We start from the raw sequence: 144,179 nt of genomic DNA, 5'->3' as shown, positions 1-144,179 counted from the left end.
TGAGTGCCCTCCTAAGGGAGAAGTGTGCAATTCCATAAGAATCTTTTGTTTTAGCTGGGAATTCTTACAGAGGTATAAGCGATCTTTGTACCATAACGAATCATTTTGCCAGCTAAATGTATCAGAAGTACTGGAATCTTGTTGTAGCTTTCGAATAAGTGCCCACACTTCTTCGTCATTCTTCCATTCCTCCCTTGCTTCGTTTATCCAATCTGGTTGGATAATAGAAATGGCACACAACAATGCTTCCACATCCTCATCCTTTCTTGAGAGTGCATCTGCCACCACATTTTGCTTCCCTTTTTTGTAGATGATTTCAAAGTCATAACCCAACATCTTTGTGACCCACTTTTGTTGCTCTTCAGAGGATAATCTTTGTTCTAAAAAGTATTTAAGGCTATCATGATCGTTTTTACCTTGAAGTGTCTTCCCATTAGGTAGGGTCGCCATTTCTTAAGTGCATGGAGTATTGCCAACATTTCCTTCTCATAAATAGCTTTGCTTAAAAACTTTCCCTTGATTGGACGACTTTCAAAAGCAATGGGTCTTTCATCTTGCATTAGAACAGCACCAATTCCATTTCCTGAAGCATCACATTCCACAATAAAGGTTTTTGTGAAGTCCGGTGTAGCTAAGACCGGTGCTTGGCACATTGCCTCTTTAAGATGTTCAAAGGCCTTTGTTGCTTCCGGAGTCCATGAAAATGAATCTTTCTTCAATAATGTTGTTAGAGGTGCTGCTATTCTCCCATAATTCTTAACAAACTTGCGATAATACCCTGTCAACCCAAGAAATCCTCGCAGATGCTTTATGGATGTGGGGATTTTCCATTCCTTAATGGCTTTAATTTTGCTAGGGTCTACCTTAACTCCTTCATGAGATACAATATGACCCAAATATTCCACCTCCTGGACTCCAAAGAAACATTTGGATCTTTTTGCATATAATTGTTTCTCCTCCAATAGTTGTAGCACCCTGTCAACATGTTCAACATGATCCTTCCAAGACTTGCTGTAGATTAGTATATCATCAAAAAATACTAACACAAATTTTCTAAGGAATGGTTTGAAAATTGAATTCATCAAACCTTGAAATGTTGAAGGTGCATTGGTAAGGCCAAAAGGCATGACCAAAAATTCATAATGACCCTCATGAGTTCTAAATGTCGTTTTCGGAATGTCTTCAATCTTCATTCTGATTTGATGATATCCCGAACGAAGATCCAACTTGGTGAAGTAAATTGATCCATGCAATTCATCCAGTAATTCATCAATGACAGGAATGGGGAACTTATCTTTAATAGTGAGCTTGTTGAGCTCCCTATAATCTGGACACATGCGCCATGATCCATCCTTCTTGTGCACCAATACTACTGGAGCTGAGAAAGAACTTTGACTCGGTTGAATTATACCAGCCTCTAGCATTTCTGCAACCATACGTTCAATTTCACTTTTTTGGACATAGGGATATCTGTACGGCCTGATGTTTGGAGGAACACTTCCTGGAATCAGATGAATAGCATGATCATGATCACGCATAGGTGGGAGACCCTTGGGAGTCTCAAATACCTTGGAATGATTGTCCAAGACTTTTTGGAGATCTGGAGAAATAGATGATTCCAATGTGGAAACATCTAGCGAACATAATTGTGCAATTACACCTCTTTGCTCCTTTTTTAGAAGCTTTGTCATACCATTAGAGCTGATTATCTTTCCTGGTTTCCCTGCAATACCCCTTAATTCAACTTCCTTTCCTTCCGTAGAAAATTTGATGAAAAGTTCTTGAAAATTAAAAGCTATTGTACCCAAGGATTGTAGCCATTGGACTCCTAGTACAACATCAGCACCTCCCATTGGAATGGAAAGCATTGGGCTAGTCAATACATATTCTCCCATGGATAGCTTGATATTATGGCACTTTCCAGAGCAATTTATTGTTCCTCCATTTGCAATCATCACTTGACACTCTGGTGCTGGATATAGGAAGCAATTCAATTCTTTTGCTACCCTACAATGAATAAAATTGTGGGTGCTTCCTGAATCAATCAACACTATTACCTTTTTCTTCTTGATTTGTCCTTCTATCTTGATGGTTTGAGGAGTGGTAATTCCCGCCAATGCATTACAAGATATGGTCGGATTTATTTGTTCTTCATCTAGGCTTTGTTCCTGGAGTATATCTTCTTCTTTTGACCTTTCTTGCTCCTTTTCTTCTTCCTCTTCACAATCTATGTAGAATAATTTCTTCTCAGCACACTTATGACCTTTAGTGTATTTGCTATCACAACTGTAACAAAGCCCTTTTGCTCTTTTTTCTTCCAATTGTTGTGGTGTCAACCTTATAGGTTGTGGAAGACTAGGGGCAACAACACTTCCGTCTTTATAGTTGTGAGTGGTATGCTTCCTGGTTGCCATAATTTTGCTTTCCATTTTTCTTGCTAACCTGAATGCCTTCTCTAATGAATCAGGTTCCCAAAGGCGAACATCATGTTGGATATTATCCTTTAAAGACCCTATGAACACATCAATCCTATGCTCCTCTGGAATATCTTTTACCCTTATGTTCAATTTTTGGAACTCCTCAATGTGCTCCATTATTGAACCCTTTTGTTTGAGACTTATCAATTGGCTAAAAAAAGTGTTGCTTTTTGTATCTTCATAATGTGCTATCAATTCTTCCGTAAAAATTGCCCAAGTGATAAATTGTTTACGAGAGCAAAGCCATTGATACCATACAAACTGATTTGGTTCCAAATATACAGTTGCCATACGTACCTTTTGTGTGTTTTGCACATTATTGAGATCGAAGAATTGCTCCATCTGTAATATCCATGTGGCGGGATCCTTGCCATCAAACTTCCTCATATCGATTTTTGGAATATGGTGATTCTTCGATCCAACATTAGCGTCTATGGAATCATGATTAACATTTCTTTTGTTCTCATCATGAGTTTCCTTTACTACCTTTTCACCATTAGTGACCCTTTCTTGTAGCAACTTCTTCAATTCTTCCATATATGTCTTCAAATCTATCTTCAAATCTGCCATGTCTCTCTTCAAATCTGTCTTCGAATCATCCATCTTAGCTTTCATGCCCTTTATCTTAGATTCCACGCCACTTATCTTAGCTTCTGTTAGCTTTTGTGAGCGTGACATTTGTTGCACTTGTTCTTGTAATTTTGATATATCATGTAGCATTTCTTCTTCTTCTTCATGAGTCATGCTAGAGCTTTCAGGTTCCTTACTAGGTGTTTGCATTTTCTTTCCTCGGGGCATCAGTTACCGATAATAATGCTTTACTATGCCCTTTGAATTCCGTTAAACCAAGCTTACACAAAAATTTAAAAAAAACTACACACCTTTTTTCACTTTATAGAAGCCTGATATTGAATCTGATGTATCTCTGTAATTTCAGATCATCCAGTTCTGAAATTGCTACCTGTAGTAGCCTTCTGCGTCCTCTTTCCAATGCCACAAGTCTGAGCCAAATTGGATTCTCCAAGGAAGAGTTATGTGAAATCTCCCACAGTGACTTGCTTTTAGACTGGTTCAGTAGAGCGAACTTGTACGACGTGCCACGAGTCACTGTTTCAACCTTTGAATCTGAAACATACATACAAGAAACTACAGTCCGTCCTCTTTCTGTACCTTTTTACGAAATTTCAATCCGATCCTCAGAGAGAAAGTTATGACGATTTTCCCCAGGTCACCTGTTTTGAATGTAATTCAGGAGTCTGCAAAAAGACCAACTTCCTCAGATCATATCTCCGAAAATATCACGCGAAAATCTCTGAAATTCAGACCCAAGGTTCAGCGCCAATTCTTCTCAAATGGGTTTTTTTTGCGACTTCTGAAACGTCACAGAAAAAAGTTATAGCGAAAATGCCACGATGACCTGTTTGGAGCAGCGAAACCCTAGAATCCAAAGCTCTGATACCAAATGTTATGAAACCAGCTCAAGAAAAGATAGAAAAGATAGATCAACGCCTTAGAATTCAGCCTCTTCGAGGGGGAAACCTCCTTTACATTACATAAATGAACAATTCTTGGATGATACAAATGACAAACCTCCTTTCTATATATAGGAGTCTAAGGAGTCACAATATAATCCAGCCGACCTAACAATAATAATATAAAGCCACAAAAATAACAATAGAGGGATTCTATGGGGCACAAAAATAACAATATGGGGGTAATAGGGGCACAACAATATAAATAAGGGGTATAACTACAATAGTAATGGGGTAATCACTAGTATTATAGGGACCCAACATCGCTCTACTGAACTATTATATAATCACGTCACTATGGGACATTTGGCATAAATCTTCCTTGGAAAATCCATTCTTGATCAGACTTGCAAGGTTGGAAAGAGGACTCAAAGGGCTACCTCAAGACGAGAATTCAGATATTCAAGATCCATAGTTACAGAGATAACACTGATTCAATATCGATCTCTTACAAAGTGAAAAGAAGGTGTGTAGGTTTTTTTGAATTTTACATAAGATTGGTTTGAAAGATTAGTTTGAAGGAATTCAAAGGGAATGGTGAAGAATTATTATCATTAATTAATGCCCCAAAGAGAGAAATTGGAAACACCTAGTAAGCAACCTGAAAGCTCTAGCATGACTCATGAAGAAGAGGAAAAAATGCAACATGATATATCAAAATTACAAGGCCAAGTACAACAAATTTCACTCTCACTAAAGGTAAATGAAGCCAAGATGAATGTCGTGGAAACTAAGATGGATGCTTTAAAGAAAGGCATAGAATATAAGATGAATGGCATGGATGATAAGATGGAAGAATTGAAGATAAATTTGAATAAGTTGCTACAAGAAATGGTCACTAATGGTGAAACGGTAGTAAAGAAACTCATGATGAGAAAAAACGAAATGTTAATCATGATTCCATAGACTCTAATCTTGGATTAAAGATCCACCATGTTCCAAAAATCGATATGAGGAGGTTTGATGGCAAGGATCTCGGAACATGGATACTACAGATGGAGCAATTTTTCAATCTCCATAATATGAAAAACTCACAAAAGGTACGTATTGCAACTTCATATTTGGAACCAAATCAGTTTGTATGGTGTCAATGGCTTTGAACCCGTAAACGAATTGTGACTTGGGAAATTTTTATGGAAGAAATGATAGCACATTATGAGGATACAGAAAGCAACACCTTTTTTAGCCAATTGATAAATCTCAAACAAAAGGGTTTAATGATGGAGCACATTGAGGACTTCCAAAAATTGAACATAAGGGTAAAAGATATTCTAGAGGAGCATAGGATTGATGTGTTCATAGGGACTTTGAAGGATAATATCCAACATGAGGGTCACCTTTGGTAACCTGATTCATTGGAGAAGGCATTCAAGTTAGCAAGAAAAATGGAAAGCAAAATCATGGCAACAAGGAAGCCTACCACTCACAACTATAAAGATGGACGTGTTGTTTTCCCTAGCTTTCCACAACCTACAAGGTTGACACCACAATAATTGGAAGAAAAAGAGAAAAATGGATTTGTTACAGTTGTGATAGAAAATAAACTAGAGGTCATATGTGTGCTAAGAAGAAATTATTCTACATAGATTGTGAAGAGGAGGAAGAAAAGGAATAAGAAATTTCAAAAGAAGAGGATATACTCTAGAAACAAACCCTAGTTAAATAAGAAATGAATCTGACCATATATTGTAACGCATTGGCTGCAATTACCACTCGTCAAACTATCAAGATAGAAGGACATATCAAGAAGAAAAAGGTAATAGTGTTGATTGATTCGTGAAGTACCCATAATTTTATTCCTTGTAAGACAGTAAAGGAATTGAATTGCTTCCTACATCCAGCACCAGAGTGTCAAGTGATGGTTGCAAGTGGAAGAACAATAAATTTCTCTAGAAAGTGCCATAATATCAAGCTATCCTTGGGAGAATATGTATTGAATAACCCAATGCTTTCCATTCCAATGGGTGGTGCTGATGTTATACTAGGAGTCCAATGGCTGCAATCCTTGGGTACAATAGCTTTTAATTTTCAAGAACTTTTCATGAAACTTTGTGCGAAAGGAAAGGAAGTTGAATTAAGGGGTATTTCAGGGAAACTAGGAAAGATAATCAGCTCTAATGGTATGAAAAATCTTCTAAAGAAGGAACAACGAGGTGTAATTGCATAATTATGTTAACTAGAGGTTCCCACATCAAAATCATCTATTTCTCCATATATCGAAAAAGTCTTGGACAATCATTCCAAGGTATTTGAGACTCCCAAAGGTCTCCCACCTATTCGTGATCATGATCATGCTATTCATTTGATTCCAGGAAGTGTTCCTCCAAACATCAGGCCGTATAGATATCCCTATGCCCAAAAGAGTGAAATTGAATGTATTGTTGCAGAAATGACAGAGGTTAGTATAATTCAACCTAGTCAAAGTTCTTTCTCTACTCCAATAGTATTGGTGCATAATAAGGATGAATCATGGTGCATGTGTCCAGATTATAGGGAGCTCAACAAGCTCACTATTAAAGATAAATTTTCCATTCATGTCAATGATGAATTATTAGACGAATTGCATGGATTAATTTAATTCACCGAGTTAGATCTTCATTTAGGATATCATCAAATTAGAATGAAGAGTGAAGACATTTCGAAAACAAAATTTAGAACTCACGAGGGTCATTATGAATTTTTAGTCATGCCTTTTGGCCTTACCAATGCACCTTCTACATTTCAAGATTTGATGAATTCCATTTTCAAACCCTTCCTTAGAAAATATGTGTTAGTATTTTTTGATGATATACTAATCTACAGCAAGTCTTGGAAGGATCATGTTGAACATGTTGACAAGGTTCTCAAACTATTGAAGGAGAAACTATTATATGCAAAAGGATCCAAATTTTTCTTTGGAGTACAAGAGGTGGAATATCTGGGGCATATTGTATCTCATGAAGGTGTTAAGGTAGACCTTAGAAAAATTAAATCCATTAAGGAATGAAAAATCGCCACATCCATAAAGCATTTGTGAGGATTTCTTAGGTTGACATGGTATTATTGCAAGTTTGTTAAGAATTATGGGAGAATAGCAACACCTCTAACAACATTATTGAAGAAAGATGCATTTTCATGGACTCCAAAAGCAAAAAAGGCCTTCGAACATTTTAAAGAGGCAATGTGCCAAGCACTTGTCTTAGCTACACCGTACTTCACAAAAACCTTTATTATGGAATGTGATGCTTCAAGAAATGGAATTGGTGATGTATTAATGTAAGATGAAAGGCCCATTTCTTTCAAAAGTTATCCAATCATGGGAAAGTATTTACACAAAGCTATTTATGAGAAGGAAATGTTGGCAATACTACATGCACTTAAGAAATGGCGACCCTACCTAATGGGAAGAAACTTCAAGGTAAAAATTGATCATGATAGTCTTAAATACTTTTTAGAACAAAGATTATCCTCTGAAGAGAAAGAAAAATGGGTCACAAAGATGTTGGGTTATGACTTTGAAATCATCTACAAAAAAGGGAAGCAAAATGTTGTGGCAGATGCACTCTCAAGAAAGGATGAGGACGTGGAAGCATTGATATGCAATATTTCTATTATCCAACCAAATTGGATAAATGAAGAAAGGGAGGAATTGAAGAATGACAAAGAAGTGTGGGCACTCATTTGAAAATTACAACAAGATCCCAGTACATCTGATACATTTAGCTAGAAAAGTGTTTCGTTATGGTACAAAGATTGCTTATACCTATGTAAGAATTCCCAACGCAAAAAAAATATTCTTATGGAATTTCAAGGTTCTGCCCGAGGCGAGTACTCAAGATTTTTAAAAACTTAGCATAGGGTTAAGAAGGAATTTTTTTGGGATGGTTTCAAATTAGATATTCAAAATTTTGTGGCAGAATGTTTGGTTTACCAACAAAATAAAGTTGAAACAATTAAGACCTCAGGTTTATTACAACCATTATCCATTCCAAGCTAATGTTGGGAGGAGGTTTCAATGGATTTTATCATAGCTTTACTCAAGTCTGAAGGAAATAATGTCATCATGGTGGTAGTTGACAGAATTACCGAGTATGCACAGTTTTGTGCATTATCATATCCATTTAAAGCAAGTATAGTTTCTACTGCATTTATGGAAGCAATTCAAAATCTATATGGAAACCCAACGATCATTGTAAGAGACAGAGATCCCATTTTCACTAGAAATTTTTGGACATAATTATTTTCTTGTCTCAGTACTTAGTTAGCTCATAGCTCATCTTATCATCCTCAATCTGATGGGAAAACTGAGATACTAAACAAATGTTTGGAAGGATATCTTCATTTCTTTGTATCTAATAAATAGACGCAATGGGTCAAATGGTTGCCTCTTGCTGAGTAGTGGTATAACACTTCCTTCCATACTGCAGCAAAAATGACCCCATTTATGGCACTTTATGGATATCATCCACCATCCATCACATCATATTTAAGATAAAATTCTATGGTTCAAGTAGTGGACCTTCACATCAAGCATCAACAAGTTCTGCAACTCTTAAAGGATAACCTCACGTTGGCACAGAATAGAATGAAACAACAGGTAGATCAACATCACGGAGAAAGAAGTTTTGATGTAGGTGACTGGGTATTCCTATGGCTACAACCATATAAAAAAATGTCCCTCAAGCAAGCTAGGAAGGATAATAAATTATCACCAAAGTATTATGGTCCGTACAAGGTGATGCAAAAGATTGGTACAATGGCATACAAATTGGAGCTTCCTGCAGCTTCCCAAGTGCACCCAATTTTCCATGTTTCATGTTTAAAGAAGGTTATAGGTCAAAATCTCCTAGTTCAAAGACTATTTCTAGAACTTGACAATGAAGGAAAAATCATATTGGAATCGGAAGTAGTCACAAAAACAGGAACTCGATAGCTACAAAATTGATCAATTTCGGAGTATCTCATTAAGTGGAAAAACTACAGAAGCATCTAGAACTACTCAAGTGTTGAATACAATTCTTTTCGGAAGGAGAGGGGCATGTTACGCCCCTATAATACTAGAGATTCCCCCATTACTATTGTCATTGTATACCTTATTGTTATTATTGTGCCCCTATTGTCCCCATATTATTATTAGTATGCCCCATAGAAACCCACAATTGTTATTTTTGTGCCCTTATGTTATTACTGTTATGTCAGTTTGATTACTTTGTGACCCCTTAGAGTCCTATATATAGAAGGGAGGCTTAGTAATTTGTATCATCCATGAATTGTTCATTTGTGTAATGTAAAGGAGGTTGCCCCCTCGAAGAGGCTAAATTTGAAGGCGTTGATCTATCTTTTCTATCTTTTTGTGAGCTGGTTTCCTAACAAATGAAGAAGAAGAAGAAGCTTTGCCAGTAAGTACTAGAAGCAAGGGGCCTGTTGATACTACTTCATCAAGTAAAAATCAAAAGTCTCCAATTCCTTCTTCTAAAGAGAAAGGTACCATCAAAAAGACTTCTACTCTGTCTTCTAATTCTTCTCCAACTACTTCTAAGTCTCATTCTCCATCTCCTTCATCATATAAAACTTTGATAGTTTTAGATAGCATTGAATATAATATTGTAGAGGACATGAAAAATATTAAAGCTAACATTTCCTTATATGAGGTCAATAAATTAAAGCAAAAGTTGTTACTCAATGAATTGAATGTTGTCCCTACATCTCCACTACCTTATACTGTTATTACTTCAAAATCCTCAAAAGAAAAACATAAATCCCCAAATGACCCTATTGACAAGATCGATCTTTCTGATACTATTTTGAATGGAGATAGATCAAATTCTCACACTCCTCCTTTTCTTTTGACTTTTGAAATCTTCAACAAGAATGTCCACAATTGTTTAGTGGATTCAGGTGCATCTTCCAATATCATGCCTTATTTAGTTTGTCTTGAATTGAATGTTACACCTAAGAAATTTGTTGTTCAAATTGTCTAATTAGACAAAACTGTCGAGCCATAAAAAGAGTCTTTTTCACCTCTAATTACCTCACATTAACTTTTCAATCCAGGAACAATTTGTTATCTCAAAGAGTGTACTCAGTTTGAGGCTGTCATTTTTCAGGGTAATTCTAGTAGTATAGTGCTCAGGAAAATACAAGAGTAAATGGATGCTTGAAAGGAAATCTACTTACAGCAAAATACTTTGAAACCTAAATCATGCACTTGGAAAACTAAGCAATGTATCAGTCAAGGGTTCAATAACAATAACTCATCCCTTTGGAAACTAATGTAACCAAAAGTAATCAAGGAACAGATCGTCAATCTGGGGACTAGACAACAAATGCCAATGTCCACTACAGTTTCAGATCGTTCTGCACACCAAAGCAATCAATAACTCAAATAACAGGAAATGGAATAGCAATTAAGAAATGGAACAGCAACTAGAAGATGTAACAGCAACTAAGTCTGATGAACAGCAACACCTTGATCTACAGAAACAAGTACAACAATCTCACCCTACAGAAACCAAATGTCAATCTTTACTCAAAGGGTAAACCGGACAGCAAATGGAAATGGAACGACAACCAATTACCAACAAAACATAGAACAACACTTAGAGCCTATGGTGCTGAAATAAATAATACACATAGCGCACAAAAATATTAAGAAAATAGTAATCTAAGTCTGATACCACAAGTATTAATCCCGGTTAGAAAGGGTAACGATAGCAATTCATAATGGAACAACAATGTCAATTGAACAGCAATCGTATGAAGTATAAACCATAGATGAATACAGTAATACCAATTTAAGAAGGTTACAGCTTGATTACTCTGCAATTAAACAACAACAACATTCTGTAAAGAACAACAATATTACATTAATGACTTTAAAGGAACAACAATACGTTATAAGATCAGAATGCACGATACGACTTTCCTGTTGCAGAGAACGATATATAAAATATATCAAATTTGCGATATAAGATAACAAAACACACCAGATTACCAATTAAAGATGATAATACAAATATTGCAATTGCGAATATTGTTCCATGAAGAACAAGGCATAATTCTTGGTAGGGGCTCTACATGCTAGGACGTCAGTGTACAAAGAGCATAAGGTATCCATGTGTCTAATAACTACATCTAATCTATGAGTTACCTTTCCAACTTTTTCTTGTTCTTTTCACCATGCTTCAAAGGCTTGGCTTTTGGATAAATTGACATTCCTCAACTGTTGTTGTAATTCTTCATACTTTTCTCGAGAAACCGTTTGTTTCGTGAGTTTTTCAACTTCTTGCTACGCTTGCGTCAACTCCTCTCATAGGGTTACTATCCTTGGATCGCTATCCCACGCAGTAGTGGCTAGTGGAAGATTTACTTGAATCTTCCTATTGCGTCGCCTTGTGTTTATAGTCTGTATCCTTTCAGAAGACTGTGCCTCTGTCTGAACTTCCTTGTCACAGGCCAATATATCGTCCGTTTGTACTTCAACATGAGCAACAGTGGGATGCTGTTCCTTTTGCTTTTGAATGGCAGTCTACGCTTTAACAAGAGTTTGAACAGCAGATTGTTTTTCAATGGCGGTTTGAACAACAGACTGTGTTTCGACAACAATTTGAACAATAGACTATTCTTCTACGACAATTTGAACAGCAGACTATTCTTCGATAGGGTTTTGAACAGCAAGCTGAACAGGGGTCTTTTGAATCTTTTTCTTAGGTGGTCTCACCGGAGTAGCTACATGTCTTTCCCCTGAAGCTCTTTTTTCTCTCTTTCTCATTCTTAAAACCCTGATTTGCTGCCAAAGTCGAGCTATCACATTTAATAACCTTTGTTGTTCTTTTCGTAATCGTTTGATTTCTTCTACTTCCTTAGAAGGAACAACTGTCTGTTTACTCGGGCCTGGACTGTTATCTTGTCCAATTCCCTGGTTTTCCTCCTGGGGTGCTTCTTCAGTGTTTTGTTCAGCCTGCTCAGGAGTAGAAACCCTAACTGGCTCTGTTACTTCCTGGGTAACTTCCTTGTCCACCCCTTCTTCTTCATGCAACTCTTCTGGTGTAGTCTGGCTGGGGGCGGATTGTTCCCCTTCTATGTCTTCATCATTTCCTCCTCCTGTCATGCTTTCATCATGAACAGAATGATTCTCTTCATTTTCTTCCTCGTCGTGCAATTCCTCGGGTGCATTTTTATCCTGAGCAGAATGCTCTTTCGGTTCTTCCTCAGTCTGGAGGCCTGGCGGGCTGAGAGGCTGGCCATATTCGCCCATATTGGCCAGAATTTTGGCCAATTCGTCCTCTTGCAATGGATTTTGTAGTGGACTCTCTTCACGTTGTTCCGCCTCTCCCTCCACCTGCTCAGGTTGCTTGGTCTCTTCCTCTGTCTCTCCTTCCTCATTTCCTTCTGCTTCTTTCTCATTCTCTTCTCCTTCCACGTGAGGGGGTTGCTCATCCCCTGAGTCATCTATCTCCATAGGCTAGCTGGTACCCCCTTGGGGATTTTCCAATCTTCCTCTAATCCATGCCAATCTAACTGATTTTCTCCATTTTGATGGTTTATCTGGTGTACTGGCAGTGTGTTTGCATTTTGGGGTTGGCGGAGTCGGTGCTCCATCTATTATAGAAATTAGTTCTTCCCAACTGCTCTATTGCTGAGCCAAACTATGGCTAACTATCAGTTGTATCAGCCCATGGTGACTCACCACCGATTCCACATGTTGTGACTTTTTCATGCTTCGGGCAACATCATGCAGTAATGAATTTAAAAATGCAGGTAGGTTCACAGAGCATTTTTCTTTTAATACAGCTAAGAGTTTAAGGTGTCGTGGTCTTACCACGTCTTTCCTACCTTCACAGGTGATGTAGCTCTGGATGATCCTCACCAATTCTACCCATGGCTCTCCTAATGCTGCTGGTAGGACTACCTTTCCTCTGACTGTCAGGTTCTGGCCTTCATCTTGGAAGATCTCAAGATCTTTTGCAGTCTCTCCTTCTTTGGAGTCCACATAGGTCTAGTGGCTAGTAGTCCTGAGACCTCTGCAATCATGTCATCGGTGACTGCTATATGGTTTCCCCTTACTGTGGAGTGATTTTCTTGTAAATTTTGTAAGAATTATATTGCCACGGTCTCGTTGGATTCCTGAATGCGATTAAGATAGACTAACCATCCTACCCTTGCCAGGATTTCCTGTGTAGCATCGGAAACTGTCAATACCTGTGGTTCTCTTCGAATTGAACTTCCCTCCATGCTTTAGCTCACTATAAAAACATAGAAACGGAAATGGAACATCAAGCTATTCGAACTGTTAGAAACACAGAAGAAAAATAGTAAAATCGAAAAGCTTATTCAAATCTTCCTAGTTATTGCAGATGGAAATATCTTAGGAACAACATGCAAATTGAAAAACGAGATATCATTAAGCCTTGCTATTCCCAAGTAAGAATTTGACGAGTGATATCCTAACATGTATGTCAACAAATTATGAAGTCAGCCCCACCCCCCGCAATGTGATAGGCCATCCTCGGTCGTCAAATGAAGAAGCGGCGGGCCGGTCTGTTCTGGTACAGGGTCATAAAGGAATAGCATATGCAACGATGCCATGTTTACAAAAGTAGCAGATTACCAAAATCGAGGTGTATAATTGGATCGATTCATAAATAAGAAAATGCGGTTACATGATGTGAGGTTGGGAGGATAGGACAGCTAACGTGCATAACAAGTGTAATGCAGTCATTGTCTACTTTTTCCGTCATGATTAGTTATAATGAATTTTCATGCATTTAATGGTTTGGGGAAGGGAAATGCACAAGCCTATTTGACAGATTACAAAGGTATAAGACCAAGAAGGGTATTAATGATGACTATTGGCGTATAAGAAATGTGACTTCAATACCATCAACAGAGCTCTGCTGCTGACAGGTGTCCATAACCTTGGCAGAGTTGTTTGTTTCACCCATGGAACCATGATCCTTTGTGTATGCGTAGGAAGTCCTATTCAGTGTCAAAATGGAGGTCACTATGCTGGCTTGGTAACCAATTAAATCATAATGCTATTCACTAGGAAGGAGTGAAAGGTGGACAGGCCGACTTGTGATGAGACCTCTTGTTCCAAGGACTCGTTATTTTTTCTGATGTGCCTCTTGGACCATATCCCTGGTGTGGTGGCCATAGTGGGAATGCCACTTCACTTTCTTCCTTATGATCATGGTAGGCTGGCTCTTGATGAGACCCCCTATCTTGCATTTGACAATTCAAAGCATTCATCTTTTTTTATGTTTATAACATGGTTTCCCATTTATACACAAAGGGTGGTTCAACCCTCCTTAAGAGTAGGAATGGTGGAAGAAGTCTTAACATCCCAATAGAAAAATATAAACCCTTTGTTCTTATTCTTTAATAATTATCAAAGAAGATTATGGGAAAAAAGAACCAGCATGCAGGGAAAATTTTAAGAACCCCCCCTAAATTTATAAATATAATAAATGGGCGAATCTCCATGGTATATAGGAAAAATGGAAGGCGATTTTATCAATAATATAATATGTATATATAATTTTTTGGCGAATCTCTCACCAAGCATGGCGAATATTTTACTCAATTATAAAATCTTGTAAGATGTTGGCGAGTCTTTCACTAAATAATAAAACTTTGTAAAGTCCTAGTGAATCTTAGCATAGGCTACATGCTGGTTTAATTCCCCCATTTAAATAGGCTACATTCCAGGCGAATACCATGTGTAAATACCATGTGCCATTTTGGTGAATACCATGTGCCATTTTGGTGAATACCATGTGCCATTTTTATTGTTATTAGAATATTTTACTCAATTATAAAATCTTGTAAGATCTTGGCAAGTCTTTCACTAAATAATAAAACTTTGTAAAGTCCTAGTGAATCTTAGCATAGGCTACATGCTGGTTTAATTCCCCCATTTAAATAGGCTACATTCAAGGTGAATACCATGGGTCAATACCATGTGCCATTTTGGTGAATACCATGGGTCAATACCATGTGCCATTTTTATTTTTATTGATTCTAATATTAGGGTTAATAATGGTTTTTTGCATGGTATTAATAACAATCTAGTCCATGGTATTTGTCCCATAGTATTTTGGCCATAGGTTTCACCTAAATATAACCCATTTTTTGAGTGTTCGTAAATATAAGGTGACTTACGGAGTAAATATAAAAAAAAAATGTTTTATTTGTTTACCATACCTCTAGTTTATTTACATTTTTATTAATTTACCATACCTCTTTTACAAATATGGTATTTGGCCCATAGGATTCACTTAAATAAAACCTCTTTCTTGAGCCTTCATAAATAGAACGAGGGTTATGGACTAAATATAAAAATAGGTTTTATTTATTTACGATACGTCTAGTTTATTTATATTTTTATTTATTTACCATACCTTTTGAGTAAGTATAAAAATACTTTTTATTTATTTACCATACCTCCACTTTACTTATATTTTTATTTGTTTACACCCTTACATGTATATAAGGTGACTTATGGAGTAAATATAAAAAATGTTTTATTTATTTACCATACCTCTCATTTATTTATATTTTTATTAATTTACCATACCTCTTTTATAAATATGGTATTTGGCCCATAGGATTCACTTAAATAAAACCTATTCTTGAAAATGGGCGAATGGAAGGTTGTAAGTCCTAATTTCAAGGGCTAAATTTACCTTTTTTACCCTCTCCCTTAAAATAAGGTGGGCTATTTGAGGTGATTTGTAAAAATGTACTATGATACTAAATATTCACCCGCTAAAAATTTAAAACCCCTTAATTTCGCCAAAGGGCGAACATTCGCCCCTAAAATTATCCTTGCCAGCATGATAAAGATGACCAATCATGTCAGTATTAGTAGGGTAGTGACAACAAAAGTAATGAATAATTGTGTCCTTCCTTCGTTCCTCATTATCAATTCACAACAATTTCTTGTAAAAATAGCAGTTTATATAATTCTCTAATTTCAGTATGCTCTAGCTTTGTATCCATTGCATGAGTGTATGGTTGTGCTCCAAAAGACCTGAAACAAGAGGAACAACAGGGATCTTTAGGCATAAGTAGAAGGAGTACAAGAATGTTGTTGTTTGAAAAAGGAAGGGCAAAGGAATACAAGTGTTGTTCCTTTGAAAAAGGGATAGCAAAAATCACAAGTGCCATTCCTTTGAAAAAGGAACAGCAAAAACCGAACATGTCATTCCTTTAGAAAAGGAACAACAGAAATCCAAAAGTGTCGTTCCTTTGAAAAAGGAACAACATAAATGCAAATGTCGTTCCTTTGGAAAAGGAACAGAAAAAATCAAAAAGTGTCATTCCTTTGGAAAAGGAACAACAAAAAACCCAAATGTCGTTCCTTTGGTAGAGGAACAACAAAAATCAAAGGTGCTTTGGAAAAGGAACAATAGAAATCAAACGTGTTGTTCCTTTGGAAAAGGAACAACAAAAACACTCAAATGTTGTTCTTTTGAAAAAGGAACAGCGGACCATGCGAATACCGTTCCTTTGGAAAAGGAACAACAAAAAATCGAAAGTGTTGTATAAAAAGTGTTGTTCCTTTGGAAAAGGAATAGCAGAACACTCTAATGTTGTTCCTTTGGAAAAGGAATAGCAAAATGAATGAAAAAAATAAAAAGAAACGGTTGAAACAAAGGTGCTATTCTTTTGAAAAAGGAACAACAAACAAAAATGTTGTCTTTTTAGAAAAGGAACAACAAAAATCGAAAGTGTTGTTGCTTCTGAAAAAGGAACAGTAGGAAAAACAATGGAAATACAAAAATATATACAGAACAAGGAAATTATGTACAAAGTATAAAAAGGTGAATTACTTAATGAATTACAGGTGAGGAAGATTGCTCTTCCCCCTGTAGAATTTGCATATCCGAGTCCTCGCATAGTTGCTGACAGAAGGATTCCTGAGTAAGCAGTTCACGGTATAATCGAACTCGGTGGCCATTTACTTTAAAGGTATGTCCAGATCCATCAATAGTAACTAGAGTTAAGGTGCCATTATCATGTACCTTCTGGATTTCATATGGCCCTAGCCAGCGAGTCTGAAGTTTCCCGGGAAAATCTTGAAACCTAGAATCGTATAAGAGCGCCCAGTCTAAGACTTTATTTTTAATGAGAGCGTCATGCCATTTAGCTCGCTGCTGTTGGATTAATGCAGTATGTTGAAGGGCAGAGAGCCTGATTTCATCTAGCTCATTGATCTGTTGTAATCTATTTTTCTGTGCCTCGTTTAGATCTAGGCCAACCTCTTGGTCTATTCTCAGTGTTTGGATTTCGAATTCTATGGGGAAAATGGGTTGCTTTCCCAGCACCAATTGGTATGGTGAATAGCTAGTAGTGCTTCTCCACATTGTTCTGTAGGCCCACAAGGCTTCTGGTAGTCTTGTAGCCCAATCGCGTCTATGTGATGCAATGGTTTTTGTCAGAATTGCTTCTATTATTTTGTTGTTGCTTTCTACTTGGCCTTTTGCTTGTTGGTGGTATGGAGTAGTAATTTTATGCTAGATATGATAGTTTTTAAGTGTTGCAGCAATCTTATTACCAGAAAACTGTGGTCCACCATCTGTAACTATGTCTCTTGGAAGCCCATATCGCACAAATATATGAAACAGGAATTGTATAACAGAATCCTCTGTAGCTCTCGGTAATGCTTTTGCTTCAACCCACTTGGTGACATATTCTGTTGCCACCAGAATATATGTTTTCTGATTCGAGGATGGGTTAATTGGACCAAAAAAATCAAGTGCCCATCACTCAAATGGTTCAATAACCAGTTGTGGGTTCAGGGGCATTTCATCAGCCTGACCAGGGTGCCCTACTCTTTGACAACTGTCACAAGCTTGAACAAACTTCTTTGCATCTTTGAATATCGTAGGCCAGTAATATCTTGTTTGTAGCACCTTATGTCCAATTCTCTTATCAGCAAAGTGTCCACCACATGGTCCGTCGTGACAAGCTTTCAAAATATCAAAAATTTCATCCTCTTGGACACATATCCTAATGTGCATATCTACTCCTGCATGGAATAGGTAGCCCCCAATCCAGGAAGATCAAATAGTTCACTGGACAAACTTCTTTCACTCATTGGGGGTCAAATGTTTTGGCAATTTAGCTACTGCTAAGTAATTTGCAACATCAGCATACCAGGGTGTTTTAACAGCGACAGCAAACAAATGCTCATCTGGGAATCGATCTTCAACTGCTGCTGCTGCATCCACTGGTTTTGGTATTCGCGAGAGAAAGTCAGCTACAGGATTTTCTTTTCCGGGTCTATCCTTGATTGTAATATCAAATTCCTACAATAAAATTAGCCATCTAGTTACTCTACCAGTTGTGATTGGTTTACTTGTTAAATATTTTGTTGCAGAATGATCTATATATAAAATAACAGGATATCCCATAATGTAATGCTTGAACTTATTGATGGCATGTATTACAGCTAGAAATTCCTTTTCAGTAATAGTATAATTCAATTCCGCAGGGGATAAATTCTTGCTAATATAATAAATTGAATATGGTTTTTTATCTTCTTCCCGCCCAAGGACTGCTCTAATAGCTGTATCTGAGGCATCTGACGAAATCTGGAATGGTAGGTTCCAATCTAGTCCATGAAGGACTCGAGCTGTGGAGACAAGATTCTTCAGATCTTGAAAAGCACAATCACATTTTTATGTCCAAAGAAAGTCAACATTATCTGTCAGTGCATATAGAGGTGCAACAATATGTGAATAATGTTCTATAAATATTCTATAATAACCAGAAAATCCAAGAAAACTGCGTACCTCTGTTGGAGTGGTAGGGGTGGGAATTAGAAAAATTGTTTGGATTCTGGCTGGGTCTACTTGTATGCTAGCTACTGAGATATAATGGCCTAGAATAAGTCCTTCAATCATCATCATATAGCATTTTTCATGGCTTAAGCAAAGCCTGGTGGCAATGCAGCGCTGGAGGACTTTTTCCAGTGTATCCAATGCTGGATCAAAATCATCTCCGTATGATGTAAAATCATCCATATTGACTTCGAGCCCCTCATTTATTAGGTCTGAAAAAATACTAAGGATAACTCTTTGAAATGTGGCAAGAGCATTGCATAAGCCAAAAGGTAAAACTCTGTAGGCAAATGTTCCCCAAGGACAAGTAAAAGTAGTTTTGTCTTGGTCTTCAGGGGCAATCTGAATCTGATTGTATCCACTGAAGCCATCTAAGAAAGAAAAGAATTTCTTTCCTGCTAAAGTGTCTAATACTTGATCAATGAATGGAAGGGGAAAGTTGTATTTTTGTGTTGCTTTTTTTAGTTCTCTATAATCTACACAAATCCTCCACTTTCCATTCTTCTTCAGTACCACAACAAGTGGAGAGACCCATTTACTATCGATGATAGGGTAGATGAAATTAAAATCTAAAAGTTTTTGGAGTTCAGCTTTTACAATGTCTTTTAGATGAGGATTAAGTCTCCTTTGCGGTTGGCGAACATGTCTCGCATCATTTTCTATATAAATGTGGTGTGTACATAACTGGGGATCAATTCCTTTCATATCAGGGTAGTCCCATGAAAATGCCTCTTTATGCTTCCTCAATAACTGGATGAGTTTCTTTTTTTGTTCTAAAGTTAGGTTAGCATTAATGTTTAAAGTCTTTCCTGGCTCAATTTCCACAATTTTTCTATTCGAGACAGAGGTAGTAGGTATTGGTTGATCATGCATATCTTTAAGAAGGTCCTCTTCCAATTCATTATCAAATGTCGCTTCTATCATGTGACATTGTATGTGGGATTTGAGTTCAGCATGGCTAATGAAATTATTAATGGCATCATCTTTTGTTTGGCCTTTGAAATCGAGGGTCTCTTGTATGGTTAATGGAGATCTAATATTTTCTGTGAGGTATGATACAGGGTGCTTGTTAGTTTTTATTATGGTGACACTTGGCTGTGCTGGGGGATATAAAGCTAGATTTTTAATATTTGTCCCCATAGTAATGGTTATATTACCTTGTCGGAAACCAATATAAGCATCGGCAGTTGTGAGCCAAGGTCTGTCTAAAATCAACGGATGTCCATCAAGTTGGATTTTGGGGTTTATTATCAGAAAATCAGCCGGATATTCCCAGGAATCAACAGATACCATAACATCCTGTAGTGTGCCCTTTGGCCGAACTATAGATCAATGAGCCAGTTCTAATAAAGTGGAAGTCAGTTCGACCGATGTAATGCCCAGTTTTTGGCAAGTAGTGGTTGTTAAGATGTTAATTGTAGCTCCTAGATCAACTAAGGCATTTGAGAAGTTTTGACCATAGATTTGTACGGTTACTATTGGATTTTGTAGAAATTTTGAATAATATGACACATATTCACAGAGATTATCCTGATTATACACTTATAAGCAGAACATGCATAATACATAACCTCCTCTACGTTTCATCATCAATTTACAGAAGCAGAAACATTCACAGGCATACATAGAAGCATCAATCGCACATATCAACACAGTATTTTCCCGGGGAAAGCATCTCGCTAAAAACCCCAACTATCTGTATATTATATTGATTGAATCATGTAACATTACAAAGTACAATGCTTATCACAAGCAATCCAGTACCAGATCCACCTGTTACACAAAATACAGCTCAGATCTGATCTCCAAATCTATTCCACTGCTTGCTTGCCTCCACTGCTCAATACCTGCTCAAGAACTGATGAGAATAGCTTCCCAAACTCGTTTTTCACCTGCAAAATAGTCACTCACTCTTTGTGGATGTGAGCAAAGGCTAAAATGTGGGCCAAATACGTGAGCAAACTCATTGGCATACTCAATCCCTTGATTGTGCAAGATCTGATGCACAACTATAGTCACAACTGATAGCAATCTGATTCTCTACCACCTGTCCCTGTTGAACTGAACATGCACTGAAATGCAACTGAGTTAACTGATGTATTCATTAGTTGTATTATGAGTTAATAATTAGTTTAATAACTCATCATTAGTCTATCTGCAGTTAGACTAAATACAACCAGTTTAACAAAGCTAAACTGAACACAACTCCATCAACTGTACCTCTAGTCCACTAAACTCAACTCACTTGAGTTCTAACTGAAGTCATGCATGCAACAACTCAACTGACTCATAAGAAAAGCGTATTTCCATATGACAGCTGCATGTGCCACCTCTGTAGCTCAAACTGAAGTGCTCCAAGAGAATAAGATTAAGTTTATAGTCCAAATATTATTGTGAGATAATAATATTTGACTTTTCTATTTTTGACAGCCAGTCTAAAAATAGACTTTGATCACTCACACTGTGATCACTCACACTTTCATCAAAAATAGAAGTCCATCTATTTTTCCCAACTTGATCAATCATCCATAAACAGCAACCTGCAATCCATAGACATGATCCATATGTCTAAAAATAGACATAGTCTAAAAATAGACTTGCGCCAAAAATAGCCTGCGGGCCCACTTAGTGAAGGCGACTCTTTTCACTAAGCTCCATCATCTTGTTGTATTCTCAACAAGCATTTCTTGTTGCACACTTTTCAACACTCCCTCTCAACAAGAAAGGCTTCCTCTCAAACCCGATCCTGTAACTCTGGAATGTTCTCCATGCAACACATATGGCTGGTCCACTTGCTCTGTCATCAAAGTCTCTGACTGCTATTGCCTCTGTCGACTGAAACTCTACATATCTGTGCTCTTCAATATCTGACTACTCTAGCCTCTGTCACTTTGATCTCTGACTGCATCTGTGCTGCTGCTGGTTCTATCTCCCAGCATTTCATCCGCACTGCACCTCCCAACTGACCTCCCTGTTGGGATAGAAACACCCTCTGATGCTGAAGCTCTACCTGCTGTTGACAAGTGCTCCCTCTCTGACATATGCGCTACTGCAACATCTCCATGCATCTCGCACCATTGCACACCTCTCTGTGCCACCTAGCACTGTGCAAAACACTGGTGCCTCTCGCATTGCTACAACTTGCTAGCTATGTGTTGTCCTGGGATTCCCTGCACTGTCGCTCTCTCTGCCGCTCCATCCGCATCTGTCTCTACCCAATCAGTCAGTTCCTGCTACTACACATCGGGGCTCCCGTAGCAAGGTCTCATCCAAGAGGTTGGGTACCTCAAGGATCCTGCCCCTCCTCCTTGGGACAATCAATCCACATCACCCCACCTCCTACCTGGAGGTATGGCTGCATGCGATCCCTCAGCCCACCTGGCTTGAATTTTCCCCCTACTGGAGGTCTCTGGATGAGTAGATGTCTCTACTCGATCTCCTCTTAACTTCCCTTGTTGTGGCTCCTCCACAACCTCCTGAAGCTGCTGTACCAATCGTGGCTCCTCCACAATCGTCTGAGACTTCTTCTGGCTCTGCATGTTAAGAGGTAATATACGCTCCCTCTCAACCACCAAGTCTCCATCAATTGCCTCGCTACTCAAGGCTTTGCATGCATCTTGAACCTCAAGAGCATACAGGTTCTTGACCCGTGAACCCTCCTCATGACAACGAAAGCATCGCACTTTCGATTTGTCAACCTTCTTCCCACCACTGGAAGAATTGGATTCAGAAAGAGAAACCTTCCCCTTCCCCTTCTTCGCCTTACTCGCTAAGGCACAGTTCTCCTCATCCTGCATGGATGAAGAACCGTCTCTGGTGCTCCGTCTAATCTCCTCTTGCACAAGATCTGACCACAGTCTTTCCCATCCTGGCAATTTATCCCGACCATTCACCGAGTCTTGGTAGCTATGCCAACTCTTAGTAAGGTCAAGGAGTATTAGACTCACCATCCTCATCATCGACAGTAACCCCCACACTTCCCAGCTCATCTCGACACTGAGTGAACCTCGTGAGATACTGGGGCATACTATCTCCATTCTCACACTGAATGTTTCTGAGTTTATCTCTTGCTTTGGAATTAAATCTGAATTCCGCCAGCTCAAAACTCAACTGCTTCCAATCTAGAATTCATGAGAACAAAGTATTTCTTGTACAGAGATCGACTGTATGGGCATTCACAGGATATCTCACCTTCCAAAAGAAGGATGAATCCAGAGGCTACCTGGCCCGATTACAGACTCTGCCTGAAGAAATAAAATGTAAACACCTTCTGAATAATAGATCTGATGATCAACAGCTCTGATACCATGTAGAAATTTTGAATAATATGACACATATTCACAGAGATTATCCTGATTATACACTTATAAGAGGAACATGCATAATACATAACCTCCTCTACGTTTGATCATCAATTTACAGAAGAAGAAACATTCACATGCATACATAGAAGCATCAATCGCACATATCAACACAGTATTTTCCCGGGGAAAGCATCTCGCTAAAAACCCCAACTATCTGTATATTATATTGATTGAATCATGTAACATTACAAAGTACAATGATTATCACAAGCAATCCAGTACCAGATCCACCTGTTACACAAAATATAGCTCAGATCTGATCTCCAAATCTATTCCACTGCTTGCCTGCCTCCACTGCTCAATACCTGCTCAAGAACTGATGAGAATAGCTTCCCAAAATCGTTTTTCACCTGCAAAATAGTCACTCACTCTTTGTGGACGTGAGCAAAGGCTAAAATGTGGGCCAAATACGTGAGCAAACTCATTGGCATACTCAATCCCTTGATTGTGCAAGATCTGATGCACAACTATAGTCACAACTGATAGCAATCTGATTCTCTACCACCTGTCCCTGTTGAACTGAACATGCACTGACATGCAACTGAGTTAACTGATGTATTCATTAGTTTTATTATGAGTTAATAATTAGTTTAACAACTCATCATTAGTCTATCTGCAGTTAGACTAAATACAACCAGTTTAACAAAGCTAAACTGAACACAACTCCATCAACTGTACCTCCAGTCCACTAAACTCAACTCACTTGAGTTCTAACTGAAGTCATGCATGCAACAACTCAACTGACTCATAAGAAAAGCGTATTTCCCTCTGACAGCTACATGTGCCACCTCTGTAGCTCAAACTGAAGTGCTCCAAGATAATAATATTAAGTTTATAGTCCAAATATTATTGTGAGATAATAATATTTGACTTTTCTATTTTTGACAGCCAGTCTAAAAATAGACTTTGATCACTCACACTGTGATCACTCACACTTTCATCAAAAATAGAAGTCCATCTATTTTTCCCAACTTGATCAATCATCCATAAACAGCAACCTGCAATCCATAGACATGATCCATATGTCTAAAAATAGACATAGTCTAAAAATAGACTTGCGCCAAAAATAGCCTGCGGGCCCACTTAGTGAAGGCGACTCTTTTCACTAAGCTCCATCATCTTGTTGTATTCTCAACAAGCATTTCTTGTTGCACACTTTTCAATAGATTTCCTGGGTCTTCATATTTAACTGGTGTTTCTTTTCCTGAAAATAAGTTAGATAAAGTGCCAACTACTTGGAATTTTGGGTTATTTTTTATTGTCCTCCTTGGTTTCTTTATACATAGTTCTTAATAGTCTTTGCATATATTGGGATGTCTTGAATCGCTTGGAGGAACGAGATTTTTATATACAGGTTTCGTAATTCTCCTAGAATGTCAAAATCAGGATATTGTATAGGTCGAGGTAGAATTAAGCATTCTGGGAATGGAGGAGAAGATGTGGTTGCTGGATCCTAAATTTGTTGTCTGGCCATGTCCTCTTCCTGCAACGATTGTTCTATAGGTAACTGATTTTCAACTTGCACTGTTTTATCTCCCTCTGTTTCAATGATACGCCCAGATCTCAATCGAAGGTCATCACACTCCTTTAGATTGGTTCCTATCTCTGGTGTTTCTATTATTTGAATGGTCTAGACTGGTTTGTTATTTGGATTGGGGTTGGGTTGGGATGGGAGTTGTGGCCTTAAATTAGACTGGGGATTTTGTTGTAGGGCTGACAGTGTAGGTTGAGGGAGAGGAATAGTTCCTACTGACTGATTCATCGGTCTTTGCTAGCTTGTCTACCAGGTTTGACTCCGTGAGGTAGGAGGAGTGGATTGCGGTGGGAAAACATTATTTTGCCAATATGGTAGGGTATAGGGAAAATTTGGTCAACTAGGTTGGCTTACTTGACTCGGCCATGGAGATGATGAAGGGAATGATTGTTGTGACCAATTCGGGAAGGGAGGTTTATTTTGCCACATTGAATTATATTGTTGAGCATGGTATTGCTGAGGCTGGAAAGAAGAAGCTGGGTTTGAGAACATACCTGTTTGTCGCGGCTGCCACTGACGGCGCTGATTAAGTAGATACACTAGTTCTGGCTCTTCTTCTGCTTCCTTGTATACTGGTTTCAATCCAGGAAGTGAGGGGAAGCTCTCTACGGAGTGGTCTTCTGTAAAAGTGGCGCAAACTTGAACTGCATCTAATGGACACTCCTTGTGGTTGTGTTTCTTTCTGCATCTGGGACATAATATTTCCAAATTTTGTTATGCTTTTTCTTGCTTCTATTTAGCCTGCATAATATAAAGTTGTGTTGTCAGTGTCCCCAATATGTCAGTTTTAAAATTTTCTAATAAATTTCCAATTTCTGCACGAGTTACTCCTTCTGCCGAAATTCTATTATCCCTTACAAATCGATCATGCTCTGCTGGTTTTAGTCTTGTGCTGCCTCTCGAACTCCTGATACATAAATCAATAATGTCAGCAAAATTTTCTTGATAAATATCTCCTTTCCCCATAATGTTTAATGTCTCAATCCATTGTTCCTTCATTCCCCTAATTAATTTTGTTTTTAATACATTATCAGGTAAAGGTAATGATGCATAAGGAGATCTTTGAAGATTATACTAGAATCATTCAACTTACTCTTCCAATGTTTCATTTGGTTTAGCCACCATCTAAAATATTTCATCTTTTAATTCTCGAGACCTGCAATAGTCCTGATACTTTTTTAGAAAAGACTCTTTCATTTCATCCCAATTATTTATAACACAACCACCTAATCCCATAAACCATCTTAAAGCTGCTCCTTTTAATGTAGAAGGAAATAATTTCAGTTTTTGGGGATCGGTGGTGTCATAGACATTTTTGTGCCTTACAGCTATAAGCATGAAATGTCCATAATCCAAGGGATCCAAAGTCCCTAAACATGTTGTTCCTACCCCTAGAGGAACAAGGCCGACAGACCATAGCAATTCACAGAAGTTCTCCACCAGAAACTGCTCAAAAACAAGTCAATTCAGGATCAATTCAGAAGCTCCACTAGCTGCCTGCGTTGAAATGCAGAAGCTACACTGGCTAGTTGCATTGCAACGCAGGTGGAAGCACTACCAAGGTGCGCTGAGCAAGAAATGACAAATGGCAGGGTCCTTTGTGCGAGGTGTAAAGACTGTGGAAGCTTCCAGAATCTTCCTCCATGACACTTGCCTTGATGAGTTCGACTAAGTGATGAGTAAGATGCTCTTATTCTCCAAGTGGAAGCAAGAACTGACAGAGGGAGAGGACACTAGTCAGATCTCAAGCTGACTCATCCTCTCTCCAAACATCTATATATGGATCTCTCCTCCATGAGATCCAGAGAGGCTAGAATTTTGTTATTGCAAAGAATTGCTGTTGGTTTGAGATTGGAATCATTAGGTGCTTAATGCTTTGAAGGGAGGTGAAGAAAGGATTTCATTCGCTGGGAGGTAGATGCTGGATTGGAACTCTCTTGGTTGTATCTCCTCCTGAACCTTGTTATTCATCAATAAAGCTATCTTGGATTCTCCTATATACTCATGTATCTTTGATGTATGATTGCATTAGTATGTTTAGTTTATTTCTAATCCTGAACTAGTTATGGATATGAATCTATGTCTTTGTGTAGTGTTCCCTTCTTGTGATCTTGCAGGAACCTGTTGAAGCTGGGCGAGCGAGAAGGAAAGTAGTTGGGAACTCTCAAAGAGAAGAGAAACCGGATCAAGGGACAAACGGAAGACACCGGTTAGCCCATCCATCTCTCTTCATTCTTAATTCATAAAGGAAGAATACTAGAATAGTTGTTTCTGTTTGTTGCTAAGGCACTATCACACCTTAGGTGGATAGGATCGTCCTGTATAGGCATTTTTCCCCACAAAAAATTGGCGACTCCGCTGGGGAGATCTGTTTAGTCATTTTATTTGTGTCTCTAGCATTGTTTGTTTCATAGACTCAAGAGCAGCAATCAAACTGCATCTGCTATTTTCAGATGCAAAGTAGACAACTGCTGCCTTGATCCAATCACTTGATTTGTCTATGACCTGAACAATGGACTCACAAATGATTTGATGATCCTTTGTGATAGATTTTAGCCCTCCTACAAATCATCCCTTTGATTGTACCTTGCTTGTTTCTTTTATTTGGCCTGAAACCGTAGATTAATCAGCAAACCGTGACCCAGAACCCAGAGAAGAACTCTTGTTTCTGCTCCAGCGTAGGCTCTGTGAAGAGACTCTGCATTTCAATGCAGTTCCCATGAAGGCTACCTGCGTTGCAATTCAGTTTCTCTATTATACAGGTGCGCTGATCCAGCTTAGGCCTTGTGCAGCTGGGGTTCTCTGCTCTATTTTGCCTTGTTTTGATCTCTGATTTCTACAGCCTGTAACCAACATAGGTACCTGTCTGATAACTCCTTTTCTCTGCTTTAATTCCACCTCCTTTTGTACAAAAAGACTGTGAGTGTTTTTATGTGTTTGTGGCGTCATTTACAGTTTTCCTTTGCAAGAGTGAAATAGTCATCCTATAGCCCTTGATTCAAATCTGTTGATTGTGATCTTAGGAGAGAGTTCATTGGTTGTTTACAGTTGATTATACATTTACTTTTGCTTTTGGTTTGAGTTTGTCTCTTTTAAGTGTCGAAACAAGTGTTCATTTCGAAAGTCATAAAGTGTTGTATTATCTTCTACCCTTTCTGATTTCGAAAAAGTAAACTTGTTTTTATTTGTCATTTAAAAGCAAATTCAAAGTTGTACAAAAAGCTTTCTTTTTAGGCATCAATATTAAGAGAGCGGAAAACAAACACCTGCATTGTGCATTTGCATCTTGATAGTTTGCATGCTTGATTTAGGAAAAGTTCATTTAGAGTGTGTTGATTGCTCTGTGAGAAAAGATGGTGTCCTTCTTTTCCCTTTGTAGCTAGGATTTTCATTGTTGAAAAAGAGATAAAATTTGCTTATCATCTTTTAGATTGCATTTAGGAGTTGTATCTACATCTCGTGGTGAACCTCAAAAGGCGAACTTCTAAGAAATATCAACATAAAGTAAACTGAATGAACTTAATAACGCTTTGTAACTTAACGCACAACATAGAGGTCTAGGCTAGAGACGTGTTCCGACGTCGTAAAACCTGGTGACTGTCGATCTCGCTGATGGTTGGGTGATTCCTCCTGAGGGACGATAGTGCTAGTACGGATTGTGCTCCCATGTACCATCGCGTATATATTGGGAGACCCCTATAGGAATATAACCTTTATCCTTAGGAAGCCGTGTCGACCGCCCTACTGATCGCAATGCACCGAACACAGCATTTGGGAAGATTGACTGCCATACCGTAAAACGTATTCTGCAGTTTTGTGATTGGTTTGGCACACCCTCTACCTAGATCTCCAGAGAAATTCCTTTTGGCCTTTTTCAGACTCTATAACAGAAAAAGTCCATCCGAGCATTTGTCACTTCGGGCTCGTTAAAACATCAAAGGCGACTAGAGTCATCTTTTGTTTTTTCTCGACTCTTTAAAATTGAAAAAACAAGTTGTGTCTAAAGCGTCATTAAAATTTATTTTAACGGAATAGTAAATCACCCCTATTCCCGCGTTGATCTTTCTGTTGAGAAAATGGAGCCCTCCAACCGAGGAATTCCCCTTGGTGGAAGTCCTAGTCCCTTCTCCTCTTGGGGAGATGTTGGAGCACCCCATATGGCCACATTGTCGCTTCCAGGACTGACAATCGGCTTGCCTGTTTGGCTCTTCTCAACTAATGTTGTTCAAAACACCACCATTCCTGAACAATCGAATCAGCAGTTAGACCAGTCCAGGGCTACCCACCAGCCTTCCACTTCCTCTAACTCTTCCTCTCCTCCTTCCTCTTCGCTGGATGGAGCTAGAAAAGCCAAAAGCCAAGCTCCTAAGGAGAAGAAGGAAAAGAAGAAGAAAGAGAAGAAGAAGAAGGAGCCAAAAGCGACTGGGGGCAAGCGAATGGCGTCTAATGAAAATCCACACACTGCACTGACCAGGCCTAAATCGCCATGTGTCATATGCAAGGGGGACCACTTTCACAGAGATTGTCCTTGCATCCCTCGGATACTAAGGGACTGGTCTCCCCGATTGCACAATTCGGTGGCGTCAACCTCTGATAGCCATGTTGACAGCACACCATCAACTAGTGAAAGTGAAGACACAGGACAGAGAGGGAGAGCTAGATTTCCCTACAAACTATGTGAAGGCGACCATGCCATCCACCGTTGTCCCTTCTTAGACAAGGCTAATTAGTTTTGGAAGATCGCTCGGTTTTACCAGCGCGACTTCCTCCTGGGTATCAAAAGCTCCTACCAAGTCCTTCACCAGTTGAGAACCCGACTGGCCCGCTCAGGTGGTCAGCCGAAGCACCTATCATTGAGGATGAACCGTCCGAATCCATACCTGACGAAAGTCAAAAGGTAGAGGCGGCAGTTGACCTGGTCTTGCCTTTAGAGGTTCTATCTTCGAATGATACCATCACAGAAGAGAATAAAGACGACACCGTCCAAATTCTCTTCATCAACACAGACTCCAATGAACAAGGGGGCAATTTGCCCATTCCTTTATCGCAGGAAGGAAGTTCGTCAGAGTCATACCTATCCGTATATTCGGTCCCACCACCAAGCAACCTAGTTGTATCCTTCGATTGGAACCAACTAGGCATACCCCGGTTGCCAGCAAGCATACCATTCAGAATTATCGTTCAAATATATAGAATAGTAATGGCTGGCACCATCATTGATGAGGGGGCATCTGTGAGTATCCTTTCCTCTATTGCTTGGAAAGCGCTTGGTTCGCCAGCGCTTTTGCCTGAAATGAGAAATCTAACAGGCTTTGGTAAAGGAACGAGTCGACCTTTAGGGATTCTTCCCAATGTGCCAATAACATTAAAAGGGAAGACCATTCAAATGAACGTGATGGTCGTTCAAGGACCCTTGGATTATAACCTACTCCTTGGACGAGACTATATTTATTGCATGAGAGCTATAGTCTCCTCACTCTTTAGAGTAATGTGTTTTCCGCATGAAGGAAGAATGGTCAAGCTCGTGGACCAACTTTCATTCCCCGGATCACGCATCGCAAATAGTCATATACCATCTCTAAATGGTCTCTTCACTCAAGAAATGTCTCAACCCACGGTCTGTCCTCCTGATGAGCGCGAGTAATCCGGGAGGATATGACTGGAACCCAGGGAGCATGCGTCCTGGTCTGCTTCGGCAGGAAAACTTTGGGTATAGAATAGGTTTCCGCGGGAGAATATGACTAGTCCGTACCCCGTCCGTGATTGGAAGAGGGGTTGTTCTAGAATAAGATTCTCTTGTCAAAGTTATGTGAGAGGGCGGGCGTCGTCACTCACCTTTGTTTATCTCGGTAGACATCGCCGAAGAAGTGTTTTGTTTGAAAGATTAACAGAACAATCTTTGGGTCACCTGTAAGAGGTAGACCTCTCTCTGTAAAACAAATGTTTTGGCAGAAGATGAAGTAGGGGTAACCTTGAAACTCTGTTTTATGCCTGGGGGCATGCAAACCTTTTGGAGTGCAAGCAAGGGCGACTATTTATTTTTTAAACTTTTAGGACCTCTAACCCTTTAAACTCGTAGGATTAGTCGTTTCCAAACTTTCATAAAGAAAGAATCCGGAGCAAAGTTTTATAAGATCTAAGCTCCATAAAAAATAGCATCTTCAATGAGACATTCTTATCATATGACTGGATTAATCAAGCAGTTTTAGCACACAGTTCATGCTCGTTAAAAAATAAACGCAAGATCCGAGCAGTTTTAGCACATAGTTCATGCTCGTTAAGAAATAAACATAAGATCGAGCAAATGTTTCCACCCGCGTTTAAGCTCGTTAAAAAATGAACTATTCCGGTAAATAACCACCGTGAATGTAATATCATCAGCCATTAAAGCCTTGGTCGTGTTTGCCCATCACCTCCACTTTTCCATTGGCCGATCATTCACCTCCATTTGATTGTTTACCCATTTTGAGGAACAGCTGCAAAGAGTGATTTCACTAGCCATCCTTGTGACATTGCCGTGATTGGAAAATTCCAACCTTTACCTGGAATCAGCTGCTAACCCGTTTTATCACTCGTTCCTCAAAAGACGAGTCTTCTTTAAGCTCTTTTCATCTGACTCGTAAGATATGAAAAGATTGCCGAGTTTTGGCCTTCCAGCTCGATAAAGTGACCGGAAGAGCTATCCCTCCTCTAGATTTTAATCTTTTTGGACCTGAGGGATTATTGCACAAAAAGATCGAGCGCTTGTTTTATTCGGCTCATTAAAGATATCGAAAATTCATCCCTTCTGTATTGTTTTATACTTTTTCGGACTTAAGGGATTAGATGACGAAAAAGGACTTTTGGAGTTAACTTTATGTACCTTTTCAGACTCTCTAAAAATGAAAAGGACCGAGTTATCCTTGTCGTTAGACTCGTTAAATGCATGAAATAGCGACAAACTTGTCTTTAGACGAGAACGAGTTTCACTATTGCTAGGCTCGTTAAAACATAGAGATGGGCTTGCCCGAAGGGCAGGTTATAGAACAAGCATATGTTATCCTCCTCAAGCTTGACAAAAATAAAGAGGTACTGGTCAGCAATGACTGGGGAAAAATTGGGAGAAACTCAAGAAAACTTTGATGGTAGCAAGTCGCTCTTGAACATGACACTTTTCCTCCGTACCACAATCGGGTTGGGTTGTTTCATTCACCGGTCACATCACCATGGTCTCGCCATACCATCCATATTTGGGGTAATGCTACCGATCCATCGCATAAGTGTCGCCATATGTTCAAGAGAAGTCGTTCAGAGAAGTCACCTGTGTCCCATCCACTACCATACATTATACTCTTTCATGACCGCCACCCTGAATCATATGTCATCAGATCGTTTTCACCTCCATCAAAATCATTAGCTCCGTTCCATGTCATTGATGTGGGATTCATTAAGGCCCTCCTTTGACGGATCACTTCTTGTCGACATCAGCTCATTATCCAAGAAGTTGATCTAGGAACACCCCCTTTAGTACTTTGAAGCTTGCCTTCCTCAATGGCAAGTTTCTCACTTCCGACGATAGGTATACATCAATGACCTTCGACCGAAAGATTTTGCGTGGTGTTCGACGCCAAGTCCTCTATTCACACCACGTGAATTGTACTGCAGTACCTTGAGGGTCACCTTCATTATCGGTGATTCCTCTCGCACTTGTTAACAGTTTACATCATTGACTGGTAATCAAGCGATGTCTTTCCATGTTCGACTTCAGAGCAATTCTCACATGGATCGACTTCTACTTAGAGTGAAGATCGGACGAGATTGAAGACCCCGGATCTAGTTTCATCCATCCGGGCTGCGATATATATCAGAAAATAAAGACATAGAAATGTACAGCTTTGCAGCACAGATAATCATCCTACCAAAAGGATGATGGCTCTATCAGAATCATCAGTCTATCATCAGACGATTGTCTGTTATATGTACATGAAAATGAATTTATAAAGCTGAGCATGGGAATGCCCGCCTCAGCTAGATCGTGAAAAAGTATGAAAATAATGTATTGTATTGTATTGTATTACAGGTCTCCTCCTAGCATTGAAAGAACTTCGGATCCTCCTAATAAATCATTTCACCCGATAAACGGCCTCATACTTTAGGGGGCAACTGTTATAGACATTTTTGTGCCTTACATCTATAAGCATGAAATGTCCATAATCCAAGGGATCCAAAGTCCCTAAACATGTTGTTCCTACCCCTAGAGGAACAAGGCCGACAGACCACAACAATTCACAGAAGTTCTCGACCAGAAAATGCTCAAAAACAAGTCAATTCAGGATCAATTTAGAAGCTCCACTAGCTGCCTGCGTTGAAATGCAGAAGCTACACTGGCTAGTTGCATTGCAATGCAGGTGGAAGCACTACCAAGGTGCGCTGAGCGGGAAATGACAAATGGAAGGGTCCTTTGTGCGAGGTGTAAAGACTGTGGAAGTTTCCAGAATCTTCCTCCATGACACTTGCCTTGATGAGTTCGACTAAGTGATGAGTAAGAGGCACTTAGTCTCCAAGTGGAAGCAAGAACTGACAGAGGGAGAGGACACTAGTCAGATCTCAAGCTGACTCATCCTCTCTCCAAACATCTATATATGGATCTCTCCTCCATGAGATCCAGAGAGGCTGGAATTTTGTTATTACAAAGAATTGTTGTTGGTTTGAGATTGGAATCATTGGGTGCTTAATGCTTTGAAGGGAGGTGAAGAAAGGATTTCATTCGTTGGGAGGTAGATGTTGGATTGGAACTCTCTTGGTTGTATCTCCTCCTGAACCTTGTTATTCATCAATAAAGCTATCTTGGTTTCTCCTATATATTGATGTATCTTTGATGTATGATTGCATTAGTATGTTTAGTTTATTTCTAATCCTGAACTAGTTATGAATATGAATCTATGTCTTTGTGTAGTGTTCCCTTCTTGTGATCTTGCAGGAACCTGTTGAAGCTGGGCGAGCGAGAAGGCAAGTAGCTGGGAACTCTCAAAGAGAAGAGAAACTGGATGGAGGGACAAACGGAAGACACCGGTTAGCCCATCCATCTCTCTTCATTCTTAATTCATAAAGGAAGAATACTAGAATAGCTGTTTCTGTTTGTTGCTAAGGCACTGTCACACCTTAGGTGGATAGGATCGTCCTGTATAGGCATTTTTCCCCACAACAGGTGGTATAGTCATTTCCTCTACACAACACATTGAATTCAAACAAAAATGCATCTGGATATTTTGATGTAAGGCCATGGAATGTAGGGATATGCTGGAGTGGAATTGCTTCCATAGGTGCATTGGCTGCAATATCCACAATGGGGTATTGCAGAGTAGAGGTTTGGGTGTTAGGCTGATTCTGGGCCATTTGATCAAATATATGCCAATAGCCTTCTGGGATATCTAGGAGGGTATTCCTAGGTTGTTGAGAGGGAATGGCTCTAATGGGAATGGCCTTGACAACACTTTCTTTATCTGGGATGATGAGAGTGCCTAATGTCTGAGGGGATTCAGGTTCTTGAATTTCGTTATAAATGATTTTTGCAGCACTTCCCTTATTTGGGCTGCTTAATGGTTTAATTACCATAAGAGGAGATTTTGGTTCTTCTACTTCTCCTGTTTCTCCCCTTCCTTCATAAAAATTGCTAAGGTTCCCTTCTTGCAATGATTTTGGGCTAGAATTTTCAATTTCTTGAAAATTTTGCTCTTCGGTTTGACTATGCACCTCAGCAAAGGCTATAGATGGTGATCCCGTGACCTGAAGTGAACTAGTAGGCTATCTAGAAGTAACTTTTCTAGGTCCTACTGAAGGCTGAGATTTTGATTTCTTAAGAATTTCATTTATAAAGGTCGATTAGCCAAGGGCCACTGGCCCCTTAGCTTTATCAGGCTTGGGTAGAGGTTTGGGATTCTCTTCTGGCTTTTTCTGCGTAGTCATGCACACAAATCAACTCCTAGGTTCTACCCAAACAAAACAGTAACAAATCTGCAGGAAAGCGGACAGGGGAGTAGGGCTATTACATGCTCATTTTCAAGTTCTTACCTTCCATTTTTAAAACCCAACTCTTCCCTAACAGATTCTTACACTACTCCAAAAAAGAAACAAATGGCTACACTCTTCCCTGGCAACAACGGCAAAATGTTGAGAAGTAAAAAGGGTCTTTTTCACCTTTAACTACCTCACATTAACTTGTCAATCTAGGAACGATTTGTTATCTCAAAGAGTGTACTCAGTTTGAGGCTATCATTTGTCGGAGTAATGCTAGTACTATAGTGCTCAGAAAAATACAAGAGTAAACGGATGCTTGAAAGGAAATCTACTTACAACAAAATACTTTGAAACCTAAATCATGCACTTGGAAAACTAAGCAATGTATCATTCAAGGGTTCAGTAACAATAACTCATCCCTTTGGAAAATGATGTAACCAAAAGTAATCAAGGAATATATCATCAATCTGGGGACTAGACAGTAAATGCCAATGTCCAGTACAGTTTCAGATCGTTCTGCACACCAAAGCAATCAATAACCCAAATAACAGGAAATGGAACAATAATTAAGAAATGGAACAACAACTAAGTCTGATGAACAACAACACCTTGATCTACAGAAACAAGTACAACAATCTCACCCTACAGAAACCAAATGTCAATCTTTACTCAAAGGGTAAACCGGACAGCAAATGGAAATGGAACGGCAACCAATTACCAACAAAAAATAGAACAACGCTTAGATCCTATGGTGCTGAAATAAATAATACACACAGTGTGCAGAAATATTAAGAAAATAGTAATCTGAGTCTAATACCACAAGTATTAATCCTGGTTAGAAAGGGTAACGATAGCAGTTCATAATGGAACAACAATGTCAATTGAACAACAATCGTATGAAGTATAAACCATAGAAGAATACAGTAATACCAATTTAATAAGGTTACAGCTCAATTACTCTGCAATAAAATAACAACAGCATTCTGTAAAGAACAACAATATTACATTAATGACTTTAAAGGAACAACAATGCGTTATAAGATCAGAATGCATGATACAACTTTCCTATTGTAGAGAACGATATATAAAATATAACAGAGCTGCGATATAAGATAACAAAACACACCAGATTACCGATTAAAGCTGATAATACAAACCACACACAAACTATGGTAATGATATAGGAGCAAGTGTTCCACCAGGGTCTGGCCCTTAGCCTCCAGGGATACACTGCTTGAAGTTATTCCAGAATCACAGATGGAACAACAACCAGATTTATATTGAAGCATTGAAATAGAGTTACAATAAGTCTCTTCTCAACGAGATTCAATGATCAAAGTTCAGGTACAGAGCAAAGTTACATGACAAATTAACAGTCTCGCCCCCGGGCTAGCAATGCTGCCCCTACTTATAACAGCTGAAGCGGAGATATCAAGGATGCAAAAATAGTTAAGCAGCGATCCCTCAGGATCCATCGATCCCTCAGGATCAAAGGATCATGAGGGATTCGCCAAGCTGTTAATCCTCAGTTATCGATCGTTTTCTTGTGCTGAGTCGATATCTCTTTTTCCTTTCCTTGGCTAAGATGTTTTAATTTAGGTCGTCTTGTTTTCATATGGTTCCCCGCCAAAGGGGTAGCGGTTAGCTTGGCCCTATCTTTTTCCTTGGAGTGGCAATCTTTAGTTTTTGTCTTTTCCTACATAAGAAATAGCAATTATTAGAATTTTTGTGTTGCACATAAATCTTTATAGATTTTGTCATGATTTCCCATTATCTACCTAGTTCATGATGCAAAGATGTTACGAGTTCTAGAGAAAATATGGCAAAGTAGTCAATGAAAACATACCTTCTTCAATACTCCACAAAAACAAAAGTCAAAGTCTTAGGAGAATGAATTTTTTCCCAATCAAACTATATTCAAATCCAAAATTTTGTTAAATTGTTGATATATTGGTTGTTGACATCCCTATATTTTATGGCCTTATTCTAAGTAGGGATTGGTTCAAGAGATTACATGGATATTTTTCAACTGATTGGTCACATCTTTGGCTCCCTTACAATGGAAAACCTATTAAAATTTGTGTTCATAGGGAAAATCATATGAAGCAATCTGTGACTAACTTAGATGAGGAAAATGAATGAGTGGTATTCACAAACATTATTCTAGGAAATTATTCTTCATAATCCTTCTTTGGTAGTTTCCCTACTCTAAATTATCCTTTTCCTATTGATTCTATTTTATCACAAGTTGACAATTTCTCACAAACAAATTCATCAAAATGTATTAATATTCTAGAAAATACTATACATAAGTGTGATGAATTGTTTTGGACTCTTTACTTTGATATATAAAAATCTAATAATGGTGCAGGAGCTCATTGCATAATAATAAATCCAAATGGAGAAAAAACCATGCTTGCCTGGAAATTGGAATTTTATTGTACTAACAACATTGTTGAAAATGAAGCATTGTTTCAGGGTTTGCAAAAGGCCATCAGTCTTGATGTCAAGCATCTTAAATTTTATGGTGATTCATAAATTATTTATGATAGATTTTTCGGCGAAAATCACATGAGAAACCATTTTTCGACGCGTTTCGAACCAACCAGTGTGGTTCATCGTCAGGACATGTTGAAAAAACAGATCCAGCTTAGCATGTTAAATAGTTAGAGCAAAGCCACCAACGGTTAGCTGGGCAAAAAATTGACTTTAGGACCACGGTCAAATTTAGTTATATTAGGTGTAATATATATATATATATATATATATATATATATATATATATATATATATATATATATATATATATATATATATATATGAAAATATATAAAATAATTATAATTGGTATCATTATTTAATAATTAAAACTAAAAGGAAAGTAGTTATATAACGGACCATCCCTTATATTGTAAATATATTAATGGGTTATTTAGTTAGAATTAATAAATAAATAAATTAGAACAAGAGAAAACAAATTAAGTTAACACTAAAAATAAATAAATAAATCAAATAATCAAATAAATAAATAATAAAGATAAAAAACAAAAAATAAAAAATAAAATTAATTAATTAAATAAATAGAATAAAATAATTAAAATTGGTATCATTATTTAATAATTAAAACTGAAGTAGTTATATAACGGACCATCCCTTATACTGTAAATATATTACTGGGTTATTTAGAATTAATAAATAAATAAATTAGAACAAGAGAAAACAAAATAAGTTAACACTAAAAATAAATAAATAAATCAAATAATCAAATAAATAAATAATAAAGATAAAACCAAAAAGTAAATAAATAAAAATAAAATTAATTAATTAAATAAATAGAAAAAAAATACAAAAAAATATGTAAAATAATTCCAGTTAGTAAAAAAGTATTAAAAGGAAAGGATTAAATAACAGAAAAAAAAAATTAAAAAAATTAAAAAAATTAAATTAAATTAAAAAAAAAATTAAAAATTAGAAAATAAATAAATAATAATAATAATAATAATAAATTAAAATAAAATAAAATAAAATAAAATAAAAATAAAAATAAAAAGTAAAAGTAAAATAAAAAATAAAAATAAAAATTAATTATATATATATATATATATATATATATATATATATATATATATATATTAATAATAAACATAAAAATAATAATAAAATAAGAGACAAGAAAAACGACTAAGAAGAGAGTGCTGGGACCCAACACCTACTAATTTTCCAGCCATCATCCTTATTGAGATTGCTTGGTCTCTTTTCGATCTCAAGAGCTTCCCTAAATTTCCAATGATGGAAATGCGAAACCTTAGCAATAACACTAGCCTCCTCAATGCAAACATGATGATTGGTTTTTTCTACATGTTCAGCTAAAGCGGAAGACTTAGCTCTTCTATGCTTAAGGTCAGCAGCGTGCTCACTAATCCTCTGATTAATGGAGCAACCGGTCTCACCAATATAGGGGGTCCCATAGGAGCAAGGAATAATATAAACCCCTTTCATATCTTTGGGGTCAATATGATCCTTTACTGATCTAAGGGACGAACGAATGGTGTTAAGGAGCCTAAAGGTCACGGGGACACTATGCATCTTGAGAATCCTTGCAACCTTATAAGTGGTCCCCTGAACATATGGAAGATGGACACCTGGAATCCGTTCCTTCGGTTCCATTTTGATCATAGAATTCTTGGCGGCTTTACAGAAAGCCTTCTGACCCAAGTATCTACTATAACCATTCTCAACAAAGACATCAAGGAGATGGGATTTTTCTTTCTCAAAACTCTTCTTATCCGAGATCCTTAGGGGCCGAGTAGCAAGGGTATTGAGAACACCCATCTTTTGAGCCGGGAAATGGTGGGAACTGGCATGAAGATACTGCTCAGTATGCATTTTCTTCCAAAAAACTTGGTGGGCGAGGGAACCATCACTATTCCTCGAAATAAGAATATCAAGGAATGGGAGGCACCCATCAACTTCCTGCTCCTTAGTGAACTTAATGGCAGAGGATTGACTGTTGAGATGCTCAAAGAAAAGATCTAATTCCTTTTGGCCATGAGACCAAATGACATTAGTGTCATCCACATACCTTTTCCAGAGCTTAGGCAAGAGACGGGAAGAATTCAGAGCCTTGGACTCAAAATCTTCCATAAAAAGATTAGCAACAATAGGGGACAGGGGGGAACCCATGGCGACACCACAGGTTTGCTCGAAGAACTCCCCCTCAAAACAGAAAAAGGTGGAAGTGAGGCAGATCTCAACTAACCTGGCAGTGTCAGGGTCAGTTAGGCGGTTGATCACCTCCAAGGCCTCCATAATAGGAATGCAAGTAAACAGGGACACTACATCAAAGCTCACAAGAATGTCCCCAGGGTCAAGCTTAATGTCCTTGAGTTCATCAATAAAGGAAGCAGAGTCTTTAACGAAGGACTCCGTACGACCAACTAAGGGCTTAAGCTTTGACGCAAGATACTTAGCAAGAAGGTAGGTAGGACCTCCAATGGTGTTGATGATGGGCCTTAAGGGCGCTCCTTCCTTATGAATTTTGGGGAGATCATAGATTCTTGGAGTGATAGGGTTGCTTTCAATGAGTTTATGGTGAAGGGAACTCACTGAACTAATAGATTTAATGGCAAGAGCCACATTCCTAGCAACCTTCTTTAAAGGATTCTTGGGAAGCTTTTTGTAGCTACCACTATTATGAAGATGATCCAACATTTTGCTGCGGTAATCAACCCTGTTAAGGATGACAACAGCACCACCCTTGTCTACCTTAAGAACAATGATATCTTTGTTCTCGTTTAAGGATCTAAGAGCTGCTAATTCTTCCTTGCTAAGGTTGCTCTTAGGGGGCTTAGCCTTTCTTAAGACAACCGCACAGTCTTGCCTAATAGTATCCTTGATCCTATCAGGTAAACCTCTGATCCCAAATTCTATGTCACAAATGATATCATCCACCGAGATCTTCCTAGGGGCTAAGGCAAAATTTAGCCCTTTACCCAAAACTTTAAAAACGGAAGGGGGAAAAGAGAAACTGGAAAGATTGATCACTTTGTTATGAGAGGAAGGGAGAAGATTAATACTATTAATACTAGGATTATTATTTCCTCTGCAAGAATTATTAATACTACCATTAGAACCATGATTATTACTATCCTTGTTAATCTCGACCATCATATTATTATTACTACTAATATTATTATTATTCCTATAATTATTATTAATAAATATATTATTAATAAATATATTATTAATATTATTAAAATTGTTGCTATTATTGAAAATATTATTATTAATATCAACCAAGTTATTATTATCATAATTAATATTAATATTATTATTCACATCAAAAACCTTATCAATATTATAATTATTATTAAAATTATTATTATTACTACTATATTTATTAATAAAATTGTTAATATTAATATTAGAACAATTATCATTATTATAATTCTTAATAATGTCATTACTATAATTAATTTTAGTATTATTAATATTGTTACAGGAAAATTTACTAGACGCAAAACAATCAGGGCGGGGAGAAGGGAACGAACCCTGATCGACCACATCACCGCCGCCTGCCACATTACCGCAGTCTGCCAAACCGACTCCTGGCCCTGAGGAACTATCGGAAGAAGATTCGTTAGGAGAAACTGCAGAAACCACACAGTGATCCCCAACAATGCCGGCACCGGGAAAGTCCACAAGAGTAGCTAAATTAGAACCGCAGAGGGCACTGGAAGCTCGCTTTTCTTCTGTGCTTGTTAAAACAGATCCCACAACAGATAAATGCGAAACCGACGAGACAGGATTGGATTCATCAATCACAGGAGAGGTATAACCTTCCACGCAGGTGCCTGGATCCTTCACCTTATCAACCCACACAGATGTTATTAAGGAAGTGAGAAATAATATTCATTGTGTTTCTAATCATCTTAAACATTATCAATCCTTGATTCAATATTTAACTACCCATTTCACTACATTCAATATAATTCCAATTCCAAGATTACAGAATGCTAGTGTTGATCTTCTAGCTAATGTTGCTTCAAAGCTCATTCTCCTGAAAACTTTAGTCCTGATAGATTTTCAATAGAGCTATTTTTTTCCCCTCCATTCGAGATAATGGAAGTAATTGTCCTACATTCAATGGTGATAAAGCTATCCTAAGTTTTTTAACTTCTAAAGTGTTTTATTGAGATCAAATCATTGATCAAGATGAACATGATAAGTAACTCAATAATTATTACGAAGAAAATTCCTTTCCAAAGTGTGTACTGAATTAGAAGATTTGTATGAATTGAAAGATATATTCAAGACTGTTACTAATTTCAAACTCTAGAGTAGTACCTTAAGATTCGAATTGGTTAATCTAGGGTATGATCATAAACCCCAAAACATCAATATAGGCCTAGGACTTACAACAAATGAAAGATTTTCTTTCATTCATTTGTTAAATAAATACAAGGATGTATTTTCCTAAAGTTACAATGATTTTAAAAACCTATGACACATTTATCATTCAACATACTATACCCATGCTTACTGATGTAAAACCTATTCAATAAAAACTTAGGAAGGTTCACCTTAATCTTGAAGCTCAAATTAAGACAAAGCTAAATAAGATACTAAAAGGAAAAATCATTTTCCCAGTCAGACATTCAAAGTGGGTTTCAAATCTTGTGCCATTTAGAAAAATGAATGGAGACATTTGAATTTCCATAGATTTTAGGAATTTGAATAGAGAACGTGAAAAGGGCAATTTTCCTTTACCTCCAATAGAATTTTTTTTGCAATTTGTTGCAGGTTCTAAATTGATGTCATGTTTAGAGAAATTTCTAGGTTATGAATAGATTCTTGTGCATCGCGAAGACAGACTAAAAACCACATTCAAGACCAAATGGGGAACATACACTTATCAGAAGATTCCTTTTGGATTGATAAACGTTGTAGCTACTTTCCAAATAGGTATGGATATCGCTTTTAAAGGTTTGATTAATAAATCAGTTGTTGTGTATTTAGATGATATTACAATCTATTAAAAAAGGAATAATTATTTTAATGATCGAAAACAAATCTTTGAAAGACACAAAAGTTTGGAATTTCTTTGAATCCTAAGAAGTCATTCTTTGCTCTTAGTGAAGGTAATATTTTACGCTTTATTGTTTCAAAAGAAGGAATCTACATAGATCCACAAAGAGTTAAGGCTATTTAAGAAATTTCCTTACCTTATAACAAAAAAAATCTATGCAATCCTTTCTTGGCCAAATCAATTTAGTTAAACAATTTGTCCATATTTTCATAGATTTTCATGCATTTATAGACCATGATTAAAAAAAGACAATCTACAAATGTGGATAAATTGAAAGGAAGTCTTTTGAATCAATAAAGAAAGCCATAATATATGCCCCTTCATTATCATCACTGGATTTCTCTAAAGAATTTGTTCTATATACTTTTTCTTGTGAATAGTCCTATGCAACAATTTTAATCCAACCAAATGAAGAACAAATTGAAGCTCCCATTGCCTTCTTTAGTTATAATCTACAAGGAGCTAAGTTAAACTATTTAGAATTGGGAAAACAAAATTTTTCTTTCTTTAATTCAATGCAACACTTTATACTTTTTCTCTTGAAATCACATATGAAAGTGATTGTTACTTTCCCATTGGTTAGAAAAATGATTATTTAGAGAGAATTAGGAGAAAATAGAGATAATTGGGTTATAGCCTTCGAAGAATATAACATATGGATACAACCAGCTAAAATAGTCAGAGGTCAAGGTTTTTGTAGGTTAATAGCTGGAGCTTTTGATAGTTCAGCTGAAGAAGATTCACATAAGAATGTTCAAGTTTCATAGGTATGTCCTATTGATACTGAATGTCAGTATGCATATTTAAGTTTTTATTTGAAAAATGGTTAGGCTTCATTAGAACTTGATTACAAGAGAAAAAGAGCTTTGAGACTTAAAGCCAATCAATATCAACTTGTTAATAAAGTCTTGTTTAGAAGAAATTATGACTCTGTCTTACTAAGATGTTTAGAGAAACTTCAAGCATAAAAAGAGTTGTAGGAACTACATGATGGACCAGCTGATGGATGCTCTAGCGGGGATACTACTACTCACAAAATATTTCATGTTGGTTATCATTGGCCAACTCTATTCAAAGATACACATGCTTATGTAAGAAAATGAAAATTATTCCAAATAGGTTCAGGGAAAGAAAAGAAACCGGCCTTGCCTTTGTAGCTAGTTAATATTAATAAACATTTTGAGCAATGGGGATTGGATATCATTGGTGATATCGTTCCACACTCTTTTAAACAACAAAATTATATTTTAACCGCTACAAATTATTTCACCAAGTGGGTGGAAGCAATACCCTTGAAGGTGGTCAATTCTGAAACTGTTATCAATTTTATCGATCAACATATAATTACCAGGTTTGGCCTTCCTTGTGCCCTCATGTTCGAAAATGCATCATATTTTTCTAGAAATGTGATTACAAAATTTTCACTCAATTGAGGTTTTCAATTTAAACATTATGCAAATTACTATCCTCGGGGAGTTGGATTCACTCAATGCACCAATAAAAACCTCATAAGAATTATTAAATTAAGTATTGATGAAATCCAAAACAACTAGAATAAAGCTCTATTTTCTCTATATGTGTTGACAAAATTACTCATAAAGCTTCTTTAGGCACTTCTCCCTATCACTTAGTATATGGAAAAGAAGTTATCTTGCCTCCTAATTTAGCTTTTCCTTCACTATCCCTAGTGAAATCAGTTGAGGAACAACCTTGCTCTACTTTACAGTTAAGAATGTCTCAAATTCTAAAGTTAGAGGAAGGAAGAGATAAAGCTAAACAAACTCATACTCAACATCAGCAAATGGTCAAGTCTTGGTTTGATGCGAGTTCAGTAAGCAATAAAAGTTTTCAAATTGTTGACTTAGTTCTGAAATGGGATAAGGCCCATGAAGAAAAAGGAAAACACACAAAATTCCAAAAACTTTGGCTCAACCCATTTTAGATCATTGAAAAACTAGGTCCATCAACTTTTATCCTCCAATATTTACAGCGTAAGAGAGATTCTCTTCCCGTAAATGGGAAGTTTTAAAGAAGTATTTTTCTTTAGAATTCATATTCTAATGTAAATATTTAAATAGCCATATGTACATATCAGTGTCTTTAGGTGAATTATGTTGAGTAATACTCTCTTGACTTCGTATTTGATTCTCTCATCATTAACATGGAATTTTATTAATTAAGGGATAGGTTTTTAGAAAGAAATTATAACATTGAATTTTATTATTGCATCCATTATAATATTTGATATCTTTATCTCCATTAGATTTTGAATATTTTATGACTTGAAACATTAAAATATATTGTTATCCATTGATCTGTCATGTACAATTTATTTAAATGAAATAAAGACTCTTTTGATGTTTTAGCACCTTATGAGTTTAATTGTCATCAACAACTCTTAAGGAGTAATTTTACCTCTTCATCCACTGATTTTACATTTTTATAGTGTAATTAAAAAATATTTAATCTTGAAAGATAAGGGGTCTCATTATGAGCCAACTTACCATGATCATAGGGAAACAATGATGTTGACATTATCACTACTGGTCACAAAGCCAAGATAATGGCTTATTACTGCATAACTATGTGACAAGAGGTATCATCATGAGACAACTTGTTCAATATCATTATAACTGGTGAATGGCATTGTCAAAATCTAGCTAGAAAACCAAGACAACAACTTTCAAGCAGCTGAAAGAAAATTTAAAAAAGAAGATCAATACCTCTAAAATATCACTGTAGTGGATGTGAGATTGGTATTATTCGGATAAATGGTAACATCGTCGAGGCTATGGACGTCTGTTGGAAGCAATGGCTCTACCAGTGACAAATAAGCCTATCTTAATGCTAAACTCCCATAGTTATTTATTTTATCTTTACAAGTGATAAAATGACTGTCAAAGATAATGAAGGTTCTTATAAGCAACAAGTTTTGAAGTTCTACAAAATAATGAGTTATGTTTTATTTAGAGTAATCTCAATCAATCTAAATTTAAAACATTATTGTAGAAATTTCTCTATAGATTAGCTAGCTCCCATACCATGTAGAAACTCTGCAAAATCAATACAAATCCAACTTTGAGATCATGTAGAAAATATGACTGTAGATTAACTTGATAACGAAATATACCAAAGAAAAATATTATAATCTACTTCCACTATCAATTTGCTTTGCGGAAGCTTAAAGATTGAGCTAGATCGAGCTGAACACATATAACCATAAGAAGAAGAATCAATGCACATGAAACACCGAAAATACTGAGGGGAAAGCCTCAGCTAAAAACCCCACTATCTGTATTATCATACAAGGTGGAAGTACATCAGAATTATACAAAGACTTAGCTCTCACAGCTAGCCAACTCTCAGTACAATCCTCTTGGATGCTCATAGCCAATCAAAGCTTCTCACAAGCCTTCTCCTCTGCCCTCGAAGCTCATATTTCCTTTCATAGTTCCTCTGGAATGATCTCATTCACCGAGTGGAACAATGCTCTCAAACACTACTCTAACACACTGTTAGAACTATGCAATCCTCAAGGAACCTTACCATGACTGCATGCAAGAGTTTCCTTTATAGGTAAACACATGCAACTGATAGTACACTGTCCTTGACATTTAGCCCAAGTGGGTCTTTCTCAAAATAGACATGCATGAGTTTCTGATGAAGGAATCTTCAGTTATTTGGAGTACATTGGTTGAGTGCATGCATGAATCAATTGACTAATAACTCACAATTAGTTCCTCAAATAGTTTGGAGCTAATTTAATTGGACTTAAATTAGTAAACTGAGCTAACTAATTACAGATCAAATATAACTCAATCTTATCTCCTTAATTAAGGGATAATCTCCTCAATTTAAGGGATAACTCTTGCATGACTATAGAAAGACTCCTAACTTGAATTTCTCCAACTAATTAATCCATAATTAATTAATTAATTATTTCGAAGCTGCTGGTGAGACTAAATTCAATTTTAATTCAAGGACAAATTAAAATTGGAATATATGGATTCTATTTTTATCATTTATTATTGCCATTTTCAACACTCCCTCTCAACAAGAAAAGAATTCAACTCGATCCCAATCATGAACCTTTGGAATGTTATGCATGCAACACTTCTCTATAGTGTTTTTGCTCTAGGAACTCCAGAAAAAAAAAAAACATCCAACCTCAATCAGTATGATACATCTGTCATCAAAATCTCTGACTACTATTGCCTATATCAAATGAAAACTTTTCACTTCAACTGGCTCTACCTTTCTGCACTATTGTCAATCCCTCTTTGCGCTCTTTAGTATCTAACTGCTCTAGCCTCTGTCACTTTGAGATCTGACTGCATCAATCCCATTGATTCCTCCCACTATTATGTACTTTGGGATCTCGTAGCAAGGTACGATCGATGAGATAAAACCTACCCAATTTCAGCCTTCTTGAGACTATCACTTCACATTTCCCCACCTCACACCTAAAGGTATGATTGCATGTGATCCCTCTACCAACTTCTCGAATTGTGGCTCCTCCACAATTGTCTAAGACTTCTTCTGGCACTGCATGTTGAGAGTTAATTTACTCTCCCTCTCAACAACCAAGTTTCTAACACTTTCCTTGCTCCTCAAGGCTTTGCATGCATCTTGAATCTTAAGAGCATATCGGTTCTTGACTGATGAACATATCTATTTTACCTATCTCGAGGAGATGTGTCTAAGGAATGACTTTCCTTTATTGAAGACAACATCATAGCCTTTGTCCTCCAACATTGTAACTGATGCCAAATTATTCTTGAGTCCAGGAACATATTTTACCTCTGTTAAGGTGATAGGAGCTCCATGCTCCCTCTTAAAAGCAACCGTGCCCACTCCTGAAACACTATATCTTTTTTCGTTAGCCATCTCTATACACATCTTGAGGTCTTTCTCCTCCAAGGTACTGAATAAACTTTTATCATTGGTCATGTGGAATGAGGATCCACTGTCAAGATATCAAACACAACCTATCATCGATGACACCATGCATGCGATGAGGGTAAAGTCCATTTCAAACTAAGAGGCTAATGTCTCACCTTACAATCCTTCCAAGGATCCCTTCTTGGACTTATTCTATGGGAAATTAGTCGCATAATGACCCATCTTGTGACAATTAAAGAATGTCACTTTAGACTTGTCACCCTTCTTCCCTCCATGAGAAGAATTCAATTTGGAATGGGAATCCTTCCCCTTCCCTTTCCTTGCCTCACTTGCTAAGGCCAGATTTTCTTCATCATCATCCTTGGATGGAGAACCATCTCATGTACTCCTCCTGATCTCCTCCTGAATGAGATCTGACCACAGTCGTTTCCAATCCATCATTTTCTCCCTTCCATTCACAGAGTCCTAGTAGCTATTCCAGCTCTTTGCAAGGCCAAGGAGAGTAAGGCTCACCATATAATCATCGACAATAGTTATTACCACACTACCAAGCTCATCTCTGCAAGTGGTGAGCTTGTTCAAATATGTGTAAATAGTATTTCTCTTGTCCATATTGATTCTCTGAAGCTTATCCTTGAGCGCCAATTTCCTCTGGTCGCTATTGTTATAGTAGAGATCCTTCAATGTCTTCCACATAGAATATGGAGTATCCTTCCCATGGAGACTCGAGACAATATGGTCTTGAACTCCCTCAAGGATGATACGTCTTGCCCTCGCCACACACTTGTTCCACTCATCCAACTCTTGTGCGTTAGTTGAAGCTGGCTTTCGGATTTCTTGATCAATGAAATGCTTCAAGCTGTTTTATTCTAATGCAGCATCCATGCGATCTTTCCATGGTATGTAATTTGAGTTTCCTTCCAAGGCATACTCGAGTCTCAAGCCATAGAACACCATTGGCCAACCTTGAAGTATGATAAGAATTTGATTTGCACCTACAACCCCAAACTTCAAACTTTGAATTCTCTTCTCCGTATACTATTCACTGCTTCGATAAACTTAGCCCTGATATCATGTAGAAATTTCTACAAACTTGGCTATGATACCATGTAGAAATTTCTCTATGGATCAGCTAGATCTAATACCATGTAGAAATTTCTCTATAAATCAACTAGCTCTGATACCATGTGGAAATTTCTCTAGAGATCAGATAGCTCTGATACCATGTAGAAATTCTACAAATTCTCTACAAATCTAGCTCTAAGATCATGTAGAAAATATGACTGTAGATTAACCCGATAATGTAATGTCCCAAAGCAAAACACTATAATCTACTTCTACTATCAATTTTCTTTCTGGAAGCATAGAGATTGAGCTAGATCAAGCTGAACACATATAACCAAAAGAAGAAGAATCAATGCACTTGAAAAACATAAAATACTCATGGGAAAGCCTCAGCTAAAAACCCCACTATCGGTATTACCATACAAGGTGGAGATACATCAGAATTATACAAATCCTTAGCACTCACAGCTAGCCAACTCTCAGTACAATCCTCGTGGATGCTCACAGGAAATAAAAGCTTCTCACAAGCCTTCTCCTCTACCATCCAAGCTCCTATTTCCTTGCACAGTTCCTCTAGGATGATCTCCTTCACCTAGTGGAACACTTCTCTCGCACACTGCTCGAACACACTGTGAGAACTACGCAATCCTCAAGGAGCCTTACCTTGATTGCATGCAAGAGTTTCCTTTATAGGAAAACACATGTAACTGATAGTACATTGTCCTTGACATTTATCTCAATTGGGTCTTTCTTAGAATAGACATGCATGAGTTTCTGATGAGGGAATCTTCAGTTATCTAGAGTACACTGGTTGAGTGCATGCATGCATCAACTGACTGATAACTCACAATTAGTTCCTCAAATAGTTTGGAACTAATTTAACTGGACTTAACTCAGTAAACTGAGTTAACTTATTACAACTCAAATACAACTCAATCTTATCTCCTTCATTAAGGAATAATCTCCTTAATTTAAGGGATAACTCTTGCATGACTTCAGAAAGACTTCTAACTTGAATTTCTCCAACTAATTAATCCATAATGAATTAATTAATTATTTCCAAGTAGCTAGTGAGACTAAATTCAATTTTAATTCACAACTTTAATTCAAGGAAAAATTAAAATTGGAATATCTGGATTCTATTTTTATCATTTCTTGTTGGTATTTTCAACAATTATTATCTTTCTAAGTCCTTTTCTTTAGCTATTAAAATTTCATTTATTTTTATAGAGAACCAATTTTTTTAATATTCAACAACCCCCCATTTATTTTTACTTATTTATTCATAAATAATGGGGACCCTTCTTTTATTCTAATAAAATTCTTCAAATTTCAATAGAATTTGGGACATTTTTAATTAGTTATAAAATTTGATAGGCTTGAAGGATTTCCTTTATCGGAAACCATATATGGGAGCTGCACCTTTAAAAATTTATGATAAACATAAACCCTGATAGGTTCCACTCAAGAAGTCAAGGTCATATCGGAAGACTTTCATCGGGGTCTTATTATATTGTAACTTCCTTTAAAAGAATGTTATGATAAAACTCCTCCCCAATATCTTTTTCCCCAATGCTGACTTTATTGATAAAATCATGTTAAACGGATTTTACCAAGCTTTATTACAAAACTTGTATGCCTTTCTATAAATGAAAATGATAATTATCCATTGGCCCCACAAATTTCATTTATTATATTGGTGCATTCATCATCGTAAGTTTTATCATGTAACACCTCTGATATCCCACACCTCCAGTATCCATCACTTCCTATACCTCTCACTCCAAAAACCTCCAATATTTCCATTACAACTCTTTATCAAAAATAATTTAATCGGACGTCTTCCATTAAATCCTCTGATATGAAACTCCCGATACTAAACCTCTGATATGACTTCACTGATATGCATCACAACTCTTTTCATCGAAGCCTTTCTTCCAACATCTATCATGGTTGTTACTATATCATAATCCTTACATATCAGAAGTTCTAATTAACGTAACTTTCTAATGTTGTCCTCCAATATTATTTCTCTGATATGCTGATTTGGAAAGCCCACATGATTTCACGCCCATGCACTTAATGATTGAGAGTGGAGAAGCTATTGTTTTCAAAATCATAAATGCTTTCATTCATTTCACTTTGAGTTTATAAATTTTATTTAAATAAGAAATAGTCGTTGTAAAGTCTCATTATTTGGACTAATTCCTCTGTGAGTAAAACATTCTTTTCTCATCATTTTGTTTTCTGATTCAAGATAGTTCTGATCACCGCGACAATGAAGAAATGTCGAAAGCATGGAATGGTAAGAAGAACACTACAGCCCAACAATAATTTGTCACTCCTTCAGTTCAAAGCATTAAGGTAAAGACAATTATGCCGGGGTTCTTTTCTGTTACAATTTGTTCTAAAGGCTCTTGGCAGTCCACATGTGAATCGATATATAAATGCTTTGAAGATGAATGACCCAAGGTTACCTAAAGGAAAACAATTATTGATGATTGTACTCCAGTCTCAAAAACAACCTATAATGATATGGCTATTTCCTTCTTACACGGGATTGTAGCCATACCTAAAATTAACATTTATACCAATATGGTTTGGTGAGTCATAGATAATCTAAGCATTGCAAACAAGATAATTGTTACAAATAAGAAAATAGTCATTGAATCTTTCCCTAGTAAATACGTGAGGACGGTGTACCATCTACTTGAGGCACAGTGAAAATACAACAAGAAATACATTGAGACATTTATGAAAGAACATGAACATGTTGAAAATGGAAACAAGAAATGCTAAAAATAGAAGTATTAAAAATAGCAATGTTATAAATAGTTGTTCGGGTACCAGTGTTGGACATAGCAACAAGGAATGAAAAATGGAAGTGCTAAAAACAGCATTGCTATAAATAGCATTTTGGGATGGATTCCAATTTTAGTTAGTCCCTGAACTAAAATTGAGAAGTAAAATTTGCATTTCATCTTAGCAGTTATTTGTAAAATAATTAATTAATTCATCTTGTGTTAATTAGTTGTAGAAAAACAAACATGAAGTTTATGTGAAGATATGCAACAGTTTCTCCATTGATTGAGGAATTCATCCCTTAGTTATGGATATGAGGATGAATTGTACTTTCAGTTGCAATTAGTTAGCTTAGCTAACTGAGTCAAGTCCAGTTAGATTAGTTTAAATAGTTTGTTGAACTAATTGTGAGTTTAGTTAGTTAATGCATGCATGCATGTAACTACTACACTTCAGATAACTAGATATTCTCTCATAAATAACTCATGCATGTCAGTTCAGTCAGAGACCCAATTGAGATCAGAGGAAGGGACAATGTACTGCTAGTTCGAGGAATTTTCTTATATAGGAAACATATCCATGCAGAAGGAATTATATCCTTCAGGATTGTGCAGTTACTATTGGCCCAAGTGAGCGGTGTGAGGTGGGAATTCACACAGGTGGCAGCATTGGACCCTAAGGAAAACTGCACAAGGAAATAGGAGGCTTGGAGGGCAGAGGAGAAGGTTTGTGAGAAGCCTTTGGCTATCTATGAGTAGCAGTTGGATTGCAAAGAGAGAAGGATAGCTTGAGAGCTGATTCTTTTTGTAATTTGAATAAGATTTCCACTTGTATGATAATACAGAGATTGGGGTTTTAGGTTGAGGCTTTCTCCGAGTTATTTCTTCTGTGTTATGTGTGATTGATTTCTCATTCTCAGTTATATGTGTTCTCTTGATCTTGCTCAATTCGATTAAGCTTCAGCAAAGTGTTGTAGAAGTAGATCTTGTATTGTGTTTTAGTATATTGCATAATCTGTTGATCTACAGTGGGAATTTCTACATGGTATCAGAGCAAAGCTGATCAAGGCGAAGAGTAGTATACAAGAAGGAGAAGTTTGAAATTTGTGGTTCCTGAATATAGAAATCAAGTTCTTATCACATCTCAATTTCATCGATGGCATTCAGTGGTTTAAGACTCGAGTATGCCCTTGATGGTAGCTCGAATTATATAGCCTGGAAGGATCGCATGGAGCCAGTATTAGAGGATAATGATCAAAAGCACTTCATTGCTCAAGAAGTCCCCAAGCCGACTAATGCTACTCAGTTGGTAGAATGGAAGAAATGCATGGCTAGAGAATGGAGAATCCTCCTGGAGGGAGTTCAAGACCATATTGTATCGAGCCTCCATGGCAAGGAGACACCATTTTTGATGTGGAAAACATTGAAAGATCTATATCATGACAACAACGATCAGAGGAAGCTGGCACTGAAAGACAAGCTTCGTAAGATCAAGTGTGAAAAGGGCGACACGATCTCTACATATTTGAACAAGCTCACCACTTGCAGGGATGAGCTTGGAAGTGTAGGGATCATGACCACTGATGATGACATGGTGATTCTTACACTCCTCGGTCTTCCTAAGAGTTAACATAGCTACCAAGACTCTATAAACGGAAGAGATAAACTACCAGATTGGGAACGACTTTGGTCAGATTTGATCTAGGAGGAGATACAGAGAAGCACTAGAGATGGATCTTCTTCATCCAAGGAAGATGAAGAAAATTTCACCTTAGTGAGTAAGGCAAAGAAAGGGAAGGAAAAGGATTCTCATCCCAAATCTAGTTCTTTCCATGGAGGGAAGAATTTTGACAAATCGAAAGTGTGATGCTTTTATTGTCATGAAGTGGGCCATTTTGCTACAAATTGTCCACTGAGGAAATCTAAGAAGGGATTTGTGGAAGGATCAGAAGGTAAGGCAGTGGCCTCACAGTTCGTGTTGGATTTCACACTTTTTGCATGTTTGGTTTCATCCATGGTGGGAAGTGGTTGGCTACTTGACAGTGGAGATTCTTTCCACATGATCGACCACAAGAGTTTGTTCAATACCTTGGAGGAGAAATATCTCCAGATACTCATAGCGATGGGTAATGATGAAAAGTATAGTGTCTCAGGTGTAGGAATGGTTGAATTTCAGTGGGAGCTTGGAGCTCGCATTACCTTGATTGACGTCAAGTATGTACCAAGATTGAATAAAAAATTGGTGTCGATCACCATGTTGTAAGACAAGGGCTATGATGTAGTATTCAGTAAGGGAAAGGTTTTCCTTCAAGACATCACCATGAGACAGGTGAAGCAGATTGGTTCATGAGTTAAGAACCTGTGCGCTCTTGAGGTTAAAGATGCATGCAAAGCCTTGAGGAGCAAGACAACTGATGCAGACTTGGTGGTTGAGAGGGAGAGTACATTACCTCTCAACATGTAGCCACAGGAGAAGTATCAGATGATTGTGGAGGAGTCACGATTGGTGAAGCAGCTTTAGGAGGTTTTGGAGCAGCCACAATTGGGGAATCTAAGAGGAGATAGTGTGGAGGAATCCACTCATGCAGAGACCTCCAGTAAGGGGAAATTTCAAGCCAAGTGGGCAGAGGGAGCACATGCATCCATACCTCCAGGTCGAAGGTGGGGCGATGTGGAGTGACAGTCCCAAAAAGGCTGGAATAGGGGCATGACCATTGAGGTACCCAACCTCTTTTCTTAGACCTTGCTACAAGAGCCCCAATGAGGAGTAGCAGTACTGGTTGAGTGGGTAGAGACAGATGTGGATGGAGTGGAAGAGAGAGCTACAGTGCAAGAATCCCAAGACAGTGCAGAGCTAGCAGGATGCAACAATGCGAGAGGCACAGGAGTGTTGCACCAGTGTAGGATGCCACAGAGAGGTGTGCAATAGTGGAAGAAGCATGGAGTGTTACAATAGCTCAGAGGTCAGAGAGGGAGCACTTCTCAGCGGTAGAGGGAGCTTCAATATCAGAAGGTCTTTCTAGCCCAACTGAGAAGTTAGTTGGGATTTTTTTTGAGTTTTTGGAGCATTAACACTTGGGATAAGTGTTGCATGAAGAACATTCCAAAGTTTCAAGATTGGGTTCAAGTTGATTGCCTTTCTTGTTGAGAGGGAGTGTTGAAAATGGCAACAAGAAATGATAAAAATAGAAGTTTGAAAAATAACACTATTATAAATAGAAGTTCGAGTACCAGTGTTGGACATAGCAACAAGGAATGATAAATGGAAGTGCTAAAAATAATATTGCTATAAATAGCATTTCGGGATGGATTCCAATTTTAGTTAGTCCTTGAACTAAAATTGAGAAGTAAAATTCGAATTTGATCTTAGCAACTGTCTGTAGAATAATTAATTCATCTTGAATTAATTAGTTGTAGAAAATAAAACATGAAGTCTATGTGAAGATATGCAACAATTTCTCCATTGATTGAGGAATTTATCCCTTAATTAACGAGATGAAGATGAGTTGTACTTTGAGTTGTAATTATTTAGATCAGTTAACTAAGATAAGTCTAGTTAGATTAGTTCAAATAGTTTGTTGAACTATGTTGGGTCCCTATAGTACTAGTGATTACCCCATTACTATTGTAGTTGTATCCCTTATTAATATTTTTGTGCCCCTATTGTCCCCATATTGCTATTACTGTGCCCCATAGAATCCCTCTATTGTTATTTTTGTGGCGTTATATTATTATTGTTAGGTCGGCTGGGTTATATTGTGACTCCTTAGACTCCTATATATAGAAAAGAGTTTTTTTCATTTGAATCATCCAATAATTGTTCATTTATGTAATGTAAAGGAGGTTTCCCCCTCAAAGAGGCTGAATTATAAGGCGTTGATCTATCTTTTCTATCATTTTTTTGAGCTGGTTTCATAACATTTGGAATGAGAGCTTTGGATTCTAGGGTTTTGCTGCTCCAAATAGGTCATCGTGGAATTTTCACTATAACATTTTTTCTTCGATGTTTTAGAAGCTAAAAAAAAACCATTTGAGAAGAAATCGCTCTGAACCTCGGATCCAAATTTCTGAACTTTTTGCACTATATTTATGGAGATATGATCTGAGGAAGTTGGTCTTTGTTGCAGAGTCATGAATTACATTCCAAATAGGTGACTTGGGGAAAATTGTCATAACTTTCTCTCTGAGCATCAGATTGAAATTTCATAAGAAGGTATGAAAAGAGCATTAATTATAGTTTCTTGTATATATTTTTTAGAGCCAAAGGTTGAAACAATGACTCGTGGCACGTCGTACATGTTCTCTCTACTGAACTAGTCTATAATCAGGTCATTGTGGGAGATTTTTCATAACTCTTCCTTGGAGAATTCAATTTGGATCAGACTGGTGGCATTGGAAAGAGGACATAGAGGGCTACTGCAGGTCGTAATTTTAGAACTGGATGATTCAAAAGTAAAGAGATACATCAGAGGCAATATCGAGCTCCTACAAAGTGAAAAAAGGTGTGTATATTTCTTAAAATTTTTGCTTAAGCTTGGTTTGAAAATTTATTTTGAAGGAATTCAAAGGGCATAGTAGAGCATTATTATTGGTAACTGATGCCTCAAGGAAAGAAAATGCAAACAGCTAGTAAGCAACCTGAAAGCTCTAGGATGACTTATGAAGAAAAGGAAGAAATGGTACATGATATATCAAAATTACAAGACCAAGTGCAACAAATGTCTCTCTCACAAAAGCTAATAGAAGCTAAGATAAAGGCTATGGAATCTAAGATAAATGGCATGGAAGCTAATATGGACAATTTGAAGATAGATTTGAAGAGAGACATGGTAGATTTGAAGACAGACATGGCAGATTTGAAGACAGATTTGGCAAATTTTCTACATGAAATACTTACTAATGGTGAAAAGGTAGTAAAGGAAACCCATGATGCGAACAAAAGAAATGTTTATCATGACTTCATAGACTCCAATGTGAGATCGAAGACCCACCATATTCCAAAAATCGATATGAGGAAGTTTGATGGCAAGGATTCTGCAACATGGATATTACAGATGGAGCAATTTTTCGATCTCAATAATATGAAAAACACACAGAAGGTACGTATTGCAACTTTATATTTGGAACCAAATCAGTTTGTATGGTATCAATGGCTTTGCTGTCATAAACAAATTATCACTTGGGCAATTTTTACGAAAGAATTGACAGCACATTATGAGGATACAAAAAGTAACACTTTTTTTAGCTAATTGATAAGTCTCAAACAAAAGGGTTCAAAAATGGAGCACATTGAGGAGTTTCAAAAATTGAACATAAGGGTAAAAAATATTCCAGAGGAGCATAGGATTGATGTGTTCATAGGGACTTTAAAGGATAATATCCAACATGATGTTTGCCTTTGGGTACCTGATTCATTAGAGAAGGCATTCAGGTTAGCAAGAAAAATGGAAAGAGAAATTATGGCAACTATGAAGCATACCACTCACAACTATAAAGATTGAAGTGTTGTTGCCCGTAGTCTTCCACAACCTATAAGGTTGACACCACAACAATTGGAAGAAAAAAGAGAAAAAGGGCTTTGTTACAGTTGTGATAGAAATTACACTAAAGGTCATAAATGTGCTGAGAAGAAATTATTCTACATAGATTGTGAAGAGGAAGAAGAAAAGGAGCAAGAAAGGTCAAAAGAAGAAGATATACTCTAGGAACAAAGCCTAGATAAAGAAGAAATGAATCTGACCATATCTTGTAATGCATTGGCGGGAATTACCACTCCTGAAACCATCAAGATAGAAGGACAAATCAAGAAGAAAAACGTAATAGTGTTGATTGATTCAGGAAGTACCCACAAGTTTATTCATTGTAAGCGAGCAAAAGAATTTAATTGCTTCTTATATCTAGCACCAGAGTGTCAAATGATGGTTGCAAATGGAGGAACAATAAATTGCATTGGAAAGTGCCATAATATCAAGCTATCCATGGCAGAATATGTATTGACTAGCCCAATGCTTTAGATTCCAATGAGAGGTGCTGATGTTGTACTGGGAGTCCAATGGCTACAATCCTTGGGTACAATAGCTTTTAATTTTCAAGAAATTTTCATGAAATTTTCTGTGGAAGGAAAGGAGGTTGAATTAAGGGGTATGGCATGGAAACTGGGAAAGATAATCAGCTCTAACGGTATGACAAAGCTTCTAAAAAAGGAACAAAGAGGTGTAATTGCACAGTTATGTTCGCTATATGTTTCCACACTGGAATCATCTATTTCTCCAGATCTCCAAAAAATTTTGGACAATCATTCCAAGGTATTTGAGACTCCAAAAGGTCTCCCACCTATTCGTGATCATGATCATGCTATTCATCTGATTCCAAGAAGTGTTCGTCCAAACATCAGGCCGTACAAATATCACTATGCCCAAAAGAGTGAAATTGAACGTATGGTTGCAGAAATGCTAGAGGTTGGTATAATTCAACCAAGTCAAAGTTATTTCACTACTCCAGTAGTATTGGTGCACAAGAAGGATGGATCATGGCACATGTGTTCGGATTATAGGGAGATCAACAAGATCACTATTAAAGATAAGTTTCCCATTCCTGTCATTGATGAATTACTGGATGAATTGCATGGATCAATTTACTTCACCAAGTTGGATCTTCGTTCAGGATATCATCAAATCAGAATGAAGACTGAAGACATTCCAAAAACAGCATTTAGAACTCATGAGGGTCATTATGAATTTTTGGTCATGCCTTTTGGGCTTACCAATGCACCTTCAACATTTCAAGGTTTGATGAATTCCATTTTCAAACCATTTCTTAGAAAATGTGTGTTAGTATTTTTTGATGATATACTAATCTACAACAAGTCTTGGAAGGATCATGTTGAACATGTTGATAGGGTGCTACAACTATTGGAGGAGAAACAATTATATGCAAAAAGATCCAAATGTTTCTTTGGAGTACAAGAGGTGGAATATCTGGGTCATAATGTATCTCATGAAGGAGTTAAGGTAGAACATAGGAAAATTAAAGCCATCAAGGAATGGAAAATCCCCACATCCATAAAGAATCTGCAAGGATTTCTCGGATTGATAGGGTATTATCGCAAGTTTGTTAAGAATTATGAGAGAATAGCAACACCTCTATAAACATTATTGAAGAAAGATGCATTTTCATGGACTCTAGAAGCAACAAAGGCCTTCGAACATCTTAAAGAGGCAATGTGTCAAGCATCGGTCTTAGCTACATCGGACTTCACAAAAACCTTTATTGTGGAATGTGATGCTTCAGGAAATGGAATTGGTGTTGTTTTAATGCAAGATGAAAGATCCATTGCTTTTGAAAGTCGTCCAATCAAGGGAAAGTTTTTACACAAAGCTATTTACGAGAAGGAAATGTTGGCAATAATCCATGCACTTAAGAAATGGTAACCCTACCTAATGGGAAGACACTTCAAGGTAAAAACAGATCATGATAGACTTAAATACTTTTTAGAACAAATATTATCCTCTGAAGAGCAACAAAAGTGGGTCACAAAGATGTTGGGTTATGACTTCGAAATCATCTACAAAAAGGGAAGCAAAATGTGGTGGCAGATGCACTCTCAAGAAAGGATGAGGATGTGGAACCATTGGTGTGTGCCATTTCTATTATCCAACCAGATTGGATAAATGAAGCAAGGGAGGAATGGAAGAATGACGTAGAAGTGTGGGCACTTATTCGAAAGTTACAACAAGATTCCAGTATGTCTGATACATTTAGTTGGCAAAATGATTCGTTATGCTACAAAGATTGCTTATACCTATGTAAGAATTCCCAAATAAAACAAAAGATTCTTATGGAATTGCACACTTCTCCCTTAGGAGGGCACTCAGGATTTTAAAAACTTACCACAGGGTTAAGAAGGAATTTTTTTGGGATGGCCTTAAATCGAATATTCAAAAGTTTGTGGCGGAATGTTTGGTTTGCCAACAAAATAAAGTTGAAACAATTAAGACACGGGGTCTATTACAACCTTTATCCATTCCAAGCCAACGTTGGGAGGAGGTTTCGATGGATTTCATCACAGGTTTACCCAAGTCAGAGGAAAAGAGTGTCATCATGGTGGTAGTTGACAGACTTACCAAGTATGCACACTTTTGTGCATTATCACATCCATTTAAAGCCAGTACAGTTTCTATTGCATTTATGGAAACAATTCAAAAGCTACATTGAAACCCAAAGATTATTATAAGTGACAGAGATCTCATTTTCACTGGAAATTTTTGGACAGAATTATTTTCTTGTCTTGGTACTTAGCTACCTCATAGTTCATCTTATCATCCTCAATCTGATGGGAAAATTGAGATATTAAACAAATGTTTGGAAGGATATATTCGTTGCTTTGTATCTGATAAACAGACACAATGGGTCAAATGGTTGCCTCTGGCTAAATGGTGGTATAACACTTCCTACCATATAGCAACAAAAATGACCCCATTTATGGCACTTTATGCATATCAGCCACCATCCATCACATCATATTCAAGAGAAAATTCTAAGGTTCAAGCAGTGGAACATCACATTGAACATCAACAACAAGTCCTCCAACTCTTAAAGGATAACCTCGTGTTGGCACAGAATAGAATGAAACAACAGGTAGTTCAACATCGCAATGAAAGAAGCTTTCATGTAGGTGATTGGGTATTCCTATGGCTACAACCACATAAGCAAATGTCCCTCAAGCACGCTAAGAAGGATAATCAATTATCACCAATGTATTATGATCTATACAAGGTGTTGCAAAAGATTGGTACTATGGCATACAAATTGGAGCTTCCTACAGCTTCTCGATTGCACCCAGTTTTCCATGTTTCATGTTTAAAGAAGGTTATAGGCGATAAGCTCCCAATTCAAACAATATTGCCAAAACTTGATGATGAAGGAAAAATTATATTGGAACCAAAAGCAGTCACAGAAACAAGAACTCGACAGCTACAAAATTGATCAATTTCAGAGTATCTTATCAAGGGGAAGAACTTATCCATTGAAAATTCCACATGTGAGGATGATAATTTTATACATAAGCATCCATAACTACTCAAGCATTGAGGACAACACTTTTTTGAAGGAGAGGGGCATGTTGGGTCCCTATAACACTAGTGATTACCCCATTAGTATTATAGTTGTATCCCTTATTAATATTTTTGTGTCGCTATTGTCCCCATATTGTTATTATTATGTCACATATAATCCCTCTATTGTTATTTTCGTGGCTTTATATTATTATTGCTAGGTTGGCTAGGTTATATTGTGAGTTCTTAGACTCCTATATATAGAAAGGAGGTTTTGTCATTTGAATCATCCAAGAATTGTTCATTTATGTAATGTAAAGGAGGTTTCCCCCTCGAAGAGGCTGAATTCTAAGGCGTTGATCTATCTTTTCTATCTCTTTTTTGAGCTGGTTTCATAACAAACTAATTGTGAGTTTAGTTAGTTAATGCATGCATGCATGTAACTGCTGCACTTCAGATATTTGAATATTCTCTCATAAATAACTCATGCATGTCAGTTCAGTCAGAGACCCAGTTGAGATCAGAGGAAGGGACAATGTACTACCAGTTGGAGGATTTTTCCTATATAGGAAACTCATCCATGCAGAAGGAATTATCTCCTTTAGGATTGCACAGTTGCAACTGGGCCAAGTGAGTAGTGTGAGGCGGGAATTCACGCAGGTGGCAGCACTGGACCGCAAGGAAAAATGTGCAAGGAAATAGGAGGCTTGGATGGTAGAGGAGAAGGTTTGTGAGAAGCCTTTGATTGTCTATGAGCAACAGTTAGATTGCAGAGAGAGCGGGATAGCTTGAGAGTTGATTCTTTTTATAATCTGAACAAGATTTCCACTTGTATGATAATACAGAGATTGGGGTTTTAGGCCGAGGCTTCCCCTGGGTTATTTCTTCTGTGTTATGTGTGATTGATTTCTCATTGTCAGTTATATGTGTTCTCTTGATCTTGCTCAATTCGATTAAGCTTCCGCAAAGTGTTGTAGAAGTAGATCTTGTATTATGTTTTAGTATATTGCATAATTTGTTGATCTACAGTGGGAATTTGTTCAAAACATGGACTAGAGGCAATTAAAGGATGGAGAATGGATGAAAACAAACACAAACGAGAGGAAATTAGTATGCTATAGATTCCCTTGTTGATCCCCATTCTCAGATAACTGCTAGACTTTATGCACAACCTAATACAACGAAATTTCTTGACCAATGGGTATCACTTATAGAAGGGGCTTTAGAGGGTTTTATTTTTTATTGGGATTCCATACTCTCAGATAATTTAGATGCGCATATCTTTTCTTTTAGAAGGAAACACAAATTTTTTGAGAACATAATTCTCACCTTCTACATGAGTTCTTATATCATTGATGCCTTGTGCTTTTTCAGGGATTTTTCATCTATGGGTTGGTAGTGGACTTTGGAAGAGCTAACCCCTATTCATATCTAACATGATATTGTTTGGGATTCCAAATATCTATCACATTTCTAATAAATATGTCATGGAATCATGTTACCAACATACGAGATTATTTTTAATAAAAGGGCTCCACGGGCACCTCTAGAAACCAAAACAAACATTCTCCGAGTAGGAAATTGGTTTGGTGAATAGTTTTTCACCTATGTTAGAGTCAATGGGAGTCTATGCAACCCTCATTTGTTACCTTTGATCATTACCGGTATACTTCTTAATAGAGAGTTAGCTTATTAGACTGTGGGAAATGGCATTTCTAAAGTTTTGAAGGAATCCAATAAAAAGACGTGTCCTATTTTTCCTGCCCAGTTTGTTATATATGCCTTAGGTAACTATAAGGATGCAATCCTTGAAATAAAAACCATTCAAGATCACATTTTCCCCACTATACTAAATAGATAGTATGATCCTAATCAAATTGTTAAAAATATTATAGTTGCATCAAGCATCAGGCAATTGTCCCATGAACCAGGTAAGTTTGATGATTTTTTTGAGAGAGATTCTATTTATTCAGTGGATGTAAAAGAACCATAGAAAGAATTAAATCCAAAATAAATGATTCAATTCACATAGTATAAGGTCTCTAGGCCAAAAAATCTTCCAATAGATTCCTCAAGAAATGATTTTTCCTAATGATGTTGTAATTGTTGGTTCTACACAATCTATTGACATTTCTCAGTCAAGAGAAATATTCACCTCTTCTTCTTCTCAAGCAGAGAGTTTTATGCATAATTATAGGCTATGGGAAAAATATAATCAAGCTCTTAATTTTAAGTTTGATGCATATGATGTTGTTAAAAATCCTCCACAAGAGAAGGTTCAAGAAACTTTCAAAATACTTGAACATACTTCGATAATGAAAAAGGTTCATGAGAAGCCTTTGGAGGATAAATATGTTGAAATCATACTGGATTTCATTTCTTCCAAGTTTGTGTTAATAATTTGGGAAATTCCTCCACCAGACATCTTTTATAGCCCTCATCACAAGGCTATGGTCATGAGGGAGAGGAATAAAATAAAACCTAACCAGAACCATGCTCTATTTCCTAGCAATTCATCCTTTGAGGTGTTGTGGAAATTATCTTTAGCAACCCCTACAGAGAAATTGGGTAGGTGCACCCAATTTATAGGTGCTTATGCTTAAGCTACTATCGACAAAGCCACAAAGGTTTAACAGTTGCTAAAGGAGAAAGAAGAAATAATTTTTCTATTAGAACAGAGCATTGAATCTGAGAAACAAAATATCACAGAACATTGGAAGATGCAAGTCATAGAGCTTCAAAATAGGTTTAAGTCTCTTAGAGTTCAATATGATGTTGAGTTAAAATCCCAAGACTCTCAAATTCAAGAGCTGCAGAGAAGGATTGAACATTTGAGTGTCAATCTAGAATTAACTAAGTTTAAGAAGGAGGAAAAAGAGTTCAAAACTCTTCTTGCTGAACAACATATTGTATTTTTCTAGAAATTGACAAATATTTATGATTAGTGTAGGAAAACCAATTTCTTGGTAGATCAGTTATCATTTGTCAAGAATTACTTTGAAAACATAGAGGAGAAAATCGTTGGTTTCTTGACATGATAGGAAAGTGCAGCTGGGAGATTGGTTAATCTTCCCAACATTTAGGAATCACACAAAGACATTGCTTTTAGAGAATGGGAAGTTTGCATCGAGCAAGTGGAAGAAACAATATTTCATGCAAGGGATATTTCAAATAATATTATTGAATAAGTTAGTAATATTTTATTTCAAGCCAATCTCATATTGAGTTGTCCCAAAGGAGAAGTACTTGATATCAAACTGCTTACTAAAGTGTGACAAGAATCCTCCAAGAAGTGAGTGGAGATTATCGATGAGTTGACCAAAACTAGCTTGGAGAGTCATTGGAAATTTTTGGTCAAACTACATACTTAGTGGTTGATGCTCCGACGTTTATAAAAGACCACCACACAATTGTTTCCAACAATGAGGGTTGAAAACTTCATTATCCAAATCTGAATACAACCCAAGTCTCCACTTAAGTTAAAGAATATGATTGATATCTATGAGTTGCAACAACGAAACATAGGACAATATTCCTCCCAAGCTTAAGTAATTTGTTGTAACAAATTCTAAATAATTTTATTTTTTTTTCATTTTGGTTACGTTTCTTTCAACCGCTGAAGGTTGTTATTGTATTTTATATATTTTTAGTTTATCATGAAAATATAAATCCCCTCTATTATACAAGAGAAAGGGTTTTGAATTTTTGAAAAAGAAGGCTTAAGTTTCACTATTGTAATTCATGTTTTTCTTAATATAAAGTTGAACCATCGCCATTTATATCATGAGCGCATCAATGATATATCAAATACTATTATCCTTGTCTTATTATTTTCCTTAGAATAGAATGAAACTCTTATTTCTATTCATAATATATGTGTTAAAACAATTGTTGATCGTCAATATTGATATGTCTGATTTAAATTATAACTTATATGTATGACCGATGAGATTTCATATTTGTGGAAAACTAATAAACTAATTTAATTAACTATTTTATTAAATTAGTTATCTTTTCATGTGTTGACTTCATAGTTACACGATAATCTACATTGTCATGTCAATTATGAAATTTGTATAATCACATATACCAACATGATTCCCGGGATAGATAATAAGTTTATTAATCTTTATTTATGTTTTAGTTATATTAGAGCATTATACTTTTATTCAATCCATTTCATATAACTTCATTTAAAGGGAAACTAGTCCCATAATTCCAGTGAGAGTCATCATCCCAAACAGAAAAGGATTTGTTCTAAGGTTCCAACCAAGTGGATTCCCCCAATGTTGATGCAGGAGCATCCAACCCAAGAAAACCCATTGTATTCTAGTAAACATAGGGGTATTTTGTTTTCAAGGAAGTTGGGTTCCTAAGAGTGAATTAAATGTAATTATTAATGTTTTGAGTGATTTTAATGAGAGAAGCTAGAGTAGGGAATTAATTGAATATTGTGAGGCTTTATTGTAAATGTTCTCGAATGTAGGAGAACATGATAGATTTAGGATAGTTGAGAGATTGAGGGATTGAGAATTGATTGTAAATCCTAGATTTGGAGTCAGTTCATGATTTTAGGAACAAGAAGGAGAATCATGAAATTTATTAAGGAATTCATGGATATAAACCAGGAATTGGTTTTAGAGTCCTTATATATAAATGTAAGACTAAAATGCAAAGATAGAGTTAGAGAGGTTAGAGAGATTAGATATTTGATTGTAAGCCTACGTGCAGAGTTGGAATAGAGGCCACTGATATTAGAAAATTAGGCTAGAGAGACAAAGATCTCATTATGTAATTAATTATTTGTATTTATATATACAAGGATTGATTAAATTTGTATAAATGCGTGATTGATTGTTGAATGATAGATTGCATGCATCAGAGAATTGAATATTTATATTTATGTAAGTGAAACAAAGTGAACACAAAGAGGCAGAATTCAGTGAATGCACAGAGAAGAAGAGAGCAATACAGAGGTCTGAAATGGGCCATTGAACCATTCGAAGGACCAATTGAATGCCAAAGAGGACTGTGATAAAAGAAATCATGAGTTTAGAGCTCAAAGCGGAAGTGAACTAAAGGCAGAGGGAAAACCTTTAGAAAACCTAGAAAACACAGAAACCTTAAAGAAATGCACTAAAATCTAAGTAAAGAGGAAGGCAGAAGAAATGGAGTATGGGAAAATCGTAGCCGTTGGATCTTTAATGATCAATGGTTGCGATTAAATCACAATGATGATTGGAAAAATCTTTCCATTGGACAGTGATCGGGTGCCAAAGTGATCAAAGATTAATTGAGAAGACGAACTCAGAATGTATTAGGTTGGGGTTTTATAATTCCATCGTCTTCAAAAGAAGTGTTAAGTGTCAGGCTTGTTACCAACCCGAAATTATTATGGACCGTTGGATCTGCTAGGTGCAGATCAATGGTAGAGAACCATCAAAGTGACTTTGGAGATCAGGAGCATTAATGATTGTTGGATCAAGTAAAGGATCAACAGTGGAGATGTGATCGGATCACAATGTTTTATAGACCGTGGCTTTAATACATGTGATATGCGATTGTGTGAAGGGACGATAGAAGCTGACCCAATAGTGAAATGAAGCATGGTTAACGACATTTGAAGTTCGGAAGGTTATATGATCACATATCGTCAAAGACAGGGGAACATGTGTTAATGTGACCGCGAAGGATGCGATTGCCGATAGCGATAAAGGTAAACCTCAGGAATCATGCAGTAGCCGTACCAAAGGTGGAAAGGTATGTTTTATGGTTGATTTCCTTTGTAAATGGGTTTAGAAGGAAAATAGCGTCGATAATGCATTTCATGCAATATAACATATATGAACCAAGGTTTTGGAAAGGGAAAGGTTATATATGTGGGTTTGGTTATTAAGTGCAGGATTAATATTTAATGAAGAGTATTAAGGGTTTATAAAGTCCCGATAGTCCCGATAATGAATGGTTGAAGGTTTAGAAGGGTTATAATATCCTGATAGGAAGGAATTAAGAGAAGGCCTTTAATAAAGTCCAAATTGAAGTGTTAAGGGGCGATTTACATTCCTAGAAGTGGATAATGCCTAGGAGTTAGGCATTGATCAGTTAGTAATGAATTATTCCGTAGAGTTGGAGAAAGGGGCCTTAAAACTTAGAATTGATGATTTAACTCCTTAGTGAGTTAAAAATTCCTGGGATAGATTAGATTGTGCATAATCCATGCAGGATGTGGGTAAAGCAGGGGTAACCCTATGTTAATTTGGTATCAGAGCATAGTTGTTATTGGAACAATTGACAGCAGAACATAATAAGGAAATTCTGTAGTAAAGGACTTAAAACAATGATGTGATTTAAGATGTATACAGAGGCAAGGAAGGATCAGATTCTAATCTAACAGAAGGTAGACACACGGAGATAAAGTGTAGCAAAAATTGTAGATGCAAGAAACAGAGGATAACCCTCTCAAAGTATAGGCAAATGGTGGAACAAGATCATGCAGAGATCTTAGAGGTGAGATGGCATGTTTTGTTTTATTTGATTTGAAGATTGGAGGATGTGTGGATTTTATATTGATGCATAGGTAACAACATAAGGAGCTGAGAAGGTTACAACAATAGCTTAAGAGCAAGGAGTGCTCAAATGATTCTAGAGTAAAGAAGTAGAGTGATGATGAAAGAATGAGCTCAGAGGAGAGAAGCTTAGTGAAGCATATGTAGCAAGGAGGAGACTTGTTACTACAGAGATATTATTGCAACTCACAAAGGTAATTCCACAAAGGATGTGGGTAGAATTTCCAAGGTAATGAACGAAGCAGGTAAAACTTCCTAAGCAAAAGGAGAAGTGGTCAAAACCAAGTATTTCATGGTGATTGAAATACAAGAGGAAATTTGTGTTCTTGAGGAGGTGTAGATGAGTTGAAGCCTAAAGGAGTAGAGAAGAGTTCTCAAAGGACATTCCAAAGATAGAGAACCAATTGCTTGCCAAAAGACTGAGCGAGGAGAGCTTGGTGAGGTAATTTGCAACAAGGAGGACTTGTTGTTGCAGAGGCTTTAGTGCAACTCATAGTGAATGAGTGAGGAATTCATAGAAAGAGGAAGATGACTACTGATAGTCATAGTAGAGGTTTTGAGGAAGACCACAATAGAATGGAGGTGAAGGAAGAGGATGCCAAGGCAAATGGCAAGAGGATGAGTCAAGAGGAGTTTAACAAAGAGATGGCAGAAATGAAAGAAAAACTCAATGTATTGATGATGATACTTGAGGAAATTCAGAGATAAGGTTGGGTATTAAAGAAGAAGCCAGTAAGGTGGCATAAACTACAAAGGAGGCTACAAAATCAGAGAAGTCAGTAAGCAGTAGGTGAATATGCAATTAGCAGAATAGCTAATGAAGCTTGAATAGGTATTGGATGTTCAATTGACATCTAAAGAACTCAGAGAAACAAAGTTGGAAATGGAAATGGAAGTGTTCATTTATGAACCAGAGCAGGGTGAAGTTCTAGGCGAAGATGAAGACTTGAAGACTGTAACTCCAAGTGAGGGAGAAAGATCTGATGATTTTAAATATGATCATCTGTATATGTTTATAAGTGAAACATGGAGAGAAGGACAATTTATCGATATTGTTTTAAAAGAGGAAGTAGGAAATGATATCAAGCAATTAAGTAAAGGACTTGATGAGATTGAGGAGAAGACCATTGAAATATTTCTAAGTCATATAAAGGGCTTCGAATAACAGGAGGAATTGGTGATTGAATCATCAAATGAGGTCATGATGTCTTATGGTTTTACAATTGACAGGTTGTGTGTGAATGAAGGTATTGTAGAAGACAAACCATTTTATGGAAATATCTCGAATGAAGCTGAAAATTGCTAGGTAAAGTATGATGATGGCTGTCTTTCAAATGAAGATCAAGTTGAGTTATTTTTTTTTTTTTCTAGGTTAAGACTAAACTAAGTACCCACGGGGAATTGAACCAGTGACCTATCGCAAGGAGTGCCTTAACAGTGCACCCATTCACCGTCAATCCAAAGCCCCGTGGGCAGATCAAGTTGAGTTATTACAACAAAAGGAGTTCATAAATTCTGTGCTTAATGGAGGAAATATCATTAGTAGATATGAGGCAGTTCTATCCTATGATAAGAAATTTTCTATTGAAGAAAATACCGAGGAATTGATTTTCTTAAATGATCAAAGGGAGAGTGATGAACAAACATCTGAAACTATGAAAGAGATGGAGGATCGGAATTTTATTCTAATCGAGAATGAATAAATAGTGTCGATAAGTTATGCTTGTGACAAAGGAGAAGATAGTGAGGATTGTACAAAGCTTTTGGGAGAAATTCCAAGTGAGATGGCAAGTCTGTGGTAGGAGTTAAGTCTTTTGGAGGAAGGCTAGAAGACCAAAACATAAGTGTTCAGGTTGTAAAGTTAGAATTGAATGATAATGAAGAAGTTCACTACAGTGGGCAAAAGCAGAAAGACATCATAGAAGTAGATGGTGTGGAAAAGATACTAGTTGATAGTCTCATAGTTGATAGTCTCATGAATTCTACTTAGAATTCAAATCAACATACTGATGTGCTGATAGAGGAGGAGAAAACAGAGCAACATACTGAATTGTTGCCAAAGGGAGATAAGGCACAGAAGCCTTATTACTTTTATTTTAACAAGTGTTTTATGAGTTCAAGTTTAGTTGCAGATGCTAGAGGAATTTTGGTACAGATGGAGAGCCAAATAAAAATTGAAGAAGAACACTCTATGGAAGAATTTAATCCATGGGATAGAGGTGTTCAATTGCTGGAGAGAATGTTGGACTGTCATGATTCAATACAGAAAGAGGCCATCATGAAAGAGGTTAAGGATGTAAGGGCGGCACTAATGAACCAACAACTACACGGTGGAAGTAACCAATAGTAGTTTGAATAATCGATGCACAACAACAACAACCTGAAGCAAAAGGAAACAAATAGAAGTAAGTGGAAAAGTATGAACCAGTCCAAGGATGTGCTGGACATAGAAATTGAAGAAATGTGGCAGCTAATGATGAAATAGGCCATAGGGAGGAAAATGATAGCAGCAGGAAGAATGATCAATCAGAGTATGAACCTGATTGAAAAGGAGAGGAAGATAGAGCGGAAAACAGTAGACATACAATAGAAATACAACAGCAGCAAAGTGTTTGGGTAGCTACAAACTAAAGTTTGGGACCCTGGAGGGTTTATATCAACATATGAAGAACATGATCAAGAGATCATAGAAATTTTCTACTTTGGGAGTCTGATGTAGGAGCATCCAGCCCAAGAAAACTCATTGTATTCTAGTAGACATAGGGGTATTGTGTTTTCAAGGAAGTTGGGTTCCTAAGAGTGAATTAAATGTAATTATTAATGTTTTGAGTGATTTTAATGAGAGAAGCTAGAGTAGGGAATTAATTGAATATTGTGAGGCTTTATTGTAAATGTTCTCGAATGTAGGAGAACATGAGAGATTTAGGATAGTTGAGAGATTGAGGGATTGAGAATTGATTGTAAATCCTAGATTAGGTGTCAGTTCATGATTTTAGGAACAAGAAGGAGAATTAGGAAATTTGTTAAGGAATTCATGGATCTAAACCAAGAATTAGTTTTAGAGTCCTTATGTATAAATGTAAGCCTAAAAGGAAAAGATATATGTTAGAGAGGTTAGAGAGATTAGATATTTGGAGTGATTGTAAGCCTACGGGCAGAGTTCGAATAGAGGCCACCAATATTAGAAAATCAGGCCAGAGAGGCAGAGATCTCATATTGTAATTAATTGTTTGTATATATATATATATATATATATATATATATATATATATATATGGATATTGATTAAATCTATATAAATGCGTGATTGAGTGTTGAATGATGGATTGCATGCATCATAGAATTTCATATGTATATTTATGCAGGTGAAGCATAATGAACGCAGAGAGGCAGAATTCAACGAATGCACAGAGAAGAAGAGAGCAATACAGAGGTTTGAAATGGGCCATTGAACCATTCGTGGGAAGTTTAGAGATCAAAGCGGAAGTGAACTGAAAGCGGAAGGAAAACCTTTAGAAAACCTGGAAAACATAGAAACCCTGAAGAAGTGTGCTAAAGTCTAAGTAAAGAGGAAAGAAGAAATGGAGTATGGGCCAATCGTAGCCATTGGATCTTTAATGATCAATAGCTGGGATTAAATCATAGCGGCGATTGGAGAAATTTCACCACTGGACGGTCATCAGGTGCCAAAGTGATCGAAGTTTAATTGAGAAGCCAGACCTAAAATGTATTAGGTTGGGGTTTTATAATTCCATCAGGTCAAAAAGAAGTGTTAAGTGTCGGGCTTGTTATCAACCCGAAATGATTATGGACTGTTGGATCTACTAGGCGCATGTCAATGGAAGAGAACCATCAGAGCGACTTTGGAGATTGGGAGCGTTAATGATAGTTGGATCAAGAAAAGGATCGATGGTGGAGATGTGATCAGATTGCAATGTGTTATTGACCATGGCTTTAATACATGCGCTATGCGATTGTGTGAAGGGTCGATAAGAGCAGACCCAATAATGAAATGAAGCATGTTTAACGACATTTGATGTCCGGAAGGTTATATGATCGCATATCGGCAGAGACAAGGGAACATGTGTTAATGTGACTGCGGAGGATGCGATTGCCTATCGCGATAAAGGTAAACCTTGAGAATCGTTCAGTTGTCATACAAAAGGAAGAAATGTATGTTTTATGGTTGATTTCCTTTGTAAATGGGTTTAGAAGGAAAATAGCACCGATAATGCATTTCATGCAATATAACATATATGAACCAAGGTTTTGGAAAGGGAAAGGTTATATATGTGGGTTTGGTTATTAAGTGCGGGATTAATATTTAATGAAGAGTATTAAGGGTTTATAAAGTCCTGATAGTCTCGATAATGAATGGTTGAAGGTTTAGAAGGGTTATAATATCCCAATAGGAAGGAATTAAGAGAAGGCCTTTAATAAAGTCCAAATTGAAGGCTTAAAGGGGCGATTTACATTCTGATAAGTGGATATTGCCTAGGAGTTAGGCATTGATGGGTTAGTAATGAATTATTCCGCAGAGTTTGAGAAAGGGGCCTTAAACCTTAGAATTGATGATTTAACTCCTTAGTGAGTTAAAAATTCCTAGGACTGATCAGATTGTGCATAATCCATGTAGGATGTGGGTAAAGTAGGGGTAACCCTGTGTCAAATGTTGGTGCAGTCATTTCATACCATCAACAGTTCCTTCCAAGATGCATACAATTACAAGCTTTTAAGGGGCTCACTTATTTTCCATTTTTTGTGGCAAAGCCTTCATGCATCACATTTGACTCTCCTAAGGGTCATTGTAGCAACCCTGGCTAAAAAATCATGTAAAAATATATAAGACCATGGTGATGGAACACATGTTTGAAGCTAAATGGTGGGAAAAAAATCCTAGTGGGTGTCATTTTGGTCTATTATGGCTATGGAAATTGGCAAAGACTATGGAAAAGGCTTTGAAAAGGCATGAGCCATTTATTGGCATTTTATTTATGAAAATAAAGAAAATTAGGAGAAAAGGAAGGTGAAAGGTCACAGGTTGCACGTGAGAATGAAATTGAAGGAAAATAATGCAAAATGAAGAAAATAGATGCATCATTCATAAAAATGTTTCTGGGGATTAGTGGGCATGCTTGATAAGTGTAAGATTTTGATAAGTTTTGGTGGAGCTATTTTCTATTCTCTCTCTCTCTCATACTCTTGGAAACTTAGAGTTTGTTGGAGCACTCATGGAGGAGAGTGGCATACTTTGACTTTTGGAGCAAGAAGGAAAAGGAAGAGTAAGAAATTACAAGAGGACATTAGGATCATTAGCTACAATGCGTTTTTCTTACGGGTACTGAGTTGCGTGTATGTTTTCCTCAGTAGCTTTGGCATGCATGACACATACATGCTGTTTATTGGTTATGATCTATCATTGAAATGGAGGATGGTCATGGTTGATAGTTGATTTACCTAGCCTTTCCATTTCCTAGATAGCCATGGTGTTATGGGTTCATTTCTTTGTTTTTATTGTTGGTTCTCATGTTTCCTTTAAGTTGGGTTGACTTATTAGTCCCCGAAGGCTTGGTTCGATAAATGCTTTGGAGGCCCTATAATAGATTGGGTTGAGTTACTAGTCCTAGAATCCTTGGTTGCATAAACCCTGTGGAAGCCTCGTAACATCTTGGGTTGAGTTACTAATCCTATAATCCTTGGTTGTACAAATTTCTCTGGAAGCTCTTGGTGGGTTGAGTTACTAGCCCTCAAAATCCTGGTTTGAAAAATGCTCTAGAAGCCCACAATAAGTTGTGGGTTGAGTTACTATTCCTGCAAGCCCTAGTTGGACAAACTATCTAGAAGCCCATAATAAGTTGTGGATTGAGTTACTAGTCTTGGAAATCTTGGTCAGAACAAACACTTTTGAGCCCTGTAAGACTTGGGTAGAAACCAACCTAATGATGGTTTCGTGATGTATGAATCTGAGGTGGAATAATTGTTTGATGGGTTGAGGTGGTTAAACTCTGGAAGCCTTGGATGGTTTTGTATTGGTGTGTTCTATAAGATCCCACATTCATGCTTGGAATATGGCATGGGGGTGAATGGATGAAGAGAGATTTGGCTTAGCCGTTTTACATCTGAGTGGAATGTGGTAGTCCCATACTGGGTTGGCTTTTCCATCATTAATGTGAGGTTATTTCTCCTTGTTATCTCATGAGTATTATATTGGTTTATATGTGGATTTTATGACTATTGTATCATTGGTATTTCTGTTGTTATTATGCTTGTTATGAATATGTATTATGACAGTGGCTTCGTATGGCTCCAATCACGTTTTTACTTGTATATGAATGAACAGCATATGTATGACCTAATGGATGAAAGAACAACTAAAGTGATAAGGAAACAATGCCTCAGAGTGAGTCCCAGATATGTATGAGACTCCTATGGTTAGATCTTTTATTTAAACCTATAGATTTCATTCATGTGAAGTGTTTGACAGAATGCCAGTCTCAATTAAGGATGGTCACGCCTAGACCTGAAGTTGGTATTTGGATTATTAATATTTTCATCATGTGTTTAATGGATAATGGAAGTTACAACAAGTTTTAGGTAGTTGCCAGAATTCTAGTCTTGAAAAATTCCTTAAATTCCATGGAGTCTGGCACAGGTTTGCTGGAAATAGTCCCTCGACGCAGTCATGCAGTCTTGTGGGAGTGTCCAAAGCTCTCTAGACATTGGCATGCCCATATAATGGGAGCATCCAAAGGTTTAATATCTTAAAGACTCAGTGGGACCCAAGGGTTGGTTAGTATAAATGTTGGGATGGTTCCTAGGGGTCCTATTACTGATGTTGAAGGTCTGTATGGTGTGTTTCCGTCAGTTCCACTTCCTTAATGTGTTTGAGGAGGTTGAATCATATCATAGTAGATTCTTTTCACATGTTTACCTAGGTTGTCTAGTTAGTTGGGTAGATGTGGGAGGAGGGTGTTACATAGTGGTATCAGACAATCGTTCACACCTCAAATTGGATGAGTTATGTGTTGGTCATGCATTCATGTTGGCTACATATGTGTTTCTTATGCTTGTAGTCCATGTTCTTATTGAGTTTGCATGATTTTGATCATGGTTGTAGTGATGTTTCCATGCGAAATTTGATGGTGTTGTTGTGGGATGTGTCTTCATGGGTGTATGGTTGTATATACATTATCATGCATGTCGGTGTCTATATGCATGTGTTTTAAAGGTTATAGTTATGCATGTATAGTAGGTCAAACACACATTGTGAGGTAATTGCATGCAATTAGGTCATCATGATGATATTGGTATGTTATGATGCTAATGTGTTGGCTGAGATAAAGTAGGAGATGTATATCATTAAATTGAAGTTGCAGCCTTGGACCTCGAGGCAAGAGCATGTCGACATACAAGTTTGTATGTTGGGCATGTAGGTATGTAGGTTAAGGATTATTATATGCATTATGGTTATGTGTATGCATTTCATTCCACTCATGTTATGGTTACATATATGATAGATGTTAATTGATGATTGTATTTATATGCACATGTGTAGGATAGTCATGAATGATAGTAACATGTGCTAGTATGCATTGCTATTGTTATTTTAGGTTAGATAACTTGATGATTAGGGTTATTACATTAATATATTGTTGTTATATGTATCTTACTAAGTTTTATTGGCTTATGCAAATGATTAGGGTTATGGCATTTAGGTATGAGTTAATATGATGTGATATTGTGTCATACTAATCTAGGCTGACTGTGTTGATGTGATTATTGTGTATGAATGATAATTGTTTATGATTTTATGAGGTGAACATGTTAGCCAGTGACTATTATGGATATCATTCCCTTATTTATGTTTGATTTGATTCATGCTAATTTGGATTGATTGTGCAGACAAGATAGCCTCCCCGCATATACTTTGTGCTTGAATGTTTGATTATGTTGTTTATTTGGTATATGAGTGTTTGTTGTCTAGTATGTCATCTATCCGCTGTGTGAATGTTTGATTAATTAAATGATATGAGTATGTGTCTATAAGATTTCTTGCCGAAATGATCTTGTTTTAAGATGGTCATATTGACACACAAAAGGATAGTCTTGAGGTCTAAAATGGGCATCCTAAGGAAATTATAAAATAATGGTGGAAATAATAAAATAATATTAGATTACATCATCAAATTTTAGAGGGAAAGAGGAAAAATTATTTTTTCAACTTATCTCCCTATGATGTTACCCAAATTTCAAGTGGAAAGACTCGTTGGATGAATAATTTCATTCCAAATCCAAGGAGTACCCATTTTGCATACATTAGATGGACCTTTCTATACAAAAAATGAGAAATACATAAAACGGGTGATTGCAATCACAATTTTTCATGTATTTCTCATTTTTAGTAGCAGGGTCCATCGAAAGTATGCAACATGGATACTCCTTGGATGAGGAATTAAATTTTTCATCCAACGAGTACTCCTACTCAAAAGGTGAGTAAAAGCTTAGAGAGATAAGTTGAAAATACAAGTTCAAAAAGTAGTTTTATTATTTTATTATTTTTTAATTTTTTTACTTTTTTACTCCAAAAATGGAGAATCATCCCCCGTGGTTGACATCATCATCTTGAATCCTATAGGTTCTTATAAAGTTTATTTTGGTTGTAAACTTTTCTTAGGATGCCCATTTTAGACCTCAAAATTCCCCTAATGTATGTGTTGAGACAGTGGATATGAACTTGAGTAGAATAGGTGATAGTTGTAGCATTATGTCTAATGACTATGAGTTGACTATGGATTATGACATGGTTAGTAGATTTGGTAAATGTTTTCAAATCAATAGATATGATTTTCTTTATATTTGGAACATGTGGTTGACATGTGTGACTAGTTGTAGAGAAACATGCTTGGTATTAGGTTGACAAGGTAATAATTGATGTTTTTATATAACTTACAATTGGGTGATGTGACAGTGCATAGTAAGACTTAATTGCAACAAAACAAAAAGGTAAAAGAAAGGAATTGGGCAAGAATTTCTTTGGCTATGTTTGGAAACCCTAATTCCAAATGAATGAGTGCTTTTCATAACAGAAGTCTTCGTAACATTGATTTTGTCTGACATTATGTGGGTATGTTCTATATTCATGGACATGTATTTGACAAATATATCAAATAGTTTCCAGTTAAGGATGGTTTCGTCAAGGGAAATGGAACCCCTTGAGTGATGGAACATACATGTTTAGTTACAAAGAAATGTGCTTGGAATAATAAGGTAATTTAACTAGTATATTGTTATATTTGTTTATACACTGACGGGTATGTGTTTATGGCATTATGATGCAAGGGATTGCATGGAAAATAGGTTGCCATGAAATCTTAAAGACAACTCAGGTTTAATTTTCCTTTGGAAGCACTAGGAACCATGGGGATTGATTCATAGTGTCTATTGTTAGTCTTGGGATTTTGTTATTTTGTTATCTACTTGCACTTGATTTGAAGTTTTGTTATGTCTAGTGCATCATTATGCCACTTTTTTTTGGTGTCGTGTAGTCATTGGTTTTCATGATCTTCTTCTTGTTTGTTTCTTGTACTTGCTTTTTATTCTTTGAGTCTTGGGAATTGATCTGGGAAAGAGGAAAATTAATGGAGTTTGCGGAGATCTATATAGTACCCATTAGGTGATGTAAGACCTGGTTGAAGCTCAATGCATGTATAAAGGCAGCTGAAGGCAAGCGTATGATACCCGATTTGACTAGTTGTTTCCATTGGTGCAAATGGGCGATGCCAGGATAGTTGTGAGAAAGGTAATGGGTAAGGTGAATGGATTTGAGGCATCATATGCCTTGGGTATGTTGGGAACTTTTGTTGTAGATGTTGCACATGTGCTGCACACATAAAGAGATTTCTCTTAACCTTGACCTTATGATATCTAGAAATTATGTTGTGACCATGATTATGTTGATGTTTATATGTGTATATTATATGTGTATGTATGCATATCATTGTATGACAGGATTATGATTGTTTATGGTAATTTTTATATATATGTATGTATCTATGTCACTATTTGATAGGGTTGTCAGGGATCATTCTTCTGGAGGAATTATTTCTTACATAGGTGAATGACATGAAGAGGTTCCTAGTTTATCAGGAATCAAGTGGGATGAGTAGTATTGACAAACATATGAGGTCAGTATCCTATGGCTATGAGTTGATATTATGTTATTATACTATGTCTATGTTTATGTTATGCACATACTATGTTGAGAGATACATCAGCGGAATGAAAGTAGTGTTCTTTGCAACATGCTACAATAAGCGTGGATGGCAGAGATACACTGAAAGTAAGGTTTCTTGGTAGAGACAATGTGATTTTAGATGTGTTGTACTACTGTTGTGAATATGTTGGGCATGTTGTACAAGTGGTGCTATGTACGTATGGTGTTGTGCACATGATTATACAAGTGGTGTTTTGAGCATGTGGTTCCTTGTACACGTTGTACATGTGGTGCTGTGTGAAAGTGGTGTTATGTACATGTCATGCATATGGTGTTGTGTACATGTGGTGTCGTGTACAAGTTGTGCATATGGTTTTGTGTACGTATGGCGTTGTGTACATGTTGTACAGGTGCTATGATGTACATGTGGTGTTGTGTACGCATTGTGAAAGTGGTTCAGTGTACATGTGATGTTGTGAACATGTTTTGCATGTGGTTTTGTGTACAAGTGGTACTGTATACATGTACTACATATGGTACTAGTGTACATGTGGTGTTGTGTGCATGTCATACACGTTGTGTTGCGGGAATGCAGTACTATGTATGTGCATTGTGCAGTCGCAGTATCCTAACATATGTATTCATTATGTTGTAGACTAGGTGTATGTGTATGTATGTATTGTGTTGTGTCATATACTGGGTGTAGGTGTATGTATGTGTTGTGTTCTACACTAGGTGTAGGTGTATGTATGTATTGTGTTGTGTCATAAACTGGGTGTAGGTGTATGTATGTGTTGTGTTTTATACTAGGTGTAGGTGTATTTGTTGTATGTGAACTGTAAGTGCATGCATTTCATGGTTTTGTATGCCGTGTGTGGTTGTATGTGTAGTTGAGGAAAAGGCACTGGGTGTGGAAATCGATCTGGTGTGTGTATAGAATAAAGACAAAGGTAGAAGATAAGGATTGATTAAAGGATAAATATCAATATTTTATTTCAGCTCTATTATGCATGTGATTTATGATTCTGTTTTATGATTTTGATCTATGATGGTTTTGTTTCGAGCTAACCTGATGTGATAGGTTTATACATGATGATTTGATCAAATATGCTAGTTTGACTTGTTGTGGCAAGAAGTAAACATGATTATGAGTGTACCTTATTGGCGAGATATCAATGAGGTATGATGTGAACTTATTTCAATTTATTTTCAATATAATGGAAATTATGTGTTTGGTACAAGAAAGCATGGCAAATTTTGGGGTCGGGTGGTTGAAATCAACTGCAATAATTTTCAACAACAAAGGGAATTGGAAAATGTAGCAGCATGTTGGTAAAGTATTCAGGAGCAGAGCCATTGTGGGACACTAGTACCCAATAGTGTTCATTTATTTCCATCAGCATGTTATGATTGGTATGACGATTTGAGGTAGGATATGCCTTTGTTTTTGTTTTGATGTGAGGAGTCCTTGCCAAGGGATGGACTCCCCGGAATGGGGGTTCTAGACAAACTTGGAAGGTGTGTGACTGCATGGAAGGGGGTGACCAAATTTCCCGAGGGACTGTGTAGTAGAGAAGGGAAGGTTGTGGATGGATTTGTTTGCTCAATAGCATTTCGAGATGGAATCAATTTCACATTGGGACTGCACGCTGGAACAATGAGTCGCTAACTATTCATTGAGATGACAAGTGGTGCAAGATTGTAGCGCTAGACATTGGATTCAAGTTTGACTTTGGCAATGGATTCTGGAATTCCTAGGAAGGAGGTGAATCCTGGTAGTAATTTTGAGGGTGGAGGTGTGAGCCTCTGGATTCCCTTGTTGATTGATACATGCATTGTATCCTTTTATTTTTTGGATGAGAAAATGTGTATATGTGCATATGTGTATATTATTGTAAATATTGTATCGAGATGGTTTATAAAGCTCTACAGAAGGTATGGTTATTATTTTTTAAAGAAAATATTCTTAAGTATATGTGGTTATTATTGTAAATATCATAATGAGCAATGTTATAAAGATCTAATAAATGATATATTTGTCACATTTTAGTAGTGGTCAGTGTAAATACTACAATGAGCTGTGTTATAAAGCTCCATGGGAAGCATGATTATTTTTTCAACAGTCCTGTTGGTTATAGGTGCCATTAAACACTGAGGATGGTGTCCCCCCAAGGAGGAGGGCTCTATAAAGACCTTGGTTAAAAATTCATGTAAAAATATATAAGACCACGATTATGGGACACATATTCCAAGTTGAATCGTGGGAAAAACATCCTAGTGGGTGTCACTTTGGTTTATTATGGCTAAGGAAATTAGCAAAGGCTATGGAAAAGGCTTTCGAAATGCATGAGGCATTTATTGGCATTTTATTTATGAAAATATGGAAATTAGGAGAAAACGAAGGTGAAAGGTCACAGGTTGAATGTGAGAAGGAAATTGAAGGATATTAATGGAAAATGAAGAAAATAGAGGCCTCATTCATAAAAAGGCTTTTGATGATCAATGGATAGGCTTGCTTAGTGTAAGATTTTGATAGGTTTCAAAGGATATCTCTTCTGTTCGCGCTCTTTCTAATACTCTTGGACACTTAGAGCTTCTTGGATCACTCTTGGAGGAGTCTGGCATACTTGGAGTTTTGTAGAAAGAAGGTGAAGGAAGAGTAGGAAAGCACAAGAGGACATCTAGATCAACAACTACAATGGGCTTTTCTTGTAGGTAGTGAGTTGCATGTATCTTTTCCTCATTAGTTTTGGCATGCATGGCACACTCATGTGGTTTATTGGTCATGATGTGTCATTGGCATGGAGGATGGTTGTGTTTTATAGTGGACTTTCCTAGCCTTGCCATTTCCTGGATAACCATGGTGTTGTGGGTTCATTTCTTTGTTTTTTGGTTGGTTCTCATGTTTCCTTTATCTTGGGTTCAGTTATTAGTTCCTAAATCCCTGTAATAAATTGGGTTGAGTTACTACTCCTGGTATCCTTGGCTGGAAAAATACTCTAGAAGCCTTCTAACATCTTCGGTTGAGTTACTAGTCTTGGAAGTGGTTGGACAAACACTCTGGAATCCCTTGGTGGGTTGAGTTACTAGTCCTCGAAGCCCTGGTTGGAAAAATGCTTTGGAAGCCCACAATAAGCTATTGGTTTAATTATTAGTCCTCGAGCTCAAAATAAGTTGTGGGTTGAGTTACTGCCCCTAGAAGCCTTGGTTGGAACAAATTCTCTAGAGCCTTGGAAGGCTTAGGTAGAGACCAATATGATGATGGTTTTGTGATGTATGACTATGTGTTGGAATCACTATTTGATGGGTTGAGGTGGTTGGCCTCTGGAAGCCCTGGATGGTTTTGGATTGGTGTGTTCTATGAGATTCCACATTCATGCTTGGAATATGGCACATGGGTAAATGGATGAAGAGAGATTTGGCTCAACCATTCTATGGTTGGGTGGAATGTGGTAGTCCCATATCGAGTTGGCTTTTGCATCATTAATATGAATTTATTTCTCCTTGTTATCTCATGAGTATTATACTAGTTTATATGTGGATTCTATGGCTATTATATCCTTGGTATTTCTGTTGTTATTATGATGATTATGAATATGTATTACGATAGTGGCCATGTATGGCAGCCATCATGTTTTTACTTGTATATGAATGAACAATGCATTTATGACCTGATGGATGAAACTATAGGTAAAGTGATAAGGAAACAATGCCTCATAGAGAATCCTAGATAAGTATGAGACCCGTATTCTTAGATCTGTTATTTAAACCTGTAGATTTCATTCATGCCAAGTGTTTAATAGAATGTCAGTCATAGTTGGGGATGGCCTAGCCTAGTCCTAGAGTTGGTCTATGGTATATTAGTCTTGACATCATGTGTTTAATGGATTTTGGAAGATACAATAATTTCTCGGCAGTGGTCGGAATTCTAGGCTTGAAAAGTGCCTTAAATTCACTAAACTATAGAACAGGTCTCTTGGAAATAGTCCCTAAGCATAGGCATGCAAGTTTGCGAGAGCGTCCAGAGCTCTCTAGACGCCAGCATGCCCATAAAATGGGATAATACATAGGTTTAATAGCTTAAAAACACAATGGGACCTAGCGGTTGGTTAGAAAAAAGGTTTGGATGATTCCTCGTGGTCCTATTGCTGGTGGTGAAGGTCTGTACGGTGTGTTTCCATTGGTTCCACTTCCTTAACGTGACTTAGGAGGTGCAAACATATCATAGTAACTTCTCATCACATGTTTACATTGGTTGGCCAATTACTTGGGTAGATGAGGGACCAAGGTGTTACAGTCACACACATGTTCATACCAAAATCACTATACATCACTCTATGCATAATTATAGTGAAGGCATATCATTAGCACCCACTGCATTGACAACCAAGTTGTATTCTAGATGGGACTCCTACACCAAATAATGTGAGGTTGAATTGGAACTTCATTTTGGCAAGATCCCCTGAATTTTGGTGGGTCTAGCACTGTCAACACCTCCATGAGATGGTAAATGGGTTGGGAAAAGGAGCAAAAAAGAGAGAAAGAAAAGATCTTCAGTGAAAACCTCCTTTCAGGGTGCCTAGGCACACCTTATAGTTGAAAAAATCATTGAGTAAACTAGTAGGCCTAGAAAAAAAATGAAAAATTAAAAGGAAAAAATTATTTACTCCATGCATCTCTTTCTGATGAATGCAGGTGTTCTCGAACTTTTACAAGGAAAAAGAACAATTAAGAACACAAAGAACAAAAAAATGATCAAAAACATAGTCAAAGGAAGTTAAACTTGGGCTTTCTCCTCCTTATCCCAAATGTTCCAACAGGACCAAGGCCATTTCCGTATATCACCCTCATCGATTACCAACATACACCCATCATTTCCAAGCCTTTCACGTTTATTTCCCTCGCTATCCTAAAATGCTACAGGAAGGCTCTATTTTGCTACAAGAAGCCAAAATACACATGGAATAAATTATTTTTAGCATATCTCGAAAATATTACATCCATTAGCCAGCATGACTCATTTGGAAACATATATGGATGATGGTAACATGCTCAAGGAATTTCAACAAATTCCAATGCACATTTTTTGAGAATTTGGCCTCCATCACATACAAGAATTTTTTATTTTTATCCATATTCAAGAATGCATTGGCCATTTTTTTCTATGTGGAGGTGCATACAGATGATGAAAATATTGCCAAACCATTCCAACTCAATCAAGTCTACTGTTTGAGAGATATGGATAAAACAATTCTGCTACAGGAGTATGTCATGAAATGCTACAGGAGTAATCGAAAGTGATACAGGAGGGAGATCAACATGGAAGAAGAGCCTCAAAGGTCTTATTTTCGTTGGGAAATGTTGGGATGTGTCCACTCAAATTACTTCACCCCAATCACCACTCCATTCAGCCAAATTCATGACCAAGATTCAACCTCTGATCACACATGAAAAGAACACAGAAAAAGGACTATGACTTCATATTTGTTTTCCCTCTCCCACAAATTTCACCATGTTTTGAAGATGTTATTATTGTCCCTAAAACCCACTATCATTTTTCCAAGTCCCTGAATGCGATGTGATATTGTGAGAAGCAAATGAATGATTTCTATAGGGGGGAAATAATCCTATGCAATCCTTCACATAATCTTCAATAAACATAATTCAATGATTCTTATTGCTCCATAATAAGAGTTTGCCACCCTTGAATCTTGAGGAAGCCACGCCATCCTTGAGGAGTAGTTGTAAGTCCAATCATCCACTCCAACAACAACAAATAAAAAACTGGAGAGATATCTGCAAGCAAGAAATGTTCCATCGCTCAACTACATCATGTGAATACCTATGCATAAGAAAAATAAGGAAATTAGCACCTCTAGAGAACCATGGATCAATCATAAACTAAGTAAAAACTTGCATACCTCTCGTGCAAACATTTGGTAGGTATAGGTACGCAATATTATTCAGCTCCTCTTGATCATGTTATGGTTCAAAGTTTATTGTGAATGCATGTGATACTAGGTTTTATAAGCTAAGGATGGGTTAGCAGTCTCGACCACCCTCAACTAGTTAAGTTCATCTAACTACCTCACTCATGCCACATTGAAAAGCCAAATTAAGAAGGGTGATGATTATGAGGAGTGGGGACAACAGTTAACAGAGGAAATTTGTGCAAAGGCCCAGTCACCAAATCACTTCGAGACATTACCACAAAATGGAATAAAAGTACGAGGCTCAAATTCACTTGCAAAATTACTCATTCCCAAGGAATAGATGGAGAAACCATAAAGGTACAAAAGGATGAGCTCGATGCTACCACGGGCTAGCTAGGGTGCTACACAAGAGATACATAGTTTATATGTAGGTGCTATAATATTAGGCATAACTTCTACAAGAGAAACAAGTCTACTACTAGAGAAACATGGCTACTAGAAGAGAGACAAACTGTGTACTACAGGAGAAACAAATTTTCTCCAAGACAGTGTGCTATAGGAAAGTCTTAAGAGCTCAAAAAATCACGTTTTTGAGAAAGTGTTCCCTAGATTTTAAGAGGTACATCTAAGAGAAGGGTAATTACACATTTTTCTTTGCCATCTAAGGCCAAGAAACGTGCAAAACCTTGCATTCCTTCAACCAAAATTCTGATAACAGCTTGAGAATAAAAAAAGAATTAAAATTTTTCTTCTGATTTATACAAGATAAGAAAGGAAATGTATTTTTTTTTATTTGAGTCTAAATTTTTTCTTCCTCTAACCATTATGGCTAAAACTGCTTTCTTACCACTGTAGCATATTGGGAGTATTGGTTTGCAAAACTTTGGAAAATCACAGTGATAGATAATGGGGGGAGTAGTTTCAACTGAAGAGAGTCGAAAAACTCATCAATGATGTTGATTATCACATATGTTGTGGAGAATGTTCGAAAACTTGTATCATGGACAAAAATTATGGAGATTAAGATGGAGAATTTTCCTAAGACACAAACACAAGCCTAGTTAGAACTTGGAGGAAAGGATGGTCCTATAAAAGAAGGAGCTAGAGAAGAGAGGAAGAGGATGGATCAAGAGAATATGTGAAAAAACTCCTTCTGAGGTAGACTGGGTTGTTAAAGAGGCCACTAGGACCATGAATGAGGCACAATTACGTCACTAAGTTGCTTAGAGGATGAACATCACTTTCATGAGGGGGTATGATGAGCATCCAAATTAAACATAGATTAAAGCCCATGTGACCATCCTTCAGCACATTAAACCTCTTTTCTTTTTTCATTAGATGAAATATTTTTAGATTTAATATGTTCCTTAGGAAAGTTTAGAGATAATTGCGTATTTGTGCTTACTATTATTTATGTTTGTAGAAAATTGTGAGAATATTGGGAAGATTGTGAAGATTTGGAGGATGATATAATCTAGGGAAGTTATACCTACTATAGGAAGATCAACATTGGATAATCAATGAACAATATATTATGACATTATTGCACAAATTCTGGAGCTCTAGTGATTGAGAAAAACTAGGAATGTGTTCCTTGTCATTTAATGCAAATTCTTAGCATTGGGAACCAGATCCACTATTTGAGGATTTTGGAGGGGAAAAATTCCTCCTTTCAAGGATAATGATTGCCCATCAATTTAAGTACCAATTTTAATTTTCCTCTAGGGGAATGTATTTCTCAGTCTTCTTGTGGAGAAAACTTGTTATTTAGTAGGTTCACTTTCATTTTTAGCATTGATGTACTTCGATTGATTCAAATAATAAAGTTTGGTGCAATTTTTGGCCTCTAAATCTTTTGTTTCCTTCATAGGATTCTGATTTTCCTTGGGATTGGCCATCCCAAGAGCCTCAGAGCCTTCTTTTACAATTTCTTTATTTCCTTTGAATGTCTTCTTCACTTGCATCTCTTATTTCTACATTTACTATTCATGTTTCTTTTACTATAGGTTACATTGGTTAAATGATTGAAGTGATATTTTTCATGTTATTATGATTCCTCCTTATAATAGATTTGAAAATTCATATTCATCATTGAGCTACTTGGATTGGTTTTCTAGTTCACAAATCTAGAATTTATAGAAGTCCCTTGTAGCAAAATAATAGTAATTTTATACTATTTGTTTGAACCTATTAATGAGATTAATTTCAGTTGATTACACTTGAATTGGGTCATAAAAACATTCAAGGTAATAGAAATACTTTCCCCATATAATTTTCACTTTATTAGGTTAGGCATTTGGTAAGTTAACTAGCTCACTAGTTCTTGAATTTCCAGTTTTTAGAGTAGTAATTTTCTACTATTTTTTAGCAAGCGTTAATAGGGGTATTTTAGAGTGATTCCACTTGGAATTGAGTCTGAAGGAAACCTAATTAATAATAAAAAAGATCCCATCCAATTTTCATTTGATTTACTTGGGCATTCAGAAAGTTATCTCTTGTTGTATCAAAACCAGGCCTCTTGTAACACCTCTTGTAACACTCCTATAGAATGTATAAAATTGACTAGATTTGTTCCATATGCTTTGTTTTTGTCTCTTAGGATTGAATAATGACCCCTAGGATCTACATCCATAATTGGGGAAGAATAAACACCACTTAGTACTTGTCTTTTTTACAAAGTAGAATAGGTCTATTTCTTTGAATTCATTCTCTTAGGATTTCAATGACAAATTGTTGTTCTTGCATAGGATTAATTTCTTTCCAATGAAAGTTTTCACATTATGAAATTAGACTAATGGTTAAAATTTTTGCAAGTAGCACAAGGTTTACATTCTATAAATATAAAATTACTTTTCATTCCTACAAATCACATAACCTTTACCTTCTTTCAATTAAGATGAGTGTTTAGATTTGAGCAAGTATCATTTCCATTTGTTGCAAATAGAGTAAAATTTACATTTATGTAATCATTTTAGCATTTGATTTAATGAAATTCACTCCATGACATCAGATCAACAAAATAATGACACATTGTATGTTGCACATATAGTGTCGATACCTCCTAAGTTTGTACAAACCCCGAGTTGGTAATTTACATTGGGAGCCTTGGGAGTTGCAACATTCTTGTTGCAATACTAAGGCACATCAGAGAGCATCTACAAACTTGTTCTTCTTTGCCTTGATGTATCTTATCTCGAATCTAAACTCACTGAGGGTATCCAACCATCTATATTTCCTAATATTCAGATTATATTAGTCAAACAAATAGCTCAACCCACTATGATCACTCATTAGAATAAACCTCCTGACAAGAAGATAATGTCTTCACATATTCAAGGCATGAATGATAGCTACAAACTCAATATCATGAGTCACATAGTTCTTCTCATGCTCGTTCAACTTCCTTAACAACATTGGAGTTGTTAATAACTATAGAAGATCATCATGTCTCACCATTGTCTCAACAAAAATCAAACACCAACAAATCAAGGGAGACAGTTCAACCAAAAATGCACCTGATAGGAAGTAATTCCAAGTAACCTCTAAATGCAAAAAATCCATGAATTTCAAGGGTCTTTTGGTGATCACTTGATGCAAAGAGGAAACAAAGTGGTTTACAAACAAATAGATCACTTCCATAATTACAAATATTTTCAACTCAAAATAATGCGACAATCCTGAGAGCTGATGAATGTTGTGCACCAAGATCACTGTTATCCAAGTTTCCACCATTACTTATAAGAGTAACACTCTATCTTTATTGCAAATTCATAGGTTGAACCTCCAGTGTTTTATTTTGACATTCAATTCTTTGTGTTAAAGTCACTCATATACCTAGAATCGGGTCTTTGTTAGGTTGTGGAAAGTAGGGAACAAGAGCGATCTCAACATCAAATGATAATGCTCTAGTTCATTCCTCGTACACAAACATTGTTTTTGGATGCCAGGGATATTATTTATACATTGTGATTTAGCCCAAATAGGAACTGGCTCTTGGAGGAAACAACTAAAGATATTATGTTGAAAACAGTGACCTATTGAGCATCTTGGACAAAACTAACTCAGAAAATCTTTTTTTTTTTTTTTTTTTTACTTATGGAAATTAGGAATACAACCAGAAACAATAAGGAACATAGATTGGATGTCCTTTAAGGTGTTCATGGGCCCTTGTTTTCTTTTGAAAATCTACTTGTACATGTATTTATGGCTGATATGCCCTAAAGATTACTTTTCTAGACTTATTTTGGAGCTTTATTTAGTTAGTTTGTTGTTGGCTTGGGGGTCTTGAAAAAGGTTTGGAGTTAGTTGCACCAACGAAAAAAACCCTACATTATTGGCCCTTTTGGAAACAACTCGTGTAGCAGATGTTGTAGTCTCACCGGAAGCAGTATTGGGGGATGCAAGAACCAAGTTTCTACATCTAGAGACTAGTGTGATGTCTTCCAACATTGTTACAAATCCATTTGGGCATCTCACTCCCATCATCCAAGTCAGTGTTTTAGGGCTCATCAAAGCCAAATTTCAGCTGCTACATGCCCTAAACAAGTCAACCTTTTGAATGCCTCCTTCCCAAACAGTTTCATGACTTGAAGACATCTTGAAAGGATCTCTAAAGGGACCACCACAGGTAGAACCATGTAATGGTGCACTACAGAGCAGTTAAGTCCATGCCAGGGTGCTCTGCAAAGTAGTTAAGTCAATGCCAGGGTTCTCTGCAAAGCGCTTAGGCCGTCTTTGACCTACATTGGGTGAGATTGAGCAAAATTCATACGGTTTGGCGAATATTCTTATCTCTTGGAGTCTTCTAGAAGTTTCCCTCACTTATGAACTCCTATGAGCTCAAAAATGGATGAGGAATGAGTTAAGATGCATCCTATCCTCTCATCCCTTCCTCCATGGAACTAATTCTAAGTATGGAAGGCCATTCAATACCCCCATTTATGACATAACCTCCTCCATCCTATAAATTGAGCACTCATATAAGTGATCAGGGGATGTTCTTTGATGAATTGTAAGGAGATAATGTTAGTTTGAGATTTGAGACTATTGTAAGTGTCATTATGATTTTGGAATGTCATGCTTATTATGTGATGTGGATGTGATCAAACCTAGAACATTGACTTCAAATCGGGCTTCATGGTTGTAGTTCTTCCTTCTATTCAATAAAGTATTTACACCTTTTTTCATGTGATTATATTGGTATATGAATTCTTATATGTGTGAATATATCTAGTTCCATTTACTTGTAATCAATAGATCTTTTGCCTCGATTGGTTCTTTGTGTTTTGTTGATGTTTACATGTACTTCTCAAGTGTGTTAAGTATGTGAAGGAGCAATGGGACCGATACAAAGGAGACAAGAGGAAAGTGAAATTACAAATAGGTCCTCTCATTCTCTTTGTCTTATCTATTGTTTATAGAAAAAAGTTAAAGTGCTTTCAATTGTTGTTCTAGATATGGCTACTTATCTAGGGAATTAATATTTATCCGTAGATACCAAATTCTCCAAAACAAATTAGTGACCATACTGGGAAACAATCATTGCTCCAAGTATTTTATCATCATCCTAGTACACCCTAGTAGACTTTACTTTCCTTCATTGATCTTGTTTCAGTCTTTTTGAAGTGTTTTTGGTCAAAATTTTCACTAAAATTCCTATTCTATGAATGTATTGTAACCAGAGAACCCTTGGTCAGGGGACAATGCTCTGCAAAGCACCCTTGGCTTAGAGACATTGCTATGTAGTGCACTCTCTCCCATTCAAGGCTGTGCTGGTCCTCCTTAACCTAAAAATTCTACCTTTGGCTTGATTTTTTCCAAATTTCCTTTTGAAGTGGTTTGTCGAAAGATCAATGATTGTCATGTCTCTGAAATCAAGATTGTATCTCCTTTGCTAGCCCTACTTTGACTTGATTGATTAATTTTTCTTAAATTATTTCTTTGTCATTGTCAATTCATCTTCAAAGTTGGATTATAGTCAATTAATCTTTGTTCAAAAGAAAGTGTCATAAAAGTCTTCTTTTCATTCGAAACAGAATTGTCGTAAAGTCTTCGTTGTTGTAAAATAATTGATTGATTGTATGTGAATTAGTTTCCCTTTTTCCATAATAACATTAAGGGAATTGAAAAGGAAAACTTGCATCATGCATTGAAAAAGTTTGTGTGTGCTCATAGGAATAGTTTAGGGATATTGCATTAGATTGTGCTCTTTTCTCTTTGATTGAAAGGAATCTGATTGCTCTATCCCTACTAACTAAGGTATTCATTGTCAAAATTGAATGAAAAAGAATGCTTATCATACTAGTTGCATTCTAGGAATTGCAAACATACATCACATGGTGAACCTTGAAAGGAAAATTCCTAAGAAGATCAACTTAAAATTCACCTGAATTAACCTAATGGAGCATTGTAACTTAACGAATAACATTTAGAGGTTCTAGGCTAGAGATGTGTTTCAACATCGTAAAACATAGAAGTTGTCACTAACTTGTCTGCAATACATCCCGAGTGTGATACCTCATTCCACGTATGTCAGTATATTGTAGCTCGTCCACGTAACTTCGGGTATATATGGCAGTGTTACAGTACGTAAAGTATATGGGAATGCTCTCACTGTGCAGTTTTTCATTAGACAACACTAACATGGATTGGGCCTCCGCATACTTTCAGGTATATACGGTAGGAAAACACTAAGTTTCTATCCATCCCTAGGTAATCGAGGTGGCTGCCTTATACACCGTGATACACCAAACACAACATTAGGGGAGATTGCCTACCCGTACTTCTCGGTTCCCTGGGAGGTATTCTATAGTTCACAGTTGCTTAGTAAACCTTTTACCTAGATTATCCATCGTTTGTTTTTTGATGTTACTTTGAGTAAAATAAAATTAATTGACCGTGGATAACATCCTGCATTCTCGTTCCTTAGTTGGCCTTAGGTTGAGACATATGGAAACAAATCCGGAGTCCATCGATCAAGGAATTCCTTTTGATGGGAATCTTAGTCCTTTTCCTCCTTTTGGAAATATTAGTGCTCCTTATATGGCTACATTATCCCTACCAAGATTTACCATTGGATTTCCAATATGGTTATTTTCAACCTCCTTGATTCAAAATGTTGTGATTTCTCCATAGTTGAGTACTCCACTTAATCCCAAAGTTGACCCTTTTCCTTCTTCATTGCTTGTTTCTTCCTCCCCTTCTTCCTCTTCGCCTGGTGAAAGTATTGGTAATAGTAACCAGGTGGCTAAGAAGAAGAAGAAGAAGAAAATTCAGCAGAGGGGCAACCAAGAAACTATTGTTTTGAATGCAACATTTGATGAGAAACCATCTGTCAAGCCTCACAAAGTTCGATATCCATGCAAAATTTGTACAGGAGACCATCTTCTTTGAAATTGTCCTGATATTCCTTGGATCTTAGAAGATGCTCTTCCTCTTCACATCATCCTGTGTCATCAACTTCTCAAGATCATGTTGGTAACACACCATCAACCAGTGGTAGTAAAGTTCATGGAAAGAAGGATAAAGTTAAGTTTCCCTGTAGGTTATGTGAAGGGAATCATCCCATTTACCTTTTCCCCTATCTAGATGAAGCCAAAAAAGTGTTGGATAACTATCTTGCTTCACCGCAGCAACTTTCATCTAGTTACAGGAGACTCTCCCTTAATCCTTCACTAGTTGATGAATTAACTGCATCAAATCAAGCACTGGTCAAACCCACTGTCTTTGAAAGTGAATCCTATGAGTGTATACCCAACCCAAATCAATAGGTGGAGGAAACAGTTGACCCGATGTCACATTCAGTTAATCATACCTTTCCTGAAGAGAGTGAATATGATACCACTGAGGTTCTTTTCATTTCTTTAGATTCCAATGATCTTGGAGGAAACCCTCAAGTTCCATCAAGACAAGAGTAAAATCCTCCCATTCTCATAACTCAAGGGGATAATTCTCCTATTCTTACGGTACCCCCTCCAAGTAGTCTGGTCACTTCCTTCAATTGGAATCGACTGGCAGGATTCCGTCTTCCTTCTTATGTTCATTTCCAGATCATAGTGCAGGTTTGTAATATGATTGTATCTGGCACTATTATAGATGAAGGTGCATCTGTGAGTATCCTTTCCTCCACTACTTGTCAAGTGCTTGGTTCGCCACTGCTTGTGCTTGTTACCCAGAATATGTTGTCTTTTAATAGAGCAACCAATCAACCATTATGGATCCTTCCTAAGTTGCCTATTACTTTGGGAGGAAAAATTGTTTATCTCATTGTGATGGTAGTCCCAGCCCCTTTAGATTACAATTTAATTCTTGGGCACGAATATGTATATGACATGGGATCTATTGTTTCAACACTCTTTTGAGTGATGTGTTTCCCGCATGAACACAGAATTATCACCATTGACCAACTTTCATTTCTCGATCCAAACATGGATTCCAGCCAACCATCTTCCCTAAATGGTCCTTTTGTCCCAATGGTATCTTCCTCACCACGGGTCAATTATGTGGCAACCAGTTCCATGCCTACATCAACAGATGATTAATTCTGTGATGTTTTGCATGATGTGCTAGGGGCATTGGAACTAGATCTCTCTAATGGATTCCTTGCTATGTATCCCTTTCAAAGCATTGTTCTCCCATCTGATGAGAACCTCTTGGAAATCATGACCTGCTCTGGGTCATGATTAAGGAATATGAGGACAGTTCCTTGTCTTGTGTCAACCTCATTAAAAAATGAAACAAGGAATATGAGGATAGTTCTTGGTCTTTTGTCAACCTCGGTAAAAAATGAAACAAAGGGTATGAGGATAGTTCCTTGTCTTGTGTCAACGTAGTTAAAAAATGAAATAAGGAATATGAGGATAGTTATTTTACTGTGTCATCCTCATTAAAAAATGAAACAGGTCCGAGAGCATAATTCCTCGTCTCGTGTCAAGCTCATTAAAAAATGAAATAAGGTCCCCTGGAGAAAAGTTCCAATTCGAGTCTTTGACTAGATCTTGTAAAATCTCAATCAAGTCTTTCACTTCATCTAGTAAATGAACATTCATTCCATCCACCTCGAATCGAGTCATCATGTTGGGGACATGTAAACAAATATCAAGCATAGTTTTTCATGATTTAGGCTTGTGTAAAAATGAAACTGAATTCATGCATAGTTCTTCATTTCATGATTGTGTAAAAAGGAAACTGAATTCAAGCATAGTTCTTCGTTTCGAGCTTGTCTAAAAATGAAACAGAATCCAAGAATTTTTTTTTTGTTTCAAGATTTTGTAAAATGGAACCCATTTCCATTCTAACCCTCGTAATTTCCATTTGATCAGCATCTTCCATTAGATGAGCCTTGGTTTTTCCCCTTCCATTGTTGCTATCTAGTTGGCTGATCATACAGTTTCACTTGGTTGTTTTACCCTTTTTGAGGAAGAGTTACAATGAGTGGTATTATTAACTAGCCTCTCCACATAAATCAACATGTTTTGAGAAGTTCCAACATCACCAGAACCAGTTTCTATCCTAGACACCACTCATTCCTCAAAGTGAAGTCCTCTTTAAGCTCTTTTGAGACTGTCGAAATATGAAAATATTGGCGAGTGCTTGTCCTTTTCAACTCGTTAACAAATTGGAAACGACATCTAATCAGTATAAGTTTAACCATTTTTCGGGTTGAGATAGATTATTTATGAAAAAGGAATACTTTGACCAAACATGGTCAATAGTTTCTCTCTCATATTGTTTTACACTTTTTTGGGCTTGAGAGAAAAATCTACAAAATAGAACTTGTGGAGTTTTCTTTTCATCCATTTAAAAACTCCCTAAACATGAAAAGTACCGAGATATCTTTGTCGTTAAACTCATTAAAACATAAAATAGCGACAAACTTGTCGATCATGACAAGACCAAGTTTCACCTTCGCTAGACTCGTTAAAACATAAAATAGCGGTGGATTCTCGCAAAGGGTAGAATTATACAACAAGCATATGTTATCCTCCTCAAGATTAATAAAAATAAATAGGTAATGGTCAGTAATGACTAGGGAAAATGGAAAAAAGGGTAAACCACTTTTGGTACAAGGTCGCTCTTGAACATGACACTTTCACTTCATCACCGTGACTATTTGGGTTGGGTTATCAACTTCATGGTTATCATACCATTGGTCTATCATAGCATCCATCAATTTTTTTTGGTCAATGCTACCAGTTCATTTCAGTGTCACCGACATGTTAAAGAGAAGTCATCTAGTTAAAATTCATCCTTTGCAATACCATAAACCTTCATTTTCATGGCTGTCATTCCTCAACCTTGTGTTGTTAGTCAAATTCCATCTCCAAAATCATTACACTTGTTTTGTGTCATTGATGTGAGATACATCAAGGCCCTCCTGCGATGAGTCACTACTTGTCGACATCAGCACATTATCCAAGAAGTTGAGTTAGAAACACCCATCCAATACCTTGAGGCTTTCATACATCAATGGAAAGTTTCATGCTTCCGGTAATAGGTTGACATCACTAGCCTTCAACCGAAAGACTTTGTATGGTGTTTGACATCAAAACATCCATTTGCACAATGTATAATGTACTACAGTACCTTGAGGATCATTATCATTATCAGTGATTTCTCTCATGTCTGTTAATAGTTTACATCATTGGATGGTAATCAGATAGTGTCTTACCATGTTGGACTTCAGATCACATATTCACATGGTTAGACTCATATTTGAGTGAATTATTGAACGCGATAGAAGACCTCGAATCTAGTTTCATCCATCCGGGCTGCAATTTCAAGAGTACTAATTCATAAGTACAATGGCCTTACACTGATGGTCATCCATTCATGGGTCTATATCTGCAGATGACTATCTATGTACATGTAATGAAAGTTTATATACTGAGCATGGGTATGCTATCCCTCACCGATTCATGAAAAAAAATCAAAATATCATGATATATCTATTGTAACTGACGAAGGTCATCTTCCACTTCGAAACCTCCTCATCAAATCGTAAAGCATTTCATTCGACATTTACATTTTTGACTTCATGCTTTAGGGGGTAGTTGTTGTAGATCCATTTGGGCATATCACTACCATCATGTAGATCAGATGCTCTACAGAGAACTTAGGCCCTCTTTGACCTGCGCTGGGTGAGATTGACCGAAATTGACATAGGGTTTGGGGAATATTCTTATCCCTTGGAGTCTTCTAGAATTTTCCCTCGCTTATCAACTCCTATGAGCTCAAAAATTGATGAGGAATGAGTTAATATGCATCCTATCCTCTCATCCCTTCCTCCATGGAACTAATTTTGAATATGGAAGGCCATTCAATAACCCCATTTATGACATAACCTCCTCCATCTTCCTATAAATTGAGCACTCATCTAAGTGATTAGGGGCTGGAATTTGATGAATTTGTTGATGCCCCGAAAATAGAGTCGACAACAAGGGGGATACCCGCCCGGTCCGGACCTTGGTTGGCAGCTCCTTATCCGTTTGGTATAGCAGGTCCGACTGGGGATAATGGGACCAGTTTCCCAATCTAAGGGTGTGTGTGTGTGCAGAGTTGGATGATGCTGATCTAAGAGTTCTAATCTAAGCTACTTTAATCTAATTCTATGCTATTGTAATCTAATGAAAACAACACATCTAATCTATGCTAACCCAGGATGTATTTCTTCTATTATGCGATCTAAAGAGATTTCAAATAATAACTGGTAATAAAGATCATTCAGCTATCATAAGAATGGAAATCAATTAAGATGAACCACTGTGCATAAAAAGTTAGGCAAAACAATTGTGAACAGCATATCACATAATAAGTTATTCGTATATCAAACATAAATAAATGGCTCCACCGTACAAAAGTGCCAAATGGTAACTCAAACATTCATGCAATAACATATAAACAACTAAAAACTGTATATCACTTTAAGAATATAAGCAGAAATGGTCAAGAGATAAAAGTACCATTTATGACTGGTCCTACTCATAAGCTTCAAGCAACAATGATTTATCTCTCCTTGTTCTAATATCTACCAAGAGTATAGAAGTGCAACATCAATAGCAGATATCAAATGCAAACATCAATAAACCTTGATCCATTCATTCGCCAAAACCTCCTCTAAGGGTGCAAAAGTGCATGTTCTGAGGACAAGTTTTTGACAAATTTCTAGACCCTTCTCTAAATGCATGAGAAGGGTTTAAATACTACTTCGTAATTCTAATAATAGTTTATTTACAAAATTTAGGATGCGGTTTTCAAATGACCGTACTTTTTCTAATCTAATTTTTAAGTAAAAACAACATTCCAAATTAAGCTACTTTTGTATCTGGTCTTTAAAGCTGCATGCATTTAGCATTGGTTTAAGGAGAGCCGACTGGCTGACTTCTGCTTTGAGTTAGGCTAAGAAAACAGAATCTATGAGAGCTGGCACCACTTTTTCGGCCACATTTATGATACATTTCACAGTCATCCACTGACTATGCGGCTTCACCAAGTATGCCCAGTAACATTCCCAATTTAACCTGTTTAGTGCTTGGATCGCTTTTCCCTTTTCTTGTGCCTTCTGCTTCCATTTTGCTTCTAGTCATAGTTTATTTGGTAAATACCCCGGGGTGGTCTCTGCAATTAAATTTTCTCTGTGCAAATTCTCATTTACACAGTTGATAAGAATGCTTGATGTCGTGGCCACTGTTTCTACTACTTGTTCTGCCTCCCTGATTTGATCGTCCCACTTGTTGAAGAGCAACTCTTTATGATTCTCATTTATCTTGGGTGCACCTACTCTTTTTCCCTCATCTTCATCCTGCCAAGCCAAGTACTTCGTCACTCGTTTGTCAATCTAATCATAGTCACTTCATAAGTCAACCACTTGATTGGTGATCTTATCACTCATTTCACAATAATAATTCCACTGTGATATCTTTTGTCCCAACACTTCCTATTGCTGTAGTAGTTGTCATTCAAGGCAATAGATTTTAAAATAAACTCTGTAAGTTTAGGGTCGTCTTTGTGCATCTCTTGTACATCCTACAACTGTTTTCCCTTTTCGTCCAAACTTCTTTGATAACGTATTTGCATTTGCTGGAAGTCTTCCTGCAACTTCTCAAGCTGTTTGTGTGCCTCATTATTAATATTGGCTTGTTGCAATTGTAGTTGCAGTACCTGTATCTGATTTTCTTGCTCTTTCAACAATTGTTGTACTTCTGACGATTTGTCAATAGTCGCAGAGGCATACGTCCCTGCGATCTGAGACAGTTTGGTGAGATTTTCAATCGGATTACTGGCAGGACCTTTCCATAGGACGTCTAATTTCTCAGCATCCTGAGAAAGTGTATTTTCTAACTTCCTCTTTTTTCTCTGTCTTCTTACAACTGCTTTATGTTGGGGACTATAAAATATGTCCAGAGGGGGAATTTCTTCTACATTCAGTAGAAGCTCAGAAGATGGAGCGATAGAAATATGCTCTGTTTCTGTGACATTGCTGACTATGGTTGAGCCCACTTCTTATGCTACCTGTGTATTGCTCACATGTGTTTTTGGGGCTTGTCCTTCAAGATTGATAAGTTCGTTGAAGGTTTCCCATTCCTTATCTAATTCTGTTGTGACGGGTGGTGCTTCAATGACGAGAGGGGGAACATCTCTTTGCGGGGAGGCGATAACCTGCTGTTGTGGAAGTTCCATTGACTGAGCGGTGTCTTTAGCTGACTCTTCGCTCCTATCTTGGTTGTTTTCAGATCTTTTAGAATGTTTAGGCATCTCTTGTACAGTCTTAGATTTAGATCCAGAAGTTCTTAAATTCCGAGTGAGGCTAACGCTTGGAGTCGGTTCTCTGGCAGATAGTCGCAGCTTTTCTACAGGAACACTGGCTAGTCTTCTTTCCCTGTATACCATGAATCTTTGGAGGTCATCTGAAGATAATTGCGATTGGGCTTCCCGCAAAATTTCCTGAAGTGAGCTTTTACTCTGAAATATATCATCAAATAAATCCTTTTTTCCAACGAACACTTTTATCTTGACTGTCGTTGTGAAATTCTGGGCAACCTCATTTGGGTCAAATGGTCTTGTCGGGAATTTAAATAATTGTAGACAAGTCATATTCTGTACTTCGGTGAACGCGTGACCTACATCGAACAATGAAAAGGCCCCACAAGCCACAGGAAACTGTGGCCATATGGCCTTCTTTTTGTCTTTTAGGTCTTTAGTTAGGCCACCTTCTGAACAGGTTTGATATGCAATTTCTCGAGCCAGAAGTTTGTCAGGGATATACAAAGGTAGGACATGAGGGGGGACGGTGCTTCCAAATACTCTAATATAGGTGAACGATTCTTCTCCGAACCATCTTGTGATGGGGATGATATCTATCTGTGCCTCAGGTGAGCACCTCGGGGGGTCTTTATCATACATCATTCTATACAAGGGTAAGATAAGCCCGTGACAAATCTGGTAGAAATGTGGAATGAACTTAGAATCCCATAATATCTTATGATAAACATGGATGGGTAATGGGTCCTGAGTTGTCCATTTCCAACCCATAACCGGAAATTTAGACACATAACAAATAGAATCCATAACATATGCGGATAGGTAAAAAGGAAGATAGATCCTTTAAGACATGGATCTTTTAGACCGGTAATTGACAATAGCCGTGAATAGGTTACCGGAAAAGATCTTGGCCCAATCTATAATAATGGCATTTGTGGCAGCATGAATTAATGGTAACCATTCAGACGAAAACTTATTGATATCTGGCATCCCAAACAATCTACCAAGCATGGCCGCAGCAAAACAATACGGAGAGGTGAGGGAACCAGTGCTATACATACTGTTTTTGTCTTTCTTGAGCGGTTCATCTTTTCTAAACCAATCTTTGGTGGTCTCTAATAGGTTTGGGTTCTCCGCCACAAATTTTTCAATGAATTATGCATTGTAAGTCGCCTGCGGTTCAGGAAGATGATACATGAGCTTTAAATCTTATGCAGTGAATGACCCGATGAGCCCATGTCCTTGAATCTTGAACTGTCTGTTCTTCATTTCTGCGTTGTCAAGTATCCACTTGATCATATCCGTATATGGGAGAATTTTGGGCCTTGCTGCTATCCGATGAAGGAATGAGCATGCTAGTTCTTCTAAGGATGCTTCAGAAGAGCCCTGTGAGTCTGAGACAGCGGTAACCTTCATCATTCTGGGGTTTAATTCTTCAAGCAGTCTGTACATGCCTTCCCACGTCGATATCGCTGCGTCTCTGTTACAAGCTGTGTATGTATATAAAGGTGCCATTTCCTTCACCTCAGAGCCCTGAGCTTTATTTTTCTTTCCCATTTCTTCCTGCGTATGGCTTTGTATCGTCCTTCGTTCTCTGTTCCTGCAGCTCACAAGTGAAATGGAAATGACTGATCAAGAAAGGTGATGGGAGAGTCTTAAATGCAGCAGATATATCAAATATGCCACCTTACGTGAAGTAATTCTTTGCAAAAGCACGCGTCTACATTTTATTAATAGATGACAACTAATTCCTTTATTATCATTAAAAGCGCATGATCTTGAGTCAGATTATGGTAAGTGGCTTTTCTTGAATAGCATGCCCGAAAGATTCGTGATGGAGTGATTTTGCGATTTGGTTCGCAATCGTCGCAGATTGCGACATCGCATTATTGCACTATCGCGCTCTCGCACCGACTCACAAATATAACATCACAGAGTTGATTTGGCTTAATATCACAACCATCATTTTATCACGATATCGCAACATCGCAGATCGCAGAAGTTTTATGCTTGCCAAATTTTGTTAGCTCATTCCCTGCGATATGCGATCTTGCGATCAGTGTTATCGCAAATCGGAAAATCTTGAAGTTTTTTCTTATTAGCATTACTTTATTGCGATGCGATATATTGCTTAGTATGAGAATCTTGCACATTCCGAGATTATATCCAAATGGAGGTGCTTTTCTATCATTTTATGATGCGACCTTCTAAATATTTTTTCCTTATCATAAACTTAGGTTTTAAAGTATTCAAAAGATCTTCCTAAGCTTACGATGGTAACCTTATTTTGAAGAAAGGAAACTCTTGCTTTTCCTAAATTTTAACTAAGGGTCCCCATTCATTTAGTATTTTGGACAACACTTAAATGAAAAAGGGGGGAGGGGGGGTTGTTGCTGGCCACAACATTTGGCGATTCACTTGGGAGAACCAGTTATCTCTGATTTTCTATTGAACTTTTCAAATTTCCAAAACAATTTTTTTTTTAGAAAATTAAACTTTATTATAAGAAGATAAAGCGCATTATACTCCAAACTGTCAATGATATTTTGTTCCAACCTCTTTCTATTTTAATTATTTGCTTCCTCAGCTCGTCCTTGCATTTACATCAGCCATTACTTGGTCTTGTAAAGATAAAATAAGGTCTTCCCTATGTACCAATTTTTTAAATATGCTCATTCGTCGTAGGTAGAGCCTCTATTGCCAGCAGGCGTTCATAGCCTCGACAGGGTTACCTATTACCCAGTAATGATCCTTTATCCTGCTTAAGGTGATCTACAACTTTCAAAGAAAAACCCATATTGACACTTTTTCCTTTTTTATTCTTAAAGAACAATGTCTTGGTTTGGTAGCCAAATTATGACACAGTCATTCACTTGATTTACACTTTTGCTGAACAAGCTGGCTCGTGATGAGACCCCTTGTCTTTTGATCTCAACAATCTTAAGTTGTTGCCCTGTTTTGTTGGACAGTAATGGCAAAGACAGCAAGGTATAATATCTCTGATCATGATAAGCCGACTCGTGATGAGACCTCTTATTCTTCAAGATATAGCGTATCCTTGGGTCTTTTCTCTAAATGCTGCGATTTTATTTAGCAGGGAGGAAGTCATTTTTTCCTTAAGAAAGCTCTGGACAACAATAATAGAGTTTTTGGAAATGGCTGTTCTACAGGGAATCCTCATTTTGTTATTGATACCTTTCATTGTACTGATATAAAACAATTTCTTCACTAAGATTGCTTTCATCAAATTTGAAACTAGTATCATATCTGGGTTAAAGTTTTTAACTATATCTATTAATAATAAAGATCAAGTTTCCAGAAGATTTGCTATTTATATAAGCAGAAGTTCAAAATCTGATAGAGAAATGGTGTCTTTAGTAAATGTCAAATGCTGTTAACCACAACAAATTTTATTAGGGAGAAAAATATTTAAAGAAATGAGAGGTAACTATTCCCTTGGATTATGTACATGATAGGGATAATTTCTTCTCTTATTTTTCCTACCAATATTTAAAAATTAAATTATCCACCTAATAACCTAGCTAAACTACCCCTACTTCTATTCTAACTATACACAGAAAAATTTACTAGGTGAAATGATATTTCTAGTGAAACCATCTTTTCATTTTTATTCCTAAACGTATGTACCTTTTAAACATCAGTGTTAAGAATAAAACTTTTCTTGGACTGTGAACATTGAATGTAGGATTAGAAAGTGTAACTTCAGTCGGAATTCCGCCTGAAATTTCTTTTTTATGAAATCTTCTTTCCAATTGGATACCTATTGGATCATAAAAATCAGGATGAATTTCTGTTATGGATTGGTGATCATGTAATAGGAAAGATGACAAGCTAGGTCGCGAATATGATTTTTTAGTTTTAATGGCATGTAATCTACTATGCGTTAAAGTCAAGCTTTTAGCAATTTCTCGTAAAAGGAAAGTTTCCACATATAAATCACTAAATAAATCAATGAAGAATAGGTGGAAATTTCTCGAACGAGATTTATCAATTAACGTGAATTGCTGGCAAGTTTCCAAAAATACTTTCTTTCGTTGATGATGTTTTGGATGCCATAGAAGTTTCTTCTGAAAGGCTGATATTGATTGATCTTGGAATTGAAAAAGTTTTGTATTTCCTTGACACAATTTAGTTTTCCAAAATGGTAATACATCTCTCAAATGTTCTTTGATAAGGTGCTCAATATACCATAGTAATCTATCAAAAGTCTGAAAATTTAAAATACAATCCGATTTTATACAAAATGAGTACAAGCGAAAAAGAATGTAATGATTATCTGTACAACTAATGTTACAGCACAACTGGGATTGACTTGAAATATCTTCTTTTTCACAAGAACTGGCCAAAATTATGGGATCAGAGTAATTTTGAATTACGTCTTGTGAAAAAGAAAACAAGTTATGATTGGGAACAGGCATGGGGGTTTGCTCATGATACGAATCATAGATCGGGATATTGTTTTGGATAGTAAAATCATGCAAATGATCCATCACTCTGGAATGAGGATCAACTGATATGATTCTTGAATTAGAATATCTTTCATTATTTGAGCTCTGTTGAGTTACTTTAGATAAATCAACATCATCATCATCAAAGTAGCTATCATAAATGATTTTACAGGTTTCTCTAGATTTTTCTTTTTCATCCAATATTTTCAGAAAAGGAAGGTCAAGTCGTTCTTGTTTGTAAATGACCAAAGGATGTTCTATAGCTGCCTCTTTATCTTGAAAACCTAATGGTGATTCATTTGAATAATCCTCTGTACTTTTTGAGATATCATTAATACTGAGGGGGAAAAAATTATCATCACTAAATACATCAGGATAAAGAGAAAAATGTGATTCTGAAACAATGCATTTGAAAATATCATCGTGAAAAAATTATTGTTCATCACATTCATTGTAGACATCGGGCTTTAGATCATACCTTTGCGTGTTTGTATTTTCCGAAAGAGAATTAATTTGCTGTTCTAACCTTGGGATCTGCATTTTTTGACTTGCGATGATATTATCTAACCTTGTCTTCAAGTTGCTTTCTGGTTCCAAGGCAGACTTTCTTTCAACATTCTTGCTTTTGTCTTCTTGCATTAGAGCAGACATGTTTCCTAAGCTTTGGGAAGTTTCTTCATCATGAGTGATTCACACATTCAAATTGGAATTTCCATTCTTATTAGAAGAAAATAAAACAAGACTTGGACTAATTTTTGATGGATCGGGCATAGGAGGCAGGGAATGCTCAGCGTAATCTGAAGATTCTTCATTCATGAGTTCATTTTCAAGATCATATTTTAGATAATCAAGATGAAATCGCATATTAAAATCCCTAACATATTCATCTTCTTTTCGTAGATACTCAATTTCTTCATATACCTGATCATAATTATAGCAATCAAATTTACAAATGAAAGCCTCGACAAATTGGTCCCAGCTGTGAATTGAGGCAATTGGGAGGGTTCTACACCATTTCCTAGCTTCCGTTGTGAATGTGAGAGTAAAAATTCTGCATAAAATGCCTTCATCAATTCTTTGAACGTTCGAACTTGAAACATTTTGAATAAATTGAAGGGCATGATTAAAAGCAGAAGAATTATTCTTACCATTGAATTTTACCTGAGACAAGAGTCTTACCACTTCAGGTGGAGTGTTGGAAGAGGCACGAACATGGATACAACTCCAAATGGGAAGTTTGTGAGCAGCCATCCTAATTCAAATGTTACGATTTCAAACCATTCCAACAGACACTATGCTCAGGCCCTCCTTCTAGCACCAAATATGTTGAAGCCCCGAAAATCGGGTCGACAACAAGGGGGATACCCGCCCGGTCCGGACCTTGGTTGGCAGCTCCTTATCCGTTTGGTATAGCGGGTCCGACTGGGGATAATGGGACCAGTTTCCCAATCTAAGGGTGTGTGTGTGTGTGCAGAGTTGGATGATGCTGATCTAAGAGTTCTAATCTAAGCTACTTTAATCTAATTCTATGCTATTGTAATCTAATGAAAACAGCACATCTAATCTATGCTAACCCGGGATGTATTTCTTCTATTATGCGATATAAAGAGATTTCAAATAATAACTAGTAATAAAGATCATTCAGCTATCGTAAGAATGGAAATCAATTAAGATGAACCACTTTGCATAAAAAGTTAGGCAAAACAGTTGTGAACAACATATCACATAATAAGTTATTCGTGTATCAAACATAAATAAATGGCTCCACCGTACAAAAGTGCCAAATGGTAACTCAAACATTCATGCAATAACATATAAACAACTAAAAATTGTATATCACTTTAAGAATATAAGCAGAAATGGTCGAGTCAGATAAAAGTGCCATTTATGACTGGTCCTACTCATAAGCTTCAAGCAACAATGATTTATCTCTCCTCGTTCTAATATCTACCAACAGTACAGAAGTGCAACATCAGTAGCAGATATCAAATGCAAACATCAATAAACCTTGATCCATTCATTCACCAAAACCTCCTGTGAGGGTGCAAAAGTGCATGTTCTGAGGACACGTTTTTGACAAATTTCTGGACCCTTCTCTGAATGCATGAGAAGGGTTTAAATACTACTTCCTAATTCTAATAATAGTTTATTCACAAAATTTAGGATGCGGTTTTCAAATGACCATCCTTTTTCTAATCTATTTTTTAGGTAAAAACAAGATTCCAAATTAAGCTACTTTTGTATCTGGTCTTTAAAGCTGCATGAATTCAGCATTGGTTTAAGGAGAGCTGGCTGGATGACTTCTACTTTGAGCTGGGCTGAGAAAACGGAATCTATGAGAGCTGGCACCACTTTTTCGGCCGCATTTATGATACATTTCACAGTCATCCACTGACTATGTGGCTTCACCAAGTATGCCCAGTAACATTCCCAATTTAACCTGTTTAGTGATTGGATCGCTTTTCCCTTTTCTTACGCCTTCTGCTTCTAGTCGTAGTTTATTTGGTAAATACCCCGGGGTGGTCTCTGCGATTAAATTTGCTCTGTGCAAATTCTCATTTACACAGTCGATAAGAATGCTTGCTGTCGTGGCCACTGTTTCTGCTGCGTGTTCTGCCTCCCTGATTTGATCGTCCCACTTGTTGAAGAGCAACTCTTTATGATTCTCATTTATCCTAGGTGTGCCTGCTCTTTTTCCCTCATCTTCATCCTGCCAAGCCAAGTACTCCGTCACTCGTTTGTCAATCTGATGATAGTCACTTCGTAAGTCGACCACTTGATTGGTGATATTATCACTCATTTCGCAATAATAATTCCACTGTGATATCTTTTGTCCCAACACTTCCTGTTGCTGCAATAGTTGTTCATTCAAGGCAATAGATTTTGAAATAAACTCTGTAAGTTTAGGGTCGTCTTTGTGCATCTCTTGTACATCCTGCAACTATTTTCCCTTTTCGTCCAAACTTCTTTTATAACCTATTTGGATTTGCTGGAAGTCTTCCTGCAACTTTTCAAGATGTTTGTGTGCCTCATTATTAGTATTGGCCTGTTGCAATTGTAGTTGCAGTACCTGTATCTAATTTTCTTGCTCTTTCAACAATTTTTGTACTTCTGACGCTTTGTCAATAGTCGCAGAGGCATACGCCGCTGCGATCTAAGACAGTTTGGTGAGATTTTCAGTCTGATTACTGGCAGGATCTTTCCATAGGACGTCTAATTGCTCAACATCCTGAGAAAGTGTATTTTCTAACTTCCTCTTTTTTCTCTGTCTTCTTACAACTGCTTTATGTTGGGGACTACAAAATATGTCTAGAGGGGGAATTTCTTCTACATTCAGTAGAAGCTCAGAAGATGGAGCGATAGGAATATGCTCCGTTTCTGTGACATTGCTGACTATGGTTGAGCCCACTTCTTGTGCTACCTGTGTATTGCTCACAGGTGTTTTTGGGGCTTGTCCTTCAAGATTGATCAGTTCGTTGAAGTTTTCCATTCCTTATCTAATTCTGTTGTGACGGGTGGTGCTTCAATGACGAGAGGGGGGACATCTCTTTGCGGGGAGGCGATAACCTATTGTTGTGTAAGTTCCATTGACTGAGCGGTGTCTTTAGCTGACTCTTCGCTCCTATCTTGGTTGTTTTCGGATCTTTTAGAATGTTCAGGAATCTCTTGTACAGTCTTAGATTTAGATCCGGAAGTGCTTGAATTCCCACTGAGGCTAACGCTTGGAGTCGGTTCTCTGGCAGATAGTCGCAACTTTTCTAGAGGAACACTGGCTAGTCTTCTTTCCCTGTATACCATGAATCTTTGGAGGTCATCTAGAGACAATTGTGATTGGGCTTCCCGCAAAATTTCCTGAAGTGAGCTTTTACTCTGAAATATATCATCAAATAAATCCTTTTTTCCAACGAACACTTTTATCTTGACTGTCGTTGTGAAATTCTGGGCAACCTCATTTGGGTCAAATGGTCTTGCTGGGAATTTAAATAATTGTAGACACGTCATATTATGTACTTCGGTGAACGCGTGACCTACATCGAACAACAAAAAGGCCCCACAAGCCACAGGAAACTGTGGCCATATGGCCTTCTTTTTGTCTTTTAGGTCTTTAGTTAGGCCGCCTTCTGAACAGGTTTGATATGAAATTTCTCGAGCCAGAAGTTTGTTAGGGATATACAAAGGTAGGACATGAGGGGGGACGGTGCGTCCAAATACTTTAATATAGGTGAACCATTCTTCTCCAAACCATCTTGCGATGGGGATGATATCTATCTGTGCCTCAGGTGAGCACCTCGGGGGGTCTTTATCATACATCATTCTATACAAGGGTAAGATAAGCCCGTGACAAATCTGGTAGAAATGTGGAATGAACTGAGAATCCCATAATATCTTATGATAAACATGGATGGGTAATGGGTCCTGAGTTGTCCATTTCCAACCCATAATGGGAAATTTAGACACATAACAAATAGAATCCATAACATATGCATATAGGTAAAAAGGAGGATAGATCCTTTGAGACATGGATCTTTTAGACTGGTAATTGACAATAGCCGTGAATAGGTTATCAGAAAAGATCTTGGCCCAATCTATAATAACGGCATTTGTGTCAGCATCTATTAATGGTAACCATTCAGACGAAAACCTATTGATATCTGGCATCCCAAACAATCTACAAAGCATGCCCGCAGCAAAACAATATGGAGAGGTGAGGGAAGGAGTGCTGTACATACCATTTTTGTCTTTCTTGAGCGGTTCATCTTTTCTGGACCAATATTTGGTGGTCTCTGATAGGTTTGGGTTCTCCGCCACAAATTTTTCAATGAATTGTGCATTGTAAGTCACCTGCGGTTCACGAAGATGATACCTGAGCTTTAAATCTTGTGCAGTGAATGACCCGATGAGCCCATGTCCTTGAATCTTGAACTGTCGGTTCTTCATTTTTGTGTTGTCAAGTATCCACTTGATCATATCCGTATATGGGAGAATTTTGGGCCTTGCTGCTATCCGATGAAGGAATGAGCACGCTAGTTCTTCTAAGGATGCTTCGGAAGAGCCCTGTGAGTATGAGACAGCAGTAACCTTCATTATTCTGGGGTTTTCTTCTTCAAGCAGTCTGTACATGCCTTCCCACGTCGATATCCCTGTGTCTCTGTTTCAAGCTGTGTCTGTATATAAAGGTGCCACTTCCTTCACCTCAGAGCCCTGAGCTTTATTTTTCTTTCCCATTTCTTCCTGCATATGTCTTTGTATCGTCCTTCGCTCTCCGTTCCTGCAGCTCACAAGTGAAATGGAAATGGCTGATCAAGAAAGGTGATGGGAGAGTCTTAAATGCAGCAGATATATCAAATATGCCACCTTACGTGAAGTAATTCTTTGCAAAAGCACACGTCTACATTTTATTAATAGATGACAACTAATTCCTTTATTATCATTAAAAGCACATGATCTTGAGTCAGATTATGATAAGTGGATTTTCTTGAATAGCGTGCCCGAAAGATTCGTGATGGAGTGATCTTGCGATTTGGTTTGCAATCGTCGCAGATCGCGACATCGCATTATTGCACTATCGTGCTCTCGCACCGACTCACAAATATAACATCGCAGAGTTGATTTGGATTAATATCGCAACCATCGTTTTATCGCGATATCGCAACATCACAGATCACAAAAGTTTTACGCTTGCCAAATTTTGTTAGCTCATTCCCTGCGATATGCGATCTTGCGATCGGTGTTATTGCAAATCGGAAAATCTTGAAGTTTTTTCTTATTAGCATTACTTTATTGTGATGCGATATATTGCTTAGTACGAGAATCTTGCACATACCGGGATTATACCCAAATGGAGGTGCTTTTCTATCATTTTATGATGCGGCTTTTTAAAGATTTTTTCCTTACCATCAACTTAGGTTTTAAAGTATTCAAAAGATCTTCCTAAGCTTACGATGGTAACCTTATTTTGAAGAAAGGAAACTCTTGCTTTTCCTAAATTTTAACTAAGGGTCCCCATTCATTTAGTATTTTGGACAACACTTAAATGAAAAAGGGGGGGGATTGTTGCTGGCCACAACAGAATTGTAAGGAGATAATGCTAGTTTGAGATTTGAGACTATTGTAAGTGTCGTTATGATACCAAAATGTCATGCTTATTATGTCATGTGGATGGAACCAAAGCTGGAAGAGTGACTTCAAATCAGGCTTCATGGTTTTGATTCTTCCTTCTATTCAATAAAGTATTTACACCTTTATCCATATGCTTATCTTGATATATGAATGCTTATATGTGTGAATGTATCTAATTCCATTTACTTGTAATCACTAGATGTTTTTCTTTGATTGGTTCTTTTTCTTATGTTGATGTTTACAGGTACTTCTCAAGTGTGTTAAGTACGAGTAGGGGCGAAGGGACTGATACAAAGGAGACAAGAGTAAAGCGAAAGTACAAGTAGGTGCTCTCATTCTCTTTGTCTTATCTATTGTTTATAGAAAAAGGCTAAGGTGCTTTAAGCTGTTGTTCTAGATATGGCTAGACATATAGGGAATTGGTATTTATCCCTAGATACCAAATTCTCCAAAACAAGCGCCTTAGATCTTCTTCCATGCATATCGATAGACTTCTAGGGATATTTACTATAACTAAGTTAAAGTTGCCTCCATACCTTCAAAAAGGTCCACAATCAGTCCTTGTGGACCTTAAACAATCGATTTACCTACTTTCACGCATCAACAAGAAACCCTAAATAGGAGTTCGTGTAGATCTACTTAATTCGCTATAAATATAAGAGAAGTATCTTTTAACTTCACCGAAGTGGATAACCATTAAATTCATATATTATGAAGACAAATGCAATGAATTTACAGTGTAGTATTCATTTAACATTTCATAAAGCATATCATTAATCGATAACATATAAAATAAATAGATTCAATGGAAATACTCAGTTATTCTTCAAAAATTGTCTTTATTGATTTTCACTTCACTAATTATAGAGTCTTCTACCCTGTGCATATAGCTACAGTGGTCTGGGCACTCAGCTTTGGACTCTATCTAGGCCTCCTGCACACTTAGCTACAGGAGCCTTCCCTTCTTTACCTAAGTGTGGGAAGTAGATCCTTCCTGCCTTAGCACTTACCCAAGACAACAAAAACTTTCAATGTACCCAATTCTCTATCAAAATTTATTTCTAAGACTCGCTAAGACATAACTATTTATAGCTTTTCCAATACAATACCGAGGCCCCTGGCACATGGGTGAGTCTTCAAAACTGACCAAAAAAAAAGGATAAGGCCCTTTCGACTCATATCTATCTTCGTGATCCACATCCACATATCACAAAGACTTTACATTCTTTTTACAAAATTTTTACAAAATTCGATAAAATTAACCCGAAAAGTAACCCTAGGGACCTTATCCCAACAGGCCCCCAACACAAAGGTCATGACTTGCCCTCGAGTCACTTAGCTCGAACCAAAATCTTGTTGTGAAGATACCCTAGCTCAACTTGTATCACTACAACTTCTGTAGCACTCTTAGTCGCCGCTTGTTGTACCTCTTCGACCAATTTTTAACTTGTTCACCCCTCCACTACGAGGCGCATGGTCCTCTGCATCTACTATAAACCTTTGAGCTTCTCCTCGAGTGATAGAGTAAGCTGACATGCTTCCTCTAGCCATGGTTGCAATCTTGCCTTCAGCAAGACCCCCTTCCTCTGCAATTCCTCCACCTTTATAAGTAACAGATTTCCCTCCTGTAGCTTGGTGAGGCGTTACACTCGCACCAAAGTCGGTCTAGTCGCTCATACCTCATCATATTGTTGATGTGTTTCTCAAACATTCATGTTTAGCTATTGTAGGGATGGGTCCTCCTCCAAGTTTTTCCATAACTCGATCGTTGCATCAAAAATCGAAGATAAGTCATTAACTGTCATGTCCACCATAGTCATGCCCTCCTCTATTGTTGCTCGGCGCTGCTTCCAGACCTCTAGCAGAGTCATCCATTGAAAATTCAATTGCAGCTCTATAATTTTCATCTAAAAGTCGAAATTCACCCTACCAAATTCCTCTTTCAAAGCATGTACTGTGATAGACAATTTCCTGAATTTGGCTGAGGCCTCTGCATATTCTGGTATATATAGTTCGATCATTATTACCATGTTCTGGTGTTATGTTCGCAATTCCTCCTATTCCTTCAGTGCCTGACTTTTTTCTGTGAAAAGCTTCTCATCATTGAGTTTAAACTCATTGATGATGGTGAGTGCGCATTCTTCTTTGATCTTCAACTCATTTGAGACACCCTATTGCAATGCATGAAGGATCTGGAGTGGTAGTGTGGCAAGGTTGAGTCTCGTATCCTTCACTGCGTTAACCACAATGTGATCTTTGTTTGATTCAATGTGAACTCACCCCTCTGGGAGAGAAGTGACTCTGAGATGTAGAGTCTGTTTAATCTTTGTTACTGTGCCACATCCCTGTGTCAGGATCGCTTTCACTCTACTTGCCTGTTTGACACCCACCTAAATTTTGTTTTCTTGGATCTGTAGCTCACGTAGATCCTTTTGAATGCTCCCCAATGTCTGCATGTATTTCTAGTCAAATTGTTGTAGCACCTTCATCGTGGCGTCCCGTATCTTGTCCCCGATCTCATCGACATCGCCTTCTATCATTACCATGGGATCAATAGGTGTTTGCTTATCAAACTTATGCTTCTTCCATTTTTTTCCCTTCTGTTCCTGTCAGTGCCTCTTCTAGATGAAAGGGGTGCTCTACTCCTCACCGTTGCCTCCTCCTTGCCTCAACAGCTCTTGCTCATTAGTGTGATGTGAAGCAGACTTCCCACTCTCCTCTATATCCTATTATTCTTTCTCTACCTACTCTCTAGCAGCGTGTTCTTTTTCCATATGTTACTTCTCCGTGACTACCTTAGTATCTTCCTTCCACTTCTATTTAGATAAGGCGTGCATGGCCTTCTGAGTGGCATCCTTCCACTTCTGCGCCACAGAGCGCGTTGCGCCTTTGGTGGTTCCTACATCTGGTGTTGTAGGTTCACACCATTCTGTTCACCAATATCCTACAACTTCTTGTACATCTGCCTCAGACACCAAATAAGGCAGCAGATGCCATGTTTCATCTAGGTCCTTCCACGCACGGATGGATACATTGTGAAAATTATACTTGAACTCCGTGTAGGCTGTCAACTATCTGAACAAGGTTAGGGACAACCTTGGCCTCTGATTAGCTACCATCCGAAGATCCATTTCCATTAGGACCTAGAAAATATTTGTTTCCTTACTTTTTGCCACATCCTTTGTAGACCAGAGCAAGGCAAACTGTGTGGCCTCGAGAAACTCTTCCTTGTGTAGAGTAAATTGGTTTTTCTCTGGCAACCTCCACGCCACTAATATGAAAGATAGTAGAAGCCAAGCATAATGAAAAGGCTTTCTTTCATCTTGGGATTCTTGGTAGTTCGCGAGGAACTTTTGGCAAAGATACTTAGACCAATTATACTGCACATCCTTTGTGCACTGTGTAGAAAGTGACACTACCAGTGTTGGAACTTCATATTCACAGAACTTCCTCATGATCTTTCCCGTGAGGATCTAGGAAATGAACTGGACTACTTGGTCTTGAATTTACAGGATAGAGTATCAATGTAACTTTTTCACAAGATCGTACTCCTTCTTCATCTTATCAGCGAGATCATTTTCCCTGGATTTCCCTCCAAACTCCTTGCCATGGTCTGCTCCTTTGTGGGGAAACTTCAACATCCTATGGATCAACATATCAATTATTGGAATGGGCTACCCCAACCACATAATCAAATTATGCATCAACGCGAGGAGCTAGCACACACATACCGTATTTATAGGTGAGTGGTGATAGTGCGTTACTAAAAGCCTATTGAGTAACTCTCACTGCTCAATGTTGTGGACCCACTCCATGGGCTGCAACTGCATAACCCCTGTCTCAGCATGATTTACCTTGGTCATGTGCTTGTGGATCTCTAGATGAGGAAATTTATCATGATCTGCGAGTTCCTAGTCCTCCATTTTCAATACTGGGATGTGCGCGAGCCTAGATTCTTCAAATGTGACATGCTCAGGCAGGAGGGGAGTCAATACTGCAAATGTTGTAGAATCAGCATCGTTAATCACTTTGGTTTTTCCCTTCAGCATAGGGATATACTCTCGGAGCCTAGAAATAGGCTCGATTCCATCGGCATCGACTTCTTCAACACCTCGGTACTCCTCTTCTTCTAAATCCACCATTCTTTCAGGCTGTTTGTTTTTCTTCTCCTTCGATCGCACCTCCAAATTTTTCCTTGGCAACATTCCTATAGGCACTGGTTTCTTTTTTTTCCTTCGTGGCAGAGTAATTTTCCCTTGTAGCTAATTTTTTTTATTTTGTGGGAGTTTTCTTTGGCCTAGGTGACCTTGGCACCCTAGGCACAATAGGCGTGGTTTCCATACTAATTACTTCGGGGCCTGGCGCATCAGGCACAACTGCTTACAATCATAGGGTTTCAGCGGGGTTAGTAGATGTCATCTTCTCAGTGAATCACTCTCGAGCAGCTGCATAATAGTTCACAAATGTGAGACGCGTGAAAAATTATTCCCAGAACTCGCGATTCATACTATTCAGATAGTAAAATGGGCTAGCAACTCTCAGAATGCAAAGTGTTCTCCTTTCGACCAGAAGGTGTAATTTATAGGGGTGTTTGAATTCAAATCTGACCGTTCTCCCCAAATTATAGTAATAAATCATTCTTTGGCGATTGATATTCCAATATTTTCGCCATAAATAATGCCTACCTACTCCTCTTAACTGTTTATTATACATCAAATCATGAATAGTAACCTCAACAATTATATTTGGACCCACCTGTGCACCATTATTCTCCATGGCATGGATCATACAATGCATCTTTACTTGTCGCAACCTTGTTATCCATCATTGTTGGGCATGGAATCCCCCCAAAGCAGGTTTTGGGGCTTAAAGTGCAAGTTTTGACTAAATCCTTTTGTAAAAGCTCTGTGAACTAGGGGCACAGTGTGCGAAATCATAATAGAGTCATAGGGTTGTCTGCCCTAGTTTTTGTTATGTAATGTCGGCTGGATAGACCTATAAATAGAGCGACGATCTACGTGTATAAGATAACAAATAAAGAAGATAGAATAGAAGAGAAACAGAAGTCTAAGTGATTGAGAAGCAGTGTAAAGTGTATCTTTGGGTCGTAGAGTAGCGAAAGGCTCTAAAACTTACTGCATAGAGGCCTAGTAGTCTGCAGCTGAGTGCGTGGACCCCTACAGCTGAGTGCATAGGGCAGGGCGAGTCTGTGACCATTGGGAGAATCAATAAAGAGAAAGTTTACCATATTTCTAAGCATCTTTTTCTGGTTTAATATATGATTGGGTATAATTTGCAAGTACTATTGTTTATAGGCTACATGAACTTATTTGAATGTTTTATACAACTAATTATAACATAAGACATCTAAGTATGTCAAGGTAATTAACTGGTATAGGAAGATAAGTAATATCGTGGGTAATAGCACAGAGCGCAGCTCTAGCAGTGCAAAAACTCCACACTCCCTAGTTATGGTTGTGCGAAGGTAGTGTATCAGGGTGTGAGGAACAGGGAAGTGCATGAAGTGACCTATGCGCAGGGACACACAGTGAGACGAGTCAAACATCTCAGATATCTCAAGGGTGTGGAAACCTGGTTCTGGCACCCTCCCATACTACTTCAGGTGAGACCTCAGTCTGCGCTCTGTCGATTGTTGTCAAAAGGGCCAGTAGTATAGGGATTTGTTTGGCTAATTAACTCCAAACTTGGGTCAGGCCACAACAAGCCAAAAATGGTTCCATTTCCGGGACTCGAATTGGATGTCCGAAAATATTAATGAGGGATTGTGGTACACATGTCCTAAATGAAACCATTCACATGCTAACATAAGAGTTCTAGATGTATCATCAGAAAAGCACACCATATCACCCACAAGCTAATGGGACAATAGAAGCATTCAAAAAAATCCTAGAGATTGTGCTAACCAAAGTCTACAACGTGCAGTGGAGCGACTAGGACCTACGCGTAGCTGTAGTACTATGGGCTTATAGGATAATGTGCAAGAAACTGACAGGACAGACGCCTGTCCGATTGGTTTATGGCAAGGAAGTTGTCATGCCAATGGAGTATATTATACCTAGTCTGCGTATAGCAACACTCACAGGTATGATGGACCATGAAGCCTTGGAAGAAAGGCTCGCGCAGTTGGAAGAACTTGAGGAGGAATGGCTCCTGGCTAGCTTTCATCAGCAGGTGCAAAAACAGTGTGAGAATGCCTTGCGCGATTGCGATATTAAGTTGCACAACTTCAAGGTAAATGATCTAGTGCTGCTGTATGACAGTAAGTTTGACAAATTCCCAGGAAAGTTCAGAATACATTGGTTTTGACCATACATTGTTAAGGACGTCATGGGCGGAGGTGCTGTACAGCTAGTCAAACTAAATGGAGAACCTTTCTCAAGAAAAATGAATGGTAGCCGATTAATGCCCTACACGGGTGGCCCAACTATCTGACTAGCCAGTAGAAGCATAGTCTTCACACTCCAAGGATCCGGAAGAAGGCGCGGGACTATAAACACATGTAGGGGATACAGGCACAGATGCAGAGAAACACTTCTGACACAATGGTTCCGAAACAATGCATGCAGCAGATCCAACAATCAACAACTCAGTGTGTTAATGACCTTGTAAAAGTTCGAGAAGAGTTGGAAGGACTCCACACAAAGATATCCGCACTAACAGATTGAATCGATGGTGAGTCATGATGTTTGCATTGGGGGCCTTTTGGGCATGGAGGCCCCCAAGGTTGGTTTTGGGGCTTAAATCCCATCTTTTGACTAAATCCTTTTGTAAAAGCTCTGCGAATTGAGGGCATGGGGTGTGAAATCATAATAGGGTCACAAGGTTTTCCTCCCTAGCTTTTGTAATGTAATGTCGGCTGGATAGACCTACCGATGGTATGTGGACCATGGGATTGTATAAATAGAGTGAGGCTCGAAGTGTATAAGATAACTAAGAGAGAAGATAGAATAAAAGAGAAAGAAAAGTATAAGTGATGGAGAAGCAGTGTAAAGTGTGTCTTTGGGTTGTAGAGTAGGGAAAGGCTTTGTAGGTGAGTGCATAGAGGCCTAGTAGTATGTGGCTAAGTGCATAGACCCATGCAGTTAAGTGCACAGGGCAGGTCGAGTCTACAACCATTCTGAGAATCAATAAAGAGAAAGTTTACCATATTTCTATGCATCTTTTTCTAGTTTAATATATGATTGGGTATAAGTTGCAAGTATTACTATTTATATGTTGCGCGAAATTATTTGAATGCTTTGTATAACTAATTATAACATAAGACATCCAAGTGTGTGAAGGTAATTAACTAGTATAGGAGGATAAGTAAGATCATAGGTAATAGCATAGACATAGCTCTAGTTGCACGAAAGCTCCACATTCCCTGGTTAGGGCTGTACGAAGGCAGTGTATCAAGGCGTGAGGAACATGGAAGTGTGTGAAGCGACCTGCATGCAGGGGCACACAGTGAGACCTGTCGAACCTCTCATACATCTCGAGGGTTTGGAAACCTGATTCTAGCACCCTCCCATACTACTTCGGGTGAGACCTCAATCAGCGCTTCGCGGACTATTGTCAAAAGGGCTAGTAGCGTAGGGATTTGTTTGGCTAATTAATTCTAAACCTGGGTCAAGCCCCAAAAAGCCAACAAGTGGTTCCATTATTGCGACTCGATTTGGTTGTCTGAAAATCTTATTGAGTGATCGTGGTACACATTACCTGAACGAAACCATGCGCATGCTAACAGAAGAATTCTAGATGTATTATCAGAAAAGCACACTTTATCACCCACAAGCCAATGGGATAGTAGAAGCATTCAACAAAATCCTAGAGACTGCACTAACATAAGTCTGCAATGTGTAGCAGAACGATTGGGACCTACGCATACCTGTAGTACCATGGGCTTAAAGGACAACGTGCAAGAAATTGATGGGACAGACACCTTTCCAGTTGGTTTTATGGCATGGAAGCTGTCATGCCAATGGACTAAATTGTACCTAGTATGTGGATAGCAGCGCTCACTGGTATGACGGACCACGAAACCCTGGAGGAAAGGCTCACACAGTTGGAAGAACTTGAGGAGGAACAGTTCTTGGCTAGCTTTCATCACTGGGTGCAAAAGCAGCATGAGAAGGCCTGGCATGATCGCCATATTAAGTTGCACACCTTCAAGGTAAATGATTTAGTGTTGCTGTATGACAGTAAGTTTGATAAATTCCCAGGAAAGTTCACAATGCATTGGCTGGGACCATACATTTTTAAGGAGGTCATAGACAGAGGCGCATTACAACTAGTCAAACTAAATGGAGAACCTTTCTCAGGAAAAGTTAATGGTGGCCGATTAAAGCCCTACACTGGTGGCCCGATTATCAGACTAGCTGGTAGAAGCACAGTCTTCGCGCTCTAAGGATCCGGAAGCAGGTGTAGGACTATAAACACATACAGGGGATACATGCATAGATGCAGAGAATCACTTCCAACATAACAATCATGGAACAACACATGTAGCAGATCTAGCGGGCAGTAGCTCAGTGTGTTGCCAACCTTGCAGTAGTTCGAGCAGAGTTTGAAGGACTCTGTGCAAAGATCTCCGTGCTGACAGAGTGACTCGAGGGAAATTCCTGATGTTCATGTTGGGGGCTTGTTGGGCATGGAATTCCGCCAACACAGGTTTTGGGGCTTAAAACCCAAGTTTTGACCGAATCCTTTTGTAAAAGCTCTATGAATTCCGAGCGCGTGGCGCAAAATCATAATAGAGTCATAGGGTTGTCCACCCTAGTTTTTGTAATGTAATGTCGGTTGGATAGACCTACCCATGGTCTGCGGACCATGGGATTGTATAAATAAAGTGAGGCTCTAAGTGTATAAGATAACTAATAGAGAAGATAGAATAGAAGAGCAAGAGAAGTCTAAGTGATTAAGAAGAAATGTAAAGTGTGTCTTTGGGTCATATAGTAGGGAAATTCTCTGCAGCTGAGTGCATATAGGCCTAGTAGTCCGCAACTGAGTGCACGGACCACTGTAATTGATTGCGCAGAGCAAGTCAAGTCTGTAACTGTTGGGAGAATCAGTAAAGAGAAAGTTTACTATATTTTTGCGCATCTTTTTCTGGTTTAATATATGATTGGGTATAATTTGCAAGTATTACCGTTTATATGTTGTGCGAACTTATTTGAATGTTTTGTATAACTAATTATAACATAAGAAATCCAAGTATGTGAAGGTAATTAACTAGTATAGGAAGATAAGTAAGATTGTGGGTAATAGCACATAGTGCGGCTTTAGCAACATGGAAGCTCCACACTCCCTAGTTAGGTCTGTGCAAAGGTAGTGTATTAGGGCTAAAGGAACAGGGAAGTGCATGAAGCGACCTGTGCACAGGGACACACAGTGAGACTAGTCGAACCTCTCAGACATCTCAAGGGTGCAGAAACCTTGTCCTGGAACCTTCCCATGCTACTTCAGGTGAGACCTAAGTCCGCACTCGATGAATTGTTGCCGAAAGGTCCAGTAGTATAGGGATTTGTTTGGCTAATTAAATCCAAACTTGGGTTAGACCCAAACAAGCCAACAATCATGTAGTCTTCCTTTTGAGCTTTTTCCTAAACTAGGTAGCGTAATTTAGAGCCCGAAAATCCCTTGCAGTTGCCTGGATTACTGAGACTCTCCTGCTGTCATATAGTCATCACATAGGGGCAGTATCCCTTGTATATAGCCTCAACCTACTTCCATTTACTTTTCCCAGGAAAGGTTCCCCATTCCGCTTCATGAGCTAAACTGCCCCACCATCCATAATCACCTTGATGACATACGGCCCCAACCAATGCATTTGAAAATTTCTAGGAAACATAGTGAACTTGCTAGCATATAACAATGCCAAATCATCTACTTTGATCATTCGAAACTTAATGTGCCTATCATGCCATGGTTTTTCGTGTTCCATTTGCACTTGCTGATGAAATATTTTTAGGAAATGGTCTTCGTCTAACTCCATGATCAATGTGAGCCATTCCTCTAGGGTCGTATGGTCCACCATCTCAGTTAAGGCTCTAATTCATAAGTTGGGCACAATGTACTCGATTGGCATGAATTCTTCAATTCCATAGACCAATCTGAACAATGTTTTCTCTATCAGCTTCTTACATGTTGTCCTATAGGCCCATAGTACTGCAGGCATGCGAACATCCTATTCATTCCATTGCGCGTTACAGACCTTTGTCAACGTGTTTTCCAAAATTTTGTTGAAATCTTCGACAGTCCCATTTTCCTATGGGTGATATGGTGTGCTCTTCTGATGGTAGACTTGAAATTCAGCTCACATTGTGTTGACCATTTCATTCAAAAGATGTGTACCCCTATCACCCATAAAAAATTTCAGACATCCAAACCTTGTTAATACATACTCAAAAATAAACTTTGTAGTCGTTACAATGGTGCAAACCCTTATGGGTTGCGCTTCTGCCCATCTAGTTAAGTATTTTGTTGCAACAATAATGTACCACATGCCTGTCCTCTTTCCTGGTGGTTGTATCGAGCCTCTAAATTCAATGTCCCATTTCTCAAATACTTATAAAGATACCTAAGGATGTAGCAGTATTTCATCCCTTCATGACGGTCTACCAGTCCTTTGACAGGCATCACACGCCTTACAATATGCTTTAGAATCCTTGTGCAATGTGGGCCACCATAATCCTATGCTCATAATCTTCTACACAATTTCTTTCCCGGCATAATGGCCTCCCGCATCTCCCCCATGAGCTTCAGCGAGAATACTATCACAATCAAAATTTGTCACATGTCTCTACAATATTTCATTTTCACCCATTTTGTACAAATTTTCCACAATGACCAAAAAATTGGCTGCACAAACCACTAGTTCTTGGTTCTTCTGATTTGTATATACTTCAGGCATTGTCCTGGTAGTTAAGAAGTGAATAATGTAAGAAAAATGGTCATCAACTACACGTATCGTAAAGAGCTACGCATCTAGCAACCCTTCCTCCAAATTATTGAGTTCTTTGCCTATTTCAATTCTCGATAGATGGTCACGTCTAACATTCAAACTCCTTGGCTTTACCATGACTTAAAAATTGTACTCGTGAAATAATAACAACAACCAACAAATCTTTCCCGCCAACACAGGCTTGTTAACTAAGTACTTTAAAGCAGAATGATATGTATACATCTCGAAATGTCCCCCTAATAGATAATGCCTAAATTTTTGTAGCACGTAGACCATGGCCAACCCCTCGCACTGTGTCATTGAATAATTTTTCTCGGCCTTTGATAACTTCGTACTTGCGAAGGCTATAGGATGGTCCACTTCCCCTTCTCCTGACTTTGTTAGTACTGCACTCATCACAATGCAAGAAGCATCTACATGTACATGAAACTCCTTTTTCCAATAAGGAAATACTAGGATTGGTGCAATCACCATATTTTCCTTCAACACATCTAAACAACACATATTTCATTAAATTTGGAATTAAATAGTGGATTTAGAATTTTAAAATAACCAAAAAACTCAATTCAGGTGTTGTCCTTATAGTAAAATGTTTCCACTTTTAATGAAATATGTGTTAAACTATGTTGACATTCCTTATCTCAAGAGAAAATCACATCCTTATTTAGCAATTTTTCCATGGGAGTGGTGATTTGAGCATAATATTTAGTGAGTTTTCTATAGTATGCCATGTGTCCCAGCATCGCACGCAACTCCTTGACATTCCTAGGAGCCTCCAATTTCACAATCACCGAGATATTTACAGGGTCCACCAACAATCCTTGCTTACACATGACATGACCTAGCAAGATCCCAAAAGGAACACAGAAAATACATTTTTTTAAATTCAGCGCTATCTGTTATCTTCGGAATGTATCCAACATAAGACACATACTTGCTAGATGTTGTTTTACTAGTCCAAACACAGTCCAATCATCGAAGTATGCTTCCAAAAACTTATGAATAAACTCTTTGAATGCTTCTATGACAATGTGGAAAAATATTGTAGTCATGTTCTTTAAACAAAATGACATAATAGTGTACTAAAAATGACCCCAATCTATTGTGAAGATGGTTTTTCTATGATCCTCTGGTGTAATCTTAATTTGATGATAACCGGAAAACCCATCGGTAAAGGAATGGATTCCTTCCCGGTGACATTGTCTAACACTTCATCTGCAAACGACATTGGAAATGGATCATGAACACATGCATCATTCAATTTTCACAGATCTATGTACATCCTTATTTCACCCTTTTGTTTCTTCTCTTGGACTACCATCGGACTCACCTAGTCAGGCTCTTCAACAGGTTCTATAATGCCAGCATCGAACATTTTATCGAGCTCTTGTCGAAGTTTCTCCTTATACATTGGATTAAAGAAATAATGCCTCTATTTGACAAGCTTCAAATCCGACTTCAGTGTGATCTGCATAACACCCAAATCACCAAGTATGCCCTTTAAATTTGAATACTTAATGGGTAATAGATCCTGGTATTCACGAAGTAATTCAACAACTTTGTCTACTGTAGTGTCATCCCAATAGTCTCCAATCTTCGTGAACTTTGGTTCTCCTTCAGTGCCAATGTCTACTTGTCTTGTTTTCATAGGTTCAAAAATGTCTGGGTTCTCTACTTGTGGTCCTTCTATTATGTGATGCCCTTCTGTCTCTAGAATATTGATATTCCTCGGGTCTTCTTCCTCCTCTTCCTATGTGTGGTGCGGCTGGGTGATCCATTCCGGCTGGGTTCATTCCATAGGTTCCTTCGGGGTCCTGAAGGTAACCACTTTAATTTATTGAAGCACTTCATCAATTCTTGCAAACCCATCCTCGAAGATGAAAGTCAATAAGGAACCTTCCTTCAATACATCCCATTCCACAGTGTTGTGGCGGACCTCCATTTTGAGATACCAGTTCATGGGGATTGTATCCAAGGTATGACAAAATATATGTAACCATTCTCACTGCGGTATCATCCCTCATGCCCTAGTCCACTTTACCAGGTGTTCACATAGATCATCCTTCACATTATACTTCTTAGTAATTCTTGTATTAGTATTCCCAAATCCTAGCTTCATCATTCGCTTGTAATCTCGCCATCAAACAAAACTTTATTTATGTGTAATCTCGCCATCGAGCGCCAACTCCAATGCTTGAAAATGGTGGTCTTGTAGGATTTCATGTTGAAATTCATCTAAAAACATATCTACATCAGTCAAGCTATCATAATAAGGTAGCTTTCTCACCTCTGACAAAACACAGTGCAGTGACTTTGTCATCATATTGCACCGTAATGTAGATATTTCATGTAAGTAGTTTTTCCAATGCTTTAATTCTTCATCTAAGTCAGAGGTGTAGGAACTCTCTTGGTCCCATGTCATCCCTCCACCCATCGTTGGATTGATCCAATCCTGATCTCGCATTGTTATCTTGTAGATTTGATCCAGCTCATCATCACTTTCTACATAATCGCAGATTGGTTCAGTATAGCACACCCCTTCCACACGATCCAGTGGAACTATAACTGTTAGTGACTTCCTTTCAAATGAAATTTTCCTCTTCTTCAAATTGATGACCACATTCATATCAATAGTCTAGTCAATTCCCAAGAGTGCAGGCTAGGGATTACTGTAATCGACAATTTCTATAACTTCAAAGTCCGCTAGTGCACGAGCACCTTGAATATCAACCGTTACTCGATATAATCATCCCATGTGGATGATTTTTTGTTGATTCGCTATTCTGAGCTAAATCAGAGGCCACTGTAGCATAGGTCTCCCCATCCTTTCCCATGTATGTTTCAACAGAACATTTGCATCGGACCATAGATCCAAAAATACCTTTCCCATTTCATAATCACCTATCTTTGTTGTTAGCAATATCTCCTGTCTGGTTCATGCCTTATGGTTACCAATCTTTCTAACTATGTGCTGCTAAGTAGGAGTCTTTTCCTTATTGGCGCACTTGTCTATTAAATCTTGAAATCCTTCAACAACTTTTTGATCATGCAGCAACATTATATAGGTCTCCAAAAAAGCAGTGAGCATGGAAGGATCAACCTCTTGTGTTGCACTAGCCTTAGGTGTCTTGTCCTAGCTTCTCGAGGTGGAGGCCTCAAAGCAACTTTTATTTGCTTCCATAAATGTTTCCTTATCACGATTAATGTCAAAGGCGACTTCTTTATCAGGAGATTTGCAGACACATCAGTCTTCTTCAGGCTCCTTACCTTTATCTACACCAGCTGCCATACCACTTCTTAGTACAATATAATTGCTCTAATCCTCCTTGCGGGGCTCAACCCTCATCATTTTTAAATTATGCGTAGGTTGTTGAAGTTGTGTTTTCTTCTCTTGCATTTTAGCTATTAGTACCAGATAGTATTCTATGGCATGGTTGAATTGTCTACAGTGCTGACATGAAGGGTGTGTAGGATTCAGGCAATCTCTCACAAAATTCCCTGGATATCCACAATTATAGAAAATTATTTGCCCACTCCCCCATCCTGGTCCAATGCCTCCTCCTTGTCCTTGGTCTTGGAATCCCCCATGTGTTGCTCCTGCACCATGGAAAATTTTAGGGGCTAATATTCGTAGGTGGGCTAATTTTTCATGATTTTTCCTAAAAAACCATTCGCCAATTTCCATTTTTTATAAAAATGATTTGCCCAAATTTTACAACATAAAATTATTTTACCATAAAAATAACCAACATTATATAGAGAGTATATATAAAATCATTACAGTTTTGAATAATTTTAGAAGCACATCAATAAACATTTTATAGTTTGCATATTAGGACTAGTGAGATTCATCAATGTTTTTAAACTTCAAGATAGTTTTCCATCCTTAAAATTTTCCCTGTCCTGCACCTTGATCCTAATGCCAACTTTCTACTTGCATACAGTAAGTAGTAGTTCTTTCCATCATTAGCTCATAACTTCTAATGGTGCTTATCATGGCCACACTGATTTACAAAAAATGCAAAATAATTGTTGCGGTGTCTGAATGAATTTCTGAAGTAAGTGGCACTTATCCATCGCATGTTTCCCATTGACTTGACAAATGGCATACCATAGCATAGCTCTCGTGCTTGGCCCAATTGGGGCTTCTGGCTTTAGGGTGGCTGCCCTCTCCCATATAAGATAATTCATGTATATTAGACCATGATCTTTATCATGGCCATGGCCCTTTCACATCAAGCACCAAACCTCTGTGTGCACTTCTGGCTTACTCTCCATTTCTTTCTTGAGAATCTGTAATGCTAGGTGTAGGCTCTCTAACTGTGAGTGGATCTATTGTACACCTAGATTTTTATCCTGAATACGTAATGCATGTAGCCTCATTGCAATCTCTAAGGCTTCTTCCTGCATTGATATCTTCTATTGTGACAAAGGTATTCTTAAGTGTGGCAACAATGACACTATAAACTAGTCGTAATTTTGGGTATCTGATATTTGCATGTTAGTCTGCCTAATAAGGCATTTCAACCTCTGATCAAGTCCCAAGATGTGTCATCGACTCTCATTCGAATCTCCTTAAATTCAATTATTGACTATGCATCAGAATTAGGCTTACTAAATTCCTTGTTCAATGATGACTGAGTCTCTTCTAACAATGCCTTAGGATTATCAGTGCAATACTTAATATACTAGGTTAGCACGCGATCCTGCAAGACAGTAACCAACTACGTGTTCTTTATATTATCATCGGTGATTTGTTGCATTATCCATATAGTGTTTGAAACATACCATAACTGCTCCAAATCTTCACTTCCTATTCCTTTTAAGATTTGCATCTTCATTGTGTTTTCCATGAGGACTGGTGTAGTTGGAGGCGAAGGTGTAGGTGAAGGTGTATGCGGTGGTGGTGGAGGTGGAGGTGGAGTGGATGGATCAGATATCCTCAGAATACCCTTAGTTATTAACTGAACAATGCTTCACAATGTCAGCACAGCCCCTTCATCGTCACTTTAAGGAGGTTCAATCAATGGACTGTACTCTAGACTTGATTCGCCACGATTTCTAAGGAATCTTCTGCTTCGTGTAGCTCCAAACATCAAGGTAATGGAATTACACACTTTTCACATAATAGTATTTTAATCCAAGTATTCATTGACCTTAAGTACATACCTCGCAGTCCTTTTAAGAATCTTCACTTCGCTTCGCTATAGCTAACTAATGTGTTCACTACAAATTCAGTAACAAATCCCCCTAGAATTTGATCAAGCCAACAATTGATAGCCCGTGCGATCTTTTTTTCAAAGGCCTCTAGTCGTCGTACCAATTCTATAGTCCACACTATAGGACTATTGTGTTTCCACCTTCCTTGACTGTCTGTTAATTTGGATAACCACTCATATTATTCAATTGGGAAAATGAAAAATAAAATTTTGTCTACCTCTGTATACAGGTACCTATTCAACCAATCGTGATTCAACAAGCGTGGATTTTTTTTTCTTGAGCCACAAACTCATGAATCTTCCAATCTAACCACTCTTCAACCTCTTTCTTAGTTGGATTCCAATTATGTGACATCACACATCTCTTAAACAGATCCTGGTCCGAGCATCAAAACCATTTGTTGGCTTAGGGGGTCCTGACCCACGTTTGGAGTTAGTTGCACTAACCAACAAAACCCTACATTGTTGGCCCTTTCAGTAACAAATTGCATAGTGTAGGTTGTAGTCTCACCCGAAGTAGTATTGGGGGATGCAAGAACCAAGTTTCTGCATCGAGAGACTCGTGTGATGTCTTCCAGCGCCTTATATATGCTTCCATGTAAATTGATATACTTCTATGGCTCTTTACTGTAACTAATTTAAATCTTCCTCCAGAACTTTGTGAAGTTCTAGGATCAGTCCTTGCAGACCTTAAATAATCGATTTACCTACTTTCATGCATCAACAAGAAACCATAGATTCGATTTCTCGTAGATATATTTAATTCATCAAAAATATAAGAGAAATAGCTTTAAACTTCATGGAAGTAGATAAGCATTCATTTCATACATTATTAAGATAGATTTAGTGAATTCACATAGTATTCATTCAACATTTCATAAAACATATCATTAATCGATAACATATAACATAAACAGATTCAATGGAAATATTCAGTAATTCTTTAAAAAATTGTCTTTATTGATCTTCAGTTCATCGATTACATACTCTTTTACCATGTGTACATAGTTGCAGGGGTCCATGCACTTAGATGCAAACTATACCTAGGCCTCCTATGCACTTAGCTATAGGAGCCTTCCCTTGTTTACCTAAGCACAGGATGTAGAGCCTTCCTGCCTTACCACTTTCCCAAAGCAACAAAAACTATTCAATGTACCAATTCTCTATCAAAATTTATTTCTAAGACTTGCTAAGACTCAGCTATTGATAGCTTTTCTAATATGATACCATGACCCTCGTCTCACTTGTGAGTCTTAAAAACTGACCAAAAAGCAAGGGCTAAGGCCCTTTTGACTCTTATCTATCTGTGCACTCCACATCCACATATCACAAAGACTTTACATGATTTTTACAAAATTGTGTTAAATTAACCCCAAAACTAACCCTAGGGATCCTATCCCAACATTTCCGTAGGGGCATTGGAAAAACGTCAACATTACATGCATTCATTCCATAGCATAGCATATAACCATTCCACAAAGCCAACACAACATACAAACTTCAATCTAATCAACAAAAATACAATGATCCCAAGTTGTGGAGTCGAGTTATATTCTACCAAATGTAAGAAATGGATGTGCGGACAATCCTTTGACAACAATATTGAATTCCACACTTTCAAAATATTTGATCAATGTATTGCACTTAATATTTTTGAAAAATTCATATGTATTCCATTCTTGTAATTAGACTTGATCAAATATCAATATCTCGGTTAGAAATATCAATGATCCTTTGAAACGAATTAAAAAAAATAATGAAAAGAGTCCTCATATACCCAAATATCCATTTCCAAAAATGTTGTAAGCTACTATTGAGAAATACCACACATTTCACTGAAGGATGGATTACACTATTATTTCCTTTGGAATATCAAAATTTTATTTAAATGTCTGATTTATTTTGTTGGATTTAAACATAATCTATCTACTGACAATTTTCTTCTCATTTCTGAGAAGGGAACAACTACATCCATTACCTGAAGACAAGGAAGAAAATATTTCCTTTCTCACATGTTTCATATGTTCATAGGAAAAGTTCTTGCACATAGCGAGGGTGGAGGACAAGCATTAAGGTTCAGAATTGACAAATTCTCTAACACACAAACAAAGGGTAGTTTCTACCTAATATCGATGTGGAACAGGGTAAGAATTAAAATGAATAGGTGTATATATTTAATATTCTCAGTGAAAATATCTTCAATAAACAATTCCTTCAAAATTGAAATAAATTCTATTAAATTTTCTAACAATTGTCGAATTTCGAAACAATCTGGCAAAGTCATATGAGCTCGCAACATAGATTTCAGCCAAGAAATTCTTATATCTAAAAAATATCAATAATATAGATAGAAAGGTTTGAATACCATGATACCACACAAGAAGTGACTATTATTGTTCCCAAAAATTGAAATCTAATTGGAAGTATAATCATACAATGTCTCAAACTATCGACCAAGGGAACAGACTATGAGTACAAATATTGGTGACGAATGTGTGAAAATTTTGAGCATTACTGATGAGAGAGAAATAGTGTGAAATGGGCATTGAGGTAAAAAGAGAACTGAGTGTTATTAGTTAGAGGTGCATAGTTCAAAAGTTGGGAAAGATGGAATCCAGAAGAGAAATATTCAAAGGAAGTGGTCCTAACAAGCAGACAAAGTATGGCAACAATTTCGATGAGGAGATGGCAGAACTGACACATAGAAAAAATGCCACAAAACAAATGGCTCACAATTAACCAGGGTATGAATTCATTTGCTCTGATATCATGTTAAACATAAACACAAATGGAAACAAGAAATGAAACAATAAGATTTTAATTGCATTTATTATTCACAATGTATACATTTATACATTTTACATGACTGTTGGATTAAGATTCGAAGATCTCTTGGACTCTAATGACTTTTCAACTTCAACGCTATAACCCTTAGTGGATTAGGTGTCCAAAATTCCCCCCCTTAATATGAAGGGGTATATATGAGTCCAAGAATATAGTTTTAATACAAATTTCGTAGCCAATGGTTGAATGTGGTCTCTTAAAAGATGGCATTAGGTTAGATATATCAAGGTTTCAACCAATGTCAGTTTAAGGATTACCACCAACATTGGAAAACTTAGTGTAGTTCCCAGAACTCTTCCAAATATTATAAGAAGTTGAAGTCTTCTTTTAGAGGAAGTTATTAGAAATTTTTCAAAAAGGGATACCATTGGAGTCTTAACCTAGAATGCCCAGTGGAGTTCCTAGAACCCTTCCAAATCTGGAAAGAAACTAAAGTCTCATGCTAGAGGAAGTTTCCCTTAATGCTTCGAAGAGGGATACCATTAAGCTAGAAAAGGGAGGTCTCAACCTCCGATGGCATAAGGAAATCCACCAATGAAATACATGCTCAACGACTTCTTTGTCTCTCTCTACAACTCTAAATCTAGGTATTGTTGTCTCTCACTATAGGCTCAGACAACGGGTTTAAATTATGGCTCAAGATAACTTCAAAGCTTGTAGATGATCATAAATTCCACCCCTGCATGATACAAGGTGAGAAGATGAAGAGATCTCAAATTTAATACTTTTCAATACTCGAGAACAATTTTTATGATATGATTGAAATATCTTCATAGATGTTGAATCCCATTGCCAAAAAGTGATCCACTGAATATGAATCTTCATTCTTATAGGAGGTTTGTTTCTGAAGCATTTTTTTTGAATGATGAGTGCGTTGACCACAATTATCACATGGATGAAGATCAAAATAATGATATTTCATATGGCCAACTTGATCACAATGTTGGTATCTAACAATATGATGTGAACAAGGAGTAGGAACATGTGAATATGAATCTTCATGAACAAACCCAACACTATGAAACTGGGTGGGCTTGGAATTGTATGGAATATGGAAGGATACATCCTTATCATATCCAAGTCCAATTATTTTATTTTTATTGACAACTTCTTCCCAAGGTCCAAGGATGGCCTTGGGAAGTGCAAAATGAAATTCTTCATCTTTCTGCACATATTCTCCTAAAATGGGTACAACGTCTGCAAAAACGTTTTTTGATGGGAATCTGCCTCAATCTCAAATGAAGGTTTTTCTGAACAAAAACATGTTCAAAATGATGACTACATTGTTGTAACTCATCTCGTTGAAGTTGTGACTCAAGCTGCAACAAATAAATGTTTTCTTGTGCATATTGTAGACATGTTCGAATGTTAGCAAGAGAGGCTTTGTTTATTTTTAATGTGGCTTCAACAATAGAAAACATTAGAGTGCTTACTAAATATATGAAATCATTAAGTATCACCATTGTCTCATAAAAGATAAAGGCTCAACAAACAAAGAGAGTTCATTAAATCAGAAATGCGCCTGATAAGAAGGAATTCCAAACAATCTCTAGATGCCAAAAATCTAAGAATGTCAATGGTATTTGGTTGATCGCTTGATGCAAAGAGGAAACACAATGGTTTACAAACTGATAAATTTCTTCCACAATTCCATATAGTTGCAACTCAAAATAATATCATGGGTCCTCATAGCTAATGAAGGCTATGCATCAAGATCAATATCATCCAAGTTTCCAACATTACTTATAAGAGTAACAATCTATCTGTATTGAAACTACATGGGCTGAACCTCCAGTTTTTTGTTTCAACATTCAATGCTTTAAGTTAAAGTCACTCATACCTCTGGAATCAGGTGTTTGTTAGGCTGTGGAAAGTAAAGAATAAGACAAATCTCAACATCAAATGATGACTTTGTAGTTTGTTGCTCGTACACCAACATTATTGTTGGATGTCAGGGATATTATTCATGTATTGTGCTTTAGCCCCAATGGGAACTGGCTCTTGAAGGAAATGGCTAGAGATCTTACGTTCAAAATAGTTACCTGCTCAACATCTTAGAGAAAACCAACTCATAAAAACTTTTTTTTTTACTTGTGGAAATGAGGAATACAAGCAAAAACAATAGAAAACACAGATTAGATGATCTTGAAGGTGCTCGTGGGCCCTTCTTTGGTTTTCTTTGGGAAAATATACTCATACGAATATGTATGGCTGATATGCTCTAACACTAGATTTTCTAAACTTGTTTTGGACCTTTTATTTAGTTAGCTTCCTTGGTGGAATTGGAAGAATCCCAACAAGACAGACATTCATTCCAGGGTGTAGAATATAACCATTCAATAGAGCCAACGCAACATACAACCTTTAATGTATTCAACAGAAATATAGTGATTTCAAGTCATGGCGTCAAGTTATATTCTACCAAATGTGAGTAACAGCTTTGAGGACAATCATTTGACAACAATCTTGAATTCCAAACTTTCTAAAGACTTCATCAATGTTAGGCTTAATATTTTTTAACAATTCATATGTATTCCATTCTTGTAACTGGACTCAACCGCCTACCAATATCTTGGTTACAAATATCAATGATCCTTTGAAACGAATAAAAAAATATGATCACAAAGCTCCTCATATACCCAAATATCAATTTCCAAAAATGTAGCTAGCTACTATGGAGCAATGAAACACATTTGACTAAGGGATGCACTACACTATCCTTTCCTTTGCAATACTAAAATGTTGTTTAAATGTATGATCTATTTTGTTGGATCTGAATGCTATCTATCTATTGAAAATGTTCTTCTCATCACCAATAAGATCACAACTTCATGAGTTACTTGTAGAAAAGGAAGAAAATATTTCCTTTCTCACATCTTCCATATGTTTGTAGGAAGAGTGTTTGCACATACCAAAGGTGGAAGAAAAGTGTTAAGTTTCAGAATTGAAAAATACTCTAACACATAAACAAAGGATAGTTTCTACCTAATATCAATGTGGAACATGGTAAGAATTAAAATGAGAAGGTGTATATATTTACTATTCTGAGTGAAAATATGTTCAATAAATAATTCCTCCAGAATTGAACGAAATTTGAAAAAATTGTCAAACAACTGCTGAATTTCGAAAAAATCCACCAAAGTCATATGACCTTGAAACCTAAGATTTTAGAAAAAAAAATCTTGTATCCATCAAATATCCATAATTATATAGATGGAAAGGTTCACATAGCATTATCCCACATAGGGAGTGACAATTATTGTCCCCAAAAATTGAAATCCAATTGGAAGAAAAATCATACAATGACTCAAACTGTCGACCAGTGAAGGATATAATGGTTACAAAGAGTGGCAACGACTCTATGAAATTTTTGAACATTCCTGAACAAAGAGAAATCTTGCAAAATGGGAACTGAGCATTATTAGTTAGAGGTGTGTAGTTCAACAGTTAGGAAATATGGAATCCAAAAGAGAAACAATCAAAGGTAATGGTCCTGATGAGTAGGAAACCTATGGCAACAATTCTAATGAGGAGATGGCAAAACTGACATAGAAAAAGGGCCCAAAACAAGTGGCACACTTGACAAAGGCATGAATTTGTCTACTCTGATTCCATGTTAAAGATACACAAATGGAAACAAGATATGAAATAATAAGGTTTTAATTGCATTTATTATTCACAATGATATACATTTAAACATTTTACATAACAAATGGATTCATATTCTAAGGTATCTTGGACTACAATGATTGTTCAACTTCTACACCGTAACCCTTAGTGGATTAGGTGTCCAAAATTCCCCCCTTAATCCAAAGGGGTATATATGAGTCCAAGAAGAGAGTTGTAATACAAATGTGGCAATGAATGTTTGAATGTGCTTTCTGAAAATATGGCAGAGTTAGAGAAATGAAGGTGTCAACCAATGGTGGTTTAAGGGTGACCACAAACACTAGAATACATTGAAGGGAAAATAAAAGAAACTATGTTTAATTGTATTTTTAGTTTATCTCCTTATATGTGTACTCAAATTTCAAGTGTAGACACTTGTCAGATGCAGAATCAATTCCACATCCAAATATTACCCATTATCTATACTTTTGAGAAGACCTCCAATGATAAAAATGAAGATACATTAAAAAAGTGTGTTGAACACACTTTTTTAATGTATCTTCAATTTTTGTTAATGTGGGTATTCTCAAAAGTATGCATAATAGATACTCAATGGATGTTGAATTTGATTCTGCATCCAATGAGTGTCTACACTTTAAATTTGATTAAACATATATGAAGATAAGCCAAAAATACAATTAAAAAATGGTTTTCTACATTTCCCTAAACGATTTATAACTCTTATTTTATCATTTTCCTATTATTTTATTATTTTTCCTCAGGAGGCCACATTTAAGAAGAAATTTCCTCTAATCCTCCCCTATTAGATACAAGGTGAGAACATAAAGAGATCTTAACTGAAAGAAATTTCAATACTCGAGAACAAATTTTGTGATTTGATGGAAATACATTCTTATTTATTGAAGCCCATTGCCAAGAAGCAATCTATCCAAGGTGAATCTTCATTATTTCAAGAGGCTTGTTTTTGAATCATTTGTTTGAATGAGGAGTGTGTTGACCACAATTCTCACGGAGATGAATATCAAAACAATTATCTTTCATATGGGAAACTCGATCACAGTCTTCACATCTAACAATCTGTTGTGAATGAGGAGTAGGAGCAAGTGAACACGAATTGCTATGAATAAATCCAAGACTATGAAACTTGATGGGCTTAGAATTGTCTGGAATATGAAACGTCATATCCTTTTCATATCCAAAACCAATTTTGTTCTTTTTTTCGACAAATTCTTACCAAGGTCTACTGATGGGCTTCAGAATGTAAACTAAGCTTCTGCATCTTTCTACACATCTTCTCTTGAAATGGGTACAACATATACAATTTCTTATTGTTGATGTGAATCTACCTCAATCTCAAATAAAGAGTTGTTATGAACAAAAACATTTTTAGAATGATGACTACATTATTGTGACTCATCTTGCTAAAGTTGTGACTGACGCTGCAAAAATTCAATGCTTTATTATGCATATTGTAGACAGGTTTGAATAAGTTAATAAGAGAGGATTTTCTAATTTTCATCGTGTCTTCAACAATAGACAACATTCGAGTGGTTAATAACTCTAACAAATCATCAATTCTCACCATTTTCTTAGCAAAAATAAAGGCTCAACAAATAAAGAGATTTAGTTCAACTAGAAATTCACTTGATATGAAGGAATTCCAAACAATCTCTAGATGCCAAAAATACAAGAATGCCAATGGTCTTGTGGTGATCAGTTGATGAAAAGAGGAAATACAGTAGTTTACAAAAAGATAGATGACTTCCACAATTCCATATAGTTTCAACTCAAAAGAATGCAAATGGTACTCAAAGTCGATTAAGGTTGTGCACCAAGATCACTATTATCCAAGTTTTTAGCATTACTTATAAGAGTAACAATCTATCTCTATTGCAACTGCATGGGATGTACCTCCAATGTTTTGTTTTGACATTCAATACTTTCTGATAAAGTAACTCGTAAACCTAGAATCAGGTCTTTGTTAGGTTGCGGAAAGTAGCGAACAAGAGTGATATCAACATGAGATGATAATTTTGCAGTTCATTGATCATACACCAACATCATCATTGGATGCCAGGGATATTATTCATGCATTATGTTTTAGCCCTAGAAGCAACTGACTCTTGGAGGAAATGATTAAAGATCTTCTATTGAAAATGGTGAACTTCTCAACATCTTGGACAAAACTGACTCATAAAAGCTTGTTTTTGTACTTTTGGGAATGAGGAATACGACAAGAAACAATCAAGAAAGTAGATTAGACGACCTTTAAGGTGCTCATGGACCCTTTTTTTTCATTTCTTATTTTTTTTTGGAAATTCTACTCATGTGTCTCTTTATGGCCGATATGCCCTAATGCTTTCTTTTATAGACTTATTTTGGACCCTTTATTTAGTTATTTTTCGTGGTGGCATTGGAACAATCCCAACAATATAGAAATTCCTTCTACAGTGTAGCATATAACCATTCAACAAAGCCAAAATAGCATACAACCTTCAATGTATTCAACAAAAACACAGTAATTCCTAGCCATGGAGTCAAGTAAGATTCTACCAAATGCCGGCTGCAACAGATGTGAGGGAAATCCTTTGACAACAATCTTGAATTCCAAACTTTCAAAAGACTTGATCAATGTATTGCAGTTAATATTTTTTAATAATTCATATGTATTCCATTATTGTAACTAGACTCGACCGACTATCAATATCTCGATTGTAAATATCAATGATCCTTTGAAACGAATCAAAACAATCTAATGACAAAACTCCTCATATACCCAAATCTTCATTTCCAAAAATGCAGTAAGTTACTATTGAGCAGGGAAACACATTGGATTGAGGGATGCACTACATTATCCTTTCCTTTCTCACATCTTCCATATGTTCGTAAGCAGAGTGTTTTCACGTAGCAAGGGTAGAGGACAAGCATTAAGGTTCAAAAATGACAAATGATATAACACACAAACAAAGGACAATTTCTACATAATATCAATGTGGAACATGGTAAGAATTACAATGAGTAGGTGTATATATTTGATATTCTAAGTGAAAATATATTCAATAAAAAATTCCTCTAGAATTGAATGAAATTTGATAAAATTGTCTAACAACTACCGAATTTTGAAACAATCCACTTGATTCCTATTAATTTGGAACCCTAAATTTCAGCCAATAAATTCTTGTATCCATCAAACATCCATAATATAGATTGAAGGATTTGAATACCATTATCCCACATAGGCAGTGACCGTTATTGTCCCCAACAATTGAAATCCAATTAGAAGAAAACACATACAATGTCTCGAATATTCAAATAAGGGAACATACAATTGATACAAAGAGTGGTAGCGACTGTTTGAAATTGTTTAGTGTTACTCGCCATAAAGAAATCATATAAACTAGGGAATGAGGTAAAACGGGCACTAAGTGTTATTATTTAGATGTTCATAGTTTAGTAGTGAGGAAAGATGTAATCCAAAAGAGAAATAGTCGAAGGTAGTGATCCTACCGAGCAAACAAAGTATGGCAGCAATTCTGATGAGCAGATGATAGAACTAGCACACAGAAAAAGGGCCACATATCTAGTGGTTCACACTTCACCAGGGTGGGGATTTGTCTACTCTGATACTGTGTTAAGCATACACACAAACGGAAACAACATATGAAATAATAAGATTTTAATTTGATTCATTATTTATAATTATACGCATTTATACATTTTACACGACCGTTAGATTCATATTCCAAGGTCTCATGGACTCCAAAGACTATTCAACTTCCACACCATAACCCTTAGTGGATTAGGTGTTCAACATGAAGCACTATGGTACCAAAAGATATTTGTTGGGGTAGTAGCATCTAAGATTGGATGGTGTAAAAATGTAGGTAAGAGTATTTGGAATAATAAAACAAACTCATGGTGATATTGTTATATCACTCCCACATTCAGTGTTGGAAATACTGAGATGGTATGTGAATCAATATTTCTTTTCAATTGTTGTTTTTAGCAGTGATGTCATTATATTTAGAACACAAAATGAACAATAGGAATAAATTTTTTTATTAATATAATATTTGCAATAAATCAGGTACAATATATATAGGGCTCCAACCTTTGATGAAGACACTGATGTTTAATATCACAGTCTCCAACCTGTTTCCAAGCACCAACTTGGTCTTTTGTGAGGCTCCAAACTCTAGGGAACCAACCCTACCTTCTCAGGGCACGAACCTTGTGTTTAGGAGCACCAACTCCAAGGGCACCAATCCTTCCAATTCTAAGGCACCAACCCCAAGGGTGACGCTATCTTGTCAAGGCACCTACCTTGTTTGTTCGAGGCTCCAACCTTTAGGGCACCAACCCTCTGAGCTCCAACCCACTACTATATTTTTTCTAGATATGTTTGCTAGTAATTCTCTGCTACCAAAATCTTCTTCATTGACTTCTTACAATCTACAAATTCAATGATATGTTAATGACAACCTTGTATCATAGAAAGTATCAGAATTTCTATTCATTATACCCAAGAAAAATCTCGATGTTACATCATGATGACTAATACATCATGGTATTTAATAGTCTCCACACAACTTAAATTTGTCTACAATGAACTGCACTGAGCTCTACACAAAAAGAACTCTATGTTTCAAGCCTCTATTCTCACTGACACGGTAAATTCTTCAGGAGTGACTGCTTCAGGAATAACTGCTTTAGGAGTGATTTCTTTAGAGGAGTGACTGCTTCAGGAGTAACTGCTTTAGGAGTGACTTGTTTCATATTATGTGTTCAACTAAAGACAACACTATTCATAATCATATAATCTTCTTAGATCTACAGAGCGTCCTTTGAACTGTTATCCGAATCACCCAAGCATAGGTCCAAGCTTTTCGATAAGTAACCCAGTCAACATAATGTTCGACCTTCGCCTTCCTTCTTCTTCTGTTGGACCTTTCGGCTTCCTTCTTCTTCTACTAGACCTTTCGGCTTCTTTCTTCTTCCATTGGACCTTTCAGCTTCCTTCTTCTTCCACTAACCTTTCAGCTTCCTTCTTCTTCCACTGGACCTGTCAACTTCTTTATTCTTCTGTTGAACCTTTCGGCTTCCTTCTTTGCCCATTCCACGTTCGGCATCCAATTTTGTTCGCTCAACATTTGGCTTTCTTCTATTGTTCCTTTGTCGTCTTCTCTCTCTTAAAGTTCATGATGTGTGAACTTCTTTATGTTTTATTTTTGTGCCTGAGATAGATACTCAGAACTGAAGTGTTTAACTCACTTTTATACGAGTTTCACCAATGACCAAAGGACATGTCTATTGGAGGGAGGCCAACTTGTATATTAAAAATATATATCGGAGAGTCTTTTCTCCATAGACTTGATTATTCATAGAAAACCATATAAGAGTTGATATACTCACATGGAGGTCCCACATGCCACGTCATTACCTTTAATCACATTCGCAACTTCATGAAAAAATGGAGTTATTCCTTTAATCCCGCAAACAAATGCTAGTCCGACCTGAATGCACAAGACTGGAACCCAAATAAAATTAAACATGTGTCCATAAACTTCTTGGGTCCACTTAGTCCCAAGTCTTATCAGATTAATTCTCCACCATTGATCTCATAATTAATCTGACAGTTGTTGATCTACCCGATCAACAAACCCAATCGTCGATCCTCCACCGTTTGGTCAAGGAACGCTGGATCCAATAGTTCACAGCAATATCGATCGGAGAACTTGCGTGACAATTAACCACCTTTACGAAGTCGATAAGGATTATAAATCCTCTATCTATAAAAGTTCTGGTCCATTTTTAGATTTAACGTCTAATCACTTTATGACCCAATATCCATTGGATATATGAGGTCTGCAAATCTACGGCCTGTGGGTCTTCAACTAGCACATGGGTTAAAACCAGGCCTAACCCCTGCTTTTGAATATGACATAGTGAGATCGATGGCCAGGATTTAGCACGGGCTGCAATCGACAGTTAGGATTTAGCATGGGCCTTCAGCAATGATCAAAATAGACGTAATGAGATCGACGTCTAGGATTTAGCGTGGGCCTTCAGCCACGATCAAAACATCTATACACTCCTACCCCCGCTCTTCCAATACCTGTTGCTCCTGTGGCTTATCTTCCTGTGACCTCCTATAACTCTGTTTATGCTCCTCCATTCTTTTCTTCCTATCGGTTCTTCTTGGGCATATATTACATGCAATACTTCCGATATGGCTCCTCTCATGTTTTTTTCTTTACTCCTATGTTATCGTTGTTGCTCTTTGTTTTCTTATTTACTCCTTTGTTATCACTATTGCCCTTTGTTTTCTACTTTACTCCTCTGTTATCGATGTTGCTCCATTTTCTGCTTCCCTTGCTCTGACGAATTGCTTCTTTGATGGCTTTCAATTAACTCTTCATATTACCCTCCGGCTTCACGATGGCTTCTCCTCTTAGGCTTTTTGCTCGTGTTGCTTCACGGATCTACTGGTTCTATTCTATCTGTATATGTATGTATATATATATATATATATATATATATATATATATTCAATCCACTTGGGTCCTCCATCTCATCATATCATCGTATATCAAACTTTCATCACTATGAGCATTATGATAAATGGGCATCAATGGGCAATCATGTATCAAATAATTTTCCATAACAAACACTGCTACATTGACATCAATGACAACATATATTAACAATCTCCCCCTTTCTCATTTATGGAAATATTCTTCTTCTCACCCGCTTTGACATCAATGGCAAAGGAGTGCACAAGGACTCCCCCTATCAAACTGCTTTTGCTCTTTATGAATAGTAGATCTTCTTGGGTATGTTACTCCCCCTGTCGTGGTGATCTTCTTTTTACTCAAGATAGAAGGATTGCTGCCTCATCATCAACTAGCACATTATCCCTTCTTTATGTCTCAAAAACTACTTTCTCATGGCTTCAAAAATGATTAAAGATGCCCCATTTCGATGCTTCTAAATAGACCCCAAATTTTCGTACACCAAGTGTTCATGCCCAAGTTTTTATGCTTTTGCAATCCGAATATTGTTGTCTTCACAGTCAGAATTAAGGAGTCTTTATAGACTAAATAAGGAGAAGACGCCACTGAAATTGCTATCTTTCTTCATATCCAAGTTCCTTTGTATCTTTGTGCTTCTCCTTAAGATACTGAGCTATATTTGACGACGCAACATTCTTCTTTCTATAGTCCTTTTGATGAGCCATCTTTTTCTTGTGTTCTTGTAAAAGTCTCTGCAAGTTATCTCCACTAGCAGATTTTGATATCCAATCTTCGACTCTCTTTTAAATTCTTTTTACTGATAGGCATCGTTTTACAATGCTTCAGTTTTTTAGATGCTGCCAACTACTCTTGCTTCAAGATCCATTCCCAAAAGTATATGTTTTTTTGAAGGTTTCCTCTATTTGTGTCCATAATTTACCTGTTCTCACATCAAATCCCTGAGATGAGACATTTAACATCTGTAATAACAACAACATAGTTATTTTCCATATTTCTCTAGCATTGGATGGCCTTCACTGCTGCTCCAATTTATCCTTAGTGATTAAGTGGAAAGAACATCTTCAACAACTGTCCAAAGAATGGGTAAAAGATCATGTTCTTCAATGTAGTTCTCCTAATAAATATCGTTATCAAAGAATGGTTGTTAATATAGCTCATCAAGGATTTCATAAGCACCCTTTCACGAATAGCTTCTACAGTAATGATAAAAAAACACAAGCTCCCCCTAACAGTATACATGGTCTCTTTTTGGCTGAATCCCATCATCAAACACTCAAAATATAAAGAATATCTTCATCAAGTCAACAACATGTGTTTCTGTGTGGAGAGCTCAGGAGATTTTCATATTTTATTTTCTCTCTTCTCCATACTTGTATAACTTTCTTTTCTGGCATGGTTCTAGCTTGAGAAGGTGTCAAAATCAAGTTACAATTATGTGCCATATGACCAATGTTATGACACTTGAAGCACTCTATGTTGTTATTGAATAAGAATTCATGACTTCTTCTTGCTAAATTTCTTTTCGGATATTGACGGGGACCATTATATTTATCTTTTTGATATGCCCTAAAATCTTTTGCCATGTGTCCAAGTTTGTACAAGAATAACAATAGCCAAGTAATATACTTTGGTACATGGGAGATGGAGATTTCCTTGATGTACTACTGAAGCCTTTCTTCCTTGAGATCCTTTTATTATAACCATTTCTTCTTGCGTCCTTGACATCATCTACATTTCTTCTTAGAATAGGATTTCCTTCATTGTTTCCTTGACTCTTATCCTTGCCTTTACTGGATCTTGGAGAATCAACATTTCTTTCTGGCCTCCTCACATCCTTTTTGTTTGAAGTATGGTCACCCTTGCTTGAGGATTCACCTTCATAGCCAAGACATGATTTATCAAATGGAGATCTTTGATGGCTAAGCATGTCATCCAAGGCTTGAGAGCTCTTCAATATTTTTCCATCCCTTCAACCTTTTTACTGAGGGAGACAATCTCATCTTCCAATCTTTCACAATCATTATTCTTCTTAGCAAGTTTTTTCTCAGTTTCTTGCTTGATACGAGTAGCTTCATTTGATTCTATTTCAAGGGAGATGATATCTAACTTCATTTTGGATATTTCTTCATTTTCTTTTGTTAGACTGCTCTCCATTTGTTCCTTGATTCTTGTAGCTTTACATGTTTTAGCCTTGAAAAGGTTGAGGTCAGATTTTAGTTTGAATATCTCTTCATCCTTTGCTTTTATTGGGTATATCATTGTGTTTCTCTCCTTTTCTCCTTCACAAACCTCTCCTTTTATGGTTTTCAATCATTCCCTTGTCTTCTCAGCTCCTTGTGCTAACTTTCTTGCTTCTTGTAGTTGAGATTTGAGAGAGGAGACCTCTACCTTGTACTAACCAATCTCTTCTTCAAGTTTGTTTTTATCTCTTTTGCCTTTGTTCAAGTTGACTTGACAACGTATCTTCATGTTTCTTTGCTTTATCCAATTGATTTGTCATGGATATGACTTCTTCATGATGCTTTCTTTTTCTTTGATGAAATTCCTTCTTAAGCTTGGCAAGCTCTTCATCCCTTTCTTGTACTTGAAGCTTGACAAGGTCAACTTTCTTCCTTCTTTAGTCTTGGTCACCAGCTAGTGCTTTCTTATTAAGTTCCTTGTTTTCCTTTTTCAAATTGATAATCTCTTCCATGGTAGCCATAAGTTTAGTGACAAGATATTTTACAAAGTCTTTCTCATTATCCTCATTTTCTAGGTCTTCTTTAGCCTTGATGTCATCAATCTTATCTTCACCTTCCTTGATGGGCTCCAGATTTTCCTCTTGTTTTCCATTATTTTCTTCACTACAGATCATTTTGAATGCTCCTTTTGGGTGAAGATCATGAAGTTTGTCCCATATACCCTTCATTGACAAACATTTTCCTAAATTGTTCTTTATAAAATCTGGTAGCCCATTCAATATTTCCTTCATCGCTTTTGCATTGTACTCCTTGGATTATCCATTCATCATGTTATCAGTAATTACTGATTCCCATACTTCAATGCCTTGAGTATTTAAGAAATTCCTCATTCTTGCTTCCCATATATCAAAGTTTTCATTGAACCATGGATCCTTCACAAATTGATTGACTTCTATTTCAGTGGTAGAGGGAGACACATCTTTAGGACCATTAGAGACTTTCTTCCTTGGCTTTTCCATTTGTGTTCTAATGATCAACCTTCCAGCTCTTTGGCTTTGAGTGAAGGTACTAGCTCTAATACCAATTGTTGGAAATACAGAGGGGGGGTTGAATCAATATTTTTTTAAATTATTATTTTTACCAGTTAAATCATTTATATTTAGAACACAAAATGAACAATAGGAATAAATGTCTTTATTAATATAATCTTTGCAATAAATCAGGTACAATATATGTAGGGATCCAATCTTTGATGAAGAGACCGATCTTCAATCTCATAGGCTCCAACATGTTGCCAAGCACCAGCTTGGTCTTTTGTGAGGCTCTAACCTCTAGGGCACCAACCCTATCTTCTCAAGGCACCAACATTGTGTTTAGGAGCACCAACTCCAAAGGCACCAATCCTTCCAATTTAGAGGCACCAATCCCAAGGGTTCTGACCCTATCTTGTCAAGGCACCTAACTTGTTTGTTCAAGGCTCCAACTTTCAAGGCACCAACCCTTTGGCCTCCCACCCACTGCTATATTTTGTCTAGATATGTTTGATAGTAATTCTCTGCTCCCAAAATATTCTTCACTAACTTCTATCAATCTACAACTTCACTGCTACATTAATGACAACCTTGTCTCATAGAAAGTTTCACCATTACTCTTCATTATACCCAAGAAAAATCTCCAAGTCACCTCATGATGACTAATAAATCATGGTCTTCAATAATGTCCACAGAACTTCAATGTGTCTACAATGAACTATAGTAAGATCTACACAAAAACAACTCTCTGTTTCAAGCCTCTATTCTCACTGTCACGGTAAATGCTTCAGGAGTGACTACTTCAGGAGTGACTACTTCAGGAGTAACTTCTTTAGGAGTGACTTCTTTAGAGGAGTGACTGCCTCAAGAGTAACTGCTTCAGAAGTGACTTCTTTAGAGGAGTGACTATCATGGTTTCATATTGTATGTTCAATTAAAGACAACCATGTTCATAGTCAGATAATCTTCTTAGATATGTAGAGTGTCCTTTGAACTGTTATCTGAATCACCCAAACATAGGTCCAAGATTTTCAATAAGTAACCTAGTTAATAGAATGTTCAACCTTCACCTTCCTTCTTCTTCCGCTGGACCTTTGGCTTCCTTCTTCTTCTGCTAGACCTTTCAGCTTCCTTCTACTTCTGCTAGACCTTCAGCTTCCTTCTTCTTCCGCTAGACCTTTCAGCTTCCTTCTTCTTCCACTAGACCTTTCGGCTTCCTTCTTCGCTCGTTCCACCTTTAACTTCCACTTTTGTTCACTCAACCTTTGGCTTTGTTTCTATTGTTCCTTCGGCTTCTTCTATATCTTCAAGTTCACGAGTTGTGAACTTCTTTATGTTCTATTTTTGTGCCCAAGATAGATACTCAGAAATGAAGCATTTTAACTCACTTTTATACAAGTTTCACCAATGACCAAAGGACACGTCTGTTGGAGGGAGGCCAACTTGTATATTAAAAATATATATCAAAGAGTCTTTTATCCATAGACTTGATTATTCACGGAAAACCATATAGGAGTTGTTATACCCACATGGAGATCCCACATGCCATGTCATTACCTTTAATCACATTCACAACTTCATGAAAAAAAGGAGTAATTCCTTTAATCCCACAAACGAACACTGGTCCTACCTTAATGCACAAGATCAGACCACAAATAAAATTAAACCTGTGTCCATAAACTTCTCAAGTCCACTCAGTCCCAAGTCTTACCGAATTAATTCCCCACCATTGATATCATAATTAATCTGAAGGTTGTTGATCCACCCAATCAACAAACCCAATGGCTGATCCTCCACCGTTTGATCAAGGCGCACTGGATCCAATGGTTCAAAATGATATCGGCCGTGGAACTTGCATGATGCTTAACCACCTTTATGGAGCCAATAAGGATTATAAATCCTTGATCTATAACATTTTGGGTCCTTTTATAGATTTAACATCTGATCACTTTATGGCCCGATATCCACTGGATATACGAGGTCATCAAATCTATAGCCTGGAGGTCTTCAACTATCACATGGGTTGAAACTAGGCCTAATCCCCATTGTTGATTGTGACATAATGAGATTTATGGCTAGGATTCAGCGCAAGTTGAGATCGACGGCTAGGATTTAGCGTGGGCCTTCAGCCATGATCAAAACAGATGTAATGACACCGACAGCTAGGATTTACCATAGGCCTTCAACCACAATCAAAACATTCGTACACTCCTACCCTTGCTCTTCTAATAGTTGTTGCTCTTGTGGCTTATCTTCTTGTGACCTCCTGTAACTCTATTTATGCTCCTTTGTTATTTTCTTCCTATCAGTTCTTCTTGGGCATATATTACATGTGATACTTCCGATATGGCTCCTCCGATGTTTTCTTCTTTACTCCTTTGTTATCATTGTTTCTCTTTGTTTTCTTCTTTACTCCTATGTTATCATTGTTTCTCTTTGTTTTCTTATTTACTTTGTTATTATTGTTGCTCTGTTTCTACTTCTCTTGCTTCGATGACTTCCTTCTTTGATTTCTTTCGATAAACTCTTCATCTTACTCTTTAGCTTCACGATGGCTTCACCTTTGTGGCTTCTTCCTCGTATTGCTTCACATATCTATTGCTTCTATTATGTCTGTATATATATATTCAATCCACTTGGGTCCTCCATCTCATCATATCATCATATATCAAAATTTCATCACCATGAGCATTATGATAAATGGGCATCAATGGGAAATCATTTATCAAAGAATTTTCATCACAAACACTACTATATTGACATCAATGACAACCTACATTAACAATCTCCCCCTTCGTCATTGATCACAATGTTCTTCTTCTCTCCCCCTTTGACATCAATGGAAAAGGAGTGCACAATGACTCCCCCTATCAAACTACTTTTGTTCTTTATGAATAGTAGATCTTCATGGGTATGTTACTCCCCCTATTGTGATGCTCTTCTTTTTTCTCAAGATAGAAGGATTGCTACCTCATCATTAGCTAGCACATCATCCCTTCTTTATGTCTCAAAAACTACTTTATCATTGCTTCAACAATGCTTAAATATGCTCCATTAAAATGCATCCAAAAAGACTCCAAACAGCCATACACCAAATGCTCAAGTCCAAGTTTTTATGCTTCTGCAATTTGAGTTTTGTTGTCTCCACAGTCAGAATTAAGGAGTCTTTATAGTCTGAATCAGGAGAAGACGCCATTGTAATTGCTATATTTCTTCATATCCAAGTTCCTTTATATCTCTGTGCTTTTCCTTAAGTTACTGAGCTATATTTGACAAAAAAACATTCTCCTTTCTATAGTCCCTTTGATGAACTATGTTTTCCTTGTGTTCTTTAAAAGTCTCTACAAGTTATCTCCACTAGCAAATTTTGATATCCAATTTGTGACTACCTTTTAAATTCTTTTTACTGATAGGCATCATTTTGCAATGCTTCAGTGTTGTTAGATGCTCCCAACTTCTCTTGCTTTAGGATCCATTCCCAAATGTATCTGTTTGTTTGAAGGTTACGTCTATTTGTGTCCATAATTTACATGTTCTCACATAAAATACCTAAGTCAAGACATTTAACATCTGTAATAACAACAACATAGTTATTTTCCCTTTTTCTCAAGCATTGGATGACCTTCTCTACAGCTCCAATTTATCCTTAGTGATTAAGTGGAAAGAATATCATCAACAACTATCCAAAGAATGGTTACAAGATCATGCTTTTCAATGTAGTGGTCCTAAGAAATGATCTTTATCAAAGAATGGTTGTTAATATAGCTCATCAAGCATTTCATAAGGACCCTATCACAAATAGCTTCTCCAATAATGATCAAGAATGACAAGCTCCCCCTATCTATATAAATGGTCTCTTTTTGGCAGAATCCCATCATCAAACACTCGAAATATCAAGAATATCTTCATCAATTCAACAACATGTGTTGTTGGCTAGAGATCTCAGGAGATTTTTAGATTGTATTTTCTCTCTTCTCCATAGTTGTATAACTTTCTTTTCTGGCATAGTTCTAGCTTGAGAAGGTTTCCAAATAAAGTTACAATTACGTTCCATATTACCAATGTTATGACACTTGAATCACTCTATGTTGTTCTTGAATAAGAATTCATGACTTCTTCTTGGAAAATTGCTTTTCGGAGATTGACGGGGGCCATTATATTTATCTTTGCGATATAACTTACAATCTTTTGCCATGTGTCCAAAGTTTGTACAAGAATAACAATAATAAAGAAATAAACTTTGGTACCTGGGAGATGGAGATTTCCTTGATGTACTACTGAAGCCTTTCTGCCTTGAAATCCTTTGATTATAACCATTTCTTTTTGCGTCCTTGACATCATCTACATTTATTCTTAGAATAGGATTTCCTTCATTCTTTCCTTGTCTGTTATCCTTGCCTTTTCTAGATCTGGGAGCATCAACATTTCTTTCTGGCTTCCTCACATCCTTTTTGTTTGAAGTATGGTCACCCTTGCTTGAGGATTCACCTTCATAGCCGAGACTTCAAATGGAAATCTTTGATGGTTGAGCATGTCATCCATGGCTTGAGAGTTATTCAAGGTTTTTTCCATCCCTTCAA

This window comes from Pinus tabuliformis, chromosome 1_1, assembly GCF_031772625.1.
Source record: "Pinus tabuliformis cultivar Carrire ecotype Pingquan chromosome 1_1, CPIR1, whole genome shotgun sequence".
NCBI classification, from domain to species: Eukaryota; Viridiplantae; Streptophyta; class Pinopsida; order Pinales; family Pinaceae; genus Pinus; species Pinus tabuliformis.
This window is presented reverse-complemented; position numbering follows the sequence as displayed.